This window comes from Panicum virgatum, chromosome 7N (assembly GCF_016808335.1).
Source record: "Panicum virgatum strain AP13 chromosome 7N, P.virgatum_v5, whole genome shotgun sequence".
In the NCBI taxonomy this organism is placed as follows: domain Eukaryota; kingdom Viridiplantae; phylum Streptophyta; class Magnoliopsida; order Poales; family Poaceae; genus Panicum; species Panicum virgatum.
In genome coordinates this window covers 49,948,322-50,071,064 of record NC_053151.1, presented here as the reverse complement: position 1 = coordinate 50,071,064, position 122,743 = coordinate 49,948,322, and the positions used below count along the sequence as shown (strand labels likewise).

At 49.6% G+C, this 122,743-nt stretch overlaps 7 protein-coding genes, 3 long non-coding RNA genes and 2 pseudogenes across 25 annotated transcripts; 6 read left to right on the top strand and 6 right to left on the bottom strand.

The window, feature by feature from the left end:
• Nucleotides 1–7,680: 7,680 nt before the first annotated feature.
• Nucleotides 7,681–11,513, bottom strand: LOC120683508 (annotated as a pseudogene).
• Nucleotides 11,514–11,779: 266 nt separating this feature from the next.
• On the bottom strand, nt 11,780–27,095 carry LOC120683506 (general transcription and DNA repair factor IIH subunit TFB2-like). Of its 4 annotated transcripts, none has more exons than XM_039965584.1 (17): nt 26,735–27,057; nt 26,208–26,336; nt 23,759–23,882; nt 23,515–23,682; nt 21,966–22,034; nt 21,424–21,517; nt 15,732–15,832; nt 15,176–15,221; nt 15,033–15,092; nt 14,870–14,938; nt 14,420–14,503; nt 14,272–14,355; nt 14,039–14,124; nt 13,220–13,310; nt 12,777–12,857; nt 12,610–12,684; nt 11,991–12,482 (listed from the first exon to the last, which is right to left on the bottom strand). In XM_039965584.1, exons 3-17 carry the CDS (start codon nt 23,869–23,871, stop codon nt 12,348–12,350), a joined length of 1,356 nt encoding a protein of 451 aa, XP_039821518.1. In that variant the 5' UTR covers nt 23,872–23,882; nt 26,208–26,336; nt 26,735–27,057; the 3' UTR covers nt 11,991–12,347. The 4 variants fall into 4 exon arrangements, with proteins under 4 accessions (XP_039821516.1, XP_039821518.1, XP_039821520.1 ...); XM_039965586.1 differs by having other exon boundaries at nt 26,208–26,327; XM_039965582.1 differs by lacking the exon at nt 26,208–26,336 and having other exon boundaries at nt 11,780–12,482; nt 26,735–27,095.
• LOC120683507 lies at nt 25,356–26,055 on the top strand (annotated as a pseudogene).
• A 12,944-nt stretch (nt 27,096–40,039) lies between the features above and the next one.
• On the top strand, nt 40,040–43,462 carry LOC120682158 (tetraspanin-19-like). 2 transcript variants are annotated; one of them, XM_039963926.1, is made up of 6 exons: nt 40,040–40,523; nt 41,483–41,591; nt 42,025–42,105; nt 42,192–42,296; nt 42,749–42,943; nt 43,027–43,462. In XM_039963926.1, the coding sequence occupies exons 1-6, from the start codon at nt 40,363–40,365 to the stop codon at nt 43,036–43,038; spliced, it is 663 nt and encodes a 220-aa protein (XP_039819860.1). In that variant the 5' UTR covers nt 40,040–40,362; the 3' UTR covers nt 43,039–43,462. The 2 variants fall into 2 exon arrangements, with proteins under 2 accessions (XP_039819860.1, XP_039819861.1); XM_039963927.1 differs by having other exon boundaries at nt 40,043–40,523; nt 41,492–41,591.
• A 372-nt stretch (nt 43,463–43,834) lies between these two features.
• LOC120682157 (E3 ubiquitin-protein ligase AIRP2-like) lies at nt 43,835–47,015 on the bottom strand. Of its 2 annotated transcripts, XM_039963925.1 has the most exons (6): nt 46,526–47,015; nt 46,042–46,192; nt 45,881–45,947; nt 45,560–45,800; nt 44,207–44,408; nt 43,835–44,123 (listed from the first exon to the last, which is right to left on the bottom strand). In XM_039963925.1, the coding sequence occupies exons 1-6, from the start codon at nt 46,999–47,001 to the stop codon at nt 44,094–44,096; spliced, it is 1,167 nt and encodes a 388-aa protein (XP_039819859.1). In that variant the 5' UTR covers nt 47,002–47,015; the 3' UTR covers nt 43,835–44,093. The 2 variants fall into 2 exon arrangements, 1 of the variants encoding a protein (XP_039819859.1); XR_005678248.1 differs by lacking the exon at nt 43,835–44,123 and having other exon boundaries at nt 44,270–44,408; nt 45,465–45,800.
• Nucleotides 47,016–51,062: 4,047 nt separating this feature from the next.
• LOC120683380 (CBS domain-containing protein CBSX5-like) lies at nt 51,063–52,544 on the top strand. The gene has a single exon (XM_039965458.1). The coding sequence runs from the start codon at nt 51,500–51,502 to the stop codon at nt 52,439–52,441; it is 942 nt and encodes a 313-aa protein (XP_039821392.1). The 5' UTR covers nt 51,063–51,499; the 3' UTR covers nt 52,442–52,544.
• A 4,318-nt stretch (nt 52,545–56,862) lies between these two features.
• LOC120682726 (stem-specific protein TSJT1-like) lies at nt 56,863–58,261 on the top strand. Its single transcript, XM_039964725.1, has 2 exons — nt 56,863–57,510; nt 57,594–58,261. Exons 1-2 carry the CDS (start codon nt 57,058–57,060, stop codon nt 57,909–57,911), a joined length of 771 nt encoding a protein of 256 aa, XP_039820659.1. The 5' UTR covers nt 56,863–57,057; the 3' UTR covers nt 57,912–58,261.
• A 6,626-nt stretch (nt 58,262–64,887) lies between these two features.
• LOC120682185 lies at nt 64,888–79,158 on the top strand. 10 transcript variants are annotated; one of them, XR_005678266.1, is made up of 6 exons: nt 64,888–65,133; nt 66,501–66,568; nt 67,361–68,134; nt 68,311–68,377; nt 78,003–78,105; nt 78,767–79,158. It is a non-coding gene; the product is annotated as an uncharacterized LOC120682185 (long non-coding RNA). The 10 variants fall into 10 exon arrangements; XR_005678263.1 differs by having other exon boundaries at nt 67,361–68,377; nt 78,819–79,158; XR_005678262.1 differs by having other exon boundaries at nt 67,361–68,377.
• Nucleotides 79,159–104,195: 25,037 nt separating this feature from the next.
• On the bottom strand, nt 104,196–107,136 carry LOC120682748. The gene is made up of 4 exons (XM_039964751.1): nt 106,315–107,136; nt 105,791–105,905; nt 105,470–105,698; nt 104,196–104,558 (listed from the first exon to the last, which is right to left on the bottom strand). Exons 1-4 carry the CDS (start codon nt 106,512–106,514, stop codon nt 104,380–104,382), a joined length of 723 nt encoding a protein of 240 aa, XP_039820685.1. The 5' UTR covers nt 106,515–107,136; the 3' UTR covers nt 104,196–104,379.
• A 424-nt stretch (nt 107,137–107,560) lies between these two features.
• LOC120681859 lies at nt 107,561–111,560 on the top strand. 2 transcript variants are annotated; one of them, XR_005678113.1, is made up of 4 exons: nt 107,561–107,824; nt 110,439–110,603; nt 110,733–110,774; nt 110,875–111,560. It is a non-coding gene; the product is annotated as an uncharacterized LOC120681859 (long non-coding RNA). The 2 variants fall into 2 exon arrangements; XR_005678112.1 differs by lacking the exon at nt 107,561–107,824 and having other exon boundaries at nt 109,845–110,603.
• LOC120681860 lies at nt 110,902–112,021 on the bottom strand. Its single transcript, XR_005678114.1, has 2 exons — nt 111,889–112,021; nt 110,902–111,810 (listed from the first exon to the last, which is right to left on the bottom strand). It is a non-coding gene; the product is annotated as an uncharacterized LOC120681860 (long non-coding RNA).
• Nucleotides 112,022–112,811: 790 nt separating this feature from the next.
• Nucleotides 112,812–114,252, bottom strand: LOC120681858 (protein FAR1-RELATED SEQUENCE 5-like). Its single transcript, XM_039963502.1, has 2 exons — nt 113,637–114,252; nt 112,812–113,516 (listed from the first exon to the last, which is right to left on the bottom strand). The coding sequence occupies exons 1-2, from the start codon at nt 113,993–113,995 to the stop codon at nt 113,498–113,500; spliced, it is 378 nt and encodes a 125-aa protein (XP_039819436.1). The 5' UTR covers nt 113,996–114,252; the 3' UTR covers nt 112,812–113,497.
• Nucleotides 114,253–122,743: the final 8,491 nt, after the last annotated feature.

Sequence of the window (122,743 nt, the reverse complement as noted above, 5' to 3'; positions counted from 1 at the left end):
TAGTTGGTAGTCTAGTCGTCCTGTCTAAAATGCCTACAGTAATACTTAAGGATCTATATGACGATTTCGAGCTAATCGAGTCGGTGGATATGATCGGTACCAGGGAAGCGATAAGGGTGATTAGTTGGACGATCTAATAACATTGGTGGTGGCACGGTATGTATTAGGCCCTCCGTGTGATGGGTTAGTTTGAAACGGATGCCTCCCTAGCTTTGACTTCTTTGGTTTCGAATCAACTTCACATTCACCATGCTGATGAACTGAAAATTGGAAGAGAGATAGCCGGCCCCTAAGTCAACTTAATTTGTATCGTCCATATTTAATTTTAATAGAATTGAAGCTGGCAATAATCTATCGAGAAATACTAGTGATAACATACTGTTTGCAGCGACATTTGTGTGAGTGTGTGTGTGGGCCCCACTCGGTCACCCTGCGGTACGGTGCTCGCCATCCTTAGTAAGGATGACCCGTCTTGTGCATCAGTGTGTGCCCTCACTCGTGCAAGCTAAGTGCAACTAATAAAATGTCGTCTATATATGCTGGGGTGATCACGTACATTATATTGTTGATCCTTCCTTCAATTTCCCCTGTGTTGAAATATGCAATGCATACTAGAAACATTCTAGAAGATTGTAAAAATCACAAGAAACTAACTTTGCAATGCATGAGGAAAAGACCATGCCAAAGTAAGAATGTTCTAGAAGAGTGGAGAGCAAGTATGAGTAATAATTATCATGCTTCATGGTGAAGTGTAGAATTCTCTAGAGGAAACTCTATGATAATTACCGAGAAAACGCACAAGGCAAGCAGACGAAGGAAGCACATACATCCACAGAGAAAAATGTACAACTGATCGATAGAATTCCACCACATAGCCACGAGCTAGGTCCGCCCGCACTGGCGGCTGAGGGTCCAGTGCTGGTCGGCGAGTACTAGGAGGCGGGGGTCCCAGCTCTCTTGCCCCGAGTAGCTACCTAACCAGCTACCATTTAGTTTCTACTTTCTATGAGATGTAGTGATGCGAGACTGTTGGATGCTTAATATTTGTGCTATGTGGTGATGCGAGACTTGGATATTTCGGTGCTCCTCTGTGCTTTTTCATGAAGGCTTTATTTTGTCTTCTTCAGTAACTTTTTCATGCATGTGTTTTGATTGTCATTGCGATTGCTGGTTTCTGATTATAGATATGGTTCGGTTTTGTTGTCACTGCCTCATTGCAGTTGCGTGCGTTGTAGCAAATGTCTCCTGTGTTCATTGTTCCAGTAGCAGGGATGAACCCTCTAACTTCTGCAATAGCATGTACCATTTCAAGGTTCCACAAAAGTTGGTTTGCTTTGTGCACAGCCTTACCAAGGATTAGCAGAAGCATGTCGCAGGGTACTGCTGAACATGACTTTGGCTCAAAGCTATAATGATGTAACAAGCACACTAACTTCCTTGAAGAATGCACGGGAAATTGCAAAGAAGACGATAGAAGGCTTCCTCATGTGAAGCAGTGGCCCGTTTGAGAATTTGAGTTATTCTTCCTAAATGTGAAGGGAACTGTCGGTACCCCAGGACTGGGGTACCCCCTCTTGCTGTGTCAAGGCAAGAGCCTCGTGGTTATCCTTAACTACGCCCTGACGGGCGAGCGGCCGGACCCCTGTGGTCCTGAGCCCTGCTCTCCCGGCCAACGGCCCCGGACCCGCACCCCGCTTGGGAAGGGTCCGGTGACGCCACGTATCCCGGAGGAGGTGGCTCTCAGCCAAAACAGCTAGGGCCCCCGGACCTCCCAGGGAGTCCCGGACCCCTGCCGGCTCCGGACCCCAGGTGCTACCCGGACCCCTCAGTAGGGAGGGAACAGACACCCCGCCTAGGGGGGTCCGGAGCCGCCACGTGTCCGCAGGCGCAGGTACGAGCGCGGCTACCAAGCTTCCCTTCGAAGACTTGCCCACTTACCACATTCAATACGGGAGACGTTAAGTGCGCTCTGTCGCAGCGGAGCCCGAGGAGACTTTTGCCAGGCTATACTGTTGGTTGCACGTTACCAAGGTGCATAGTACAGCCGCTGGCGCCATTTACGCCACGCGCGTCAGTCTACTATGCCAGTTAGATATGACAACTCGGTGACGGAGTATCATAACGGCTACGCGGTAGACCCAACAGACTACGCCGCAAGCTACACTACCTCAACGGGCGCCTCGCCGATGGGACAGGAGCAGACCCCCCTCGGTCAGAGAGTCTACAAGACGATGAGGAGTATCCGGCAAGAGAATCTCTGTCACTATACCACCATTAGTATCTATCTAGTATAATATACATCAGTGTTGGGCCCACCTGTCGGGGTCCAACACCTGTGTACGCGTCCTCCTTGCTCTATAAAAGGGAGACGCCCGCTAGAGAAGGACTCAAGCCCGGCTGAGCAGAGGATAGACTCATCCATAGACACAAGAGCAAGACAACTCTCAGTGGACGTAGGGTATTACGCTCCGGCGGCCCGAACCACTCTAAATCCTCATGTGTTCTTGTGTTCTTGCTTCATGAGTAGATCTGAGGAATAGCTTGCGCTTCCCCGGATAACCACCCTCTGGGGTTAGGCGGGTGCATTCCGCCACCCGGCTGTGGCCCTCCTTCCAGAGCCACGACATCTGGCGCCGTCCGTGGGGACGTGCAAGCGTCGGTCAGATCTCCGCTCACTTCCTCGCCTCTGAGGTTTAGCTCATCCTCTGCAACAACGACGAGAAGATGAAGAAGGGCACGGCGCCACCTGCGCCGCATGCCCCAGCACCGAAGCGGCAGTATCCTCGGTGCGGTGGTGCATGACAGCGGCGTCTGCTGTGCGTCGCCACTACGACACCTCGGAGCCGGCACAGTGGTGTGCAGGGGCGACGCCTGCTGCGCGTCGCCCTACGCCATTCCAGTGTCGGCTCAAGGTTTTCTCTCAAGCAACCACTCGGGGTCTCCTGCGGCGGCACAGCGTCGGCTCGAGGTTCCCTCTCAAGATGGAGCCTGGAGCCAGAAGGATGTCTGTCGCCTTCGACCTCGCCCGGCTCAAGCCATCCTTGGAGCTGCTGCAGACATGCGTCAGCCTCCATCGCCAGGCGCGGGGGCCTGTGCCAGCACCAAGGCGAAGCCGGCGAACGACCACCCTTCTCCACGCTCCGTGCTCGTCCAAATGAGCATCCGTCCTTCCGCTGCGCCAGGATGTCAAGCTGGTTTCAGCGCATCGAGGGCGGCCATCGGGCTGGCTTCCGGCGGTAGCTGGCAACGGCAGGGCCACTCCCATTCAAAGCCAAAGAAGTTGTTCTCATGCAAACTAAGCATGAAACGGTTCTTGAGCAAAGGAGGGTTCTGCAAGCTCCCGAGGTGATGCTGGATGATGCTGTATAAGCGCGTCCAGGGCGCCTCCGCCCCCAACAGCAGAGGAATCTCCAAGGTGGCAGTCCCACTCCGGCAGGGAAGTACACGCCTTACGAATGGCAGCTGTAGGTTACCACTAGATATGATTGTGTGTGATTTTCCTTTGTAATGATATGGTGCCTACGTGTGGTCCAGAGTGGTAAAGGTCCGCCATTGTAAACCCAACCTCTGGCTTCATCGCGCAAACAGGCGACACCAGCAAGTGGTCCAGAGCGGTAGAGGTCCGCCCTCGTAATCCCGACCTCTGATGTACACCACGAATCAAGCAATAAAGGAGATTTGCTTTCTCAGTCCTATCTTTACGTTAACTTAATGGCATATGCCTGTTCAGCTTGCATGTTTCTTTCTCCCGAACAGAGTTTCTCTTTTGATCCAAATCGAGTTGCTGGTTTGTGGCCAGGTGGGGGCACCCCTTCTAGCTGGAAAGCAGCTCGGACCCCTAGGGACCTGCTCAGGAGAAGTGATGCTTGTATCCTGGGGTAGAGAAGCTCCGCGTAGCTTAGCCTGGTAATGTACCCTAAGCTTACGTACTTCACTGCCCTGATACGAGTCCCCTAGTATCCGAGGCTGCTGTCCCTAGAGGTCCCGGGCTCCTTTTCTAGTATAAGGCCTGGCTTCCTACACCGGGCTGCAAGGTCCGGTGGCGTAATTCATGGGATCGTCAGCAACGACAAAGTCCTCTCCGGCGGAGACCGCTCGCCACGGTCGACTCAAGTCCACTCCGGTGGCCCGCTCCGGCGGAGACCGCTCGCCACGGTCGACTCAAGTCCACTCCGGTGGCCCGCTCCGGCGGAGACCGCTCGCCACGGTCGACTCAAGTCCACTCCTGTGGCCCGCTCCGGCGGAGACCGCTCGCCACGGTTGACTCAAGTCCACTCCGGTGGCCCGCTTCGGCAGAGACCGCTCGCCACGGTCGACTCAAGTCCACTCCGGTGGCCCGCTCCGGCGGAGACCGCTCGCCACGGTCGCCTAGAGCCAGGTTCGGGGAAGTAGTGCTTGCTCCCTGGGCAGTTCAAAGTCCGTGCAGCTCGGTTCCGTACCCTAAGCCTACACCTACGCTGTCCTACGGAAAGCGCACTCTAGTACCTGAACCTGACAACAAGCGCTACGGCCTTAAAGGGGTCCGGAGCACCCGCTCTCGACATGAGCATACCGACACAGCCAAGTTGCGTGGAAACACATCATGGTGGTGGCCCCACCCGCGGGTTCGTACCTCTCCCGAGGTGGGCCCGGGGGCCACTGTCGGTACCCCAGGACTGGGGTACCCCCTCTTGCTGTGTCAAGGCAAGAGCCTCGTGGTTATCCTTAACTACGCCCTGACGGACGAGCGGCCGGACCCCTGTGGTCCTGAGCCCTGCTCTCCCGGCCAACGGCCCCGGACCCGCACCCCGCTTGGGAAGGGTCCGGTGACGCCACGTATCCCGGAGGAGGTGGCCCTCAGCCAAAACAGCTAGGGCCCCCGGACCTCCCAGGGAGTCCCGGACCCCTGCCGGCTCCGGACCCCAGGTGCTACCCGGACCCCTCAGTAGGGAGGGAACAGACACCCCGCCTAGGGGGGTCACGTGTCCGCAGGCGCAGGTACGAGCGCGGCTGCCAAGCTTCCCCTCGAAGACTTGCCCACTTACCGCATTTAATACGGGAGACGTTAAGTGCGCTCTACCGCAGCAGAGCCCGAAGAGACTTTTGCCAGACTGTACTGTTGGTTGCACGTTACCAAGGTGCACAGTACAGCCGCTGGCGCCATTTACGCCACGCGCGTCAGTCTACTATGCCAGTTAGATATGACAACTCGGTGACGGAGTATCATAACGGCTACGCGGTAGACCCAACAGACTACGCCGCAAGCTACACTACCTCAACGGGCGCCTCGCCGATGGGACAGGAGCAGACCCCCCTCGGTCAGAGAGTCTACAAGACGATGAGGAGTATCCGGCAAGAGATTCTCTGTCACTATACCACCATTAGTATCTATCTAGTATAATATACATCAGTGTTGGGCCCACCTGTCGGGGTCCAACACCTGTGTACGCGTCCTCCTTGCTCTATAAAAGGGAGACGCCCGCTAGAGAAGGACTCAAGCCCGGCTGAGCAGAGGATAGACTCATCCATAGACACAAGAGCAAGACAACTCTCAGTGGACGTAGGGTATTACGCTCCGGCGGCCCGAACCACTCTAAATCCTCGTGTATTCTTGTGTTCTTGCTTCATGAGTATATCTGAGGAATAGCTTGCGCTTCCCTGGGTAACCACCCTCTGGGGTTAGGCGGGTGCATTCCGCCACCCGGCTGTGGCCCTCCTTCCAGAGCCACGACAGGAACTTATAAGGTAATTGTCTCCTCCACTCTGTTCACTTGGTTTAGATCTAGCTAGCACCCAGTATAGCTTATAGTTCCTAAACTTGCACTCTTGTGACACATAGCTCCCTTAAGTGACATTGTACTTTCCCGGCTTCATAAAACCTGCAACCTTCTCCATATTGCTGTTTAACTGAACTAGCCTACATCATGATTTATGGTTCCCACATTTTCTTCCCCTCTTTCTTTCCATTTCCACTTTATTTGTTGGCATGTGAGACGATTTGATGCCACCATGGTTTGACTGGTCTGCCCCCAACAAGTCCAGTATTTTACATGGAAAAAAGAGTAGTCGTGCAGAGTGCTGTAAGTTTATGGCCATATTGGAGGACATGACACAACTGAGCAATACAAATAGAATTCTGGATTTCTTTGCAGGGACATACTCTGCGGAGCAATATTACGTTGACAATTGTAGAATACAACACTTGATGTACATTTCACACAGAATTTTCTCTGGAGCTAACTATCTGAGGATGCAGGTAGCGTGTACCTTCCTACTTAGGATCCATAACGCCGAAGAAGCATTTTGCTGGAGTGGTTTTTGGAACTGCTGCTTTGTCAGGTTAACGTGCCAACCATTTTGGCCACGAGACTTAATGGCAGTGCTGGTGGCTTAGAGTCTTAGAGATGGTAGACGAAGAACTTCGAGTTTAAACCAGCCATAATACTTGTGATACTGTATGATACTGTGAGTATGTAACTGTATATTCTGACTGTATCTGGAACTCCTTTTGGTGATGTAAAGTGCAGAAAAGTAATGCATTTCTTTACCTGTCTTGTATAGTTGTATTCTCTACCCGTTTTGGTGGTTGATAGATTCGCTGCTACTATTCTGTACAATAATGCCCGGGAGGTTTTCTTATGTGGTCATGCTTTGAGCTAGCATCTCCAGAAATTTGAAACGGCAGGTGCTGGGCCGTTGGTCTGCAGGTGCTGTCCTAAGCCCAGCCCAGGCAGAATGGAAGGAGGAGAGGGGGAGGTCCGGAGGGGCATCGTGTGTCGTGTCGTATGCTCGTGTCTGGGTCTTGTCTGTTGTGGGAGCTAGGGACTGGACTTGTGTTGTAGCCTGGAGCGAGCTGTAGGAGGGGAGCGCCTCTAGGCCTCCGCTGCCTCCTCCTCGTCCTTCCCCTCGGCATCGTCGGTGGCGGTGAGATAGTAGTCGCCAGCTGGGTCGGCGTCGAGGTCGGTGGCGGCAGCTGAGTCGGTGTCGAGGTCAGCGGCAAAGGCGTGGAATGCCTGCCTAGCTTTTTTTTTTCTTTTTCTTTTTTTGAAACGAATGCCTACCTAGTTGGGGGCGTGAGGGGCAGCAATTTTTCCTCGATATGAAATGCCTTTGCCTGTCGGTTTTCCCTTCTAAACTCTCCCTTAACATCAGCCCGATCGTTTTTTCCTGGAAAAGAACTTTTCCTTCTAACTCTCCCTTAACATCAGCCCGATCTTTTTTTCCTGGAAAAGAGCTTTTTATTAGTTTATTGGCTGGCTCAATACAATTCTTAGGTGAAAGCATCTCTTCCGTATGACCTTAAAGTAAGTCTTGATAAAACGAAGGAAAGAGAGGGGAGAGATTATAGCTTAATGCAACACCACAAAAAACATGCTTACAAAACAACGATAAGGTTGTTAATGATGTATACACAGTAGCATTAATACTTTTATCTTGCATTGTTCCCATAATAATTGGTCGAGTATTCCCCTTGGTTTTTGCAATTCATATTTCAAGGAAATATCAAATATTCCCACAGTAGTGCGTGATTTTCCTCTCTGAATTAAACGCATTGCAAGGCGTTGCAAATTGTGAAATTCAGCTGGTCAAGGCAAATTCCAAATGCACTTTTGAGTTTAAACGATTCTCCTTATTCCACACATCAGCTGTAAACACGGTCGATAATTCCTGTATATTGTAGCATAAATATGTGCCGTCTCGTAGTCTTTGTAACTTTCAGCTTAATTTCATCCCATCGCATAGAATGAGCTACATGTGTGTTCCAGGTCGGCCCCACAACAACATATAGAGGTTCGGACATCTTACATGGCAAGTTCATTTCAAACATGTAAATATTCATTACAGCACTTCTCTATACAAAACGTTACTCAATAAAGTTGCGCAAAAATTGACAATGGGGAATGACACTCAGCGGTGAAGAAATATTCGAACAGACTAATCCTCCTCCATTGGCACTTGTGGTATGTCCCACTTGTCTTCCTCAATAGGTTTTGTGATGACGGAGATTGGCGAGGGTAAGAACAAAATGTTAAGGAAAATGATCAAGGACTAAACAGATATCAATAAAATACTAACCAGCATTTCGTTTAAAGAAAAAATAACTGAGCTGCAGAAATTTTCAATTCCACAAAATTCAAATAAGTTTCTTTTTTCTATTCAACTGACGAATATAGAATGCATGTAAAACAAGCCATGCACTGAAAAGGATATAAGTCTGCAGATTATTATCTTTTTCACCCCCCCTGTTGCAGCTGCCCCGAAGTTCCCTTCGAATTTCTGGAGTAACCTATTTCAGGGATCATCACATATCAGTTAACTCATAAAATTCTGTAAACAGTGCTTTGATGTCCATGCATATTTACAAATGATAGGGCCAAAGTAACTACCAAATAGTGCTTCTGGTGATCCAACAAACGTACAAGTTTCTCCTTATCCTTTTTCTCCAATTCATTCTTGTATCTGTCACAAAAATTTTAGTGTGAAGTATATGAGTAAACCAGGGAGCAAGGACACTTGGAAACCAACAATCAATTCACAGTCACATTCATCATTGGAACTCAAGAGGCTGGAGAAACATAAACCAAAGAACACATTCAGACTATGAAACCACACAGGCACACTTCCGAATTTTTTAAGCTGGAACCACATAAACAACCAAAAAGGCACAATTCCGAAAGAAAATTTTCTAGGTGTAACACTTTGTCCCAGGCTCCCAGCAAACAAAGACATGCATAAACTAATGGAACAGAGAACATAAAGGGAACTTCTCACATTTGAAGCATGAAAGTTATAGTGCTCCATACCATGAGGAAAAGGACGACCAGTTTCGGAATAGCAAAAACATGCTTTCAATTCTACAGATCCATCACTAACCTTTCCACAAAGGCAAGCAGTGATTGATGCCATATAACAGGCATGACTCTCTCATCATCAAGAAACCGCATGAAATGAGCAAGCTCTGCATCAAGCGCCCGATATGGCAATGCATATTTCTTGTCTAGAAATAGATTGATGAAATAACTGCAAGAGAGAGCTTAGATTACAACATCTTCAAGGTAATAAGAACTAAACAATAAGAGAAATGCGATACATTTAGTAAACATCATGCACCCTTTTGTCAAACAAGGCAGCAGCACATTATTCATGGAAACAACATCATTGCATTGCAAAAATATAGTACATATTATCTTATGTGATAGACAAATGGAGATCACACGCAGAATTGCCAGAAACTTCTAACTTTACACATAATAACTATATATAAAATGGGATTATGCTGGTAGACTGTTGGCCTGGGCAGAGTGATAGGAACCATTTAGCAAACTAAGGTTGAATAGAATGTAGAAGAAAGTACAGGCAAGAATGAGAAACAAAGGAAAGACTATGGCGAACTTCTGCATCATATACATTTAACAGCTTTAATAAAGATTGTAGATGTTATGTGGACATCATGAATAAATACACAAAAAAGTTCATTCAATAACAAATGGTTTCTGATGAAAAAAGATTGAGCATTTACCAAATTGACCTCTTCACAAAAGATGCAAAAAACACTAATATACCATGAAATAATACAAAAGAAGCTGATGTGACTCACGTACCTGGTGGTTCCACAGTACTCCCTCCAATCCAAATACCAGTTGAAAATGAGACACTAACTCAAATCATCTTGGGCATAAATGACATACACTATTCAGCTGACCTTGCATGAAGAAATGGAATGGAAACTTTCTGGATAATACTCCCAATAATCACTGCTTCACGGAGAGTGCAATTCCTTTCCTGCAGTTAGGAGAGCTTATGAAATGGACAAGGAAAGGGTGAAGCAATAACTCGTTTGTGCTGCTGGACTAAATTAAGAAAAATGGAGTAATCGACAAAAAAATATGCCTGATAGTAGACATAATAAGAGATGGAAGAAGAACCAGCTATCATTCGATTTCTCAAATTGTGTTATACAGTATAACTTCTTTCAATTACCAATCATCAGGAAATGTTGTTTACAAGAAATTTAATAATTTTGCATAACCAAATAAGAGATGCAATCATTCACCATCCAAATGAACAATTAGATATTAGTTCAGCAAGTTACTAGTTCTACTAAATGCTGATCTCTGAAGAGAACAATTACCCGACAGAGTGGCAGCAGAATTCCCTTGTTAAATGCTGCAGGCTTATAAAGGGACTTTTTGAGCGATTGGTAGAGCGCAAAATGCAGCCTCTTGTTCTGCCTTATGTCATTGCGAACGCGAGGGAGCAAAATGGCTTCATAGAACCGTTCAGCATTCTTTGTATTCATGTTCGAAGAGAAGAGACGTGTTGCTTGATATACTGCATTAGGGGGACCAATTCTCTGGCTCAGTTAGCTGCAGCACTTCTGCCCAGCACTCTAATGATGGTATGCGCTTGAATGCTTTTGGAATCTTCCCGCTTGTGTATCGGCTTAAGAACTTCCCAACCCTACACAAAAGTCAGCTCGGATCGAACGCGTGTAATATTTCTTTCACAGTAAACAAGAAGGCAGACACATACTCTTTATAAAGTTCAATGATGCTGTTGTCCAATTTTACACGAGGCCATCCTTCTGTGCTAAGAAATACAAACATGAACAATTTTATAATCAACAAAATACTGTTTGTTGGCATTTACGACACATTTAATTCTATTGATACAAAAAAAAATGCAGTTAAAGCTACATAAAAATATTTCAAAATTTGCTGAACGGGCTACAATTCCAAGTATGAGAGAAGTAACAAGTTCAAAAGGCATACGCACCCGCTGAGACCTCGGCATCCTTCTCTCTGATCTTCTGGAGAATGATATCACCAAGTGTGCGCTCGGCAGCTTTGTCCTTTGACATGAAGGCAGCAAGGGCCTTCTCATCCTCTTCGTTGATCTCCATCTGCCAGACTGCCAACACCACAAAGCCAGCAAATTCGCATCTCAGACACAAGCTCAGTCACTGTGCATACAGTTAGCTGCTCACTTTTACTCTCGCAAGCGACGCACCTCGCCGCCGTCGTACTCGCTCAGCGCGTCAAACCCGTCGAACTCGTCGACGTCGTCGTACTCGTCATCCGCAGTGGGGACCGGGAACGAGGACGACGTGGACGGCCCAGCGGCCGCCCCGGCGGCGGCGGCGGCTGGGGGGCTCTCGTCGCCAGAGTCGGCGAGCATCTCCTCCTGCTGCTGCTTGCGCGCCTCGCGGAGGATCTTGGCGCTGAGGGAGGACGGGATGGACGCCCGCCTGGTGCTGCTTGGTGGCGCCCGAGCGGCGGCGCTTAGAAGCGGCGGCGATCGCGTCGGCATCCGCGCCGAGCGGGAGGCGATGCTTCGGCTGCTTCTCAGAGCCGGACTTGCGCTTCCTCCCCGCCATGGCTTCGTGGACTCGGGGCTCTCGCTGGGGTTGGCGGCGGCGGCGGCGGCGCTGGTGGCGGGAGAGTTTTTTTTTTTTGAGTAGGTGGCGAGAGAGTTAAAACCCTAGCAGTGGAATCGGGCGTCGATTTCGTTCCTATGCTATGGCCTATGGGAGGGGACGGGAAAGGAAATGGCGGCTCGCTCCGCACGCCACACGCACACGGAATACGGACTACGGAGCTGCTCTGTTTTTCTTTTCTCAAAAAGGAAAAAACAATGGATTCCCACATGCGCTTTTAAGCATCAGCCATTCGGCAGTATTTTTCTCCTACGATAAATCAGCACCAACCACTAGTAATATTTTTTTCTCACAATAAATCAGCACCAACCACCAGCCACAAATAGCCAAACAGAGCAAATATCTTCTATAGAAATCACAACCTAAAAAAATGAATATTTTTCTTTCAGAGTCATTTAGGTTTTATAGCACCAGCCACCAGCTGAGGATACTCAAGACTCTGGATCATCAGTCTCAGAGATAAAAAAAAACCAACAGAGACCACTCCTGGGCGTCACCCACTCTCTGTGTCGCGTTAGACAAACAAACAAAGACCACTCCTGTCACCCGCTCAGGTCTAATTTGCAGGGGGAGCTAAACCCAGGAAAGAAAAATCTCCCATGGAGAACGAAATGTCTCATTTAAATGATACCTCCACGGCTTGTTCACTCTAGGAAAAGTCAGGGATCCCAAGAGGATTTGAGTTTCCAAACTAGCTCTCACAGTGTCGCGTTAATCATATCACTACAAATGGAACTTTCAGTAATCTAAACTAAGCTTAGATGCCTACAGTGTATGCAACCATCTGCAGACAAGAGCCATGCTGGCAGACTAGTATAAATGGAAGGCATTTGCGTCGAGGAGCTATATGCACACAAATTGCTTGTTCTATCCAAAATGGCCCTTTCCATCAATCATGAAGGAGCGAACCAGAACAAGCACATGGTCCCTTTCATCTTTGCCTGCGGAGGAACTCCCTCATTTCAGGGTGGAACTCCCCTCGTACAATCAGCCTCATCCTCCTTGAGTCCTCCCAGAGCAAGTATCCATGATCCCTTGCGTGATCACAGCATTGTTCAAACCATTCCTGCATAAGGGAGCAGAGTTAAGTAAACAGTCAGTTTACGAGAAAAATCACTGAGTACAGCAGGCAAGTAAATGTCTGACGATTACCCTCAGACAAAGATGCAGGGTACAGATAATACTGTGTTTACCTTGCTAGGAAAATCTTCATATAAATGTGATGGAATCATCTCGACCCTGTTACGATCAGTTTCCCACAGCCTAATCTGCATATATGAGTATTGAATTACTTTTACACTGTACTGTTTCTGCAGAGCAAGTGATGGCGGTCAAAAGAGTGGGAACTCTCGCTTCTTACCTGATCTGTGACATTCTCCGGGACAGCAGGTATCTTGTCCGCAACACGAGGGTGAGCATTTTGCTTGAGAAATGAAATTATCTGAAAAACAAGACAATCAGTCTTGAAACAAGATGCAAGCTAGATTTTGAATGTAGCTGCTTTTATACAAGACAAGAAATAGAATAGAAGCTAAGCTGGTGGAGAAAAAATGTTAACAAAATTTACACAGTGCCAAAAAAAACATAATTAATTTTGGGTCTGTTAGTGGGCACAAACTTCAAATGAAAATGTCCTAAAAAAAGGTCATGTGTATGGATGCAATGTATTTGTTGCAATGATACCTCCACTAAACACACCTGTGACCATTACATTTTTAGTTATATAAGAATATTCGACTGCATGCATTGAAGACTAAAAGTAAAACAGCATGGAAGTAGTACAATCTAGATTCTTGACATTACCTGTTCAGCAGTTATTCCATTCTCAAAAGCACCATAAATACTTTCTTTTGTAATAGCTCCTACGATGAGGTTTGGAAGTTGATACTCCACCCTGAATAGAAAAGCATGTGGTCAATAATTTCGTTCCAAAATGAGTGCACAAACAACTAACCATGCCATTATAATCAAGCCTTTGGAACAAGAGAACAAAACCTGCCAGCTTGACTCATTCGAAACAAATTTTCTGTTTCAGATCTTTGAACCTCAGATAAATCTGAGTAGGATGCTCAAAATAATTCCTCCTTGCCATCTATAGAGCAAGGCAATAGCGCAAGGCAGCAAAGCACCATATGGGCTAATGCACTACAGCCAACAGTGCAAAGAGGACAACAATTATTTTTAGATGCAGGTGGTTCAAACAGCTAGATCTACAAGCCGCCTATGGGCTACGACACCATAATTTTGAAGGGCTTAGCAGCTCCAAGAGATGTCTATAGCTGGCTTTATTAAGTTACATTTTTTTTACCAGAATAGCACTGGACTACACTAGAAGCTTAACTTATGCAGTCTAATTTGTTAAGGTCAACAGCACAAATAAACAAGCAGCTGCATAGCTTGACCAACCGAATTGGCCTATACTCAAGTGCATCAGGTAAATAAGCTTTAAGAAAGAGTACAGAGCCCATGCAGTTATGACAGATCAGTTGCTCTCTTTGCATGCAACATGACAAAAGCAAGTAATTCCCGAACAGGAGGTAGTGAACTACCATGTTGTATCTTTAATGAAAAAGTGGTAGATTGAGGAGCTAGATTACGTCACTCATATGTACCCTCATGTACCTTGAGAAAAGGCGCAGAATCTCACAGTGCAATTTGGAAGTAGAGTATGCATACATTCTAAAGTTTGTCTCCACAACCACAAAGCCCTGCAACAACATTACCAATATCAACTCTGAGATGAAATGTAATACATTCTTCATCCTGATCATCGATTAGGGGACAAGTAGGTGGAGGTTACAGAGAAGATTTGGAAAACATAAATAGTTGCAGTAGGGAAAGATATATTATGCAACCTCTTTGCTAGACGATGAATCTGACAAGCTTGCTGAGAGATTTGTAGCCAATTGGGTAGGAATGAACCAGCTATCCTTTCGACCCTGAAATTCAGTACTCGTCATTATCATCAAGATGATCAGGGGGGAACAAAAATAGAATTTCTACCTGCTGCAGCTTGACTAATCCCAACTCTGCAAGATCCCTGATGGCAATTCTTTGCACATCAGTCAGAGTGTTCAAACTATAAGCCTGAAACATGAACAAGGCAAACAGAAAGTATATCCATGAATTTTCAACCTCAGACAGCAGACTTTGAATAAGAAGCTGGTAGATTTTATTTTATTAGACTCAAAACTACAATGACTAATTTCTTTTCAAACATTCTTAAGCAAGCAAGTAAGCTAGATTTTCCTGCAATGTTAGATGAAGTGGAACAGTTACAACTTCTTCAAGATGCTCTTCTAGTATATTTCATTTATAAGCACTTCATTTTCCTATTCATGTAACATATCACCACAAGACAAGGTGCTCTGGACATAGAATTTTTCCGAGGACAAAATGTTGACTACTATCTACATGTGCCAACATGATCTTTAGGAAGAAAGATCACTTTACCGCTCCCAATTTATGAAAACTAAGTTCCAAGAGAAATGATATCAGCTCCGTAGGGTCCACTCCACGTTCCTATATTCAATAACATGAATAATCAACAACGAATTCAACATAAAAGTCATCAAGGCGAACTGAAAAAAATATAAAAAGAATGTGCCACCAATACCTCTGCAGAGGAAATGTATTCTCTCATTATGTACCAAAGTTGTGCATTTGTTTCCATCAGCTGGTTTAATAGAAAATAATAAGAACCAAATAGGGAAGATGTCAATTATCGGATTAGATGAGAGCTGAAAGCTGAGAACTCACAAGAAATTGGAAGCCATTCTCAGTCAACTTTGGAGCTTCACCATCCCTGCGAACATGCCAAATCAGGAAACCACGTTGTTGAAATTGTTTATATCAGTGAAGCAAACATATATAACAAAGCTGGACAACATGCAACAGCAGATGAAAATATGAGAATTAAATGATTCACATGACTAATGGACATTAAACATGACTAACAAATATCTTGACTATTTTAACCAAAATAAGACCAAGCTAATGAACCGAATCATCTGCTAGGATCATCAGTTAATCAAGTTTTATATTCAGGAAATAGAATAGTAAACCGACAGCAATTTGTTGTCAGACCACATCAACTCTAATTTACTAGTTACTATTGTCTGTTTAGTGTATTGCTGATTTGCTATATAAAATTGTAGAAAATGGTATTGGATATATTATTTGATTGTAGATTGTACTAGAAGAAATAAAGAGTTACAGCAATTTGCCAATCACTTATTGATAAAAAAACGCATTTGACAGCCGCTAGTTTAGAAGAAATTAACCTAACTGTCAAGACAAGGTGGCAAGATGGAACCTTGAACTCAGAAGGCCACGCTGAAATGTCTTCATCATGGAGGAGCTGAAGCTTGTCCCTTTTTCAACTTGAGATGAATTGATCAATTGCAACAAGAAGCACTATTATAAGAGAAAATAGATGTTAGAGAGACATGTATAGGCTGGCCCACGGGCCTCTAGCTTAGCCGGCCTGCTGGCCATTGGGGCTGGGTGCCACACCTGTGTCCAGGTGCGCCCCCCCAGGATATGTGTTGGTTAGGATAGGCAAGGATCCCTCTGATTGGGTTGTTACCATACGTGGCGGCATCCTTGCCTATATGTATCTGTACTGTGCTCTGCACCCTAATCAATCTAATCATCTTCCGGCCATACTCGCTTACATGGTATCAAGAGTCCGGGTTTCCCCCGTGATTCTCCTCCTTCCGCTGCCCTAGCCGCGCGCCACCTTGGCTGCGCCATGGCCGGCACCCTTCCCCCCACCGACGACGCTGAAGCCGCGGCCGCCGCCGAGCAGCAGCGTCTTGCGGCCGCCACCGAGCCGCAGCGTCTCACAGACGCGCGCACGGCGCGCCAGGCGAAGCGTGAGGCCGCCCTCGCGCTCGCCAAGACGGCCGCGGCCGCGGCCGCCGACCAGGAACGCGACGCCGATCGCCCTCCCGCCGACGACGTCCGCGCCGCCATGCTCCTTCATGAGGCTGCCGCTGTTCTGAACCTCCACGCCCAAGCTGCCGGCGTACAGAACATCCGCAGCCTCAAACCCGTCGTCCTCGACGCTTCCTCCGGCTCCTACACGCGGTGGCGCGAGCAGTTCCTGCTCGCCGTCGGCCGCTTTGCCCTCCAGGACCACATCGAGGAAGACGCTCCACCCCCCTCCTCTCCGGATTGGGAGCGGATGGACTGCGTCGTCCGCTCCTGGCTTCACGGCACCATCTCCGCCGAACTCGCCGAAGCCGTTATGGGGCGCGGCGGATCTGCACGGGCGGCCTGGCTCGCCATCGAGGCACAATTTCTCGGCAATCGCGAAACCCGTGCCCTGCATCTCGACGCCCGGTTCCGCCACTTCTTCCAAGGTGACTTGTCCATCACCAATTACTGTAGGAAGTTCAAGTCCATGGCCGACGATCTCGCCGACCTCGGTGAGCCTGTCACGGATCGCACCTTGGTGCTGAACGTGATTCGCAGCCTCAACAAGAACTTCAACGACATCGGCCGCCATCTTCGTCGCGGGCGCCCGTTCCCGACGTTTCTTGACGTCCGCAACGATCTCCTGCTTGAGGAGATCACCGCGGCTCAGCGGCACTCTGCTGCGCCGACCGCCCTTCTCGCCGCGGGCGCTGGCGGCGCCTCGTCCGGATCTCCTGCGCCACGCTCCTCCGCTCCACAGCAACCCCCTTCCAAGGCCGAGGGCGGCTCCGGCAGCGGCTTCGGGGGCGCCACTGGCGGTGGCCGGAACCGGCGGAGCAAGCGCGCGGGCCGTTCCGACTCCAAGCGCGGCACCTCAGGCGGCGGCGACTCCAGCGTCAGCTCCTCCGCTGGGCAGGCCGCGGGCGGCGCACCGGCGGCCGGGCAGTGGCCGTCGTTCTACAATCCCTGGACCGGGTCCATTCAGATGTGGCCCGGTCCAAGGCCTCCGCCCGGCCCGCTTCGCAGCACGCTCTACTGGCAAAACAGCAGGGGGCGCCCTCCCCTGCATCGGCCTCCTTCGTCGCCCCCGCGACGCCACCTGCGCCGTGGGCCGCCGCCGGCCCAGGAGCTTTCGGCCCGGCTCCTCAGTGGGGCGCGCCCAACCCGTGGGCTGGGCTCCTTGGCTTCTACAGCCCCGCCGGTCAGCCGTCTTGGGATCAACAGTCTCTTGCGTCCACCTTCAGCACCATGACGCTGAACCAACCGCAGCAGACCAAATGGTACTTCGATTCAGGTGCTACTTCCCACATGGCTTCTGATTCTCGCTCTCTTTCACATATTTTTCCCCAGCGGTACCCTTTTCCCTCAGCTATTGTTGTCGGTGATGGATCCTTACTCCCCGTCACTTCTACTGGCTCAGCACACCTGTCAGGACCCCTGCATCTTAATAATGTTCTTGTCTCTCCAAAACTTATTAAGAATCTTATATATGTGCGCCAGTTCACTTCTAATAACAACTGCTCAATGGAATTTGACCCCTCTGGTGGTTCTGTGAAGGATCTTGGGACTCAGAACGTGATCGTCAGGTGCAATAGCTCCGGACCGTTGTACCCACTTCACCTCCCTGCTGCTGCCACTGCCCTAGCTGCCGGCTCCACCTCCACTCTATGGCATCGTCGTCTGGGTCACCCTGGTCAGGAGTCCCTGGCCAAATTAGCTTCTATGCTTCTGTCATGTAATAAAGATGTTAGTTCATCCCCATGTCATGCGTGTCAACTCGGCCGCCACACCCGTCTTTCTTTTCGGGTGTCGTCGTCCCGAGCCATAAACAAGTTTGATCTTATTCATTGTGACTTGTGGACCTCTCCCATCGTTAGTGTCTCAGGTTATAAATATTATTTGGTCATTCTTGATGATTGTTCTCACTACTTGTGGACGTTTCCTCTGCGTCTCAAGTCCGACACGTATGACACCCTAACTAACTTCTTTTCTTATGTGACCACACAGTTCGGTGCCACCGTTAAAGCTGTCCAGTGCAACAACGGGCGCGAGTTTGATAACTCCAGCGCCCAAACCTTCTTCCTCACCCATGGCACACACCTGCGCATGTCATGCCCCTACACCTCGCCTCAGAACAGCCGCGTAGAGAGGATCATTCGTTCAGTCAACGACATCCTCCGCTCGCTCCTATTCCAGGCGAGTTTGCCACCTTCCTACTAGGTCGAGGCCTTGTCCACTGCCACTTACCTCCGGAACCTCCTCCCCACCAAGACGCTAGCCATGTCGACACCACACATGGCTCTGTATGGATCGCCACCATCCTACAGCCACCTCCGCGTCTTCGGTTGCCTGTGCTATCCCAACATGACCGCCACGGCAAGACATAAGCTAGCGCCCCGCTCTCTTCCGTGCGTCTTCCTTGGGTATTCCGCTCACCATAAAGGGTACCACTGCCTTGACACCTCGTCTAACCGTGTCATCATATCCCGACACGTCATGTTTGACGAGTCCACATTCCCCTTTTCTGAGCTTTCGCCACACCCCACGCCACAGGCATATGATTTTCTGGACGACTCTACTGACTTTGTGCCGGCTCCTATAGGACCGTCACAAACCCCTCTGTCTGCAGGTTCTCCCACGGCGCCTCCTGCAGGACCACCGCCCTCGGTGTCGGTGCCAGTGCCCACCTCGGCCACTGGTGCGCCCTCTCCCGCACTGCCATGTGCGGCCCCCGGTGCGACGTCCCCCGCGCTGCCACGCGCGGCCCTTGGAGCGTCGACCCCCGCGCTGCCACGCGCGGCCCCTGGAGCGTCGACCTCCGCGCTGCCACGTACGACCCCGACGGTCCCGCCAGGGTTCGCCCCGCGCAGTCCGGCCGCCTCGGCCGCCGCACCGGCAGGACCCGCCGACTCTTCTCCTCGACGGATGGTGCAGCCTCTCCCACCGGTGCAGCCCTTCGACCGTGTGTACACACGGCGCGGCGCACCTGCTCCACCACCGCCGCCCAGCACCAGTGCCCAGCCTCTGCCCAAGGGCGCTGTACCCGTGCCCCCCGTCGTCAACCAGCATCGCATGGTTACCCGTGTGAAGCTCGGCTTCCGGCAGCCTGCGCTCTTCACCGCGGTCCCTCTGTCTCCGGTTCCGAAGACCTTCCGTAGCGCCCTTGCCGATCCGAATTGGCGGGCGGCTATGGAGGAAGAACATGATGCTCTCCTGAAGAACCACACTTGGGATTTGGTCCCTCGACCGCCGCGCACCAATCTGGTCACCGGCAAATGGATCTTGAAGCACAAGCTCAAGGCTGATGGTTCTTTGGAGCGGTACAAGGCTCGCTGGGTTCTTCGCGGGTTCCCTCAAAGCCCAGGTGTGGACTTCGACGAGACATTCAGTCCTGTGGTCAAGCCAGCGACCGTCCGCACAGTTCTGTCCTTGGCGCTCTCTCGCCGGTGGCCCATTCACCAGCTGGACGTCAAGAACGCCTTCCTCCATGGCACACTCTCTGAGACAGTCTACTGTGCACAGCCCGCTGGTTTTGAGGACACTACTAATCCTAACTATGTCTGTCAGCTCAACAGATCTATGGATTGAAGCAGGCTCCTCGTGCTTGGTACAGATGCTTCGCAGCTTATCTGCTCAGCCTGGGATTTGTCGAGGCCAAGTCAGACACCTCTCTGTTTGTCTACTGCCGCGGCACTGACACTATATATCTGCTCCTCTACGTGGATGACATTGTCCTCACTGCCTCTTCATCAGCTCTTCTCCAGCAGACTATTCGGGCCTTACAGCAGGAGTTCAACATGAAGGATCTTGGTGAGCTGCACCACTTTCTGGGGATGCATGTCAGGTGCCATGGCACAGGCCTTCTCCTCTCTCAGCGACAGTACATGCTGGATATCTTGGAGCGCACTGGCATGACCGAGTGCAAGCCGCGCTCTACTCCCGTGGACACCAACCCCAAGTTGGCGGCTGATGGCCCACCGGTTCAGGACGCTTCTGAGTTCCGGAGTCTTGCAGGTGCCTTGCAGTACCTCACTTTCACCAGACCGGATATCGCTTACGCTGTTCAGCAGGTTTGCTTGCATATGCACGATTCGCGTGAGCCTCACCTTGCTGCATTGAAGCGTATCTTGCGCTACATCAGAGGCACACTTCACCTGGGGCTTCTCCTCCGACCGTCTTCACAGAGCGAGATAACTGTGTACTCCGATGCCGACTGGGCAGGCTGTCCGGATACTCGCAAATCCACATTGGGTTATGCAGTGTTTCTCGGGGACAACCTGGTCTCCTGGTCGTCGAAGCGGCAGAACACAGTGTCCAGATCCAGTGCTGAAGCTGAGTACCGCGCTGTGGCAAATGGTGTTGCCGAAGCCACATGGCTGCGCCAGCTTCTCCTTGAGCTCCATGCGCCTCCCCAGCGCGCTTCGTTAGTCTATTGTGACAACATCAGCGCGGTCTACATGTCCAGCAACCCCGTCCAGCATCAGCGCACCAAGCACATTGAGATTGATCTTCACTTCGTGCGGGAGCGTGTTGCTGTTGGTGATGTCCGCGTCATGCATGTTCCCACATCATCTCAGTACGCCGACATCTTCACCAAGGGACTTCCGTCTTCGGTGTTTACGGAGTTCAGGTCCAGTCTGAACGTCCGCGCTGCCGACGATCAGACTGCGGGGGCGTGTTAGAGAGACATGTATAGGCTGGCACACGGGCCTCTAGCTTAGCCGGCCTGCTGGCCATTGGGGCTGGGCGCCACACCTGTGTCCAGGTGCGCCCCCCCTAGGATATGTGTTGGTTAGGATAGGCAAGGATCCCTCTGATTGGGTTGTTACCATACGTGGCGGCATCCTTGCCTATATGTATCTGTACTGTGCTCCGCACCCTAATCAATCTAATCATCTTCCGGCCATACTCGCTTACAATAGAAAATATATATATATATAAGCCTTCACTAAGGAAAATAAACACTGGAAGCCTTCCGAGAGTTACTCTAAGAATCGGATTCAACACGGTAAGCGAAAATACGATATAAAGAAAAGTGGAAAGGAGGCGTGGTAAACACATTCTGAGTTAAGCTTTGTCATCCTAACCTCCCATTGATCAAGAGCATAGGCTTCCAGATCTGTTGATGCAGGCAATCTACCAGTAACACTTAATGGTATCGGTTCCCTTGGTAAACTTCCACTGCAATAAAAACTAAAAGAAGTAAGAGTGGTATGATAAATACTTAATATGGTCCACAAATATTAATCATAGAACAAAAGGCTTAAACATCACCAGTTCAAGGTATATCATTCTAGATTTTTTTTAAAAAAAAATGAACATGTACAGACCACTATACAACAATCTTCTTTCCATATAAACAGTGGTAGAGTGAATTACTTTCTTGCTCGCAAAACACCATGCGGAAAGAGTTCAATTTTTTTTCCATGTGGTAGTGATATTAGCGGGACACAGGGTAATTTCATAAGGCGGCATAATCACTACTAAGTCTTAACTTGGTGTGTGTATATACATTATGGAGAACACATGCAGCAAAGCTGTATTGCTGAGACCATCATAGCAGCTCTAAGTTTGAGAAAGGATCACCCATGTGATTTCAAACAAAGAAGAGTAGTTGAGAAAACCATACCCATCAACCAAATACTTCTGCATGTTACCCTGGAACTTTTGATTCATCTTGTAGCTAACCTCCTTTCGTCTATATACAGAGAAAAACCAGGAGATTTAGGAATGGCCTATTTTACCATGCACCAGCATGCTTTGCTGTGCTAAGCACAGCAATCAATGTAGCAGTAAATATTTAGTAATAAGTTAGCAGCATTCCAGAGAAGTCTACTAAAGAGCTAGTCACTATGATTAATCAAATCATTACAATCAATTTTCTCTAGCTCAAATAAAATAGTGTGAATGTCATCAGAAATAAGGAATCGTGCCAAGCCATCAATATACATAAGAATTCCGTACATATATTCAAGGAAAAAGTCTAAATTACTTCCCTCAACTATAGCCAAAGTCCGGATAACCCCCTAAATTATAACTTGGTCCAATTTACCCCCTAAACTATGTCATTTAGTTCATTTTACCCCATAATACAATTTGTTCTTTTTGTTTCTCCATACACAAGTTGAGTTTTAACCTCAAATTTTGTAGGGTGGTAGTGGACATCAGGATGCATATTTTAGAAAAAATTTATAATTTTTCAACTTTATTTTTTATATAATTTTGAACTCCAATATTTAATTTTTGTTAAATATTCTAACATATCACAATAATGATAAAAAAATTATGATATATTTTTCTAACATGTGTTATGATGCGTACTATCATCTTGTAAAATTTCAACTTAAAACTCCACCTATACATGGAGAAATGAAAAAAGATAAATTATGTAAGGGGGTAATTTGAACCAAAAAGCATAATTTGGGGGGTAAAATAAATCAAACGATAGTTTAGGGGGTTATTCAGACTTTGGCTATAGTTGAGGGTAGTAATTTAGACTTTTTCCTATATTCAAACAAAACATTCCCTCATCATGTCTGAAGCATATTTCATAAGATAACCTCTTTTCATTATAAATATATGATAATCTCTTAAGCCGAAGTGAAGAAACATGAGAATCTATAAGTGTCATTGCTCAACCAATCAGTAACCATGTGTAAATTTTTGCCTCTAAAGACATGGCCATCTCATGATGATAATTTAACAACATATCCACCACAAGCATGTAAATACTGATCATACTTCCTGCATTACTGATACTTCATCATGATTAAATGAAGGATGTATCACGACTTAATACATTGTTACAACAACACATGTTTCCATACATGAATATACTGCACAGAGAAAGCCACTTGGTTACGATAGGAAGAATGCAAATTTGTGGCTGAAGTGCAAAATATTGCTTGCTTTGAACAAAACATGTGTTATTGGTTGTCATGGGGCAAAACAGTTTTTGCGAAAATTTAGCAACTTGCTATCTGTGAAAAATCTAATATCCCATGAATGCAGAAAAAGGTAATAAATGAAATCAAAACACTAGAACAAAGGTGAGACACATATCAGCGTATCACCGTTTTTTAGTCCACTCATAACTGATCAAGTCCAGGTGAGTTATGGTCTGCTCATAGTTCAAGTCAAAAATGCCCAGTATCTCATGGAGATGGATGGTGTCTTACCTATCGCGCACTTCAACAAAGACCCTAAGTTGGAGCAGCTTATCAATGGCAACCCTATGCTTGGCAGCATATTCATTGAGCACCCACTCTTCCATAGCTGCAGCGGTCACCGGTGCCAACACGTACAGCATCTGCAGTGCATATTTCTTTGCCAGTGGTGGAAGTGACCTGCAAGCTTAACTGGATCAAGATCATGAAAGCACTGAGAATGAATAACGCAGTGCAGAATATGTGAATTTTGGACCTGAGTACAGCCTCACAGATGAAGGCCGAGTCATAGAGCATATCAAGCTTGGAGGCAGGCAGCGCAGCCACCATATCCATGAAGTTCCGCGCCACCACCAATACCTGCGGCATCTTTGATGCAACTATGGAGAACAGAGGGTGGGTTCTAAATCCTTCTTTGCTCCAAATTGGCTAGTTTGAAAATACAGTCATCTGATCAATCTCAGTTACAATATTAAATCCCCAATTCTTTAACACCTAGAGATACTTTTTTATCAGTTAACTTTCATTTGAAATTGTGGAGGACTGGGATCATTGCACACCAAGATTGGTGAATCCACACGACACCTAGGGCCAATATCTAAGACTGGCGGAGCCAGGATTTCAAAGTTGGGTATTCCCATTCCCAACCAAAAAAAAATTGTCCAGAGCAAAAGTACCACAAGAAACATTCACAATCACCGGTAACTAAATTTACAGGAACATAGCTACAAAGGTCCCATAATACGCTGAATTCAAGTATTCAACAATGTTTCCATTCTTCATAGCTAAACATCCGGATAACACACAGCAGCAATACAAATGTATGCACCAATTATTCAATGAATCACTCAATGTCTGAGTTCAGAAGTGAGATTGCGGTGCGAGAGAGAGAGAGAGAGAGAGAGAGAGAGAGAGAGAGAGAGAGAGAGAGAGGGAGGGCGGGAGGGAGGGCGGGAGAGCGGGCGGGGCGGGGGAGGGGGAGGGGGGGAGGGAGAGAGGGAGAGGGAGAGAGAGAGACCTGCAAGCTTAACTGGATCAAGATCATGAAAGCACTGAGAATGAATAACGCAGTGCAGAATATGTGAATTTTGGACCTGAGTACAGCCTCACAGATGAAGGCCGAGTCATAGAGCATATCAAGCTTGGAGGCAGGCAGCGCAGCCACCATGAGAGAGAGAGAGAGAGAGAGAGATAGGGAGGGAGCGAGGGAGAGGGAGGGAGGGAGAGGGAGAGGGAGAGGGAGAGGGAGAGAGAGAGAGGGAGGGGGAGGGGGAGGGAGAGGGAGAGGGAGAGGGAACGAGATCCTCTGCAGTCGATGGATGCTGACTTTCCTCTGCAGTCGCCGTGATCCACCGTCCAGCAGCAATCCAACGCCTCGCTCCCAGATGGCTCGCGCGCTGCTCCCTGCAAGAGGCTGGCTCGCGTTTTTCGACAGAGCTCGCTCGCGGCCCCTGGGTGACGACGGCTCGATTCCCCTTCCCCTGTCCTCTTCTCCTGCTTACCGCTCGCCGCGGTCGCGCTGGCGGAGGAGGCAGCGGCGGGCGCGCGGCGACGGGCGAGCAGGGCTCGGGCGGCAGCTGGAGCGAGGGAGGGCGGAGCAGTGCGCAGCCGGTCGAGGTTGAAGGAGAGGTCGGCAGCGGCTCCATCGGCGGCGGGCGAGCTCCCGCGGGTGAGCAAGGCGGCGGTCGAGCTCCCTCGGGAGGCTGAGCTAACACAAGAGCTGGGTCACTCGCTGCCGGCCGGTGTGCGCATTGCCAGCGAGCTACTGCGGAGTGGTGTGCGCATTGCCAGCGAGCTACCGCGGGGTTCTGCGGGCGGATCGTCCGGCGGCCGTGTACGCGTTGCGCGCGCGCATGGCGCAGCTGTCGCCCAGGATCCCGTCCGCGGTTCACCACTGGCCGGAGGGGGGCCACCACGAGGCCGCGGCGTGGGTGGACGACTTCGCCGAGTTCGCAGCGTCGCGGCGGGGCGTGCGCACCGCAGGTCGCTCAGCGACTCGGTGGCCTTCGTCGAGGTGGCGCCCGCGGACAGCGCGGCCGGCGAGTTCGAGCGCCTCGACGACGACCAGCTCAGGTCCATGTTCCCCGACAAGGCTGGCGGCGGGTCGTCGTCCGCGCTGGGGTCCGAGAATGGCGACAGCAGCGACGGCGGCGGCGACAAGCGCGGCGGCGATGCCCCCACAGGCGGCGCCACCAATGTCTGCGATGACGAGCGGAACGAGGCCGCGGATGCGGAAGCGCCAGCGACGGGGCAGGCTGCCGCCTCCACGGAGCTAATCCGGGACCCCAAGAGGGCGAAGAGGTAAGCCCGATCGAGCCCATGCCTGCAGACGCGTCTTGTGCAAGTGCAAGCAACCACAACTAGCTTGCTGTGTAGCCTGAAATGCTTGTCGAATCGGCAGTCCTTCGTCGTCGCTGCAGCGACGAGCAGTAAGCATGAGAAGAGGACAGGGGAAGAGGGAATCGAGCCGTCGTCAGCCGCGAGCGAGCTGAGCCAGACTCTTGCAGGGAGCAGCGCGCGAGCCATCTGGGAGCGAGGCGTTGGATTGCTGCTGGACGGTGGATCACGGCAACTGCAGAGAAAAGTCAGCATCCGCCGACTGCAGAGGATCTCGTTCCGAGGGAGAGAGGGAGAGAGAGGGGGAGGGAGGGGGAGGGAGGGAGGGGGGGGGAGGGGGAGAGAGAGGGGGGGAGAGAGAGAGAGACCAGTGAGGGGATTGCAATTGGGCAGTGGAGGTTGGAGAATTGGGGATGCTAGATGCCGGAACCCGGAATGGCTGCTGGCCTGCTGCAGCTAGCAGTGGCGAAGCTGGCGGAATCTCACGCCTAGGGCCACTAATCAAAGTGCTAAAAGCAGTCAAACTAGTGCACACACCGATAATAACAATAGCAATAGTCTAAAAGTGTTTGAATTGCATGATTTAGAGTATATCCTCAATTCCAAGTCTAATTGTACCACAAACACTAGCAAAAACATCTCGCTCAATATAGCATATCATCCGATGATTCAATCAATCATCCCTCATCTTATTTCTCAACTCTGTCTTGATGATTTTCATAGCTGAGAAGGTGTAGGAGCAAGAAAATGAAACAATTTCAAAATTTGAACCTCTTCATCGAGTAATTCAAATCTACAAAATGGGCATAAATAGTCCGATAACCTAATATGTTCAATTCGAGCAAAAAATGGGAGATCGTCTCGCCGGATTGGGAATCCAAACTGATTAACTGACCTTGTGCTTCTGCTCTTGTGCTTGCACGCAGTCCAGAACGAGCCTGCAGGAGCCTCCGCCTGACCGCACCGGCCTTGAGACGCAGATGTGCTGCCGCCTGCCCGTCCGGTCTAGAAGCCGAGAGACTGACAGTAGAGATAGCCACAGGCCGCCAACTGCCACCCTCAAAGCCGTCGATGGCACCGCGCGCGCCCGCCCCAGCTGCTAGCCCGCTAGCTACGGCCTAGGGTTCAGGCGCGCGCAGAGTCGAGGCTAGAGCCGAGAGGGGCGGCCGCGCGTCCGCTCGGGGCCTCGGGCAGAGGAGAGGCGAGCGCTCGGGCAGGCCGGCTGCCGGCAGACGCAAGCTGAGCCCGTGATGGAGTATGGGCCAGGAGTCCAGCTGACGACTCAGGGCGGCCCCTTCACAGGAATGATTGTTGGACCATATGCATTATGCATACAAGAAGGGAAAAAGTCCATTTTGCCTCTTCAACATTGGGCTGAATTTGTTTTTCGGTAATGCTACAGATCGGCCGTCCGATGCGTCGGACGCGCCTCACCCGCTCGCAAGCCTTCAAGTTAAACGATCTCATTCTCTCGGAGCCCTCCCATTAACGCTTCATCTTCCTGGAGACTACCACTAGTCAAGCGGTCTCTCCCTCCTGCTTCCACCACCATGCCGCGACGGCCAGTAGCAGCTAGGCAGCCATGGAGAGGCAGCAGCAGAGGAAGCCGCGGATGCTCGTCTCCATGCAGACGTTCTTCGACTCGACCGCCGCGTCGGCCGTCGCCGCTGCAGGAGCTGGTGCGCTAGCAGCAGCTCGCCTCCAGGCGGACGCTTCTCGACTCGCTCCAGGGGGAGCATCCGCAACGCCATGCAAGGCGGCCACCGGAGCTCCGAGGTGGCCGCGCACAAGGCCGCCGGCGAGGCCCGCGCTGGCGGTTGTGGGAGCTCCGGGGCGGCGGCCCACGAGGCCGCGTGAGCTCTCCCGGCGGCGTGACCTCCTCGTCGGCGAGCACCCCAGGGTCGCAGTCGCCATCGCCATCTTCCTCTGGTTTGTTGCATGTCGCAAGTGTTTGTTATGCTTTTTTCAAATGTTGCGGAATAATATTGTAAGTCTTTTATGTCGATGTTACGAAAATAGATCTGATGTTGTCATGTTGCTGACAACCGTACAATTTAATATTATTTTAAACGAACCGCCAGTCATTATCTTTCAGATGAGAGTTAACACGTACTTTCCAGAGAGCGTGCCACGTGTTACCCCACATCTAGAGACACGAATAACCGACACGTCATTCGCCTAAAATAATATTAAATCCGGTAGTCCCGGTATGTGCTCTAACATACTCCCAGAATCAGCATATACACATACCGTTTACAATCGAACACATAGCCAATGAACCACAAAGAGCAGTTTTACATTATCAGAGTTCAAAACTTAATTTTACAAATTCAACATAGGAATGTTCAAACTAATCTCCATCATAAGCTTTGGGCTCACGGAAGCCATATTATACAGAAACTTAAAGATTATTATATTTACATGTTCTCTCGGACACCATCACAGGCTCAACGACCTACTCCTCCCCCGCACCAGGATCGGCGGGGTAGAAGTGGCCGAACACCACTTCGGGTTCACCTGCAACTAAGTTTAGAAGCAACCTGAGTACAAAGGTACTCCGCAAGACTTACACGAATAAATAAATAAGGATCATGCAAAGGCTCAAGTAAAGGCTTTAGGGTTAAGTAATTATTGCATAAGCAGGAGCTGCCTAGACTATTACCTAGTAAATTTAATTAATCTTGCCCAACACCCAGAATATTTTAGTTGATTAAGAGAGTAACATAACAAACATAAGGTCATTACTATGACATGATCCCAAAGCCAACAACACCGAAACTCTCTATGAAGAATTCGACGAACCAAAAGTTTGCTCATATCCAAGAGCTAGATGCGCGTGGAGACTTAGTTCCACCGAGGACATCTCTAAATTTTCCTATACATAGTTCCACTCGGGGACCCGCTAAGCCTCCCTGCATAGCCCTTGGCTACGTATCTGGGACCGGGCCCCAATGATTAAGTCAAAGAAGATAATTGGCTCATCCGTACCATTATATTGGATATGTGGTAGCACGGAAAGGTGCTCAAGACCAATGGCATCCACTCGGTCCTTAATCAATCCAAGCGGACTATGCCCATGTGACTTCATTCTCTAGGCCCTACCATTCCGCTCGAATCTCGGTACTACCACTTCACTAACAACCAAACCAAACCAGTGCGATCAAGGGTAACCGGTAAATGTGATACTCCAGCTGTTCTTTCTAGTAAGCAAGATGAGTATTCTAAGCAGAGCTAAGCATCTAGTCAAGTTAAATAATTATCTGACTAACAAGTGACAAGTACATGGATAAACCAATCAAAAAAGGACAATGCATTAAAGTGGGTACAAGAATGTAATACGTACATAATTTATATACCCAACATTACCCGATGAGATAACTAAACTAATCAAATTAAATAGGTGCAAGGAATTATGCTTAGCTGCCTGCCTTGGTTAACTTCGGGTCCGACCACGAACTGGACTCCAGGTTCGGGCTCAACGGGCTCGGTGGGCTCCACGGTTTCGTTCTCCGACGATTCAGTCACTATGATGCACGAATGCAATGCAAGGATTAGCTCGATGCCAAGATTGTGCATTAACTAAAATGCATGAAATGATATGCATGAAATAGTACTTCTGAATGGATATTTTCAGCGGAATTGAACATCGGCAAAGTTGCACAAATGGGCTACACCAGTCAGACCGGTTAACTGGACCGGACAGACCGGTCTGCGCACGCTGACAGCCACCACCAGTCAGACCGGTTAACTGAACCGGGCAGACCAGTTACTGGCAGACTGTCCGCTCCAAAGAGCCGGACCGTCCGTGACTCGACTTCGACGCGGCGACCATGGCGCAGCGGCGGCAACCCACGCGAACGAGCGCGGAAACTCGATGAACGAGGAAGAACGAGGAGAGCACAAGCATCACTAGCTCACCTACAGCCGATTTGAGATGCTGGGCCGAGGAAACGGTGACCGGAAGAGGGAGTTCTACGGTGAGGTGAATCTAGGGCGGAACTGGAACTTGCGATTGGGGGATCCACGATTTCCGGCGAGATGATGGTCGGATCTCGAGTTTGAGGGGCCGTGGAGGGAGCGAGAAAGGTTGGGGAGCTTCAAGTGCGAGGGATTTGGGATCCATGGAGGGAGTTGGGCGGATTTTTGGATCGATGGATGGTGTTCTTGCGGTTGGAGGTGGAGCTGAGCGAGAGAGAACGAGAGACAGTGCAGCTCAAGGGATGGAGCCGTGGACAAATTGACGACGCAAGAGAGTTAAGCGGCGCGGCGTGGTGGTGCTTGGCTATTGGCTGCGGCTTCCCCCGGCACGCGCTTACCGAGGATGGCCGGCGCGCGTCGAAGGCCTCGCTCGACACGCAGCACGCCAAAACAGGGGAACTAGCGGACTGTCCGGGTGGGAAACCGGACTGTCCGGGCAGAGCTAGAATTTTTTGGGTCGTGACAACTCTCCCCCCCTTAGAAAAATCTCGTCCCGAGATTTGGATATGCAAGAGGGGAAGGATAAAACTCGGACTAGGTTGAGGCCATAATCACCTAGACAGAACAAACATCTAAGAGAAGATGTGCAAAGGCATAGGTGATGTGGTGTGATGAGATATTCCTAGAGTCTTCTTGATGGTGATTGTGTACACATATAACAATATCCAGAAAGATGAACTCCATTAAGAAAGTGGGGTGTGGTCAAGTGCGGAAGGAACGGTGGGTCAGGGGGGGGCTTGAGCCTCCCCTACCGCCACCGGAGCCATGAAGCCCCCCTAGAGCCCCTCCATGAATTTTTGAGGCTGGATGCAATGTGAAGGGGGGACTGGAGGTGGAAGACAAGCTGCAGTCGTGTTGCTCACGAATTAGACCGAGAAACACACTATGGCGGCCCACTAAAATGTCAAGCCCAACTGCCCAAGGCCCAGCGAGAGAGAGCAAAAAATCTAAACCACATCGTGCATCCCCACCAGGCAGCCGGCGGCTCATTGCTCGACAGGCAGAGCCGCAGAGGCGACGCAGATCCAGGCGGAGAGGCGGTCGGCGGATGGCGGGCAACTGGGCAGGGCGCCCGCGCTGTGCGGCAGTGGCCACAGGCCACAGCGGTGAGCGGCAGGCCACCCGGCGGCCAGTAGCCCAGTACCCAGTGCCCAGCGGCAGGGGGGCCACGGGCACGGCCGCACGGGGCCCGAGCCCGCGCGCGGCACGCGGCACCCGGCGCGGCACGCGGCGCTCCGTCAGCGGCAGGGGCGGCGCCAAAGCCCGCACGGCAAGTCTGCCTGCGCGCGGCTGCGCCGGGACCTGCGCCCAGGCGCCCAGCGGCAGGGGCGGCGCCACCGCGCCAGGTAATAGCAGGCACCTTCTATTCTCAATTTCTTTGATTCAGTAGATCTATGATTCAATTTTCATTTTCAATGATTCAAAATTTGATTGGTATAACAGATTTCAGAATGTCGAAAAGAACTATACAATCATATTTTTCAAGTTCAAGTGCTTCAACTCCACACACTAATGAGAGCACATCTGAACCAAAGAAATCTAGAGCAGAGTTTAGTCATTCAGATTTAATTGGGGATCCTGGAAAACGCAAACCTATTGATGATTATCAACCTGAAATTAGAGATCAAGTAAGGAGGGCATATGCTTTGAATGGTCCAACTCAACCTCGTGATCTTGTATTTCCTCGTAAATGGATGAGTGGTGAATTTAGATCTTTTCAGAAGACTTGGTTTGATGAATTTGATTGGCTAGAGTATAGTGAGTACAAAGGTGCAGCTTATTGCTTGTATTGCTATCTCTTCTTTAATTCGTCAAAGCCTGAAAAATTTGGTAGTTCGGTCTTTGCACATCAAGGTTATGTGAATTGGAAGAAAGCTAAGGATACTTTTAATAAGCACAATGTTTGCAAGACTCATGTAGAAGCTAGGCAAAAGTGTGAAGACTTTATGAACCAAAGGACAAATGTGGGTAGAAAATTAGTTCAAGTGGGTAAGGAGGAAGAAAAACGCTATGAGATTCGTTTGACAACTTCTTTAGATGTTGCAAGATTTCTCATAATGCAAGGGGATGCTTTCCATGGACATGATGAGTCTTCTACTTCGCTTAACAAGGGTACATTTAGAGAAATGGTTGATTGGTACAAAGATAAGGTTGAGATAGTGAAGGCGGCATATGAAAAAGGTTACAAAAATTGCCAAATGTTATCTCCTTATGTGCAGAAAGATCTTACAAAAGCTTGTGCAGAGGAAGTCATGAGTGTCATTATGGATGAGATTCGTGGTAGAAAATTCTCAGTGCTTATTGATGAGTCTCGAGATGTATCAATAAAGGAGCAAATGGCAGTAATTCTAAGGTTAGTAGTTGCATTTTCTTGCTTACGTTATTACCTCTATTTCTATAGTTTTACTAACACACGATGAAATATGGCATGCAGGTTTGTGAATGATGAAGGGAAAGTGATGGAGAGATTTCTTGGACTTCAGCATATTGAGAGTTGTACAGCTATTGCATTGAAAGAAGCTTTGGTCCGTATGTTGAAAGGATGTTTTGCTTGCAAAGCATCATGATGTGTTGCTAGAAAAGATTGAGAATGGTGAGATTATGACCGGAAGAGGTTTAAACCAGGAAAGTGGTCTAGCTAGACCTGGAGACACCAGATGGGGTTCACATCTTAAAACTTTGCTTCGCATTTTGGTGATGTGGGAGGCTATCATAGATGTCCTTGAGATAGTCAAGAAAGATTCTGTTAAACCAGCATGTACTGGAGGAGCTTTAGGTTTAATTGGAAAAATGGAGAGCTTTGATTTTGTGTTCATCATGCATTTGATGATAGAATTGTTGGGCATGACAGATATTTTTGTCACGTGCTTTGCAAAGGAAAGACCAGGACATAGTTGAAGCTATGCATTTGATAACGGATGTGAAAGATAGTTTGCAGGATTTAAGAGAAAATGGATGGGAGCCATTACTTAAAAAAGTGAAAACTTTCTGTGAGAAGAATGAGATTGAAGTGTCAGATATGGATGAGGAAATAAATATCAGAGGGACATCTAGACGTAGGAAGCAAAAGGTAACAAACATGCATTACTATCATGTTGAGATTTTTCTTGTCGCCATTGATGCCATCTTGACTGAGTTGAACCATCGATTTAGTGAAATCAGTTCAGAGTTATTAGTATGTATGGCTTGTTTTAACCCAAGGAACTCCTTCTCTAATTTCAATGTGGATAAACTTATGAGACTTGCTGAAATTTATGCTGAGGATTTTGATATTGGTGAGCTTACTCTTTTGCCAAATCAACTTAAATCCTTTGTCAACCGTGCTAGAAGAACTCAAGAGTTCCTTGGATGTTCTGAACTTGGAAAAGTTGCTGAAATTATGGTCAAGACTGTTCCCCATCTTCTTCATTATCGGATGAGCTTTCATGATGATCTTCTTCTTCATTGCTTGAGCTAGATTCTTGCTTGATCATCTTGAGCTTGCGGTGCTTGTTGGCCTTGGTTTTGAGAGCAATTGATTTGCTTGTTGTTGGCTCTTCGGTCATACCAAGGATACTCATTTCATGAGCGCGAATTTCGCCCACAAGCTCTCCCACTTCCATTGTATCAAGATTCTCCTTTTGAAGCATAGCATTGATAATGTTGTACTTGGGCTTCGGAAGGAGCATGAGAATCTTGCGGTTGATGGAGCCACTGTTAATTTTGGAAACTTCAAGAGCATTAATGTCCTTGACAATGACATTCAAGCGGGAATACATATCATTGCAATTTTCATGAGCAAGCATTTTAAAAGAATCATATTTTGCTTTAAACAAGTGATATTTTTGTTCACGGACTTTTGTGGAGCCTTCATGAATTTCAATTAGCTCTTTCCATATATCACTTGCTAAGTCCATGCCATTAACTCTAGCAAAGACTTCCTCACTAATGGCTTCGAAAATAGCATTTCTAGCCTTGGCATTCCATTTTAATTGTTCGGTGGTGGGAGTTCCGGTGAATCCGGTCTTAGTAGCCAACCACACTTCGGGGGCAATCGCATCAAGGTATGCGGCCATGCGAACTTTCCAATAAGCAAAGTTCTTGCCCTCGAAGTGAGGCGGCGAACCTCCCATCTTGGCCATAGCTCTAGGCGGTGAAGCCTAATGATCCAAATGAGCAACGTAGCTCTGATACCAATTGTAAGGATCGATGGACCAAGAGGGGGGTGAATTGGGCCTTTTTCAAATTTCTAAGAAAGATAAAACAAACTTAACCTATGCAATGCTAGTAAGGCTCAATTCACCAACCGGCTAAATAAAGCAAACTACACAAGCTAACAAAGATATGAAACTAAGCAAGGTAGAGCTAAGCTATGATCTCTAAGGTCAAGCACATGAAAGAATGCATGAAAGTAAGTGCTTGAAAGAAAGAGAGTGCAAGAGACAACCGGATTTTTCCCGTGGTGTCGATGTGTTGGCACACACCCCTAATCCACGTTGTGACACTCACTAAGAGTCTTGTCACCTCCCATGTCACCGAGACTTGGGTGCTCACTAAGAGTCTCCGTTCACCATCCCGGTGTGGTGGAGCTCAAGCCACGTACAATCTTCTTCTCCGGGCTCCCACAATCCTTGGCAAGCTCCGCGAGAAACACTTCGATCACCAAGATCGTCTAGGTGCTGCCAAACACCAAGAGTAACAAGTTCCTAAGCCTTCACTTGACCTACACTCAGTTGGCCCTAGCTCAAGCACACTTGCTACACTTGCAATGGATGAGTTCTTCAAGGTTGAAGCACAAACTAAGCACTAGATCTTCTCTCTTTTGCTCAAAGCTCTATCTCTTCTTCTCAAGGGTGGCCTCAGGTTTTCAAGGTGTCAAAGGCAACTGAAATGAACCAGGGGGTACCCTTATATAGAGTGGAGGAGGTCACATAGCCGTTGGAAGTTTTCTGTAGAAAAACCGTGACCACCGGAAGAACCGACGGTATAGAAAATATGGGCATCGGTTCAACCGGTCTCTCTGTGTCAAAGAAGTAGCCGTTGGAGTTCTGACACAGTATCCACGCTTGCGTCATTGCACCGGTGCATGCTCCGTAGGGGCATCGGTTCAACCGGTGCTGAAGAGGTTCGCTGATCAACTCAAACAAGCGTTCTGGAACAAAGTACATCCAATGCACCGGTGCTTTGTTTCTGAACCGTCGGTTCAACCGGTGCTGAAGAGAAGTTGGAGTCCATCAAACATGCTCTCTGGAACAAACGACTTTCATTGCACCGGTGCTTTGATTTCGGAGCGTCGGTTCAACCGGTGCTGAAGAGAGGTTGAAATCCATCAAAACATGCTCTCTGGAACAAAGGACTTTTATTGCACCGGTGCTTATCTTTTCAGCTATCGGTTCAACCGGTGCTTCACTTGATTTCTGCCTTCATCCAGAGAAGATAGACCGACAGGGTATCGGTCCTTCCGCCATGCATCGGATGCTCCGATGCTTGGGCACCGGTTCAACCGGTGCTGCTGATTTTCTTTGTTTGCAGCTGTTTTGACTTGGATTCGAATGTGACTTTGATTGTTGCTTCTTCCAAGAGTTGTGTTGACTTCTATTGACCATCTTTTGCTGTTTTTGAGTGAGTGTGCAAGATTTCTAAGGCCAACTCAAGTTTGATCAAGCTACTAACTCATGAACCCCTCTTAATAGTACGATCAAGAACTAGAAACTATAAAACCTAACTAAATCAAATGTCCTTCATCTCCTTATGACACTTGAGACTAGAAAGGTCCTTTATCTTTGAAATTGAGCCCTTGGTACGCATGATTGTTTCGAATGAGGGGTCTCCTTTCATATTTCATATGAGACTAATCCAGTTAATGAGCTTTCCTTTAAAACACACGTTAGTCACATACGGTTGTCATAAATCACCGAAACTTACCATTAGCATCTATCGGTCTAGATGCGCTACATAGTTCCACTCGGGGACCCGCTAAGCCTCCCTGCATAGCCCTTGGCCACGTATCTGGGACCGGGCCCCAATGGTTAAGTCAAAGAAGGTAATTGGCTCATCCGTACCATTATATTGGATATGTGGTAGCACGGAAAGGTGCTCAAGGCCGATGGCATCCACTCGGTCCTTAATCAATCCAAGCGGACTATGCCCATGTGACTTCATTCTCTAGGCCCTATCATTCCGCTCGAATCTCGGTACTACCACTTCACTAACAACCAAACCAAACCAGTGCGATCAAGGGTAACCGGTAAATGTGATACTCCAGCTGTTCTTTCTAGTAAGCAAGATGAGTATTCTAAGGAGAGCTAAGCATCTAGTCAAGTTAAATAATTATCTGACTAACAAGTGACAAGGACATAGATAAACCAATCAAGGAAGGACAATGCATTAAAGTGGGTACAAGAATGCAATACGTACATAATTTATATACCCAACATTACCCGATGAGATAACTAAACTAATCAAATTAAATAGGTGCAAGGAATTATGCTTAGCTGCTTGCCTTGGTTAACTTCGGGTCCGACCACGAACTGGACTCTGGGTTCGGGCTCAACGTGCTCGGTGGGCTCCACGGGTTCGTTCTCCGACGATTCAGTCACTATGATGCACGAATGCAATGCAAGGATTAGCTCGATGCCAAGATTGTGCATTAATTAAAATGCATGAAATGATATGCACGAGATAGTACGCCTGAATGGATATTTTCAGCGGAATTGAACATCGGCAAAGTTGCACAAATGGGCTACACCGGTCAGACCGGTTAACTGGACCGGTCAGACCGGTCTGCGCACGCTGACAGCCACCACCAGTCAGACCGGTTAACTGAACCGATCAGACCGGTCACTGGCGGACTGTCGTCTCCAAAGAGCCGGACCGTCCGCGACTCGACTTCAACGCGGTGACCATGGCGCAGCGGCGGCAACCCACGCGAACAAGCGCGAAAACTCTATGAACGAGGAAGAACGAGGAGAGCACAAGCATCACTAGCTCACCTACATCCGATTTGAGATGCTGGGCCAAGGAAACGGTGACCGGACGAGGGAGTTCCACGGTGAGGTGAATCTAGGGCGGAACTGGAACTAGCGATTGGGGGATCCGCGATTTCCGGCGAGATGATGGTCGGATCTCGAGTTTGAGGGGCCGTGGATGGAGCGAGAAAGGTTGGGGAGCTTCAAGTGCGAGGGATTTGGGATCCATGGAGGGAGTTGGGCAGATTTTTGGATCGATGGATGGTGTTCTTGCGGTTGGAGGTGGAGCTGAGCGAGAGAGAACGAGAGACAGCGCAGCTCAAGGGATGGAGCCGTGGACAAATTGACGACGCAAGAGAGTTAAGCGGCGCGGCGTGGTGGTGCTTGGCTATTGGCTGCGGCTTCCCCCGGCACGCGCTTACCGAGGATGGCCGGCGCGCGGCGAAGGCCTCGCTCGACACGCAGCGCGCCAAAATAGGGGAACTGGCGGACTGTCCGGGTGGGAAACCGGACTGTCCGGGCAGAGCTAGAATTTTTGGGGTCGTGACAATGTTGCACGAGTTTCACACGCATGTTATAAATGTTTTATCTGAATGTTGCATTTTATCGAGAGATTTAGAATGTTCAATGCAACGTAAAATGGATGTTGCGGTGGATTTTTTTTTCTCATCCCTCATGGATGATAATTAATTTTTTTGACTTACTTTGGATGTTGCAAACACTAATTTTTGATGTTACATATATTGATTTTCTATGTTCCAAAGGCTATTTTTGAATGTTGCATGGACCGTCCGACAGGAGATGTTCCCATCGGACGTCCGGGCGCTAGCAGCCCCCTTTGTTTTTCCTCCCTAGACAATAAAACTGTTCGTCCAGCCTCCTGAGACTCGTGAAACCATTCATGTAACCTCCTGAGCGGTTTGAGGCTGAGGTGGTAGCAGTTTTTCTCCTTTTCTTTTATTTTTATTTTGACTAGATCTTTTAAAACCTATAGTAAAAAAAATTATAAAATAGAAAATCCAATTTTGTTGAACTCCACATAAGTAGATCTACGCAGTGAATATATTATATGGTATACTTTAGTATAAATGTTTTGTTGTTATTTTAGATATATATTTTTCTGTAATTAATTTATAACTACAGTTTATATGATCCAATTATGGTGAAATTTTTATGGTGGACTAATCATTATGTGATTGAGCTGTAGTAAAAATTTTATAATTATTGGATCATATTTGACTGAGCTATAGATTTATTTATATAAACCTAAATAAATCTATTGATAATCTAGACGAATCTCTAGATAAATCAATAACTCAATCATACATGATCCAATAATAATAAAATTTTTCTTTCAATCGCTCCGTTCAACTGGTTTGTTAGCCGGCCAGTCAGCAATATATTTCTCTCACATCAAAACATCAGCCACTAGCTACCAGCCAGCCAGCAGTACTTGTTTTTACAACAAATCAGTACCAGCTACCAGCCACAGCCAGCCGAACAGAGCGAATAATTATGTAACATCAAAAAATAATTTTGTCACCTTTTCCCACAACCATTTTTTCTACCCTTCATGTAAGTGTCTTTCACTTTCAATAAATCATTCCATAGAGGGCATTAGAAGGCTTTTTGTGCAACATGGCGTCACAAGAATTATTCAGATATTTTTTCCAACATAATTTCTGCTAAAGTCCCTCCCCTTCGTCTAATCTCCACCACCATTTGCATAGCAGACTAATATTCATTTTCCTAAGGTCTTTAACACTGTGGCGAGTGTGGAGCCTTAGCATAGATGGCGAGCGCGGCTGTAAGGATGTTGTGTCATAAAGCGAGAGGATGAAGATGATTAGTCTGTTGGAAAGCGATTTCAACAATGTTTTCTTTTTTTACCGAACCTTTCTCTTTCGAAGAGTCTGTTAGAGTTGCTTTTACGTCACTGAACTATTCTTAGCTGCGTAAAAGAAATGAGATACAATGTCGTTTCAATACATAGCAACATCTAAAACAGATTAAGCTTGAGCCATCAATTAAGGCTTTGTTTAGATTTCAAAACGCAAAATGTAAAATTTTTATAAATCGCTTGCATGATGTACTAAATGTAGTAAAAAATAAATCGCATTACACAAATGAACTGTAAATCGTGAGACGAATCTAATGAGCCTAATTAGGACGTGATCAGACACTAAATTGCTACAGTAATGCTAAACAATCTCTAATGATGAATTAATTAGGCTCATTAAATTCGTCTCGTAGTTTACAGACGAGATTTATAATTAGTTTTGTGATTAGTCTACATTTAATACTTCAAATATTGAAAATTCTCTTCCAAAAACACAAAAACGCAAAATGCAAAGTAAACTAAACACACTATAAGCGAAAACAGCAGGGATGCACGGATTACAAGAGGCGCGCAGAGGAGCGGCAAAACAGCAGAGAGGAGAAACAAGAAAAACTGAGAGAGATTACATAGTATATTAGATAAAAGCTGTCTAAAACAAGTTTGCTCACCAGAGAGGCGACCCGGCCTTGTCTGATCAGGAACAAATTCTGAATGTTCCACGAAGAAGATAGCTATACACGCAAGCTGGAGTGAAAACGAGGACCTCGCATGCATGGCCGGTGCTAAACTCGATTACCTGGACCGACTCGTGTCAGTTGGTGCCATGATAGCACATCATTTGGCACGTTAATGTCGTGTGTACCACGAATCAAATTTCGCACCCACAAAATCTAGTAGACCAAGCTGGACGTGACGGCGAAGCCCCGTCCGTCTGCCGGCGACTACCCAAGTTGAAGTGTGCAAGCATTTGGAGCGTCTCTAGCAGTTTGCCAAATCGAGTTGCTATTTTTGATTTTTGCCAAAAACATTAAAAATACTCATCCAACAGTTTGGCAAAAGACTTGGCAATTTTTGGCAATTTGGGAAAAAACAGTCTTCAGCGCGTAAATATACGTGCGCGGCGCCCAGTTGACATCGTGGTTTCTAGTCAGGTGGAAGGGAGAAAAAAGAAATAAATAACAGAGAAGGGTTCTTGATTTAAGTTTTCAAGAGGTGGAAGGGCATAAATATAATTTTGTTTCTCTCTCACGGTTCTTAATGTAAGTTAGATCTGAATTTGTCAAGTGAATTATGTCAAACTATTGGAGATAAACTCTTTTTTTGCTTGGTATATTTTTTTAAAAGTTGACAAAAACACAAAATATATCAAATAAAATATGGCAACTGTTGAACATGCTCCTACACCCGTCCCCGTCGCCGTCCGGGCAGGCACACCACTCTTCCCCCGCGATCGCGGCCGCTTTCCTTTTCCTCCCCCGCGGCGCCGCCCGTCCACCGCTCTCCGTTTCGTTTCCCCAGGACCCCACGCCACGCCACCACGTCAAACCCCCGGCCGCTGAAGAAGCACGACCCACACACCCGCGGTCTCCGCTTTCGCCCGCACGAGTTGCTGCTGCCTGCGACCACCGCTTGCTTCGTCGCTCGACAGAAAGTAAAACCATACCCCAGGGAGGGAAGGACTAGGAGGAAGAAGAGCGGCCGGAGCTGGTCTTGGCTCTTGCCCGGGTTTGTCACGGCGGCGGCGGCGGCGGCGGCGGCATGGCGGGGCGGATGGTGCGGAGCTGCGTGCAGACGGCGCTCAAGGCGGCGAACTCCGTCGTGGGGCTCGCCGGCATGGCCGTCATCCTCTACGCGCTCTGGATGCTCCGCGCGTGGTACAGGGAGGTCGCCGACCTCGACCAACGCTTCCCCGTCCCCTGGTCAGCAACCGCTTCTCCCTCCCAATCCTCCTCATCCTGCTTCAGCAGATCTCGCTCTCCGTCCTTGCTACTGCTGCGCGCGCTAGGAGCTGAGTTCCTAGATTTGCAGCTGTTCTTGGTTTTTTCTCCCAATCCGCCCGTCGCTTGGAGAAATGCGTTTGGTTTCAAGCTAAATTCGCAACAAATTGTATTACTGTACTCGTACTGTTTTATTGGAGCATTTTCCCCCCATAGTCGTACCAACCAATTGAGGATGCCGTGCAGAAATAAGAGATCAGGGAATGGCGTACAAAACGAAACTACTCGGACACCACCGAAAGCGCTTTTTTTTTTCTTCTTCTTCTGTGGCAGTTAAAGGCTACTCTTTTTGGATGGGTGATGGGCAGGGCCTCAGCTCAGCATACCACTATCGCTGCAGATTTGGTTACAGTTAGTGACGCATAAGAAAAAGAAATAGTATCCGTCTAGTGGATGCTAGTGCTATTCGGTGGACAGGGTGATCTGCTTTCGTGTCGCTGTTTTGGACTTGTACTCTAGAGATTTAGGTGGCGGCTGCAATGTGGCGTCAGATTGGAACGCACGATGTGATGCAATGCAAGGGACGGCCTAACTCAAAAGGAGATCCACTGTTAGTTGATTGGTGGGGGTAAGAGCACTGATGAAGAATAATATGGAAAGAATGATGATGCTGATGTTAAACAACCAAATAGCGGCCACGATTTAATAATTGCTTTCGTCATCTTAACACTATATTATCAATCAGACAATCAAATGGGCCAAGCACCCATGCTTTTGCTGCTGTTACGAACGTACTATGATGTCAGGGCTGCGTGCACTTGATAATATAAGAATAAGTAGTTAGATGTACTTATTGAGCAATAGTTTGCCACCATGTCGAAAAACCGCGACTTGCATCTATATTCTTTGGTGGTTGATTTACTAAGAAATTTTTTTTACGGGTCATGCAGGTTCATCTACACATTTCTTGGCCTGGGGATCTTTATGTGCCTGCTGACTTGCTCTGGGCATATTGCTGCTGAAACTGCAAATGGTCACTGCCTCTCTTGTGTATCCTTTGAATTGCTCTACTCCTATACTACATGGAAACATATTGTTTGATATACCAGCTTCTGTTACTTATATTTTACGTGCTGGCTACCAATAGTGAATTGCTAGATAACTGTAATTACATGTTGTCTGATGTACCATCTTCCATCCCTTGCATTTTGCTTGCTTACAACCTATAGTGAATTAGTTTTTGCAGCTGCTGCTGATTTATCCAAGGTTTTCAGTTAGGTGCAAAAGCTATATTTTCTTCTGGATTATATAATCTTTACATATGAGATGGCACAAAGATATATGGTATAACTGAATTGAGAGTGTAGGCCACTAGTTCACAGAAGCCTCGAAATTGCAGTTATATTGTTTGAGTTCTGCAACGTTAATTGCAGTGTCACCTGACAATGATATTACGTCTCTTTTTCCTTAATGTTACATGTAGTACATGATCATTGTATTTGTGCTTATTATACTGGAAGGTGCAATTACCATGGATGTATTTCTGAATACCAACTGGGAAGAGGTAAAGAGCTCCTCATCTGTCGACTATGGATGATACTTTATGTTATTTTCCTTATATCTGTTGTTTGATAATTTTCAAACCTTCAGGATTTCCCCCCTGACCCATCAGGCAAGTTTGATGAATTCAAGGACTTTGTGAGATCAAATTTTGAGATATGCGAATGTGTAGGCCTCTCAGTGGTGGCTGCTCAGGTGAGGTTCTTCTGCACCCCGACTGCATAATAATGCAATCTTCATCATTGTGTAGTTCTACCTGGCATATGAGCAATACATGCTTTGTGAACAGAGATAGAAGACACTAGTATGCTTAGTTAAGTATGGTGGCACTGTGTAGTAGGTTTTAACAATCTGCCTTTGTAGAATACTTAAAAACAAATCTGATCTCGGGCACATGCTCTGTTACAAATGCTGGAGAAAGTAACCAAACGTGAATGGTACAATGATCTTACATTCATTTGTCTAACATTGTTAGTTATTGATTTTAAGCAACATTAGGGGCTGTCTTGTTTCTGGGGTAAGAAAACTTTGTTTGACCTCTGCCTCTTTTTTATTAGAGTAACTGTATCTGCAAGTGTACCTTCTAAAGAGAAACCAAGCTTTTGAGCATGAGTGATCCTCTTCTAACACATTCAGTTAACTTTCAGGTGTTATCAATCATTCTTGGGATGGTGCTCAGGACCCTTGGGCCTGACCGAGAGGCTGACTATGACAGCGATGATGACACCACCGTGCCTGCAAGGCTGCCTCTACTAAGAAACCAGTCCCAGCATGGTCCAGACTATGCTGAACCTAACACATCTCGTAGGAGTGATTCATGGAAACTGCGGATTTTAGATAAGGTGAGATGTTTCTAGACAAGTGCTTTCTTTTGCAACTTCAATGTTTTCACCATTAGTAAAGCCTTGCAACCTTTTCATTTCAGGTCAACAACTAAGATTTTACTGATCTCATATGACGAACCCTTAGGACAGAATTTTGATCCAAGGGTTTGGAAGGATGATAAGATTATACCTTTTTTTTTCTTCTGGAGAGATGATCCTCATGATGGAGTAGCAGCAGCAGCAGTGGTAGCATAGTTTTGAATGGCTGCTTTTGAATGCCTTTCAACATGCGCAGATATTTGAGTAGCATGTGACTGACCCATATAAACCCGGGGAAGACTGTTGCACTGAAATGTTTCAGAAAGAGATGAGGGCATGACTGGTGCCTTCACTGACCGAACACAGAAATATTTGATTTGTTTTTCATTTTCCATCAGCTGGTTCATCCACTTATGTCTATCTGATTGTCTGTTGTTGGTATTCCAGTTTGCACCTGTCGATGCCAAAAGATGAAATACAAGGTCTACCTATTTTGCACATAATACAGGCTGCATATACCAACATTTCTTAGGGGAAAAATGAAAGAGTTTTTTCCCTTGAAAAATCAAAATGCAAGAGAACCAGCATCCAGTTGTTTGGTTATGATTACTGGCATGTACGGTGCGCCTAATTTATAGCCACCGGTTGCTATCGCCTGCCGCGATGCTTGGTCCATAAATATTCCGGGAGCTCCACACGGTAGAGTGTGTTGGCCTCCATGCTATTTATTGACCTGTTCTCTAGTGTCGTGTACGGAGTATTCCTTCGTGGAGACGCTCCATGTAGCCAGCCTCGCTACGCTACATGATGTCTCAACCGACACCGTTGAGTCCTTGCTACAGCCTTTGCTGTGAATTTATTTCAGGATCATTCCAAGCAAAAGGGTTAAAACACAAATATATCCAGTTGAAACTACAGAGCATTTCAAGCTTAAAATCGAACCCAATACATGCACCAAATGTATATCATCTGGAGCTTCCATACTTTGGAACACAACGCTTTTTCCCTAAAGATTTTTCATTGACCATAAATATGTACAACACATTATATTTACAAAAACCTGAACAGACTCTACACCCAGTCAGAACTCTCAAAGGTCTCTTGTCAGAGCCCACAGGCTGCCCCAAGATTAGCCACATCCTAGGACGAGGAACATCCTCTGCATGAATCAATAAGCCATGCGTCATCACTCTCAGAAAACAATGGTGAGCAAGTCATCATGTGCAGCTCGAGCTATTTTACATGAGAATCGTAGGCGTAGAAGATGTTTTCCGGCGTGACCAGAGGCAGCTTTTCGATGTACATAAACAGGCGCCTGATGTTCTCTCTGGTCACCGTTGCCATGTCAACTACGTCTCGGCAGTCAGTGAACATCCACAGGTCACCGGAATTTACTCGCTTGAGGCTGTCCCGGCAGAAGGGGCAGGACTGTGATCTTGAGCGCCTGCAAACCAGGATTCAATCAATACAGCAACTATATCTTTGCAGCAGATAGTTCAGTGAATGCATCTATTCACACTTCATATCATACAGCAGTCAGCAGATAAAGGTTCTTGAAGCTCAAGCAATGAAGCTGCTCAATAATTGGGTGTTTAGGGCCTTACTGGGTCACTGGCTCTAAGAGTACAGTTACGAACATGAAATCGAAATGAGTGGACAGTAATTTGTTCCTTGTTAGTTTCATGCAAGGTACTTGGTCGTTTTTCCTCGAAACAAAGGCAGGAGTACTGCTGCTCGATTAAGGTGCTTATGCTTGACAGCAGAGCTTTTAGATGGCTACCATCTTTTTTTGTAGGGAATTAGATGGCTACCATTGAGATAATTAAATGCTACGCATCTCCTGCTTCCCTCATCAGGATTAGGGACCACTCTCCTATGTCATGCCAGATCTGGCAGAAACAAATGGATCGAATTAACAGCATAACATCACACACAGATAACTATATGAAAGCCTCGTTTAGATGCAACTATAAAAATTTGAAATAGAATCTTTGCACATTTGAAGTATTAAACATAGACTAACTATAAAACTAATTACAGAACTCGTCTGTAAACTACGATACGAATTTATTAAGACTAATTAACCATTCATTAGCACATGTGTACTGTAGCATTTACTGTAGCAATTTAGTGTCTAATCATAGCCTAATTAGGCTCATTAGATTCGTCTCTCAATTTACAATCAAACTATGCAATTCGTTTTTTATTTCATCTACATTTAATACTTCATGCATGTAAGATTCCCTTTCGATGTGATAGTTTTGGAATTTTGATTTTTGCAACTAAACAAGGGTCAAGTATCTGAATGATCAGGCCAAATGCAGGGTCTGTTACAAGTTAATGTGCACAGATGTAATAATCAGGTATCAAGTACAAGCAAGGTTGTGCTAGCTTTTTCTTTTTATAGGAAATCGACATTTGGAAATAAAGGTCCAACACTGACAGTTAAGAAAGCAAAAATGCAGCAATTTTGTCAACCGAACGTGTTAGCAATACATACGTCATCTTGATCGAATGCACAAGCCACCATCTTTCAACATGACAGCAAAAACGGATTGAATATGACGGTTCAGTACTTCAGTTCCCGGTTCTCACCATTGGCGGTAGCACTTGATGCACATAGCATGGCTGCAGGTGGGCAGCACCACCTTGGTGCTATTCGTCTCCATGCAAATGCCACATTCCTCCTCCCTCTCGACATCAATCTCAGAAACTGGCCTCTTGCTCTCATCCTCCTCTCTCCTCCTGTATCTCTCTGTGCATACCACCTTCTGCCTCCGGTCATCGAGGTCGCTGATCCCCTTGGGCAGTTGCATGAGGGATGGAAATATAACAGCTGCAAGCAACGCGGTGTCAATTAAGTAAAACAGATGCTTGAATCACCGATGGTCTTGTTAGTTGTAACAGAGCACTTGCCATAAAATTCTCTGATGCTTGCTTTCCTCTCATGTGTGGACATAGTGGTACTCCCATCCACATAAACCTGCACAGCACAGCCATAAAATGGAAGCACCATGTCATATTGTCATTCATGGCATCAAATCCTGACAGCACAGCACAGAATGACAGGAAGAAACCTTGTAGATTAGGATCCTGAGCAGGCCAAGCGCGCCGGCGAGGCTGCAATCGGTCCACTGCACGAGGAAGAGGAACAAGTGCGCGGCGGGGCTGTAGGACATCCGCATCTGGAGGCAGGCCCCATCGTAGCCCCTGGAGAAATCAGCTGCCCTGTCGAATTCAGGCAACGCGTCAGCAGCCGGTCAGTCCCATCACACACGGAGCGTCCGTCGGCAACCACCGGCATCAGTACCACTCACCACTTAGTCATGCGCGCAGCATGAGCTTGCTCCTTACCAAAAAAAAAAAAAAAAAAAAAAATCAACCGCCAGCCACTGTAGCATCCACCACCGAACAAACTTGTATTCACCCCAATTTCACCCAGAAATTTTGAAGCGCGGCGCGAGAGGAAAACGCAGCAACCGGAAGCGCGGAATCGGGCGGCCGTGACGGAAACAGCCCCGGGAAATCGAGATGCAGTGATGACATGTTGTTGGTACTCACAGCGTGTTGGCGTGCTGGATGTCGGCCTCGAGCACCTTGAGCGAGTCCTTGAACGACTTGCGCATGGAGCACACAACCATCTCCGCCTCGCCGTGGCCTGCTCTCGCTCCTCCAGTCCGGCCGCCGCTGTCAGGCTTCAACCGGCCCTGGCGGCCACCATGGAAGTAGTAGCGAGCGAGCAGGTGCGGGGCGGAGGAACCCCGACGAAACGAGAAAGGACCCCTAGCCGCCGGACCGCGACAAGGCTCCACCACCACCCCACACCGGAAGCGAAAAGCTTGGCTCCTCCTTCGGTGGTGCGGTGCCGCCCGCTTTTTGGCTCCACTCTCTCTAGCTGCTTTCCGCAATTCCGCTCTCTTGCTTCTGTTTCTATTCGTTGCGCGGAGGGAGGCGGGGGCGAAGCGACAGAGCCACGGGCGCTCCGGCTGACACGCGGGTCCACATGTAGGACAGGAGGACGTGTGGGACAGGACCATCGCGGGACCACCGGCCTGTGAGGAGTGGCTCGGATGCGGGGAGTCGATGAAGGTGGAGAAAGCCGAGGTGATATATGGGCCGCACGCCAGGAGATGGGCGCTCGGCTCGAGGCAGGCGGCGCTCACGTACTGTGGGCCAGGTCCATGCACCGACGACCTTCACGTTCTCGGCCAGGGTCCACTCGCCCAGGCAACGTCCAAGAGCCTCCCCGGGGCATAAATACTTTTCAAAATAAAGCCGGCGCGAGAAAAACCGGGGGCAGTGGCAATAGTTGGCATTAATAAATGCCAGTCCAATAACCTAATCCAGTGTCCAGTCAGTAGTGGGCTCCTGGCATCCTTCCTGGACCGGGCGCACCGGAATAGGGGCCGAATGGGTTTTGGGGATAGTCCGTTTAAATGGCCGTTTCATCTGAATAAATAGATAAACACTAGATGATCATTTAATCCGTTTAAACGTTTAGGGTAGCACTGCTAAAAGTTGAACCCAACCTTTCTTGTGAAAGTGCATCTTCCCGTTGCTCTAATCTTGGAGTGTGCACGGAGGCCAACTGGGCTCGACAAAAACAGTAATGGACACGGAACAGCCCCTGCCCAACTGTGCCCAAATTTTCCAATAGAGTATGTTTTTTTTGCTAGTTTCCAAGTTCGGTTTTGAGCAGTACACTACAAAAATAAGCTCAAAAGTCGATATCAATACGTACACTGTGACAAGACCGTACCTCTGCTTGCTTGCTTACATTTCTCTATCCTATTCCCTTGCTTAATTAGTGCCTCGCCACCGTGCACTATTAGTCAGCCATCAAAAGATACCTAGTGCGTGCTTGCAGTGCTCGTCTGGACATGGGCACAACTGGAACTGGGAGACTTTTACCAGACAGAGACATGGGGGGGAGTTTCAGTTTCGTGCCACCTGCAGGCACCTCGCTCCATTTCTTCAAAGCAGATTGGAGATGCACGAATCGGTATGCCATCATAACTAAAACAAGTGCATCTCTGAAGGATTACACGTACGTTTTCTGTTTCGTAGGCAAAAAGGACGAATGGTACTAGCCGCTGGCTCTCAATTGGTCGCCCCGGCCCGATTACCGCAACGGTCTTTCGGGCCTCGCTCATACCCAAGCAACATGAAGCAATTTCAGAATAGCGTCTAAATGAAGCCCTCCAAATGCTAAATGTGGCTGCCACTAGTTTTAGGGGCATTCAAATTTGCACCAAGTCCAATAATAACCCCCAATTTCTAACCTACAATGGAGGGCTCCCTATAGAGACCCTTAGGAATTGAGGGTAGAGGAGGGAATTCGAATGTCTCCCCAAAATAGAGAGTCTGGTAAAATGTCCGCTAGAGTGTATCGTTTTTTACTTAATCCTTTAAACTTGAGATTAGAGTTGTTTAGAGGATCCGTTGAAATTGCTCTTATAGTGGCACCTCTTTAAAGGTTTTGAGAGAACATCTAGAGGAACTTTTTTTTTATGAAGGGTTGTCTTGTGTTGCTGCCATCATCTAATAATACAAGAAACTTTGTTATCGAATACGCAAAAGATTTGCATATCTTCGTAATTAAGGTAGAAAAAAGTAACCATACAAACAACACGCTTATTGAAAGCGCCCTAAGAGGTCAACAAGAATAGTCGAAGCTGTTGGACCGTTCTAGCATACAACAGATTCAGGATTCGATATTCTTTGTTGTTCATGGAACCATCCAGGTGAGATCATCATCGTGTTTGATACATTAGATAATCTTTCGTTTTCTCCCCCCCCCCCCACCCAGAGAGAGAGAGAGAGACCCGAGCGAGGAATATTTAGGTAGTCCCATGTCCATGATCTGCCATCATCAAAGCTTGTAATAAAGTGCAACTGAATTAAGCATGGTGTTCCTCTTTCAGCAATTGCCACCTGCGCTTTTATTTTGACAATGAGAGGTATAGGATTGTTGGGTTTTGTACCTTTTAACAACTATGTAGCTAATTGTGTAGCAATTGTTGATGTGAAGTAGTACGTACGTGACATCCTGCTCGCTGCAGGGGATATGATGCTGTTTACTACTGCACGCACTTTGCATCATATGCTTGCCTGAAAGGCAGGGATCACGGCTGCTGACGTGGCCGCAGAGACCAGATGCCAACGCTACTGCTTAAGACAAGACGCCGATCCACGTACGCCACACGGTAAGATAGCAATGGAGAATGCATCTCCAGTTGTGAGTGAGAACTGAGAGGCGCGGGGCGGGGCGGATCGATGCACGTGCCCTGCGATGCACCACGGCCGGCATGCATGCGTTGGCACGCACCGTGCCCGTCGAAGAAGGCGAGAGGTAGCACCACCGTTCCCTCATCTCGCGCGTGGCGGCCTCCGCGCCCGCGCACTTGGGACTTGGCCCCCGCCCGCCCGCCCGCCCGCCCGCCCGCCGGCATGTCGCACACCTGCCGCTCCACCCCGGCCACGGCCACGCGCGCCGTCGTGTTCCTGCTTCCCCGTCCACTCCCACCACGGCATGGCCACCACACCCGCCTGCAAATAGGCACGCGCGAGCCTATATTCTATTGTGGGCCCCCTTCCCCTGCCACGTACGTTCCCCTGGGTACGTTCGTAGTGCACGGCAGCACAGAGGCGATGCATGCTCATTTAGTGATTTAGAACCTGCCGATTCAACACAACATGCATCAATATACTACTGTGACCTCACTTTCACTGAGCAACAAGTGGCACGCATAGTCAACGTAGCGCCACCCGTGAGGACATCGTAGCTATACCGTATGAATTGAATAGCCAAAGGTTAACGTTAGTTTGGCAGTGGCATCTCCTATAGTAAAAGGACCAGGCTAATATACGGCCGGCCGTAAGTTAAGCCTGTTGTACGGCCGCTCCTTTTAGAGAAAATCACTGATTACAATTTCCTATTTTTGCAATCTTTTCACTTCGAAAAAATATCGTAGTTTCAATACCGAGTGTCCAAATCAAAATCCGATTACACAGTTGCGCTCGTTTCGACAAGTGCTTCGAAACAAGATCCCACACCACTATGTTTCGAAAATATATTTTTCATCTGAGAAAATGCTTTTTAGTGTATTCTACTTTGCTTATGAATTTTGGAAAAATTGCCCATCGTTTTACAAAATATTGCTTGACTCGTCTCCATCTAGTTAAGTGGATATTGATGTTGATGTTTAGAAGATAATTGGATGGTGTGATTAGAGGATGATGGCAAACAATTGTGTTGGGTAGGTGGACGTGTTATTGCATGATTAGTGATAGGTAACTTTAGCAAGTCAATTGAGCAATTTTACTAATTTGTTTTGGTATTTTTCTAATCTATATAAGCAATTTATGTGTATTTAAAAAATATTGTTGAAATATATGCAAGTAACGTCTTGTTTTGAAGGTCTTTTTAAAGGAAATACAGCTGCGCAATTAAAATTTGAATTTGACGGATGTGTTGAAAACTACAGCTTTTTAAGAGAGAGCAATAGAAACAAAAATACTTCTCCGTGAACCGCTCCCTATAGATGCATATAGATGCATGCGGCCGTGCAATCAAGTTAAAATACGGCCGGCCGGTAAGAAGTCTTTACCTAGTATATTTCTACGTACGTACGTGTAGTATCTCGTACTTGCGAAAAAATACTTGCGCACCTGGCATCCTCAGGCCAATATGAAACTGCGCTGGAGCGTTTGACCTTTGTGATAGCTCAAAAGCTGTATGGGCTTCGCGTCCAACTGAATCTGCTCATCACCAGCGCACTGGGATCGGACGACCGAGCAGATCGTCACAGCATACCTGAACTCAACGGGCACAAGCCTTTTTTTTTTTTCAAACAGAGAGTAGCTGCAAACAAAACAACGGGCACAAGCCTTTTTTTTTTCATTATGCCGCCTCGCCACGTCTCCCTCCTTGATCGCTGTCGTCGCACAGGCCACTGTCACTCCCACTGCCACGGCGAGCACACACGCCAACGCCCTCCTCTATATTACAACAGCTGCACAGGTGACCAAACGCAAACTTTTTTCCTTTTCCGTCCATCCACCGCTTCTGGCTTACACACATCTCGCCGCCGCCCACCGGCCGCTTTGGTGTACCGTGCATGGCGGTGAGGCTGCTGCAGACGCACGACGTGTCGGACCTCTGCATTGGCAAGCCGCCGCTCCGGTGGCTGCCGCCGACCTCCACCGTTGCGGACGCCGCCGCCGAGCTCGAGGGCGCGGCCGCCGTCGCGGTCTGGGACGGCGACGAGGCGTCGGACGTGGCCGGCAGGGTGTGCATGGCCGACGTGCTGCCCTTCCTCTGCGCCGCCGCGAACCTGGCGTCCCCGGCCGCCGCGCTCCAGGCCTCGCTCTCCGACCTGCTCGCGGCCGCCGCGCCGCCGCCCGTCCGCCGCATCGAGCCCGACGCGAGGTTGCACGTGTACCTTTCCCTGCACCGCCACGTACGCCGCAACGCGTCCGGCTGAATATTCGTGCTCATCCGGTTCTTGAATCTTGATTCCATCGTTTTGGTCAATGTGTTGTGATCTGGGCCGCAGTGTGCTGGAGGCGGTGGACTCGTTCCTCGGCGGCGCGCACTGCCTCGTGGTGCCGCTCCGGGAGCGCTGGCGGCGCGCCGGAAGCGCCGAGCTGAGCCTGTGCTGGCTCACGGTGGAGGACGTGGCGCGCTTCTTCCTGAGCTCCATCGGGCTCTTCTCCCCGACCGCCTCCCGCTCCATCACCGAGCTCGGCGTCGTCCGCCCCGCCACCCTCGCCGTCGTCGCCGGGGACAGAGCGCTCTCCACCCTGCCGCTCCTTCGCGACGCGATGGCGTCGCACACCGCCGTTGCCGTGGTTCCTTCCTTGATCCCCCGCCGCCGCCTCGTCGGCGAGATCTCGCCGTCCGCTCTCTGCTCCTGCGGGGTGTCCGCGGCGGCCGCCATCGCGGCGCTCTCGGCCGGCGATCTCCTGGGCTTCATCGGCCGGGGCGGCGCCCCGCCCGAGGCCGCGCTCCACGCCGTCCGCTCCCGCCTCCGCCGGCGCAACCTCATCGGCATGCTCGACCTCCTCTACGGCGTCGACCCCTCGTCGTCATCTTCGTCCTCCGCCTCGTCCTCGTCGTCCTCTTCGTCCGACGATGACGACGACGATGAGAGGAGCTGCCTAGCGTCGCCGTGCTCGAGGGGAAGCGATCGCGGTTTGTTCTCTGGGGCGCGCGCCACTGGGAGGCGTGCGGCGGAGGAGGCGATCGTGTGCCGCAGGGGGAGCTCGCTGGTGGCGGTGATGGTGCAGGCGATGGCGCACCGCGCGACGCACGTGTGGGTGGTGGACGAACGGGAGGGGGAGGAGCGCGAGCTGGTGGGCGTCGTCGGCCTGCCGGACGTGCTGCGGGTGCTGAGGTACCACCTGCAGCAGCCTCTCCTTCCTCCCATTAGCGGCCAACCAGATGGGCACATGAATCAGGCAGGGGGTTTGTAGCAATTCTCAACTCGATCAGAGTGTGCGAGGATGGCAATTCGCTGCTGATCCGAGGGTGTAAATCAGCAAAATCAGAGAAAATTAATCATTTTGTTGACACTTGACAGTGATGGTCATGAACTAGCTAGCTAGCGCTGGGACAAATTCGTCTGCCACTTATTGCAGGTTTTGCACCGTTTGGCAGGGACCGCCTGGATTGAGCTAGGTTGGTGCCAAGCAACGAGGTAGCAGGTGTCCGAGACCGCAGACGAGCAGAGTTCCCCCAGTTCCAATGCTTCTTTGTTTTCCCCCAGTTCCAATGCTTCTTTGTTGCATTCATCTCGCGAGCCCTGAACCTGAACGTGTTCCGTTGGCCTCATGCAAATATGGCTCGTTCCAGTCATCGGCTTTGTTGCTTCTTCACATCGTAAGCACTATAATTTGTAGACCGCAAGAGAGGAGTCATTAGTAGTCGTGACTCCTCTCTTGTCCTTCCTCGAGTACGAAACATGCCTATTACTATGGGGGCGTCTATATGTCGCTTTTTGCGACTTCACGTGATCGTGTCGCAGAAGCCTGGGGGCGCGCCGCGCACGCGGAAGCGAAAGCTGGGGCCGGCCCATTAAGCAGTTATAACAAGTACACAGTTGATTGATCTTAATCACCAATCGGCAGATTGGGGGAAGATCAGGGAGGACCGAAGAAGCGAGGAAAAACAAACAAGGAGTTGTTTAGGACCGAAGGACCTAATCAAGAACTTTTCTAGTTAATTCGGAGACATTTCAGAGTGTTCCGAAAAATATTTGTGTACAAGAAAAGTTTGAAGTTAAATATTGTTAAAGAATTTGGAAAGGTTCTGAATGTTTGAATCTTTTCAGATTGTTTCGAAACATTTCAGATTTGTACTGGAAACATTAGAATATTTCGAAAAGTTCTGATTAAATGTTGTTAAACACTTTAAAATGTTTGGGAACATTCCAGATTGTTCCAAAACATTTCAGATATGTTTGAAAATATTTAAAAATTGCACCAGAACATTAGAACATTTTAAAAAATTCTAAATAAATGTTGAAATGATTAAAACAATTCAGGTTTGTTCCGAAATATTTTAGAGTGTTCCAAAACATTTAAATTAGTTTGGGAACCTCTCAGAGTGTGCTAGAAAAAATGTTTACATCAAAAGTTCCCAATAAAGGCTGTTAAACACTTCATAATGTTTTGAATGATTAAGTATTTTACGTTTTCTTGGAAACATTTCAGATATTTTTTGTAAAACATTTCATATATTATACTAGAACATTAGAAATTTTTGAAAGATTAAGAACACTTCATAATATTCTAAATGATAAAAAACAATCAAGGAATGTTCGGAACATTATAGAGTGTTTCGAAACATTTAAATTAGTTTGGGAACACCTCAGAGTGTTTGCATGAAAAAGTACCCAAATAAATAGTGTTAAACATTTTATAATGTTTTGGATGATTAAAAAATATTTCAGGTTTGTTTGGAAACATTTCATTTTGTTTCAAAAAATTTCAGATATGTCTGTAAAATATTTCAGATATGTTTGGAAAAACATTTCAGAATTGTCCTGGAACATTAGAACAATTGAAAAGTTCTGAAACATTCAGGACTTTGTTTTGGAACATTTCAGAGTGTTCCGGAACATTTTTTATTTGTTTGGGAACATCTCAGATTGTGCTTAAAATATTTCTGGACTTTGTTTGGGAACATTTTAGATTGTTCCGAAACATTTCATATATGTTTGTAAAACTTTTCAGAATTGTATCGGAATATTAGAACATTTGAAAAAGTTCTGAATAAATGTTGTTAAACACTTTGAAATGTTCCATAATTCTAAATGTTGTTAAACACTTCAAAATGCTAAACGGATTGTACAATAGAATCGGGGGAAGCCTTCTGCGATGTAACGGCGCGCAAAAAGCATGCGCAATGAATAAACGCCACGTACCTAATGCATGAAGGCAAAAGTTAAGACAAATTAAAGAAGTTAAATTAGGATTAGAAGAAAGAAACGAGAATCATACGTGTCATTGGTCCATCCTAATCAATTAACAAAATTAAAATGATGGTGAAATGAAAACTGCAAATTCCATATCATCCCCTAGGTAGAAAATCGAGAACTAAGGAGCTAGCGAATTGATACGAGAACATGTGTTTAATTAATACGGACCGATCTAATGGAAAGTGAAATAGTACTAGATGAGTCCGGATATAGAAAAAAAAAGATGAGGCCACCGTCCAGCATAGTACGGAACAGCCGAACACAACAGAACTTCCTCCTGCGCTTCTGGGCTTGTGCGACGTGATGGCTGGCAGCCACGCGCGCGATAAATAGAATTGCCGTATTACTATTACATGGTACTAGTATAGTACCCATATGTTGCTACGAAATTTGATTGTCTGCTTGAGGTATTGATTGTTCTGGTTCTGATTATGATTCAGATTGATTTAACTGAATTAAAATTAAGATTTCAAGGGACAAATTAGGATTCCTAGTGACAGACCGAGGAAGGGTCCACAAAACAAAATGCGGCCTAAATCCAAAACGGACAAACAATCCTTGCTTTAAAATTTGTAAAGATAAGATAAAGATTATCATACATTCCCGTCCACTGGGCCGACTCGCAGCATGCAGTTCATTTCACTGGACTGATTCCAGCAGCCCAATTGAAGTGCGTCGAAACTAGTGACCGTTTTCCTGTCTTCTTCTCGAACAAAAGAAAATCAATCGCGCTGCTAAAAAGAAGAAGAAATTCAATCGCGTGCTTATCTTATCTTATATCTAGAACAAAGATAAGATTACGGCGAAGAGACGTGTCGGAAGGCAGGTCGTTAGTCCCTACAGAAATCCTGACTTGACTTGTTCCACGGAATGCAGCACTGGCATCTCCCTGGTCCTTGATAAACGCGGGAAACAGTCAGGGTTACGTGCGCCAGCACGTTTAGAGGTCACGGCACCTAGATCTTCCCGGCTTAAACAAAAGCTTAGCAGCTCGGTTTATACGTGATCTGCTCACTATTCTTGTAAAAATTAGCGACGCCGACATGCTGAGTCACACGACCGCTGGCCCGACGACGTGGCACTAGTTCATTCCGGCTTAATTAGTCTACCTAACGCGTTTATATAATAATATCAGTTTAAGTGTATAGTTTTCATTGTAATATTTTTTATATCAGTTTTATTGTAATGTTACCAAGATCATAGCTTAGTAATCGAGCGAAATAAGTATCATAAGGATGAATCTTGTCTCATTTCTGTGGTAATGGATTCTGATTCTGATGCTCTCTTCACAATCTAATTTAGACTCGACGAGCAGTAAGTGCAAACACATGCCAGTACGGCACATGCTCGGTGGTTAACATTAAAGAAATGTATAAGTAGAGCCTGTCAGTACCGGTGGGTGGGGTTGGGAGTGACCGACACGAGGAAGGATGGATGATGGGTAACTGGATAAATAGAAAGGGGACACGAGGCCGAGGTGGACACGGTGGGTGAGGCCGTGCCGTGCCGGCGGCAGGTCCAGCCCAGTAAAACCGGTCCAGGACGCTGCCAATTAATTTTTCTTTTTAGGAAAAAAACGGACGGCCCTTATTGCCCCGGTCCGACGCGCGGGTGACGTGTGCCCCCGCGCCCCTGCCGTGCCGGCCTTATCCGTATCCGCCCCTACCGCGCAGAGGGGGAGGAGGTGGGTGGGCCACCCGTGCCGTGCGGTGCGGTGCGGTGCGGGACCGGGCCCGCACCCGCGCAGCGGATCCAACACGCGACGAGCCGGGAGCAGCCCGGGCCCGCCTGGTCAGTCTCAGCAGCAGGCCCGTGCCACGTGGTGCCATGACACGCGCCTGGCCGCGGGAGACGGCCGCGCGGCACGTCGTGCAGGTGCAGCGACATGATGGGAATCGGGGCCCCAACAAACTGACGGCGGCGGCTGCCCACAGGCACCGGTACCAGCAGCTGTTTTCTTTTCCCTGATTGCCTGTGGGTAATTGGCACGCACGATTCATCCACCATGCACTCATTTCCCCCACGAGGCAAGACGCTGGATTCGATGGATCGTGCAGTTTTTCTCGAGCCATGGGGGCAAATGTCCGTATTTTCATCGGAGGTTTGGTACAAAGAAGACGTAAACACAGACGAACTAGGGAACACGACCACACGGCCATCCAAAGGTAGCAAGCAAACCACGGTTACACGGCGCGTAGCTGGGCAGGGCAGGGCAGGGCAGGGCAGCCCACCGGATTGCCTTCCCAATTGGAAGCAGACGGGTAGTGCTGTTTGTGTGCTGTCACATCCCAATCCCATGAGGCGGATTACGTGATGATCGATCTTATCCTCTCGGGAGTCGGGACTGCCTGTTCCTCACTCTCATCCCATCCTCTCGGCTCTCAAGTCACTCCCAAGTCCCAAGTTAAACAAACCGTCACGCTTCGGATACTTTTCTACTCTGTCCACGCTATAAAAGGGCCCTGCAAATCTCTATCCAGAGCTCCATTCCATTCCAATTTCCCATTCAGATCCGCCGATTTCTTCTTCGGTTCTTCTCCTTCTTCCCACAGCGGCCGCCGCAGCAGCACAGGGTACTCGAGTGAGTGACCGCCCGACCGATTCACGAGGATGCTGGCCATCTTCCAGAAGCAGGTGGCGCACGCGCCGCAGGAGCTCAACAGCCCCCGGAGCGGCGGCGCCAAGCCCAGGAGCCCCGACGAGATCCTCCGGGACTTCCACGCCGCGCACCCCGCCGACGCCTTCTCCGCCTCCTTCGGGGGCGGCGCCGCGCTCGCCTGCGTCGCCGCGCGCGCCTGCCCGGCCGCTGGCCACCAGCGCATGTTCTGCGGCCTCGACGACATCTACTGCGTCTTCCTCGGCCGCCTCGACAACCTCAGCGCCCTCATCCGCCAGTACGGCCTCTGCAACAAGTCCACCAACGAGGCGCTGCTCGTCATCGAGGCCTACCGCACCCTGCGCGACCGCGGGCCCTACCCCGCCGACCAGGTCGTCAAGGACCTCGCCGGCTCATTCGCCTTCGTCGTCTTCGACAACAAGTCCGGCGCCGTATTCGCAGCCCTGGTACGTGCGTGGATGTTGCTCATGCTGCTCTTCGGACACGAATGATCCATGACCAAAATTGAAAAAAAAAAATGTTGATGCAGAGCGCCGACGGCGGCGTGCCTCTGTTCTGGGGCATCGCGGCGGACGGCTCCGTGGTCATCTGCGAGGACCGGGAGATCGTCAAGCGCGGGTGCGGCAAGTCGTACGCGCCCTTCCCCGTGGGGTGCATGTTCCACAGCGAGGGCAGGCTCAAGAGCTTCGAGCACCCCATGAACAGGCTCAAGGCGTTGCCCCGGGTGGACAGCGAGGGCGTCATGTGCGGGGCCACCTTCAAGGTCGACACCTTCACCAAGATCAACTCCATGCCACGTGTCGGCAGCGCCACCAACTGGGCCGCATGGGACGACCAAGCCATCTAGGAGTAGATCATATTTTCACCGTCTCTTTAATTAAGAGCGCCGCTGCTCACGCACGCACCAGATAGCCATATCCGCGCCCTTTCTTTCTCCCTTCTTCGTCGCTCGATGTTTCTTTCCTTTCCTTCCACTAATGTATCTGCTGGCTACCTGCTAGTGCTTCCATTGGAAGGCCATGGTCTCATCAAGACCACGTACGGAAGCATAACGCCTTTGTTTTACTGCATGCTTGTCGTCCTCTTCTTCCGGCTCCTTGTGCTGGCACATTGTACATTTCCCTGTGCTTGGGGCTTTTGGGCTTGGCTGTTGAACATTATCAATAAGAGTTTGCTTCAATCTTATTTACTAACTCATTACTGATGTTAATTTAGCTTCTGTATGTAATGTAAGCTTTACATTTTTATTTTGTTATTATGACTGAAAGGTCACAGCTTCGGCCACGGGTGGGCAGTGAGATTAGATTTGGGAATGAATACAATTGGGCCCACTAGCCCATTATCATCACGCGAAAGACAAACCAGGCGGTCAGGCGGCTGGTGACTTCTCTCTCTATCGTTCTCTCCTCCCGCTCGGCGCCATCTGTTTCTCGATCCCCATCTAAATATGGAAAACAAAACCCTAACCCTAGCCGATCATCGCCCGCCCGCCATCGGTATTTCACCACCGGCATCGTCTGGTGGATTGGAGGCGGCTTCAGGCTCAGGAGGTCCTTCGGGGGGCGGACCTTCCCTTAGCGCCTCCTCAATGACGGCGAGGCGGAGGACACCGGGGCGATGGAGGAGGATCGCACGTGTCGCGTATGCTTCTCAGCCCCCGTCGCAGCCGAGTCTGGTGGACTTGGTTAAGCCGGGTTTGGCAAGAGCGCAGGCGGAGGCGAGGGAGGTGATGGAGCAGACAGAGAGGGGTAAGCAGAGGATGCTCGAATTCGCCAAGGAGCTGGAGAATATGCCGGATGACGAGCCTTGTTTCTCCGAGGTGGATCGGGCGAGATGGCGCCCCTTCAAGAACAAGTTCTCGGGATACATCCGCTGGATCGCCGATGACAATGTCACCTAGCGATGACGTCCGCAGACGCCAATTTGGGGTGACAGTATTTCATGAACCACGAATAAATCCGCAAGCGCGCGGAATACCGCTGTAACATTTTATCCGGGAGTATACCGAGGTGCCATTTATATTTCCGCAGGGAAGACGATGAGTGAGAGAATATATAGATTAGTTGGTGAGCTCTATCTAGATTGGATGTTCTCATGCATAAACAGGGGTAAAATAATAACATGGTAGGAGGTAGTGTGACACACACACACAAACTACTCTCTTGGATAAATAAAAGATAAAAGAAAGATAAAAGATGGTTTAGGCCTGGAATAAGGTAAAAGTCAGAGCTCGAGTCAGCTGTGCTAGGCTAGCTATATATATACTTTCTCATTAGTTAGCTTGTCAGAGATTAAACTACACAACAGGGAGATCGCTATCGAAGTAACGGGAGGAGCTCGTATACCTCGGCGACTTTATGTACCTCCTACCCCCCATACCGAACGTGGAGGATTACTAAAAGGCCTGGACAGCCTTGTCACCACCTGCCGGCTATCTCTATAAACCGTGGGTATAGTTGACATACAGCAACTCTTAGCTACTCGTTCCAGTTTGGGATTCTGGGGCATCGTCATGAGTCGCAGGGTTGCTTCTGTCATTGCGGCAATTGGCGTTTTGAAGATAGGATCCGCAACATTGTTGAATTCGTTGTTGAGGTTGCGTGGCGGGAGAGCTTGAGCACGTTCGGCGTTGTCGGCTGAAATCTGGTCCAAGGTTTTGTTTGAATCATGATGGTTAGGAGCACCTCTGGGTTGGATGATTACCGGAACCAAGCGCTCGTGGGAAAAGCTTTCCAGGTCTGATTCGTAATCAGCTAGGACGGTTCCTCCAGAGCCAGTTTCCCTCTCAGTTTCGAGGGGGGTGCCGTGTTGAAACGGGAGATCGTCAATGCTGGTGACTTCTCGCAGGTTGTTGAGTAGTTCTGCGAGAGTATGGCCTTGGCAAGATTTGAGTTGCATCTTAGCCAGCGCATTGGTGATGAAATTTAGGCTGTCTTGAGGTGACTCGACTGGATCTGGGTAAACGACAAAAACGGGTGCCTCCCGGCTAGCGGTGGCTGATTGGTTTTCAACGTGAAGTAAGCGATCCAAGCTATTTTCATAGAAGGATCTAATCATCTGTTTGTAAGCAGACGATGAATTGCACAAACCGAAGATGGGTTGCGCAATAAGAGTCTCAATCCGAGTGGAATTCGGTCTGAGATCGATCTGAGACCGAGTAGAACCCGACTTGTCTTCGAGTTTTACCTCGATCTCCTTGGCAAGGTCGGGAAGCAACGTGACGCCACGATCGCAGGATCTGGCGAGCTTGTTGGAATCTTCCGACGTAGAAATCTTCGGTGTGGGAGAGTTGGTTAGGTGACTGTCGAAACCGCCCGAACCATTGGCGACGCAGACCCACGAGCTGAAGATGAAGGTGGCGCCTCGGAGAGGCGTCATGGTGCTGAAAGCGAAGGTGGCCATCGAACTCGCTGATGAACTCGCCGAGTCCCCCTACCTGGCGCGCCAGCTGTCGGTGTTTACCGCGAAGCCTGCTCAGGGATACCCTTAGCAGTAAGGTTTGTAGGTAGGGATCGACGGCTCTGGAACTCGATGTTGTAAGGAACACAAAGATTTAGACAGGTTCGGGCCGCGAGTTGCGTAATACTCTACGTCCTGTGTGGTGGTTTGTCTTGCCTTGGGTGTTGATGTATTTTGAGGGGGTCCCTGTCCGCCCTTATATATCCCGGGAGACAAGGTTACATAGAAAGTTCTTACCGAGTACAGTTGGAGTCCTACTACAGCACGATCGGGTAGTTTCCTTTGTACTGCAGCTAGTTTCTACGCCTATTCAGGTAGTTTACAAAAGAGGTAAGGTACATCCATAAGTTATCCCTCACTCCAGAACATTCTATGTCTTTAAGCAGTCCCGCTGCCCCGGGTCTGACAGTCGGTGAACTGTTTCACTTGGCGCCGACTACTCCATGAGGCTTCAGAGACTGTGGTCTTGACAACTCAGCCTCTCCGCCACCTTCACAGGCCATCAAGGCCGGCACAAAAACCCTAATTGCCTAAAACCCTGATTGCCTAGCGGACAATAGCAGGCGAGAGGCTTTAGCAGGGAGGAAGTGAGTCATCAGTTGGAGTGCAGAGGATCTTCTGATCAGGGACCAAGTGAGGACTGTGTGGCGCAGCTGCAGAGGATTTGCTGAGGAGGAGGCAAGCAGAAATGAAGTGAATTCAAAACAATATGGGTATTAAGTTAATCCCTTTCTTCAATTGCGTATTTCTACTCTTTTATGATGAATCTTGTCCTTTAAGTGCTAATATGGATTGTTCCCTACAGTCCTTTTGTGTAATTTGTGTTGTTTTAGACTAATTATGCTATTTATTTATGCAACTGTGTGTACAAGTAACAGTAGCGTTGGCCACAATTCGATTCCCATGTCTGCTGCTGCTATGCTTAGCACCAAGGCAAACTCTTAGATCGATTAGTCGATTCATTCCCCCATTTCTACCCAGTTACGGATTCAAACACCTACTGACCTCAGGAATTCAGGGCCTCACTGCACTTGGCTCTACCAAAAATTACCCTCCATTGCCTTTATGGAGTTCACTGCTTGTGGAGGTAACTGTATAGTGTATGCAGCATCCACAACTGGACAGCTTCAGATCAGGTGACGAAACACCATTACATGTCTTACACGGTAGTACCTAGCACCCGTATGTGGCTGCAACATACCACTCAAAGACGATGTATATGTGAATTGGGAAGTTTGGTGTGGAATTGAATGTGAGATTGGTGGGTATTAGAGTTTGCAGCTCGGTGGAACAGAGGGAACTGTTAGTAGACATTACTGCATGAGGAAAAACAGAAGTGGTGGCTAGTGCTTCTACTCCACTAGCGACCAATATCTTTATGCCGTCTCCTTTTTAATTCCACTATTACAATGCTTTGCAGCATATAATAGCTCACCCCCTATTCCTTTGATCCTTTCCTGGCACAGTGCTTTTGGTGTAGCACTGTCATTAATGCCTTCATAGTTTGCAGCATGTAATAGCTCAACCAGTATTGCTAGCTGTTGCACCCACCCTGGGAACCCTTCAGATAAAGAAAAATTGGTTGTCTAATTCGGTTGTCTCGTCTGTCTTTTAAGGTGCTGAAGTTGCAGAACATGATGGAATAACAATAGCTGAGAATTGTCAACATGAGTGTAGTTTACGGTGATCATTTTTTAAACAGATTTGCTCTTTATCAACCGGTTGAAATCTTGTTTATGGATCAATCGACGCTGTGGCTCGTTAGATTGACGATCAACGGACAAATGCGACTCACTTGTTAGACTGTCTCCAACAAAGTAGGCAAATGGTGACCCAAACCCATAAATACGTGATGCACAGTATTTTGGGTAGAAAAAACGTCCTCCAACAGAGTATGCAAACAGGTGACCTATTTTGCGTCGCACACCACTGAGAACCCAAATAAGCGTCCTCCAACCCGTCTCTCTCCTCGACAAAAATATCTGGCGCAGCCGTTTCGCGGGAAGGAAAGGTTCGGCACAGCTGTTTCGCGGGAAGGAAAGCTTCGCCGCCGGCGAGATTGCACGGAGCTCGGCTTCACAGGTATGGATCTCGCAGCCCCGCCCTCCTTCGTCCCTAGTTCCATCTCTCCTCTCTCCCCATGGATCTAGCACCGGCCGCTAGCACCCTTGGGATTTTTGGCAAGGCCGCATGGTGCCGCATGCTGCGCCTATATTTGGCCATGCTGCTCGCACGCCACCATGGCCGCATGGCGTTGCATGGTGCACCTTGCTCCGGATCTCCTCCCCTCCCCTCCCCCACTCCCATCTCCTGCCCTTTCCTTGCAGCCCTTGGCTCAGCCGCTGTACCCGGCATCTGCTTGCGGACAACTGCGTCGTGCGTGCAGAATGCAGTCACCCCTCATGGCCAGGCCTCCGTCTCAGCCCCTGTGAGGTGCCGGTGATTCCTTGTTGTGTTGATTATGGCTGTTGTGACTTTTGGTTATGGTTGGGGAGGACATGATTGGATTGCTGCAAGAGGATTGATCTGATTGCATATGGATTGGTTCTCTGACAGGAGTGCCGATTCAGAAAGGTTCAGTATATCGTTTCTTTTAATTGATGAGTAGGAACCATGAGTTCATGACTAGGATTGTGCCTTAATTCTTTGTTGTATAATCATGACTTTCATCTGATTTTTAGTATTACAAACCATGACATTTCAGTTTACATGTACATTTCCTTATTTGATCGAATGGTGTGCTTGCTGGTACTACATAGTGACTATTTACTTTGTGCTATGTTTAATTGAATCTCTATTGTGTTAGGACGATGGATAACATTTTTAGTGGCTCAAGTGGTCGCCCTGGCGAATCTGAAGAAATCTTTGGGACTGAGCAACAGTGGGCTTTTGGTTATTCTGCCGCTTTGCAATCTTTGGATGTTCCTCCAAACTCCCAGGTTTATTGCAGCCATGCATCTAATGGTTTTTCTATTTAGATATCAACTATATTGATGATTAACAGTTCTTTTCATCACTAGTTCAACATGCATAGCTCCTCCCAGATGCCCTGCCCACCTATGAATGGGCAATCAAATCAGGGGTTCTCCATTGACAACAAACGTGCCTCCCAGGACCCTTCATCATCGAAATCACAGAGGGCCGCAAAGAAGAAAAATGTGTCTAGGAGAGGATTGGCATTCACCAAAGAGGAGGACCTGGTGTTGTGTTCTGCATTTCTAAATGTTAGCAAAGACCCTATTACTGGTAATCATTTTGCAATGTCTTTGATGAAATATTTGACCCTTTGATGCCCAAATAACATGGTGGCATAACATGCAGGTGTAAATCAGACATCATGTGGTTATTACAAGAGGTTGCATGGTTATTTCAATGAGCATAAGCCTGAAGGCTCCAACCGCAGCCAGATTGCAGTTCAACATAGGTGGGCATTGATTCAGAAAGCGATGAGCAAGTTCTGTGCGCACAAAGCAGCTGTTGATAGGCTGAATGAGAGCGGAAAAAATGAGCAGGATCGGGTATACTTCCATTCATGTTGTCCTCCATCTCTCTAATTTCCATTTATTTATTTTGTAACCGATGTAATTTATATTCATATTCATATCTGCAGATAGATGATGTTGTACAGATGTAATTTATATTCATATTCAAAATCCCTCCCCAATACCCTTTCATCCTCTCCAATCCACTTGGATTGGGGTGAAATCCACAAGCCCTAGAGGTGGATGTGACAACGAACAAGCAGATTACCTGTGTTCTGGCTGACTCATGCGCCAACGGCCAGACTTGTGCCGCCGGTTGCTGGCGGCTACCTCGCTAGCAGCTCGACTCCCTTCTCACATGCAGCCGGGCGCGAGAATATAATCCCGCCATTTTGCCAAGCCTGCAATATGCACGAAACCTGCCCCTTCGTCTCCCGCGAAAATTTCATCGCCCGCCTGCGAAACAAACAGTCCGTGTGTTGGGCTTTCCTTTTGCGCTCTCTATTGGAGAAGTTCCCTTTTAGGTACGTGACCTATTTCTTTTATGGAGACGCATACTACAAATAGGTCTCCAAATTTGAGTCTTGCTGTTGGAGACAGTCTTAATCGATCAATTTGGGTCTGCACAAGAGCTATATATTTCCCCGTTGACTGCTATCGGGTTGCTGTTATGTTTGTTGCCTGTTCCCTTCCCCGTCCATCCCCCTTTCTCTTCTCTTCCATTTTCTAGTGAGCGAGGGTCCCCGGTGTTGTCCCAATGCACTATCCCGTGCAGTCACTGCACGTGCAGTGACTGCCGCTGACATGTGGGCCCATATGCCGTGGGGCCCACGTGTCAGTGGCAGTCACTGCACGTGCAGTGACTGCACGGGAACTTTGTCCTGTCCCAACGGTGTGTGGCTTCCTGCTTGGCGCGACGCGGGAGCATAGCTCGCCGCCGGTGAGCAGCCGCCTTGTGCAGCTCTCGTAGCATTCTGCTGCGGCCGCCCCTCCACCCAGATTCCTTTCCTCCAACCAATCTGTTCTGCCTCCATCCCCCATTTAGGTAGGCTCGTCAGTTAGTACTCTTGATTCGTCCTCCAATCCGCCTCATTGACGGCTATCATGGATCTATGGGATGGCTTGGAGGTAAGGGATATGTCTTCTAGGGTTAGGGTAGGTCCTAGATTTTCTAGATTAGGTGTCCATGATAGCGATGCCGAGGCGGGACTAGTGTTTGTGATTTACTGCGCCGATTTGCGGACCGTGGAATGAAAAAAATCCGTGAGTAAATCTCGTGTTTCAACTGGCGGAGTTCGTGTTCGAATGCCGAATCACTTTTTTCACACATTTTTTGTGTGTGATTTTTTACATCCTTTTACTGATGTGTTTTTGTAGTTTCTGTTGTGGATAGTGTTTCCTAGGTGCTGAGTTTGGTGCTGGGAGATGTTATTAGCATGCTGAATTCTTTGATATGACTGACTGTTGAGGAATACTATGGTTCGACTGTAGTAACATATGCCTTTTTTATAGTCTGTACTGTTCAAGGCCTGAAGCTATGCCCTTTTTAATAGTATTTTTTCTTTGAGATAAATTATTATGTTCATGCTTAAGCAATTAAGGGTACGAATGTGGCAATTGTCAACTAGGCAACTAGCGGCCTTACTTGATAAGTCAGTCTTGTACAGAAATGATTTCATCTTGGATTCCATGATTTTTAATATTGTTTGGTCCCTTTTGTTGACGTTTCAGAATGCATTGTGCGGATTTTAAAGACAAATTTTTATACGGTTCTTTCATTGTATTGGTTCTGCACTCAGGCTAGGAAAGTGATTTAGTTAGTTCGACTGTGTCCATCTATATGATGTACTCTTATAATACGTTGTAATGTTGGATTATGGGATGAACTGTGTATTTTACCATGAGTTTGTTGTGTTCATCAAGGTGAGCAGAACCTTGTATTAGAAAGAAACAACAGCAAAGCAGTTAAAATTGTAGGCACGTCAGAATTAGATAACATGTATTTTGGTTCCTTTTCTGTCATAAACTTGTCCTTTTGTTGATGTTTGTGTGACCAATGTGCTTTTCAAACAGGAACCTGAGTTTAATGTTCTGAAAGAAGATGAGTCACCCTACATTTACTGTCCAACCGTGAAATATCTGTTCCTATGCATGTGCAAAGCCACCTATTGAGATGCTTACTTTTGGTTACTAAATTTAGCATGGTTTGTGGGATTTTTTGTAGATGATTTTAATCCATGTAGCTAGTTGAGATATTGAAGCCTTGCTGTAGAACCCCATGTGGTGCCTAAATTTTATATATCCTGATTTGGTTGTCCCATGTTGCCAGGCTATGAATTATATCTAATTTATATATCTTTTATTTATTTTCCCTTTAGGATCTCTTGGCACTACTAAGCATCATGACATATTTTTGTGGGTTCACTGATGAAAACTAGAATTAATGCCTTTATTTAGTCATAGGATTTAATGTGCCCCCCTTTCCTGACTTGTAGGAACACAAGAAAGGACTTAGCTCCTAAAGACTGGAATTGAGAAGGATGGATACACCAACACCAGAAAGGTTTGTGTGCTTGAATTAATTTACCATTGTAGGATGCAAGGAAGACTGTCTGGCTGGCAAGCAAGGCATTGGAGGTCGTCGCCTTGGATATCTTTGCCAAGAATGGATAAAGAAGCAATAATAGACTTTGCTTTTAATTCATTTAAGTCGTTTGTGTACTCCTCTCTATTTCATCAGCTTGTTTGTTGAGAATTTTGTAAAAACTTGGCTGTGTGCGGCTGCAGAGGCCGGAGACGTATCCATTTTCTAAAAAAACCATTGTGTCTTCCAATGTGCACTATTGTGTTTGCTTAAAGCTTGTGGTTGTTTGGCCCTTTGTGGACGAGGTGAGGTTTTCGGTTTCAGACAAGGTAATGCGTGTGGGGGTAGGCTTCTTGTGCCCTAGGGGCCGGAGAGTAGCTGCTCCCTGCTCGAGAGGTGGCATGTGTGCCTACCTGCTTTTATGGTGCTCAGCTAGTATTCTTCCATCTTATTCTTATGTAAAATTGTTGCACGCTGGATTGGAGTTGTGACATTTTCTTTTCTTTTGTAAAAATCAATTTGTTACGGTGTAATTTTTCTGGTTTCAGCTATCTTAAGTTTTATTTTCTAGAACTCTATCATCAATCATTTCTGTATTACAATGTAAATTTTTTTGAAAAAACAATTTGTTACAGTGTAAATTTTATGGTTTCAGCTATCTTAAGCTTCGTTTTCGAGAAGTGTAGCATCTATCATTTCTCTATTACAGTATAAATTTGTTAGAATCAACCGTAATATATTTTTCTTGTGATGATCTCATTTCTGTTACAGCACTGCCGGTGAGGAGACCATAGTGGAGAGTACAGAAGAAGCTATGATTGGAACGGAGAGTGTATTGTGATGGAGAGTACAAATGAACTTTTATATATATCTAGTAATTGTAGTGTACGAAAACCATCAGAATTGGATTTCTGTTCTGCTAGCCTTTATATCTTGCAGTTTAGTTTACTTATATTTATGAAAACCATTTAGTAAAATTCTTCATATGAATATGTCAATATATCATTCATTCCAATTGTTCTTGGGTAGCTGGATAGTCACATACACACTATGTGAACAATAGTTCTAAATAATCAGTCTTCTGTTAAGTGTGTTTGCATGAAATCTGTGACTACTTAAGCAATCGTATTAAGTTACAAGCTTAATTACTTCAAAAACAACCAATTTACTATGTTAGAAGTTGTATAATTTTGAAATAAGACTAGTGTAATTTTTATTCTATTAAACATTCTTGCACCATCTTTTTTGTTAGTTTGGTACATTTTTTTTGGTTAAAAGTTTTATACAGTTTTGGGTTTTGGTGTGACCGTGTGTCTGATAGTAGGCTGCAGTCTTTTGATATATGTAGAATAACCAAATGTGTCTAGTCTGTACTCTGTAGACTTATGATGTACTGCATGGTTTGAAAATGACGAATTACTTAATTGTTTGATTTTTGTATGTTAAACAATTTACTAACACTTTTTTTCAGTTCCAGTTTGCAAGATCATTTCCAATTCAGGGAGTCAGTTTATTTAGAGTGCAGATTGCATATACTTGAAAAATGTATTTTATTTCCATGCCCCAGCTGCTTTTCTTCCTTAAGTTTATATACCCATTTCTCAGCTAATTTAAAAATCTGGCATTGTTGTTTTGGTTTCACAACCTGAGTAGCACATAAGGTGAATTCTTCTATTTTTGGAACGAGGGATCTCATGCTAATGGCATTTTGGTTACAACAGGGATGATGTGGGATTTGTTTTCTCATTTACGTGGCTCAGGATAATCCTCCAACATGATTTCTTCGAGGTAAATTTTTCACATAGTTCTCTCAGTCTCTTAACATTTTATTCTACAAGTGAAGTTGTTATACATATTTTTCATCATTTACAAATGTGATTGTCTCATATCCTGTTGATATTTTTGCATGCCCTCCTGAATTTTAATGCACTTTTATGCTCTGCCCAACTTCCATGTTATAAGTCACATTTTGAATTTTGATAAACTTATAGTGCTTGACCAGAGAGCAGTGAGTGCGCTCGTTAAGTTTGCTACGGAAAGATGGCAAAATTAGACCTAACTTGAAATTTAGTTTTAGGATTGTGGACATTGTCTAGTTTCCTTAGAAATCATGATTTGATTGTTTGGTACTGTCTCATATACCGGCCAGGATTTGCAGAGAAAATTGCGCAAAGTCTTTGTCAATCTTCGCAAAGACTGGGCTTGGTTATTATATTTCTTGCTCCCTTTTAAATTTGGTCAAATTATAAACTCATGATCCAACTCCAAGAATAATTCTCTTTACATTTTGTCATTGAGTTTTTGAGGGTGCTCCGAGGAGAGAGTAAGATTCTCAGAGTGCTCCACGCTGGAGACAAGGGTGCTACGAAGCAGCCCCCCCCCCCCCCCCCCCTAGCAGTGGTGCTAGATTTTGCACCTGGTGCTACAAGTAGAGTAAACAAGTTACTTGTACTTGGCCAGCTGGGATTGGTGGGAGAGTGGAGAGAGAAGTTAGATGATGATTTTTTTTATTTGACAGGGCACCAGGCTAAGAGAGGCTTCACGCTGGAGCAAAACAACTTAAACTTTACCTTCGTGACGTGTCCTTGGTGCTACTTAGCCAAACGGATATACGCTGCTGCTGCTGCTCTTATGAAGCGGCTCGGGAAATAGAAATGACATGGCAGCGTGTGTGTGGAGGGGGGGGGGGGGGGGTGAGGCGTGGGATGCTAAATCAATGGCAGCAACCGGTGATTGACAAATAAACAATCTCTCAATCGATTGACGAGGAGACACACCCTTTTTTAAATGAAAAGTTGTGAAAATGCCTGAAACATTTAATGTCTGTACATGATTTCCAGTCACCTTAAGAAACATGCAAAAGTATATAATAATCAAACCTGCAAGAGTGCATAATAATCACTGTTAGCAAGGGATATTGTACTCATGGGCTCTACGCCTGGCTGCATGGCCCTGTACACCATTCGTCGGCCCTGATAGGATTAGGATAGGTGTGCATCTGATTAGGCAAGGATCTCCTGCTATGGGGTGTTTCTATAAACCCTAGGCCATCCTTACTTATATATGTAACCCATGCCTCACACCTTAATCAATCAATCTTTCCGAGCCATACTACTTTCATGGTATCACGAGTTCGGGTCCTTGCCCCGATTCCTTTTCCGCTGCCCTAGCGCGCCCTTCCTTGGTTGCGCACCGCACCAGCTTCCCACCGTTGCTGCGTCCATCCTAGATGACCGGAACTATCCCACCCAACGAGGCCGCCGATGGCACCCTCGACGCTGATTGCCTCGTTGCTGAGGAGCAGCAACGTGCTGATCGCGCCAAGGCTCGAGCAGCTGCTCGTGCCGCCGCTGTGGAACTTGCCTAGGCTACTGAGCTTGAGGCCGCTACCGCCTCCATGGAACGTGATGACGCCCTCAAGTGTGCGGCCGACGCGCGCACCACCGCCGACGCCCCCACCTCCGATGATGAAGCTGAGGACGACGCAGACGCCAAGGACGCTAAGGACACCCACGACTCTGACCTTCACCGGGCCATGCTGATGCACAAGGCCGCCACCATCTTGAACCTCGATGCTCAGGCGGTGGCTGTCCAAAACATCCACAGCCTCATCCCCATCCTCCTCGATCTCAGTGCCAGAAACTATGCACGGTGGCGCGATTAGTTCCTGCTCACAATCGGCAAGTTCTTCTTTGTCACACCCGGTTTAAGAAAGAAACCAAATGCATTCTCATATGTGCGGCAGGATCAGTTTACACACATACGATAGACAATAAAGCGAATATCATAACAATGTCATAACGAAAGAGAGTACTAAAGACTTTATTACATAACCGAATATCTTAGTCTTTAGCGAATAAATAGCGTCTCAGAGTAAGTTTTATTTAGCAAGCATTAACTACATGTAAGTTCATACCATTAACCCAAGTAAGAGTAAAGTAACAATAGTATCATCACAAGCAACCATCATCAGCAACATAAATAAAGCATCAATTTAGATCATCTTCAAGTTCAATTATCATGTGAGGGTCCAAGCCGCTCTTGACCGTGAGCACGGCTAACCGGTTAGTTTTAACTTTGAAGAGGTTGTACACTTTCCCCACAATTCGTGTTCCTCTGTGTTGCCCGGGTTTGCAAGGCCCTTAAACACTTCCTTTGGTGAGTGGCGAGAGGTTCACTACGAGGCCTTTACAAAGATTCCCTAACTCATGACAATCCGCTAAGATTTCAAGCCAAAGCGGCCATAACCCTCCCTAATGGTCAGCTCCTTAGCAAAGGCCGCTACCCCAAGAGGACCGAGCTATACCCCATCGATGCATCCCCTCTTGCCCTTTCGGTAAGACTGTCACAAGCTAGAGTCTCTAATTAATTAGCCAAGACCAGAGCCATCTAGTATTGTGGTTGTACTGTTTTCCTGAGTGGTTCTCCATGTTCCAATTTAAACATATGATCTTGCTTAATAACATTAACCATAGAACATGAAGTAACGTAGGTGGTATTTGTATCAAGTATCTCTAACCATGATCCAAGTATAAGCAACTAGCATAGCTACCCAACATAAATAAAGTACCTAGGTTTTGGTCAAGGCATGGATAAACAATCTAGGCATATCCTTAATTGGGTTTCCATCATATTATAGACACATGCATGCAATAAAATAAAATATGAATAAATTGTGAATTATTTGGGACAAAATATGATCAAGGGGCCACTTGCCTTCCTCAAAAGGCTGCTGCTGATCAGTGTCTTCAAAATCTTGCTCTTGTTGACCCTCGAACTGCGCGTCGTCTATGCATCACACGAGCACATACAAGCAAACAAATGCAACAAATAAGAAACAGTACATCAAACAATATAAACAGTACAAAACGAGGGCATAAAACTATTCTACACGTTGCAAGGATCGCGTGAGCGCAAGATTCGTCGAAAATGGAATTAAAACGGTGAAGTTATGGCTAAAACAAGATTCAGGGGCTTATTTGTAAAGGTTTTGAAATAACAGGGGCTAAAACATAAAGAAAAAAAAGACTATTTGGAAACTATTCTCCAACTAGCCTAGACTGTAGGTTAATTTTAGAAAACCAAGGGGTTCTTTTGCAAAATTGCCAGGGGTTGACCGGTAACTTGAGGTTTGACTCGGGGTTGGGTTAGATCTGAGCCGTCAGATCTAGATCTAGCGGCTGGGATTGAAAGGGGCTATGGGGCGGCGGCGGCGAGATCGCGCGGTGGCGGGCTCGCCGGCGTTGGCCAAAAACGGCCGTCCGAGCGTGGTTTGCTGCGCAGCTAGCACGGGGAGGGAGCTCGCGAGTTCTCGAACTCAATTAGGGGCTCGGACGGGGCGCAGAGGCGGTGAAGACCTAGCACGGCGGCGAGAGGCGGCGAGAGCCATTGGAGTCAACTCTGACGAGCTATCCCGAGCGGAGAATGCCGAGAGAGCGAGAGAGAAAAGGTCGGGGAGATGCGTCACCTTCAGGTGAAGCTCTTGAGCGGCTCGAACTCGTCAAGGAAAGGGTGGAACGGCGGCGCGACGGTGGAGCTCGAGCTCCGAGAGATGGCGGCGCGAGCTAGGGTTTAGAGGCAAAGGCGGCTGCGGCTTCGATGGGAGACAAGGACGTGGGGCGGCACTTTTATAGGGGCGACCTAGCGCCTGGGCGTGCGGGCCCAAGGAAGCGGCGCGGGGCGAGGCCGAGTCGGACTCCACCGCGAGTCCGGCTCGGACCCTAGGTAGGGGACGCCCCTGACGGGCGGACCCCACGGGTCAAAGAGAGAGGGGGGCACAGAGAGACAGGTTGGGTCGGGGAAAGAAGAAAGGAACGGGCCGGCGGGGCGGTTTTGGGCCGCGGAAAGAAGGAAGGGAGGAAACGGGCCGGCTGCGGAAAAAAGAAAAAAAGAAAAGAGAGATGTGGGCTGGATGGGTTGAAAGAGAGGGGGGGGGGGGGGGGGGGGAGAAAGAGTTTTCCATTTTTGAAATAGATCCAAACACATTCAATTTAAATTTGAATTTGAAAATTCAAATTTGAACTGAACAACAAACAATAAAAAGATGCAAGCGGCATGAATGCTCACAACCTATTTTCCTTAGATTTATTTTAAGGCTAAAAAAATTATTTAATTCCCGATAAATGCTCTAAAATGCAAGACAAAATAAATAAAACCTTATCGGCCCATAACAAAAACCAATTAAATTTATTTGGGTTCCTAACTTGACATTTAGGGTGTTACATTCTTGGAGGACCACTTCCTCCGCGACACCCCGGCGTCGTCTTCCCGGATTGGACGCGCATGGATTGCGTTCTCAAGTCCTGGATCTACGGCACCATCTCCAACGACCTCGCCGAGACCGCCATGGAGCGCGACACCACCACCCGTGTCGCCTGGCTTGCTCTTAAGACCCAATTTCTCAGCAACCGAGAGACACGGGTCCTGTACCTCGACGCCCAGTTCCGGCAATTCGTGCAAGGTGATCTTTCCATCAGCGATTACTGCAGGTCGTTCAAGCAGATGGTGGCCAAGCTGCGGGACCTGGGCGAAGACGTCACTGACAGGATTCTCGTCCTAAATGTGATACGTGGCCTCAATGACCGCTACACCGCCCTCGGTCTACATCTCTGCCACGCCCGGCCCTTCCCACCTTCGATGACGTGTGCGCGGACTTGCTCATGGAGGAGCTCAACATGACGAATCGCTCCTCCACCCCGTCCACCGGCGGCCAGCACACGGGCAGCTCCGCCCCCTCCTCCGGCGGACCACCGCGGACCCCCTCCGATGGGGGTTCGAGCTCCGGGGGCGCGGGCTCCGGCAAAACCCCCAAGGAGAAGAAGGGCGGCCGCGGCAGGCGTGGTGGCCACGCCCCGGAGAAGGCCACCCCTCCCGCCAGCAGCAGCACCTGCCTCCTTCTTAGTAATTAAAAAATTGTAAATTGAATTAAGGAAACTAACTTGCTAGTGTGATTGATTTGGAGTTACTTGATTTTATTCGCATCGCCTTGTTTATTCGATCCGAGTTGGATTTATTTTCCTGTGTGAAAAATTTGCGTGGAATTTAAATTGAGGTGTGCCCCTCAATTTAAATTCAAATGCTAACGCCTGACCCGGCTCTAACTCTAACCCGCGAGTTGTCCACGACCAGACCCATTATCCTAGCCCAACCCGCCTTAACCCACGCGAAGCCTAAAACCAGTCCCACGCAGAAGGCCCAGGTGCTAATTAATCACCTAGCAGCCAGACTAAACCACCTTGCATGCTACTGTTCACGTGAAGAAGGAGTGAGGCTAACCACGTGAAGGAGTGGGGCTAACCAGCCCGCTAATCTTTACCCACGTAGCACACCAGCCCAAACGAGCACACTAGACCCTAGCCTTCTCCTTCACTCTAATTCCTTTTCCTTCTGTGAAGCACCAGTGCTGAACGACGGACAAGCAAACAGGCCGGCCTCTTCCTTGCCTCTGCATGCAAACCCCAATTCTACCTTCACGTGCACGTGAAGCCTAGCCCAACTATCTCGGACCAGATAGCTGCCTGGCCTGCCACCGCTCTTGCATGGCCAAGTTAATGCGGTCCATGCATGCTAGTAGGACCGTAGCGCCGCAGTCACCCGGCGAAGCTTCCGCGAAGCCGCGCTTCCCTCACCGCCTGGTCTCTCTCTCTCGACGCTAGCTGCCAAAAGGCCGCAACGGCCTCAGCACCTGCACCTGCGCCAGCGCTCGCCGCACGCCGAGCCCCGGCTCCGCTGCTCAGCCACTCTCTGCCTTGCTGGCCGCCATGTTCTTCTTCTCGCCCAAGCCAATGGTTCCACGCCCGGGCCCTCACTCTGCTCCCCACCACCTGAAGCCTGACCCAAAAAGCAAGACCACAACCGTTTGCGGCCGCACAGCTTATCTTGCCTGTCAGTGGCGAAGCCAGCCTAGAAAATAACCTAGGGCGGAGTTCTACAATAAATTTTTTGCACGACTGGAGCGAGGCACCGAGGCAGCATGCCTGGCTGTAGGCGCCCACGGCGGCGGTGCACGGATCCGTCGGCGCGGTTGGCGGATGCCGAGGCAGGGCTGCAGGATGTGTAAGAGGTGATGGGAGAGCCGAGGTGACCAAGCCGATCGGCCATTGCCTTCATGCGAGTGCAGTAGGCAAGGACGGACAGATCGCCCTGGAAGAAGGTTCTGAACTCAGCGTTGAGGTAGACAGCCCGAGCCGATCTGTTGTCGCGGAAGATCTCGTGGATGCCGCGCCAGAGAGAGTAGGCCGTGTCGTCGTCGGTGGAGACGGCGGTGAGGAGGTCGGGGGCGAGCCGATTGTAGATCCACGACATGATGGCGCAGTCGTTTTGGACCCAGTCGGAGTCGCCTTGCGGCGGGGCGGTGCCGTCGATGTGGTCGCCGAGGCCATACTGGCCGAAGACGGCATCAAACGCGCGCACCCAGGCGGTGTAGTTGGCCTCGTTGAGATCCAGCACGATGGGGACGCGCGACTGAATGTTGATCCCATGGACGACGACAGGAGCAGCGGGGGCAGTGGCAACACGCAGCGTGTTGGGGACGGTGGAGCCGGCGTCGTAGGAGTCCGAGGAGGAGGAAGAGGAGGACATGGCAACGGCGGCAGCGGCGAGTTAAAGGAGCAGCAGCGGAAGATTAGGATCGTAGATCGCCTGATACCATGTAAGAGGTGAGAGAACAGAATGGATCGTAACAACCTCGCTGTATTGATCAATGGGTTAGTGTGTATATATACACGTACAAAGCTGAACTAGTCAGCAACTGACCACGACTCTATCTATTCTAGCTACAAACAAGGAGAGCTGGTGGACGTGATATCTAGAGGCAACACAACGCTAACAGGATGGATGTGCGTGGGGCGCCGTCGCGGCTGCTCTTCGCGCAACGGCAGTGACGTACCGGCGTGAGCGCCTGAGCGGGACTGCAGGCGGGGTGGATGGTAAACTGGCGACGGCACCAGTGTCTGGTGGCAAGAAGACGCAGCGCTGGATTGGGGCACTAGGCTGAATTGCTTAAGAGGCCACAACCCATTCGCCCGGGCAGTCCACGAGGCCACGAAGTCCTCTCACCCAATGGCCAAATGCGAGTCTCACGACTCTCGATCGGCAGCAAAGGACTGTCGTCCTCGCATTTGGAGGGCGCCGCCGTGCCGTCATGAACCCCTGCCGGAGTTGAGAACGAGGGATATTCTCAGTAACCAAGAACCGGGGAAGCATCTACTAATATGAGCCGCCGCACCAGGAAGGCTACTGTCCGTTTTAGCTGTAGCGAATGGGTTCGCTAGATGTGCCTACGCGCACATATCGGACCCAGCCCATGTAAACATATGAGAGTCGCTGATTAAATACGGAGCGCGTGCGTGGAGGTGGAGAAATGGTATCAAATAACTTGTATGAACTCTTACTTTTTTTTTCAATTAACCTGTTCTTCGAAAGCTAATTCTCTATTCTTCTCTATTCTCAGATGTCAGATCCATCCTTTTTCTTCTTTTCTGCTACCTTCGATGTTAACAGATATGCTCTGGAGCTCATCTAGATGGAGCTAGGGCGGCCGCCCTAGTGGTGGCTCCGCTCCTGTTGCCCGTCCATCACCGCTTTATTCCCGCAACCCCCACTCCATTCCCTTCTCTTACCTTTGTACTATCTCTTACCTTCCTCTCCATTCCCATCCATTTGCTCTCGCCCTTTCTGCACTTCTCTCTCCTCGATTCTCTCTTTCCCTTCATTCTTTCCTCTCTTAGAGTCGCCGCCGGCACCATTCTTCGCTCCTTGCCGCCACCGCCACCACCACCAACTTTGGTGTACCTGCGCCGTCCTTCTCCCCTCCTCCACTTCTGTCTCCTCTCCACCATTATGACCAAGCTCATAGAGTACAAGGACCCATGGTACCCCCTGGGTTGCCCGGGCTGCCACTGGATGACGTGTTATCTGAAGTCGTCGTTGTATGTTAACCATCTCGAGTGCCGGCGACTTCCCTAGCTTAGCGCCTCTCTGGTCTTACTTTTGCAACTCCGGTGAGTTTCCCCTCCTCGTACTCACCTCTCTTCATCCTTCTTCCCTGCCTCTGGTAGCTCACTGTTGCTGGATCTGACTGCTACTTTTTCCAGATCTTTTTGCACCGAGCTCACTACCCACATAATCCAATCCCCACATTCTTCCTCAACTTCTTCCAGCAGGAGAGAAATTCCACTCGAATATCTATTTTTACAACTGCAAATCTGTTTTCTTTCATTAGATGTGAAATTATACACTTAGGTTTTGATTAGGTTTTTTGTCATTGTTTGTTGACCTGTGGTTGTTTCTAGATTGACAGTACGGTGTGAAGTATGAAATTGTACAATCTGCTGTCAAATTTGTTGACCTTTTTGAAACCTTGTTTAGGTTTGGTACAGTTAGGTTTGAACCATGAAAGTTATCATTTTTTTGTGCAAATCACCTGGCAGAATGCTATTGAGGTCTGAACCATCAAGTTCTTTTTGTGCAAATCACCTGCCAAATGGCATTCAGTTCCAGGGGCGGATCTAGGAAAAAAGGATAGGGGGGGGGGGGCTGAACATTCCAACAAAAATTCATTATGTCTAAGGTGTATTACTGTCACTTCGAAGTTCATGGCGAGGGCACTGGCCGCACAAACTCACAAATCTCCGCGACATGCAAGAATGCGATGCGGGCCTACGCCGGCGCCGGCTGCCGCTCCGGTCGGCATGTGACTCGCCGCTCTACCCTTGTTGGCTACGCCACCGCCCACCACCTTGACCTTGGCGTCGCTGGGTCGCTGCTCTATGGCACGTTGGTGCAGCCGACAGCTTGTTGTTTGCCCTCGCAGCTCGACGCACGCCACAGCTCGCCGGTAGCCGCACAGGCACGCACGATTGGGGGGATGGCTGTCGGATTGGGGAGAGTTTCAGACTGGGGATTTTGCTCAACGAGTGATGGGCTATTGAGCTTCGTTGGTTTTGGGCTGAAATTGGATGGCCATAGGCCACGGCCCAACTAATTGCCTAGTTCTTTTACTCGGCCTTTTTAAACTGACTTGGCCCAATAATGCACATGTCGTCTTCTACCTCTGTCTGACCTCTGAAAATCTGCAGCTCCTCATCCATGGTGCCTAAAATTTGTAGGAGGGGATGAGGGGGGCTCCATGGTCTCACGGACAGTAGGGAGGGCTCGAGCCCCTCTTGCCCCCCCCCCCCCCCCCCCCCCCTTAAGATCCACCACTGTTCAGTTCTGAACCATCATATAGTTCCTTTTCCAAATTAGCTGCCCAAAGCCCTTGAGTTCTGAACCTCTGCAAATCCAGTATGAAGTCTATATTTCAATAATATTCAATAACCATGTTATCCCTCGGGTTGTTTTGTTCACCTGACATTACTACTGTGAAATATCTCTATTAAAGGCCTGAAATACTTAAACAAGTCATGTGCAGCCAACCCATGGACAAATCCACCTCATCAGTCCTGCTACATTCAAGCAATCGTTTAATTACTGGGCACCACTCTTCTGATTCAGTTAGGACGCCTCAATGAAAGGTATTTGCTCTGTGGCATTTTCCTATCGTGTACATTTTGGGGCTGCCAACTTAGTCTTGAACTATCATGATAGTTTGACAGTTTGTTTGCCTACTAACTTAAAATTTACAACTTTGCATACCTATGAACCAAACATTTTAGCAATTATATGTATCCAAACAGTTATGCAAAAATGTTTGGCAGTTCTGACTGCATACTAAATGTATCACCCAATTCACTGAAATGTATAATCCGAAATGTTGATTCTTGTTTTATTCTATTTCACTACCATTGACTATGATGCTCACTGCTGGTTGATTCCAAACAGTTTATACATCCTAAATAGTGATTCTTTTTTATTCTATTTCACTACCATTGACTATGATGCTCACTGCTAGTTGATTCCAAATAGTTCAAGTATTAATAAGTTTATTTGCTTACTGCTGGTTGACATGATGATTATTGACATGCTTTTAGATTAGAATTTTATTCAATTTGCATGACTGTTGTGTGAACTAGTATTTTCTGGACACTATTTTTGCCTGCGAACTTACTGTATACTAGCATAACAGTTCTCTACTTACTGCTGTTATCTATGATGTTCAATCACTTGTTTCTCGATGATGATTTAGTGATTTTTCCCCTGGAATATTGATGTATAGTCTTTAATATTTTTGCACAGCTTCTGCTGTTATGTCACACAGCATGCATGTATTGGAATTTCCCAATGTCAGGTCAAGATGGACAACAAGTGTGCAGCCACCTGATTGCAAGCAACCTAGAGACACGGTATTTATTGAGAAGTCTATGAACAGAACCACGACACATATTTGAACCAGTCTAGCAATTTTACTTTATTCGTCTGAAGTTGGATTTGATATATTTTTTGTTTCAAGCCCAAGAACATTTTCAGTTTAGTGTCTGACTTTACTAGGCCTTGTACATGTATGAGTATATGTGGACTAATACATGAGAACTTTGTACTGGTGTGCATCTGTAACTTGGTATGTCCGACGGATTGTAAGCCTGTGGATTCTAAAGATTGCATTCCAAGACTGCTAAAACACTTGGATATCCTAGGTCTAAATTTTTTTGGAAATTAGTGTGCTTGGATTACTTCATAAATTCGATATTGCATTTTTCTACTAATCTTGGATAACTGCAGGATGAGCAAAGAAATTTGTTATAGGCAACTTAAGAAAACAAAAGACAGATACTGCGTTTCTCACTACTTTTGTGTTATATCTTCTATACTAAACGATGAAATCAATGGTCAAATTTCAAGTTCCAAACTGACATAAAGCTTGAAGGCAGATCTATATTTTTTGCCACGTCAGTTTTAAATGTATATTTTTTCAAGACCCGGAATAAAAAATAAAACACCAATATGTACCTTCAGATACGCATAGGACAGAGGAGCTGGCAGATGAAAGCGCCGTCCGCCTCCTGCAGCTCTATTGCTCTTCCCGCCGGCGGTGGGGAGCTTGGCTCTATCTGGCTCCTCCATTGCGCACAAGCCGGGAGCACAGATCTTGCGTCTCTCCTAATCTCCTTCCAAACCTTGCATCGCTCGTCAATGGAGAGTGAAGCAGGTGCGGGGCGGACCGGAGTCAGGGGCGAACAGTAGAAGGGGAAAAGCGAAAGGGATTTGGAATGCCGCCGACTGAATACTGCATTCCAGTGTCCGGTTGATTCCCACTGCTACGTTTCCAGACGGAGCTTGGACAAGCAGCGCGCGGGGTGGAGTTGACCCGCACGAATCTTGAGACGTCTACAACCGAACGATTAGGTTGGCGGCCGCAAATGGTTGGTTTTTAACATAAGATCTAATTTCAAAAAATTGGAGTGGCATGAATCTAACTGACCCTTTGAAAAAACTGGGTTGGACCAGCACTGATGGCTGGACCCGCAACGGCCGCAGCCGCACCTGACCCCACGGCCGCTCCTCCTTGCTGCCACTGAGCGCCCGGACCCATGGACCCACCTGTAAGCTTTTTCTTCTACCTCACCCACTCCTCCTCGCCTCTGTCCTGGACGCCGCCGCTTGCTCTCCCTCCATGCACGCCTCGCTGCCCCTGCGTCGCGACAAGAGGAGGAAAACGGCCTCGCCCGCGGCCCTGCTCGCGTCAGCACGTACTCGCGCCGTGCTTTCCGCCGGTGCCTGCAGCCTCCCGCGCCTCGCGCGATGTTCTCCGCTGGCGCCTGAGACCACCATCCGCGGCCGCCGTTCCGCGGAAGCGCCACGCTTCCGACCCCGATGCCGAGGGCCCCGTCCGCCAGCGCCAAACCCTAGCTTTGGCGCCGCTATAAAGCTCCCTGTGGCCAGCCGCCTCCCTTGCTCCCCGTGGCCGCCGCCGCTTCTCCCTGGCCCTTTCCTCTAGCGCCGCCCGTTCCCTGGCCGCCTCCCTGCCTTGTTTCCACCCTGCGCGCGCCGCCCTCCACCTTGCGCGCGCAGCATTGCGCACTGCTGCGCGCCGCTCTCGCCGCGCGGCCACCACCCGCGAGCGGCCGCCGCCTCGCGCGCGCGCGTGCCCTCGCGCACTGCCGCCGCCGGCGGCCTGAGCTCGCGCGGCCGCTACTGCGCCGAGTCCCCGCGCCGCTCGTGCCGAAGCCCACCGCGCCAAGGAGAAGAGGAACGCGCAGAAGAAGAAGAGGAGTGCACCGCCGCCGAGCACGAGGACCAAGGAGGAGGAGGACCAGTGCCGTCGCTGCCGTCGAAGCCAGCGCCCCGTTCGACTCCATCAACGTCGCAGTTCTGCCTGCACGGCTTCGACCCGTCACGGCCGCGCCTCTCCGCAGCTCCGCCCCCTTTCTCCTTCGAGCCGTCCGGTAGGCCGCCAACACTGCTCCGTCCTTCCTCCCTCTGCTGCCAGTGTGCCATGGCTCGCCGCCGCACGAGCACGAGCCAAAGGTCGTGCCTTTTGGCACTGCCGCGCCCACCGAGTCGCCTAGCCTTGCCACACTCCACCTTCGTCTCGCCGGCGACGCGCACGCGTCGTGCCCAGGCCTATGGGGCCTTTCCTCGAGCGCTCTGAGGGCACTTCGCACGCACGTGCACGTGCACCGCCCCGGATCGCGCCACCACAGCCCGGCCGAAAGGCCAGACCTTCACCACTGACGCATCTCTGTTCCGCTTCGCCGGCCCTTGTCGCAGCCACGCCGTCGTTCAGGCCGGCCGCAAGGCCAAAGCTTTGGCCTTGCCTGCGCCATACTCTGGTTGCCGACGCCTCGCAGTCGCCTTGCTCCACCCCGAGGTGATCCCACACAAACACGACTCCTCTCAATCCCCTTATCCAATCCCCAAGCCGAGCTGAGAGCAGGTGCTTGTACGTGGTGAAAACCTACACCTTTGCCTTGCTTCATGTATCTACAGCGCCATGCAAGCCTCAAACTTGCAGCTTGAGCACACTGGTGGGTCTGATTCCTTGCCACGAACGTGTTCCGCCCCTGCCTTGCTGTGCCATGCACGGTCGTCGCCCTTGCCTCGTTGCCGGTCGCGTGGCCGAGGCTGTTGGCCGCTGGCCGCCGCGGCCGCGCGCCGTCGCCTCACCTCGCCGCCGGGAAGGAATCAACCGCCGCCGCCATGAGTGCAACGCCCGCGCGCGACGCACACGCACGCACACCGCCCGCTCCACCTTGCTCTGCCATGACGCGGTCGCCGCGCTCGCCGCTGCCGCAACGTCGTGGTGTGACACCGCGGGTGCCACTCCGGCTTTATGCCGAGCACCTCGCTGGTACCTGGGTAGCACACGCACAAGCACGCCGCCGCGCCTTTAGCCCCCGCCATGCTGTCTCCGTCGACCTGCCGTGCTCGGACCATGCCCGCGACGCCGCCGCACGTGGTGACCGCGCCCTGCACGCGCGACGTCGCGGCGCGGCACCTGGGGAGAAGACCCGCCGTGACCAGCCAGACCCCAACGTCGCGAGCCGTGCCCCGTCCTCGCTGACCCGCCGTCGTCACCACCAAGGAGGAGGAGCCGAGGAGCGCCAAGGAGGAGAGGCTGGAGCCACTGGGAGCCGCCGTCGCCGCCGGGAAGGGACCAACCGCCACCATCGACGCCGTCGCCGCCGTTCCGCCTTATGCATGTGCATCCCCAAGCCGTCGCTACGACTCAAACCCGCCAGCTTCTTGCCCTAGCCTCGCCGAACGTCGTCAAGGCCGAAAGGCCGGGCCTTCTTGCCGGAAGTCGCCGTCGCCGCCGGGCCTCGCCGCTGACGAGCAGAGAAGAAGAGGGGGCCTCGCCAAGACCGACCCCGAAGAAGCGTGGCCGGGTTGAGCCGAGCCCAATTTGGGTCGTAGCCCAATTCTTCTTTGAGCCCACGGAGCCGAAGCCTTTCTCCTTCCATTCCGTTAACCAAAGCCGATCCAAGCCGGCCTTCTTCCTTTTTAGCCCGCCAAGCCGAGCCGCGCTTTTGGGCCAAGCTGAACCGGTCTGCTAAGCGGAGCCGACGTCTTGGGCCGCGCCGAGCCGGCCTATTTACTTTCGGCCCAAGACACAGCAGTCCTTTTTCCTTTCCTTTTAAACCTGGCTGACACGTGGGTCCCACGTGTGAGCCTGACAGGTGGGGCCACTGACCGTGGACCCCGTTGACTGTTGACTTGGTCAACGTTGACCAGTCAACGCTGACATCAGCATTGACCATGACGTTAGTACTGACCGACCCTGTCAGCAGGACACGTGGCGCACCCAGAGGCCGCCACGTGTCGGCCTATGTTATTTTTTTTACTGAAATTCATTTAATATTTTTAGAAATAGATTTAAATTTCAAAAAATCATAATACACCAACCGGACCTCCGAAAAATATGAAACCCGTTTTATAATTTTTCTAAAATCATGATCTACGCGTTACAATAGGTCTTGATGTGATTTGAGTCTAATTTGAACATTTTTCTGCATATTTGCACTTTAGCTCCTTCATTTACGCGTAATTGCGATTAGGACCTTGTTGCTAAGAAGTCTAGCGACGTCCCGGACGACTAGAAGACCTCGGAGGCCAAGGAGGACTACGAAGACACGCCAAGTTCACGCCCATCTCTGCTCTTATCACCGATAGACATCGCATGCTAGATCTATTATCGCTTTTACATACTGTTGAATGAACCTGCATGACCCGTTTTATACCCCTATTCCTTGACCACCTACTCCACCATTATATGGTTAGGAGAATACGAGTGTGATATGGGATACTGGGTTTCTGTGATGATAGTCTTGGCGTGAGTGGAGTTCCACATATGAGGAGCTGGTGGATAGGAATATACCGCGGGAGCGAGCAAATTAACTCGATCGGTTGATCGAGGACTGGGGGCGTTTGTTGGGCACTACCTGCGAGTACCTGTGGGGGGTATCAGTGTTCCCGGTAGGGAACCTATCCTTCAGGATTCGGGGTAGTATAGGGGAGGCATTAAGGGGCGATACCTATAATGGGTGCCATTCGCGGACTGCTGCGGTGGAAATGCATTAGTGACGAAGAGGCTCGCTTCGGCAAGTAAGGACCGAGTTAGCTGGACCTGGTGACGGAACTATGATAAACGTGCACGCCACTTGTCCCTGTATGGGCGGGGGTTCTAGCCATTCCTAGCGGTACGGTACCAGGAGTGTAGGAGTAGAGTAGTGTGTTTAGAAGAGGGTAGACCGCCGCACGCCCATGAGGTATTCGGGGTGCGTCGGGCCCGGTCGTATTGCAAGACCCTAGTCTTCGAGACTCTCGAAGCCAATTGGCCAGGTTAGAGATTCACAGTCCCGGGTCATTCGTTGCACCGAATGTCCCTATCCCCGGGAAAGCAGGATGGTACCGTATCGGCTAGAGAGTCGTGGTTGTAGGTTGTGTCCTAAGACGGCGGCCGCCGTCTTAGCAGCCTGAATGGGTTCAAGTGTACAAGCTTTGCAGAGTTAAAACTATACGTATAGCCGCGTACTCAGACATGTACGACTCTTGATCTGGCTTCACTAACTAGAGTAGTGTTACTGGATATTTCTACCTCCCTCTAATCTTTTTACCTGCTTGGATAGCAGTTGAGGTACGAGGAGAGAGAGTTCTCGTACTGACTCGGGTAGTTACTGGAGAGTTATACTTAGTATGGAGATGAGAGTTGACCGGGTGTCCGGGATGCCGGAATGGTTCGCGTCAGGAGAATTGGCGGATGCTGTGAGCTTGTTGTTACTGCTGCTGCTTAGGAAAACCCTAGCCTTATCCTTGACTACTCTTTTTTATACCCGTGCATTCCACTTAAAGCTGCATTCGGATGGTGACGTGAGCCTATCCCATCCTTGGGGATAGTTTGTTAGATACAGGATCCGAATTCGTCTCGACGATCAAGATGGACGACAATGAAGAACGCTAAGGACGGGTCGAGTTACGCTCAAGTTGCCTGTGGAGGAGTAAAAGTCAGAAGATGAAGGATGCCTAGAGGAATAGTTTCCGCTTCCGAGTTCTGCTTGTAAATCTTTTAGCCCGAGGGGCTTGTACTCTGATTTCCGTATCGCAAATCCTCCGGATTGTGTGTAATTAAACCCATGTAATGAATTCTATCGAGCAGTATGACTATGATATATAATTGAAATGAGTTCTGTATGTGATAGCTACTGATCCAGGGACTATCACAACGATACAGAGAGTCGGGTTCTCCTTTCAGAAACCTAGTTCGTTTCAATCAATAATCACTCGCCTCCACATTCAGCACTATGACGCTGAATCAGTCGTAAAACAATGTGTGGTTTTTCGACACAAGTGCCTCCTCCCACATGACTCCCGATCCTCGCACTCTTTCAAATTCCAGCTATTCCAAGTCGTCTCTTCCTGCTTCAATTATTGTCAGTGAAGGTTCTCTTACTCCTGTCACTTCTTCTGGCGACGCCCGCTTTCCCGGCCCTCTACAACTTAATAATGTTCTTGTTTCACCAAAACTCATAAGGAATCTTATTTCTGTTTGCCAGTTTACCATTGACAATAATTGTTCAGTTGAATTTGACCCCTCTGGCTCCTCTATGAAGGATCTCAAGTCCAAGAACGTGATCATCAGGTGCAATAGCTCCGGGCCGTTGTATCCTCTCCAGCTTCCTGCAGCTTACTCCCTTGTCGCCATCTCCACCCCGACCCTTTGGCATCGATGCCTCGTTCATCCCGGTCACGAGGCCCTCTCCAAGCTAGCGCTTCCTGGGTGCAATAAAGATGCTAGCTCCTCGCTGTGTCACGCATGTCAATTAGGCCGGCATGTTCGTCTTCCATTTCGTGTGTCTTCGTCTCGTGCTTTGCATAAGTTCGACCTTATATACTGTGACACCGGGACATCTCTCGTTGTTAGTGTCTCTGGTTTTAAATATTATTTGGTCGTTCTTGATGATTACTCACACAATCTTTGGACATTTCCCCTGCGGCTTAAATCTAACACGTTTTCCACGCTGTCTCACTTTTTCGCTTATGTGAAGACACAGTTCGGCGACACCATCAAGGTAGTTCAGTGCGACAACGGCCGCGAATTCAACAATTCCAGCGCCTGCACGTTCTTCCTCACCCACGGCATCCACCTTCAGATGTCCTGTCCTTACACGTCCCCGCAGAACAGTAAGGCTGAGCGCACCATTCGTCCTATTAACAATGTCATCCGCTCCATATTAATTCAGGCCTCGCTCAAACCGTTCTATTGGGCCGAAGTGCTCCATCCGGCAACCCTCCTGTTCAACATCCTCCCTACCAAGACGCTGCACTTCGGCACACCTCACCGTGCCCTCTTCGGCACCGAGCCATCATATGCCCATTTGCGCGTCTTCGGTTGTCTTTGCTACCCTAACTTGTCCGCCACAGCTCCCCCACAAACTTGCACCTCGTTCACCCCGTTGTGTTTTTCTGGGGTTTTCTGCTCACCACAAGGGATACCGTTGCTTTGATCTTCAGTCCAACTGGATATTGATCTCGCGTCACGTCGACACACGGCGAGTTCACCTTTCCCTTTGCCGAGCAAACTCCCCAACAATCTGCAGCAGACTAGGATTTTTTTTGGAGGATTTTCACTCGGTGCCCAGCCCCATTGGATCGTCAGCTCTGTTTCTTGCAGGATCTCCCATCGTCCCTCGTGCGCTGGCCCCTGGGGTTCCCGCGCCTAGCACCATCTCTGTTGGCGCCGGTCCTCCACTCTAGCTACAGTCCAGGGCGCACGCGGCCCCGGGATCGTCTGCGCCCGCCGCTCCGGCCGCTGCGACGACCTCTCCCGCTGCGCCACGCGCGGCCCCGGCTTCGCCTCTCGCATTTACTTCATAGTTAATCAGTGCAATGTCGTTTCTTGTAGTCTGTATTGATGAAAGACAAACCAAACATTATTTTTTTCTCACTGTAACAGTGAAGGACTTTTCAGGAACTTGGAATGGTTTGTCCAGATATGCTCACAACAATAAATTTAGTGAACTTGGACTAGGTTTTCTACAGATACCTTTGACATTGAATAGTGAATCTGTTTTTCAAATATTGGTTCAGATTTAGTGACGTGTGCCTACATATAGTATGACTTAACTTCCTGCCTGTTGTGGTTTTAGTTTTTTTTGGCACGCTTCTGTTGCAATTCTTTCACAAGCTGGTCACTACGTTTTCCAACATGCTGCCCCTAAATTATTATGTTTCCCTTAGTCTCCCTGATCATCTCTGTCGGTACCCTGCAACAGGGATACCCACTCTTACTGCAGCAAGGCAGGACCCGCGTAGTTATCCGTAGCTGCGCGGGAAAGACGGAGTAACCAGGCCCCACAGGCCAGGCTTTTCCCTCACCAGGCCAACGGCCCCGGACCGTTCCCCGCCTGAGGATGGGTCCGGTGGCGCCACGTGTCTCCATGGAAGGGAAGCTCCGAGCTGACCGCCGAGGCCTCGGACCCCCAGAGGGGTCCGGGACCTCCTGCGCCCGTCCGGACTCCCCTCACCGTGTAGGGGTCCGGAGCCGCCACGTGTCCCGGAGACGTGGGATCGTGCGCGAGCCTTCCGCAGGAAGACTCGCCCACCTACCGCATTTAATGCGATGGACAAGGCGTGCTCTGCCGCCGCGGTACACAAGACAGCCTTTTGTCAGGCCCCGCTGGCGCACCGCGTATTACCAAGGAGCACAGTGCAGCCGCCTGAGCCGCGCCCGCGCAGAGCCCGTCTGCCGCATTAAATGGATACGACGGCACGACACTTTTCCATCATGCCACCTACGCCGCTCCCTACACAGCCGTTCAGCTACGTGGCAGGCGATGCTACTAGCTACGTCAGGCTCCGTCTCGACAAGACAGCGCCAAGACATGATGGACGAAGGGCTCCGGGAGCAGGCAAGGGAATCCAAGAGAGAGATCTCCTTTGCCTGCAACGCCATAATGTATGAACAATCTGTTATTTTATATTGCATCGTTGGACCCACCTGTCGGGGATCCAACAGCCGTGTATGCACCCCCTTGAGATATAAAAGGGAGGTGCCCGCTGTGCACAGGACCATCTCCACAATCCAGACTCAAGCTCTCGCAAACTTCTCACTCTCGTGGGAAGGCAATACAACACACAGTGGATGTAGGGTATTACGCTCCGGCGGCCCGAACCACTCTAAATCCTGCTGTGTTCATCGTGTTCTTGAGTGAGATCGATCTAAGACTAGCTAACCCCCGAGTACACACCCTCTGGGCTAGGGCGGGTGCCTTCCGCCACCCGGCTGTGGTTTGCAGCACCACGACATTTGGCGCGCCAGGTAGGGGGCGCTAGCTGGTCGCATTTCATCATCTTCTTCGTCCCCATGGTTCGCGTGGACGACGTGGAGATGACGGAGGGGGTGGCGTCCTCCACGCCACATGCCTCTCGCGTTCCTGCTCCAGGGGCAACTGTGCCTGTGGAGCAGCCACCGTTGGCGGCGGCGCGCGCCGCCCGCCGGCAAGAGTCAGGGCGCCCATCAAGGGCCCCCTCACAGGCTGCGAGCGGCGGAGCGCTGGCAGCGGCTAGGGAGTTGCTTCGCAACCCCCCGGCTGAGGCAGCCTCGCCAGACGCCCTGAGGCAGTGGCGGGACGACGTCGATCGTCTCCTCCATCTGGCTCAGGCCTCCCCCAGTTCTGCAAAGACTGGGCAACGACCTCCGCCTGGCAACGCGGTGGTACCTTACCACCAGCGTCAGGGCGGTGCGTCGGCATCTGTGCGCTCCCCTACCGTGAGGGGTGCACGAACAGAAGACTTGCGGGCGGAGCTCAACCGCCGGCGCGCGGGGGAGGATGCCCGCATCGCTGTCGAGAGGGCGCGAGAGCGCCGTCTCAACATTGAGGGACGCAACCTCAATGTCGATCTGGACGCGGCGGCACCCAGGCCTCCGGTGAACGCCCGGATTCAGTCAGGTGCACCGGTGGCCGGGGTGGGCTGTGCTGCGCTTGCGGAGCACCTCCGCGCCGTGGCGTGGCCACCCAAGTTCCGCCCCCACCTGCCGGAAAAGTACGACGGTACTACTAACCCGTCGGAATTCCTGCAGGTGTACGTTACCGCCATCACAGCGGCTGGCGGCAACGGCGCCGTCATGGCAAGCTACTTTCATGTAGCCTTGTCTGGGCCAGCCCGGACCTGGCTCATGACCCTCACACCTGGGACAATCCAGTCCTGGGAAGAGCTCTATGCGAGGTTCACAGCGAACTTCGCCAGCGCCTACCAGCAGCATGGTGTGGAGGCACACCTTCACGCCGTAAGGCAAAAACCCGGGGAAACGCTTCGGGCTTTCATCTCGCGCTTCACCAAGGTACGGGGTACCATTCCTCGTATCTCAGATGCATCTATTATTACTGCTTTCCGCCAGGGGGTGCGTGATGAGAAGATGCTCGAGAAGCTGCCGACGCACGAGGTGGAAAGCGTCACTACGCTTTTCTCCCTGGCAGACAAGTGTGCCAGGGCCGCTGAGGGCCGTGCATGGCACTCAGCCCCCCAAGATGGAGACACCAAAGCTGGTGGCTCCAGTGCTACTGCTCAGGGCGGTGGCAAGAAGAAGAAGAAGAACCGGGGTCGCGGCGAGCCGCAATCTGGCGGACCAGTCGTTGCAGCAGCAGCGCCAGCAGCGGCGCCGGCTGCGGCGGCAGCGGCTGGGGGGCAGAATACACATGGCAAACGCCCTCGCCCACAAGGTGGAAGCAGAGGTTCATGCCCAGTGCATCCCACCGCTCGCCACAGCGCCGCTGACTGCCGCGAGATCCAAAAGCTCGCGAAACGGGTCAGTGGGCGGCGTGAGCAGTCCTCTAAGGATGGCTCATCCCCTCCTCGCCAGCGCGCCGGCAAGGAGAAGGCCTCTGACAGCGGGGCCGCAGCCGGGGAGAAGGAGCTGGGGTACCAATCCCCCGCCCGAGAGCTGAAGGGCGTCTATCACAACGACGACTCCGATTCCGACAACGGCGACCGCCGCAAGAAGCTGTACGTAATGTATGGCGGGAGCTGGGAGCTTGTCTCCCGACGGGACGTGAAGACCCTTCGCCGGGAGGTCCTTTCGGTGAAGCCGGGGGTCCCGAGGGCGGCGCCGCACCAGAGGTGGATGAACACCACCATCTCTTTCAGGCCATCCGACTGCCCGGAGAATATGGCCGGAGCTGGTGTGCTACCTTTAGTCACCGCTCCTGTCATATCCAACGTGAGGCTCTACCACATGCTGATTGACGGTGGGGCTGGCCTCAACGTCATCAGTTATGCAGCATTTAAGCAGCTGCAGATCCCAGAGTCCAAGCTGACTCCCTCTCGCCCATTCTCCGGAGTGGGCCCACACCCGGTGTTCCCCCTGGGGAGCATCACATTGCCGGTCACGTTCGGGACCGAGGAGAACTTCCGCACAGAGAGCGTCATGTTCGATGTTGCGGAGGTGAACCTCCCGTTCAACGCCATCATTGGCCGACCGGCACTCTACCGCTTCATGGCCATTGCCCACTATGGGTATTTGGTCCTGAAGATGCCTTCCCCTGCCGGAGTCCTCACCGTGCAGGGCGACCGCACCGCTGCCGTCGCTGCAGTTGAGAGACTGCATACTCTGGCGGCAGAGGCTGCACGCTCCGAGGAGGATCCGTCCACCTCGCAACCCAGGGCGCCTGCAAAGGCTCCCAAGGTCCAACCATCTGACCCGGACCAAGTTCCCGTGAAGTCGGTACAGATTGGAACAGACTCCACCAGGACCACCCGCATCGCGGGGAACCTGGAGGAGAAATAGGAAGACGCGCTCATCGCTTTCCTCCGGGCAAATGTCGACGTGTTCGCCTGGGAACCGTCACAGATGCCCGGGATCCCCAGGGAAGTGATCGAGCACAATCTGAGGATCTACCCCGACGCCACGCCGGTGCGCCAGAAGCCTCGGAAGCAGTCCGTGGAGCGGCAGAACTTCATCCGCGAGGAAGTCCACAAGCTCCTACACGCTGGCTTCATCGAGGAGGTCCACCATCCCGAGTGGTTGGCCAATCCGGTTGTCGTCCCAAAGGCCAACGGGAAGCTCCGGATGTGCATCGACTACACCAGCCTCAACAAGGCATGTCAACGGGATCAAGCTGGCACCTCGAAGCTAGCGGTCCCGGCAGCATTCCACCTATGGCGCCCAACTGGGGCTGTGTGTTCTGTTGAGGAGCCTGGTGTCCTCACAGAGCCACCCCTACCTGCTTTGGGAGCTCCCGATGCATGGATCTCCGAGATCCGGGACTACCTGAAGGATAACATCCTCCCTGATGACGATGTGTCCGCTGAGCGCATAGTCCGATTGGCTAAACGCTACGCGGTGGTAGAAGGGGATCTCTACCGCCGTGGCGCCAACGGAATCCTCATGCGATGCATTTCCCAGGGAGAGGGCCGCGAACTGCTCGCGGAGATCCATGAAGGCGAGTGCGGAAGTCATTCCTCCTCTCGCACGCTTGTTGGCAAGGCTTTTCGGCATGGCTTCTACTGGCCAACAGCACTCCAGGATGCGGCTAAGCTGGTAAGGTCCTGCAAAGCATGCCAGTTCCATGCAAAGCAAATACACACCCCAGCTCAAGCTCTGCAGATGATTCCACCCTCATGGCCATTCGCTGTGTGGGGTGTGGATATCCTGGGGCCTTTCCCCCGGGCTGTCGGCGGATACCGGTTCCTCTATGTCGCCATCGACAAGTTCACCAAGTGGCCGGAGGTTACTCCTGTGGTGAATATTACTAAGAAATCAGCAGTCGCATTCCTCAGGTCCATTGTGTGCAGATTTGGCGTCCCAAACCGCATCATCGCGGACAACGGGACCCAATTCAAAAGCAGACTCTTCCAAGAGTACTGTGAGGACATTGGCATCCAGCTATGCTTTGCGTCCGTGGCACATCCTCGCAGCAATGGACAGGTTGAGAGAGCGAATGCAGAGATCCTCAGGGGACTCAAGACCCGCACCTACAACTGCTTGAAAAAGCATGGTGCCAAATGGGTTGACGAGCTTCCGTGTGTACTATGGGGCAACCGGACCACCCCCAACCGAGCTACCGGGGAGACTCCGTTCTTCCTGGTCTACGGGGCTGAAGCATGCCTTCCCCCAGAAATTCACCTGGGCTCACCACGGGTCCAGGCCTTTGACGAATCCATGCAGGAGCAGCTGCGGTGCGACGACGTGGACTTCGTTGACGAGCGAAGGTGGCGAGCAGCAATCCGAAATGCACGCTACAACCAGGCGCTCCGGCGCTATCATCAACGGTTCGTGCACAGTAGGGAGCTCCAGGCTGGCGACCTCGTCCTCAGACGGATCCTGAACCGAGCGGGGCTCCACAAACTCTCCCCCAGCTGGGAGGGGCCTTTCAAGGTTACAGAGGTATGCCGGCCCGGATGCGTTCGCCTCGCCACAGAAGACGGAGTGCCGCTGCCCAACCCGTGGAACATAGAGCATCTGCGTAAGTTTTACACCTAGGCAGAACAGGGAAATAACTTTTCCTTTGTAATAAGATAGAGTTAGCATGCGGCCCGGAGCGGTTGAGGGCCACCCTCGTAAACCCGACCTCTGGCATCAATCGCACTAACGGCTAACGTGCGGCTCAGAGCGGTAGAGGTCCGACCTCATAAACCCGACCTCTGGCATCCATCGCGCAAGTCATGTACATCGAGATTGCAAAGGAAAGATTTTCTCCTAGTTCTGTCTTTGTGTCAAAGTTAAATTACGCACTTCGATTCTCAGAATTTTCGCTTTTTTCTAACCCCCGCGGGACCTCTACTCTTGTTGCTGCAACTAAGATCTGCGTTGAGCTGCTGGACTACCATACAGGTCCGGACCCTCTTGCTGCTGGAGAGGGGTCCAGACCCCTAGAGACCTACTCTGGGGAGCGGGTACTTGTTTCCTGGGGTGGTTCGGAGCCCAGTGTAGCCGCTTAGCTGGTTCCGTACCCAAAAGCCTGCACTCTCCACCACCCTGTAACGAGTGCTCTAGTACCTGGAGCCGGGTAATTGGGGGCCCGGACCTCGTCCCAGCTCAAGAGCTGGCTTCCTAAGTCCAACACGGCATGTCCAGCACTATATCTCAAAGGATCGAGCACAGCAAAGTGACCTCACCCGCTGCTGCGAAGGGTCTGGGACGGTGAAGCCAGGTCCGGAAAGATCGTGCTGTTTCCTGGAATGGTCCGGAGCCCTGCGTAGCGCCTTAGCCTGGTTCCGACCCTAAGCCTACGCACTCTACCACTCCGTAACAAGCACTGACCAACCTGGACCTGCGCATCTTGAGCCCCGGACCCTGTACCAGCCTGGCACTGGTCAGGGGTGAGTCCCGCGGGCCTGCTACTAAGCTGTGAATTTGAAGTGGTATACAGGTTAAGCCTCCTCTAGGGTGGTAGCCAGCCTCAAACCATTGAGCCTACCTACCAGGGGGTCCTAGCATCCGCTTCAAAGCCTTCATGCAGACCAAGGTCCAGTTTCAATGGTAGACAGACTCAAAACAACTGAGTCTCTCTCCCAGGGGGCCCGAGCATCCACTTTGTCCCAGACACCGTGAATGGGTTCTGCATGCGCCAAACAGCTAAGTTGCAGTATCATATAAGCAAATTTGATTCTTCTCTCTGTAGTTCTGTATGCTACGCAGGGAACAAGACGCTTGCTCGTCTTACAAACTATGTGACACCTATGCCCAAGGAGGTCCGGAGTATCTTCTACGGCTCACGTGGCAGACAGGTCCAAACAACTGAACCTATCCGCCAGGGGGCCAGGGCGCCGGGGTGCCGCATACCGCAAATCAACAACCGACAAACAGCTAAGTTGAAGTTTCTTCTATTTCAAAAACTTTCAACTAATACAATGTTTGTTACATAATGCAAAAGGAAAAAAGATACAATCCCCAGCCTAAGGGTCCGCAGGCTCTCGCTTGAAGTAGGCGGCGACGAAGTCAACGACCTCCCGCACGCTGTCCCGAGCGGCGGCCTCCGTCTCTGCTACAGGGCCATCGACCACGGGCGCCAGCGAGATGGCCGGGTCGTGGCTCCGGAGGCAGGTCAGGATGTGCTCCGCCACCATCCGGATCAGCTCGCGGCCCTTGGTTTCGAGCTGTCCAGTAAGGACCGGCCCCAGGCGCTGGAGCCTATCCGAAACAGAGCTCAACACTGGGAGGGCGTCAGCTATCGAAGCTGGCGGCTCCGCCACCTGGATTGGGCTCATTCCAAATGGCACCAGTGCGAGGCTCGCTTCGGCCGCCCAGTCAGCGATCCGCTGGGCTCCAGCGCGCTGGTCTTCCTGGTGCTTCTGGACCGCCTCCTGGACCGCCTCTTGCACCCGGGTGTCCAGGGCCGCCTTGGCCACCTCCACCTCGCGGGACCTCTCCTCGAGCTCACGGGACCTCTCCTCGAGTTCGCGGGACCTCTCCTCCAGCTTGGTCTCCCTCTGCTCAGCCCATGCCTTCAGCTTCTTGAGCGACTCTCGCTGGCGCCCGAGCTCCTTCTCTATGCCGGTGGCGTGGGCCTCCCGCTTGGCGAGGGACTTCCGGCCCTCCTCCAGATCCGCCTCGTCGGCAGCCAGCTGGCTGGCTCTCTCCTGCAGTTGCTCGCGCCATCCCTGCAGAGTCGCAGAGAAGACGTCGAGCTCCTGCCTCCGAAACTCGAGGTCCTCGCTGCGAGTCTCCAGCTCGGACTGTTGAACTGCGAGGTGAGCCTCGAGGTCGGACCGCTGAGCAGCGAAGCCAACAACCTCCAGGGTGAAGTCCTGCTCCCGCTGCGCCAAGGATTTCTCTCGGTTTGACACCGCGAGCTCTCGGTCAAACACCTTCTTAAGGTTGACTCGGTAGGCCTCTTGGTCCGCCTTGAGCTTTGACCGAGTTTCCGCGGCGTGGGAGGCTTCAGCCTTCGTGAGCGCCTCCAGGCGGGTGTGCCAGTCGGAGAGGCGCTGACGCTCGCTCTCCAGCGCAGACCACTCCCGCCGGAAGGCCACCTCGGCGGAGGAGGTTGCCTCCTCGATCGAACGCCGAACTCGCAACAGCACCTGAGGAAGCGGAGTCGCATCCTCCTCCGGGGATTGGAGCTGTAGGAGCCGCCTGCCAAACACCACCTCCAACTCTTCCTCCGCAACAGGACCGGAGCTGGAGGTAGGGGCTTCCGCTGCAGCACTTGTCTCCGGCGCCTCCGCCGCCGCCGAGTCGGGAGTGGCCGAGCCCAGCTCCGGCGCACCCGCTGCTGCCGAGTCGGGCGCGGCCGGACCCAGCTCCGGCGCCTCCGCCGCCGCCGAGTCGGGAGCGGCCGAGCCCAGCTCCGGCGCCCCCGCTGCTGCCGAGTCGGGCGCGGCCGGACCCAGCTCCGGCGCCCCCGCTGCTGCCGAGTCGGGCGCGGCCGGACCCAGCTCCGGCGCCCCCGCTGCCGCCGAGTCGGGAGCGGCCGAGCCCAGCTCGGGCGCCCCCGCTGCTGCCGAGTCGGGCGCGGCCGGACCCAGCTCCGGCGCCCCCGCTGCCGTCGAGTCGGGCGCGGCCGGACCCAGCTCCGGCGCCCCCGCTGCCGCCGAGTCGGGAGCGGCCGAGCCCAGCTCGGGCGCCCCCGCTGCTGCCGAGTCGGGCGCGGCCGGACCCAGCTCCGGCGCCCCCGCTGCCGTCGAGTCGGGCGCGGCCGGACCCAGCTCCGGCGCCCACGCTACTGCCGAGTCGGGCGCGGCCGGGCTCAGCTCCGGCGCCCCCGCTGCCGCCGAGTCGGGCGCGGCCGGACCCAGCTCCGGCGCCCCCGCTGCTGCCGAGTCGGGCGCGGCCGGGCTCAGCTCCGGCGCCCCCGCTGCCGCCGAGTCGGGAGCGGCCGAGCCCAGCTCTGGCGCCCCCGCTGCTGCCGAGTCGGGCGCAGCCGGACCCAGCTCTGGCGCCCCCACTGCCGCCGAGTCGGGCACGGCTGGGCCCAGCTCCGGCGTCCCCGCTGCCGCCGAGTCGGGCGCGGCCGAGCCCTGCACTGGCACCTCCACCACCGTGTCGGGTGCGGCTGCACCCAGCACCGGCGCCACCGCCGCCGCCGCTGCTGCACTGAGCACTGCAGAGTCTGGAAATGGCATGACAGTCAGCATCGCATCATGTGCCACGGAGTAAGCAGCAGGACGCCGTACCTGAGGGTCCCGCACCTGCTGCCACCGTCGCTGTCGATGCCGAGGTCGCCGCCGCCCGAGCACCTGCTGATGTGCCAACGGTGGTAGAAGAACCGCTGGGGCGGGAAGCCCTGGTAGCAAAGCAGAAAAGCCATCAGCAAAAACAAACAAACAGAACACCGGCGCAAGAGAGGAGAGCAGGATGACACTAACCCAGCAGTACCGGGCACCCAGCGTCCCCGGAGCCCGGGCCTCTTCTCTTGTGGCTGCTGCTGTTGCTGTTGCTGTTGTTGCCCCTGCAGCTGCAATGCAGGCGCAACCTGGGGTTGCTCTTGCTGCTGCTGTCCCCGTGGCTGCGGCACGGGCGCAACCCGGGGTCGCACCTGTTGCTGCTGCTGCCGCCCTCGCGTCTGCTGCCGCTGCCCTTGCGGCTGCAGCAGCAGCTGCTGCTGCTGTTGCTGCCGGCGGGAGGAATTCCGCGGCGGCGATGGTGGTGGTGCAGTCGCCCCAGAGGATGCATGGGGGCCGGCGGCCCGGGAGCTACCCTGGCCCGCGCCCTCAGAAGACCTCTGGCGCTTCGCGGCGGGCTCCGAGACCAGGGTCCCGTCGCCCCGGAGTAGCCTGCGCCGGCCTCCGTCGCCCGACGATGCACCGGAGCTGCCTTGTGCCCGGCTGGAGCCGGCTGTGGCCGCGCTGCTAGCCGCGGCCTGCTTCCCCTTCGTGGTGGCGCCGGATCCCGCAGCGCTCAGCGTGGCCTGATCCCCGGATGCACCCGGGATCCGGAGCCCGCGGTTCGCGTCGCCTCCGGTCTGGCGTGGGGCCAGTCCCCCGTCGTCCAGAGTCGGCAGGGTTGCCAGCACCGCCACCCTCGCGGAGTCCTCGCAGAGGGGGACTATGCCCTGCGGGAGGATCAGGTTCTCCGGGATGAAGGCGTCCCCCGTCACGTTCCGCACCAGAACCTCCAAGGCCTCCTGTGTCAGGTCGCTCCCCTCTCCGCGTTGGGTCCTGCAGCAGTCGTTGAGACCGGTGAAGTTCCACGCTGCACGTGGCCGCTGCTTCAGGGGAGCGATCCGACGCTTCACGAAGTCTCCGAGCACATGCCATGAGGTGAGGCCGCTCTCTGCCAGCGACCTGATCTTGTCCAGCACGGAGTCGAACTCCGGCTGCAGCGACGGCTTGGCCCTCCAGGATGCCTTGTCGGAGGCGGGCCCCTCGGTCGGCAGGGTGAGGCGCTCGTTGGCTTCGGTGGTGGCGATCACCCAATCCCTGCGCCACTCCTCCCACTTCCCGCCAGCCAGGCCGGGAATGTAAGGAGTCACCAGGTCACTCCTCACTTGGAAGTAGTACCCTCCCACCTCGTCCTTGCTCCTTCCGGATCTCACCAGAATGAAGAAGTAGCGGAAGAGGATGACGCAGGGCCGAACTCCCACGAACATCTCGCATAGGTGCACGAAGATGGACGTCAGGAGGAGGGAGTGCGGCGTCAAATGCTGAAGTTGGAGGCCGAAGTCTTCCAGCAGCAGCAGCAGGAACGAAGAAATCGGCAGTCCCACGCCAGTGGAGATGTGCGAGATGAATAGCACAAACTCCCCGGCGCGGAGGTTGCCAAGGGGAACCGAGCCTGCTCGCACCCCCCAGCCGGTCTCCTGAGCACTCCATCCCAGCAGACGGCGCACTGTGTTCAACTCTCCCTCGGTCTGGTATCGGCGGGGGTGAACAAGGGATGCCATTGCTCAGTGGAGATGAGAGGCGGCCGGCGCGAGGGAACAAAGGGCAAAGGAGGCTCGAAGGCAAAGGGGCGCAAAGGTTGGAAGGGAGAAGACGAATGCGGGAAAGTAACCGCGGAATGCGGTACACCCCATTATAAAGCCTGACTCAACCGGCGCGCCCCGGAACCGTCGCTGGAACCCAAGCGACGTCCGCACCTAGTGTTAGCCGCCCATTCCATGGCAAGGGGGCCCAGGCCCACCTGTCAGGGAGAGCGGGTAACCAACAGAGGTGAGAAAAGGCGGAAGCTGAGCTGACGTGCGCACATTAATCGCAGGCGTGGCCGAGCTTTTCGGGAACTGCGCCGGTGGTAAATATTTCGTTTACTCCGGCCGCAACAATGCCGAGCGTCGCGCGCATGACTAGGTGAACCACTATTATGCGTGGGGATCGTGAGTCAGTAAGCCGTTGCGATGTGATGAGGCAGCAACCAGCCCAATGGGTGGTCAAAGCCGGTCAAGACCCCTGCGGAAAGGAGCTTCAAGCTATATAGAGCCAAATCGCAGAAGTGGCCCCACCTGTGGGTTCGTACCTCCCCCAAGGTGGGCCCGGGGGCCACTGTCGGTACCCTGCAACAGGGATACCCACTCTTACTGCAGCAAGACAGGACCCACGTAGTTATCCGTAGCTGCGCGGGAAAGACGGAGTAACCAGGCCCCACAGGCCAGGCTTTTCCCTCACCAGGCCAACGGCCCCGGACCGTTCCCCGCCTGAGGATGGGTCCGGTGGCGCCACGTGTCTCCATGGAAGGGAAGCTCCGAGCTGACCGCCGAGGCCTCGGACCCCCAGAGGGGTCCGGGACCTCCTGCGCCCGTCCGGACTCCCCTCACCGTGTAGGGGTCCGGAGCCGCCACGTGTCCCGGAGACGTGGGATCGTGCGCGAGCCTTCCGCAGGAAGACTCGCCCACCTACCGCATTTAATGCGATGGACAAGGCGTGCTCTGCCGCCGCGGTACACAAGACAGCCTTTTGTCAGGCCCCGCTGGCGCACCGCGTATTACCAAGGAGCACAGTGCAGCCGCCTGAGCCGCGCCCGCGCAGAGCCCGTCTGCCGCATTAAATGGATACGACGGCACGGCACTTTTCCATCATGCCACCTACGCCGCTCCCTACACAGCCGTTCAGCTACGTGGCAGGCGATGCTACTAGCTACGTCAGGCTCCGTCTCGACAAGACAGCGCCAAGACATGATGGACGAAGGGCTCCGGGAGCAGGCAAGGGAATCCAAGAGAGAGATCTCCTTTGCCTGCAACGCCATAATGTATGAACAATCTGTTATTTTATATTGCATCGTTGGACCCACCTGTCGGGGATCCAACAGCCGTGTATGCACCCCCTTGAGATATAAAAGGGAGGTGCCCGCTGTGCACAGGACCATCTCCACAATCCAGACTCAAGCTCTCGCAAACTTCTCACTCTCGTGGGAAGGCAATACAACACACAGTGGATGTAGGGTATTACGCTCCGGCGGCCCGAACCACTCTAAATCCTGCTGTGTTCATCGTGTTCTTGAGTGAGATCGATCTAAGACTAGCTAACCCCCGAGTACACACCCTCTGGACTAGGGCGGGTGCCTTCCGCCACCCGGCTGTGGTTTGCAGCACCACGACAATCTCTTTTGAGTTCATTGCATTTGTCAGCCAATGTCACATTAGCTTAAAATGCGAATTAAACGTCTTTTTCATTCTTGGATTTTTATTTTATTTTATGGTATACACAGTTCAGTAGTGACTCTATATTTTCTTTTAGAAATGTGTGTGGGACCGTCTTATTGAAGGTAGGACTGGCTTAGGCTGGGCAAGCTGCCTATAATGACCTGCACAATGGTTTCGTGGACCAATCTGAGAAGTCCAACTTTTTGACTTTTTGCATGTGCAATGCCATTTCGTACCATATTTTTATTATGCTTACACAATGTTAAATAATTCGTGTACATATACTTCCCATGAATACCTGCGTATTAAATTATTGTTATACATAGCTTTACAACAACAAAAATACTTTGGAATTCCTGTAATGATGCCCGCAGCAACGGCGGGGTTGAGTAGTTCTAGTACGTCTGATTCACACAGTTATTCTCTTTTGCAGATAGTTGATTGTATAAGATACTCAGTAGAGGATGTGTACCCCTTCTTTGCCATACATCCTAGTTCCTGTAAGGCGGCACTGCAAAGTATCACAACTTGCCCTCTTCTGTTGGTTTTCCATGTCACCAGCAACTACAATGCATATGTTCAGAAATTTGGCCAGTTGCCTATTCTGAGCTATGAGAAGTTTGAAGAGGGGAGAATGGAAGGCCATGCAGCGTGTGGCACAGGGTATGGAGTCGAAGAAATAGTACCTTTCTGGGAATTTATGAACTCAGCTGGCAAAAATTTCCCAACAGGAGGGTTTGGCCGAATTTTACCACACGATGTGTACCACGTGTATGAACACAAGGGTATTAAAGTAAGACGACCAGCCCGCCCAAATAAAAGATCTAGAGAACGCTTTGAAGATGGTGATGATTCTGATGGTGACCTTCCTCCTAGGAAGAAGCAAAAGAAACATGAAGTTTACTTGATGCACCAAGATTATGTTATGCCCCCACATATGCCATAGGTTTTCTATCCTGCTGACTAAACTCTGATATGATGCACTTGGGTTTGTATGAGTTTTGAGAACCAGGTTTAGCACTACATGTGCATTGCACCGTCTTTTCTTTGATGTCAGATCATTTTTGTATCGCGTGCAAGCTACAAATGTATTTCATCTGTGGTGTTGAGAAATACACAATATATAAGCAAAATTCTGTATTGGAACAAACTTTGATGGGGACAAAACAATATTATTATTCCCCAGTCTTCGCCTTTTTGGCATTGCTACTCTGCCTGCAATTTATTAATCGCTTTTAAAAGCGTGATCTTTCTGTCTCAGTTACACCTAATGTGGAGTTTGGGGATGGTATGTTAACTTAAACATGATGGCATCCCCAATCTGAGAACCTGCAACTTTACCAAAATAGCCTGGATAGCTTTAATTGGATATTTTATCTCATACGTTCATTTCATATTGGAAGCTGTGTATTCGTTTGGATCACTTTTAGACTGGCCTCACACTTCAAGAAACAAATCTAAACTGCCTCTATGCCTAATCATTAATCCTGCCACAGTGCCTCGTGAACTTGTTCTCTCTCAAGGTCAGCAGTTTGGAGGTACCAACCGATCTTTTTACTTCTGAAGTCGAAATGCTGCTAGGTGAGTCACCTGACCTGTTGCCGGTTAATGAAATATTGATGCCTCCCCAACGGCCCAACCACATGAGCAATGGCAGAAAGATGGCCACCCTCAATGTAAGAGAATAGAATTGGTATAATGGATTGATTGTATTAGCTTGAGGCCTCGGCCGATATATATAAAAGTAAAGACTTGGGGTGCAAGGCAACCCCACCGGATATGTATGGCAGTCCGGATACAATATCTAAACTACCAAATATACTCTAACATCCCTCCGCAGTCAGAGCGGGAGCACTGCAGACGGTGAGACTGGAGGAGAAGCCGAAGGTAGGAACCGACGGACTGACATCCCCCCGCAGTTGTAGCGTCGGCGCAATGCGGATGCTGCGACTGGAGAGAACCGACGAGAAACTCATGCGGATGGTAGCCCTTTGTGCCGATGTCGAAGAAGCCGAACTGGAGCAAGTAGCGTGGTCGAGGAAGTCGTGCGTAGGGTAGCCGTGGTCGATGGTGAGCTGTCGAGGTCGCCGATGGTAAGGAGCCGCACAGGAAGCCGCGGGCGCACTAGGAAGCGCCATGGTGGAGGCGTAACGGAGACGACGCTGGAGACGAAGATGGCGACGCGTCGAGGCAGTCGAAGAGAGAGTCGATCCCGCAGTCGACGCAGACACGCCATCGAGCGACACATCCCCGGGTTTGCCAGACCCGTGAATGCATCGAGGACGATGGCACGCACCGGTATTGCCAAGACCGGACGTGCGAGGGAGAGTGCACCACCAAGACGCCGTTGTCTGAGGGACCAGCAGAGAAGGCCTCCACGACGGGCGCAGGCGCAGAAGAACTGCGAGGAAGAAGATGCCGATGCAGCCCGCAGTTGCTGGAGTAGACGAAGGGGTAGAAGTGGACGGCGACGAGGTGGTGCTGGACGAAGCGACGAGGTAACCCCGGACGATCTGGCGCAAGGCCTGATGATCCGGAGGATGCGGCGGCGGAGCTCGAAGAAGGCGACGAAGAACTCGAACAGCTCGGTGAAGACCATGTGCGCGCAAGGTGTGCACTGACGTAGTCGTAGACGATGTCGAAGATGCGGTCGAAGTGGCCGGCGTGGACGAAGTCGAGGACGTAGTCGGCGGTGGTGAAGATGCAATGACGAGGAACACCACAGACTGTACTGCTGCTGCCCGAAGAGGCGAAGCAGCGACCACCCTCCATACTCGGGGAAGAGGCGCGCAATACGATGACAGGCGTCACGGGAGCCAGTGGATCGCGCATGTCGGCTGATCAAACCGAGTATGCGCGAGGCGAGACGACGATGGGCGAAGTTGGTGGAGGCGTCCCGATCGGTGGAGGCGACGACGAGCCGGCGAAGATCGACGTGCGGACGAGGCGACGAGGTGGGCGGCACAGATGGGCGTCCCCTAGGGCACCGTCCATGTCGCTATGCCGCACAGTCGAAGACGAAGAAGAGGCCGGTGAAGTCGATGCTGATGTAGAAGTAGAGGCGTGCGGTCGACGGGCGGTGGGCGACTCAATCTCGAGCAGTGCTCCAGTAAAAAACAGAGGAATTACCAAAAAAACAAATCAGCAGCAGCTCGTGTAGCACCTCTGGGTGCGCGTAGCGCAATCCTCTCAATCTCCTCTTTTTCCTTCTCTCCCGCCACGGTCAACGACCGCATCTGAAGCGGAAGAAACAGAGTGAGAGAGAGGGACGGCGGACGGCGATGAGGGAGGCGGGCGGCCGGCTCCCTGCGGCGGCGCTGGAGGTCCTGCGCCGGGCGGCTCCCCGGCGGGAGGGGCCGCAGAGGGGCGGTTGAAGCCAGGCGGCTCCCTCCCTTGCAGCGGCTGGAGCCCGTGCGGGGAGAGGCGGCTGGAGCCCACGCGGTGAAGGGGCGGCGCCGTCATGCATGCCGCCGGCGACGAGGTCGACGCGCTGTGTCGGGGCCCCTGCTGCCACCACGGTAGCACGGGGTAGGGCACAGACGCCGGAGGAGACTGCGGCTGCCACCACGACAGCGCAGGTCGGTGTCGTCGACGACAGCTTTCATGGCGGCGGTGGCGAGGTACGTCACGATCTGCTGCTGCTAGACGGGAGGACGGCAGCGGATTAACTCGATCCGCCGCGATGGAGGGCGCTGCCCCCGGCGGAGGTCATGGGGGACCTCCCCGGGGGTGCGCTAGGAAGCCGTCGAGGGGGCGCCCTGGATGGGAGCCGTGGGGACAGCTGGCGTCGCGCAGGAGGCAGGAGGGGCGCCGGTCGCTAGGGTTAGGGCAGCAGAAGATAGTCTAAAATCTCAAACCCTAATCTCGTGATACCATGTAGGAGAATAGAATTGGTATAATGGATTGATTGTATTAGCTTGAGGCCTCGGCCGGTATATATAAGAGTACAAGACTTGGGGTGCAAGGCAACCCCACCGGATATGTATGGCAGTCCGGATACAATATATAAACTACCAAATATACTCTAACACTCAACCTGTTTGAGGACACTGAAATTGATGTAAGGTAGGATGGTGATTTGGACCATTGGGCGCTTGCCGCTTGAGCAAGAGCAACCAGATGGCACCCAGGCCACCAAATCTCTCAATGATTCAGGATCTCTTCTTTCCTTATTAATTATTAGAAGCATAGGAAAGTTGCGTTTCATTTCATTAAAAAGGAAAAAATTTACAAATAAAAGGTCACAAGGCCCCCCGCCCCCCCCCCCCCCCCCCCCCCAAAAAAAAACAGAATCACAACCGTATAAAAGCAGTTACATGGCACCCACAAAATTTAACGACCGGAGCACCCATGACCTAGGGAGTCCAGGTTAAGCGACATTGATAGAAGCTCATGGAGCGAATGGGCTCCAGCTGATCACCATAGGATACTCACATTTGCTACTTATTGTAGGACCATAATTACACTAGGATGGGCACAATCGTATCCCTTGTGCAAAATTTTTTTTTGAACCATTCCTTGTGCAATTGCTCCCAGGCAATTGAATCCCTTGCACAATTCGCTAGGGATGTTTCTGAGAGCCAAACACAGCCAGCTTGAATGCTATGTATACTCCCTGATTATAGCTTGCCATGTATACTCCATTGTATCCTTGTATACTCCATGTATACTCCCTGATTATACATGTCACCCCCTCACTAGGGTGTGGAGTGTTCCCATAAGGCCTCGTTACGAGACATGATTTGTTTATTTGCAAATGGCATGAAGCAAAAGGTACACAGTAAGCAATCAGAGCGAGCTTCATCATCGCAACCCAAGTATCACACAACCGCGTCCGCCAACACTCAACTCCGTAGTTCCAAAATCTCTCCCCCCTTACGGGTTCCCAATGATATCACTCTGTTCACTCTCAAATTTAAGCACACAAAATAAGTTTTCTTCACTTCTTCAGACCGTAGTATTGATTTTTCTTAAGATCTTAGCAGTTCTTGCATAAGTTGCCAGCATTTGGTACAAGATGCATTTGCATGTTTAATTCGCATATCCTTTTTTGGCAGCATGGAACTTCTATCAGCAGTTTTTTAGCAGCAACAAGCATAGCAAATGTCTAGGAATTTTTGCCTAGAACAACGCAGACAAGGCTTGAAAGTATTCGTTCGCCGTTAGTCTCTTCATTTTGACCAGAAGTTGGTGGCAGGACTAAATAACATCAGTTGGCTAGCATGTTGTTCCGCTTTTCTCCATGGCAATGATCCAAACACAATTATTTGGTCAATGGGCCGTGATATTTAAATACATAAGGGGACTGCATTCAAACAATTCCATAACATAGACCAAATTTTAGTAAAGTACAAGCCAACAAGAAAAATATAAGTAAAAAACTATGGGATAGGGCATCTACTTTTTGTTGACACACGGGAATGCGCTGTAGTATGGCATTCTAGTAGAGTTATGTCCACCAATGAACTGATCACCTTTTGGGTGTTTAATGCGATCACTGCAGGCATGACAACGGTCGTAGTCCATCTTATTCCTTATTGATTTCTTAATATCCCGTTTTATCAGGTGGCACCCACCTACAAAACACCACATTTTCCGAATATTAGCCAAAATAACAATCGACACAGAGAAAGCCAAGGCCCTACAACCATACATTGAAACCAGTGAAACATAGCTCGTCTCTATTTGAGATGTGGCATAATGTTTTTAACTATAACTAGATGAAACAAGAATCTTGATGGACAACAAATTGAATATTTACAGGAAGAAAAGAGTACATAGGGTTTATTTCATTACTGTAATTTAGAAAAAGAATGAAGGAACTCAGCTCGATTGACATTAGAAAATACATCAATGTGAAGATCACAATTGATTGAAAGACATATAGACAACTCATCAGCCTTTCAAAAAGAAAAGGTGCAAGAGATTCTATGTACACATCAAACAATATTCCCTAATTGCATAGCAATTTTAGTTCATATTTGTGCACATACTTACATTAAGTTTATAATTTAACAGGGTACATTAAGTAGTCAACCACCCGGGCCTACTGGCCAAACAAAATATCTTAGCTGCTTAAATATTAGATCAATTGCGCTTTAGTTGTCCTAAAGCACCTCCAGCAGCAACACAGCCACACTATCACCGGACAGTTCAGGATATAGAGAAAGGATTAAACATCTATAAATAAAAAAATCTATAAATATGATCAAAGTATATACAATATGCATATCCATCAAAGCCAACATTACAAATCCAATGAATCATACGTAATGCAGGGATGTCATATGAAACCAGCAGTATAAATCTAATGGATCATATGGAATGCAGCCATGCAGGAACCTCCATATATGAAAAAAATGAAGGACATTTCCAACAAACTGAAACTGGCATTTAAATCAAGGCCACTAAGCAAAAAAAAATAATAGCCATCCATAATGCAATTGCCAATTTAAACAAAGTATAAAGGTGTTAAGCAACTACATACCATAACAAGAACCATCTATGGTGCACACATTGACAACCCGCATAGGCTCAGCAGTCTCATCCATCTGCAGTTCTGGAACCAGCATGAGCTCAGCGAAAAACAACCTCTTGGTTGCAAGTGACGTCACCTGACCCTGTGGAGCTGCTGTGAAGTTGACATGGCCATACGTCACACCATCATGCTCAGTGAAACACTTGGATAGAAGAACAGTTGCCATCACAAACTTATGCTGCAATATTTAAGGAATATTTAGTGAGTGAAACATGTAACATGGCACAATGGGAAATGGCAAGACGTCAAGAAAGCTTTGCAAAAATGTACCACTCTCTTGGAGTTGTAGTGCTTGAGGGCAAGGGCGGCAAAGTGGCGTGCCTGAGGGCAAATCTCATGGCCAGTAAGGCATTCTTCCATCTGCTCAGCGGTCAAGTCTTCTTCACTGCAAGTGAAAGGAGTATGATCAGTTAGTTTGATTGGTACCACACGGCCAAACAGTAACAACAAAGCCCAGTTCACGAGATGGAGGCAACTGAATAGATGAATCATCACAAGCAAAATGGATTTGAATTATAGTTCACCTTCACAGAGAGATTTTAGTTTTTTAAACCTAATTAGTGACTCTCCATCTTTGATCCTACTTCATGCACCTTTTATATTTTGACGCCATGAACACCATTTTTCTAGAATGTGACGCTGGACTAAATTATTCTCTACTACTTTCCCTTGCATCCTTCCTCTCCTTATTATATTTTGGCGCTACCTCTCTTTCCAGCAAACCAGCGCGACACTGAGGCAACTAATTTAGCAAATGGAACTGAAAGGAACTGATATGAATCAACAGCACTTACTGCGTATCACTTGGTGGCGGTGTGGGGCGGAAGATCACATTGCCATCGGCGATCCAGCGAATGTATCCCGGGAACTTGTTCTTGAAGTGGCGCCATCCGGCCCGATCCTCCTCGGAGAAACAAGGCTCGTCATCCGGCATATTCTCCAGCTCCTTGGCGAATTCGAGCATCCGCTGCTTCCCCCTCTCTGTCTGCTCCATCACCTCCCTCGCCTCCGCCTGTGTTCTTGCCAAACCCGGCTTAACCAAGTCCACCAGACTCGGCTGCGACGGGGGCTGAGAAGCAGACGCGACGCGTGGGATCCTCCTCCATCGCCCCGGTGTCCTCCGCCTCGCCGTCGTCGAGGAGGCGCCAAGCGAAGGTCCGCCCCCCCGAGGGACCTCCTGAGCCTGGAGGAGCCTCCAATCCACTTGACGATGCCGATTCCGATACCGGCGCCGATACCGGTGGTGTGGGTGGGCGACGACCGGTGGTTAGGGTTTCGTTTTCCATGTTTAGTTGGTGACGGAGGTGGAGGAGGAGGCGGCCGGAGCGGAGGCGGAGGCGCAGACGGAGGCGGTCGGAGCGGAGGCGGAGGCGGAGGGAGGCGCACGGCCGCACGGGGGCACTGGCTTCTGCGGCGGCTTGGGTTGGCGAGGGCGACGGGCGAATGGATGCGGGTCAATCGGAGGATCTGCGCGGTGGGGGTGAATCGGAGGACGAGCGCCGGCTGACGGAGCGAGGGCAAGCGGCGGCGCAAGCGGGTATGGGAGCGGCGCTCCTGCGAGCCTGGGAAGGGGATCGAGGGGCGGCGGTGTAGGGTCGGTGTCACGGGGGTGGATGGGGATATGGGTTTTGCGGTGGTGGGCCGGCTACGGTGAACATTTAGGTGAACAGTACGGAGTCGGAAAATTTTGTTTGCCAAAACCCTTACGTCCAAATTTTTTGGCCCACCCGAATTTGTTCGGGAACTAAACGCGGCCTAAAGTGATAAATAGACCCGTCCTTGTTTGTGGTACATCTATATTTAGAGGATTCATGATAATTAAAACATTCTTCACCAAATTTAACTCTCATATCCACCTCACAAACTCTATTTTTGGGAAGCACCCAATCTTTGACAGGGATGGCAGGCCGAAAACGCCGCAAAGTGCCGTTCATTCGCGAGGACGCGCTCCACTCTATCATTTTTTTTTTCACCGACGACGCCGCTTACCCGCCCACGCACCTGCCCGCGTCAATCACGCCGCCCTGCCCCCCTTCTCCTTCCCCGACGCCCCCTCCCCCACGCCCGGCGCTGGTCTCACCCATGCCGTTTTTTTTCCTCCCCTCACTTCCCTTTCTCTGCGCTGGTGGATCTCCCCCATGTGCGGCCTCCTCCAGCGCCGTCGCCGGGATCTGCCGTGCCGCTCTCGCGCGCGACGCCTCCGGGGCAGCCTCGCCATGCCGTGCCCGGCACACCGTTGGGGTCCTGCCTCGCGTGCTTGCCGATGCGGAACTTGCTCCACTGCTGGCTATCCTCGCTGCTCAGGTCAGCCATGCCTGTCTCCCTACCTCTCTCTGATCGTGATTAATTATGAAATTTAACTCAGGTAAATCTTCATCTATACACTGCAATTATATTAACAAGTCAATCATTTGGAAACCCTGTGTTTATGAATTATTAAGTATATATGGTTTAGTTGTCTTTGCTGCCTTTGTGATGAGTAAACTGTAGTGCCCAAACAGTATCTGTGTCAAGTAGAACTTGGCATTTCCCCTGTGTTGAGATATGTAACTTTTAGCATGTGAAGCCCAAGATTTAGATGGACTGCAATTTAGATGCCTTTGATTCTAATGTCCCCGTCTTGCAACATTTTTTTGTTTGACTTGATTTAATGCTCAATTGACCACTATGTCTTTTCTAAATATTATTTATTATTTCACATGTTGTACCTTTTCAGGAGCATTATGCTTTCTGTGAGGTGAATTTCCTCACTATACATTAGCTTAGAGGATGAAATATCATTTGATTGGTCTACATGTGTCGGCAATGTATTTATTTCTCCCTTTATTTCTCCCTGTCAGCATTGCATTGCAAGGAAGTGTCGGGACATCATGAAAAGCGTAGAGGGGTGGTATTCTACTTGCAATAATGTTTTTTTCTACAGATTTTTTGTTTCTATGCATTGAAATCGTTTCTTTTCCTATTGAATGGGTGGGCTAAAAAGAGTGTTTGGCACTCTACATTGAGATATACCGTGGAAAGATGACTTAATGTGCAAAATTCACTTGAGTTGACTTAATGTGCACTTTTAAAGTCATGTTTATTTCTAAATGTTTGTTTTTAGATTTTTTTCCCATATGTTAGTTTTTGTATAGGTTTAATTATACTTTTTCAGATCTTGGGAACATATGGCACTGATAATTCAATCTTATGAAGTTCTTTTTTACCTCTTCATTTATATGCTACCCAAACTTGGCTCCCAAGACTTAACTGCGTGTAGGTATATGCATTGCAACAATCATAGACAAATTATTGAAATACTTATGATTGTAAGTAGGTGCAGATATTTGATTAATCAATTCTATAAAAAGCAACACATGATCCGAGAAATTAACCAGCGTATTTCATGTTTTAACCATGCTAAATTTATTTATGATAGTTTTCAGTAGTTATTTGATGTCATCCAAACTATTTTTAAATAATTTAACTTTAAATATGTGCCACCATTTCCATCCCTTCGTCCCAAAAAACATGCAATCATGGTGTATAAATTTTGTCCCAAAACTAATGCTCACTTTGACCAAAGCTGTTAGCTCGTACTGGTAATCTGAACATAGGGTAAGTTCCTGTAGAAAAAGAAACAGCAATAGGGCTGCATGCAGGGACGTGGAGCAATTCCGTCCACTCATTCCAATCTTCCAGAAGAGTCTCGCACTATTGCACAGGCATGAAAGGCAGCCATTGCTGTGCCGAGTACTACTATACTCATTTTTTCCATGTCTGATGACGTTTGTTCTGCAAACCAGATAGTTTGAACATAACTGTACATAGGGGCATTTAGGTAATTTCACTACCAGCATTGGTACAGTTAATAGAACGCAATGCATTATTAGAAAAGCAGTTGTGTTCGTAGCGGTATCATGTTTCGAACATATTTTTATAATTATATACTTATACATTCCATTATACACTTTCTTATACATGCCATTTACCTATTTTTATAATTATATTTTTTTTTCATGTTTCGAATATTTTTATCTATTTTCACCATAATTGAGATCTCGTTGCTTGTTTTCACCATATATAGTTTCTTCAAAATGTTTGTTGCAACTAAAATTTAGTGTAGTTATTTTTTTCGTAACATTATTCTTTAAACACGTGCGATGTCGCACGTGCACCCTACTATTTGTGAAAAAACTCTTAAATTACTCCATCTTGTCATTCTAAGTTCAAAGGCAAGTCTGGACCTTTCTCTGCTTCTCGCTGCTAGCCGTCGGCGATTTTCGGCCGCCGTCTTCAAGCTCCGTGAGCATAGCAAATGGGAGATGACGCCATACAGTTGTTACCTTCCCTGCTTGGTTCCCTCTATCCCTCCCTCCCTCTCCCAGGGGTAGGGTTTCATTTAGTTCAAATGCCATCCATGGTGCTCTGTCCGTCACTCCGTCCAAGTCCCAAATGCCATCCTATCACCGTGATTTAGTTTAAATTATTCTGAAATGCTTCAATTCAGTTCACAAGCTTTTCATTTATTCTGAATATGTTCGACTTGCTACAGATAACAAGTAAGAACATTCAACATTGAGTATAGAATTCTGGAAAAAAAGTTTACATATTAGCTGACGCATGCAATCACTTGGCTACCACATGTTAATAATTTTGCTTTCCTTTTTATACTTGTAAGATAAACTGAACAAAGCACTCTAATAATTGCAAAAGAAATTGATGCAACTGTTGACGCAATTTATAGCACTGATCTGTGACTGAGTCACATGTCTTCTGAGATAAATGTCCATATACTAGTTACTCAGTAAAACTGTGGTTTTGTGCACTGCATTCATTTAATTTCTTCCTTAACTATTGTATTGGGTGGAATGTAATTGAGTGACTGAAAGTAAGCACTGCCTGTATATATTTTGATTGTTTTGTCTCCCATGTGAAGGCACTTGTTTGGTGATTCGGTGGAAAACTTGTCACTTAAAGAGTTGAAGCAGCTTGAGAGCAGCCTGGAGAATGGCATTTCAAAGATCAGGGCAAGGAAGATAAGAATGTATTAAGTTATCCAATCCAACCATGCATCTTCACACAAACTAATCATAAACAAAGGGTACGGTGTTCAATTCTTCAGATAGTACTTGTTTTTTTCTAGATGGTTTTGTTTAAATAATTCTTTAAAATATTATGTAACTGTGACCGCTATGTTATCGTCGATTCTGATCGCAAAATTCTGTTTCAGAGTGAGCTGCTGTCTGCAGAGGTCAATTACATGGTCAAAAGGGTAATACATACATGTCAGCTATATACCCTTGTCACTTCATTCATTTTGGCTAATCCTGTTTGGATTCATTCCTTTGCATCAAATATTGCTGAAACTGCAGGAGACTGAGCTCCAGAATGACCACATGAACCTCAAGACTAAGGTATGCTTAACTGTCAGAATTCAGAAACAAACTTTTGTTGCATATATAATATAGCTACCTAGCCTTAAAAAGTAAATAAAAAATCTTTATACAGTATTAATCCTGAAATCATGCTTTTCATTTGTGCCGATCACTCTGTCCATCATCTATGTCTGATCTGATTGAGGAGGGAGAGCAGCAGCTGCAGCAGGTGACCGTGGCGCGGTCTGCCGCCATGGCAGCGCAAGTGCGGAGCTGAACCCATTCTTGGAGATGGACACCAAGTGCTTCTTCCCCGCCGGCCATTTCGTGGGGCTGGACATGAGGTGCTTCTTTCCAGGAGGCTTGCAGATGCTGGAGGCACACCGCCAGATACTCACCACCGAGGTCAACCTCGGCTACCAGCTGGCGCCACCGAGCAGCGACGGCATCAATAATCCTCATCAGTTCTAAGCTGCATGAGGAGAGCTATTCAGGCGAACTGTCACCGATAATGGAAGCTGGCAGTTTGTATTGTAGTGTTAAACAATTCAACCAGATCAGTATTGTAGTATATTTTGTAAATATCTCTGTACATGCCACATGTTAGTCTTACCATATCAGACTGAATAAGGCTAACGACAAAAATAAAATGTGTTGAGCTCGCCAAAGTCCAGGTTGGTGCATTTGTTCTTGTAGTTTGCTTATGACCTCATCCTGCAAACACTGAACCATGTTTGCTATATTGGAAATTATATAAAATGATTAACACTCCTGAATATGTATGAGAGACAAAGATATATTGGACCATGTTTCAGCAGCCTAGGAAGTCTAGTGCCGAAAGGAACCAAGAATGGTTCAAGGACATCATGAAAAATCAACTTGTATACATTCCATAGTTCCATGTATTTAATTATAAAAAGTCCACACGAGCAGCTGCATGCATATTAATTACATTCAGTAAGACAATAATAATGCAGTAAGCTAAAGTGTTATCTATATCAAGTTACATACCCATCTGTTTGCTTAGGTAGATTTTGTTTCTGTACGACTTCCCAAGAGCCAATATTTTGTGGTGCGGTGGGGACGGTGTTTGCTATAGAAGCGATCCCATTTATCTAAAAGAACAGTACTCATAAGTTGTATACAACAACAACATAGGCTTTTTTTCCCAAGCAAGTTGGGGTAGGCTAGAGATGAAACCCGAAAGAAATAAGTTCAAAGTTCAGACACATTGATAGCTAGTCTCTAAGCGCTCCTATCCAAAGCTATCTCTTTAGAGATATTCCAATCCTTAATGTCTCTCTTAAACGACTCATCCCACGTCAGTTTAGGTCTACATCTACCCCTCTTTACATTATCGACCCGCTCAAGAACCCCATTACGCACCGGCGCCTCAGGAGGCCTTCGTTGGACATGTCCAAACCATCTCAGCCGATGCTGGATAAGTTTCTCCTCAATTGGTGCCACCCCGACCCTATCCCGAATAACTTCATTCCGGACTCTATCCCTCCTTGTGTGCCCGCAAAACCACCGCAACATCCGCATCTCTGCTACACTCAATTGCTGGACATGTCGCCTTTTTGTAGGCCAACATTTAGCACCATATAACATCGCCGGACGAATTGCTGTCCTATAGAATTTGCCTTTTAGCTTTTGTGGCACCCTCTTGTCACAAAGGATGCCAGAAGCTTGCCGCCATTTCAACCAGCCAGCTGAAATTCTATGCCTAACATCTTCATCAATATCGCCATCCTTTTGTAGCACCGATCCTAAATACCGAAAAGTATCCTTCTGGACCACCACTTGCCCATCTAGACTAACGTCTCCCCCCTCATGCCTAGTCGCGCTGAAATCGCACATCATGTACAATACTCATAAGTTGTATATTTCAAAAAAAAATACCCATGCAATATATAAAAGTTTGCAGCTGTGAAAACTTTTGAACAAGCCTCTTCAATCTCCTTGTGACATGTTAACAGAACAGGCACTGACTGTGAAGCTCCACAATCTAACCCAGCCTCGGTTTCTCTAAGACGGGAAACACAATTTTCATAAGTGCTCAACCAAGTCAAGAAGTGACATCTGTCTGTCTAGGTGCCTGTGAAGACTAGAATTGAGACTTTCACTTCTCTGGTTCGTTTTCATACCAAGGAAAAGCTTCTCAAACTGAAATGATGCAGACCATAATTTCTTATTGTTGTGCATCATTCTTAACCAATGGCTATTCTTAGCACTTTGGTGCTCTGCAAGGAAGGCATTCCACCTTTGCTCAAAGGTGGCAGGTGAACTACCATAATATATAAGTGGTCTGAAGGCTTCCACGGCTTTTTTGCTAAGATGCTTCGGCAGATTTTCCTCCACATGCCATGAACAAATGCGATGATTGACACCTGATAGCACATGCCGGATAGCTTTCAACATGGAGTAGTCACCATCAGTGATTATGGATTGTGGCTTCTGCTGACACATTGCTTTCATAAACGCACCAAGCATCCATACGTAGGAATCAAGATTTTAGCCAGATGGTGATTGGGGACGTTTATTGAAGAAGCTATAGAGTCGATTACAAAAAGTACTAGTTTGAAAGGCTTGTTGGAATTGATCCGCTACGAGATTGACATTATACGCTAGAGAAGCACCTGAAGTACTAAACAGAATAGGTATTAGTTTTGTGCTCATCTGAGACGATCCCACAACCAAATACAGTTGTGCTTCTATGGTGGTTCATCCCAACAAAGGGAACAAAGGGCATCTTATACCTGTTCATCCGGTAAGTACTATCAAAGATGACGACATCACCAAATGATTGATAGTCCATACGAGATTGGCTATCACACCAAAACATGGTCTTCAGGTGTCCATCACTATCCATTTGGTAACCATAATAAAAATCAGGATCATCCTTCTGCCTACTCTGCATCAGACCTAACACTGCCATTGCATCACCATCAGCTATCCTTGATCTCTTGTACCTAGAAGAGAAGTTGTATGCATCCTTCCTAATGATGCCGACTTTACCATATCCACCATATCTGCATTGAAGAACATCCATGATGACATGCTTACGGATTCCAACTCCTTCCATTGCCATGATCTCTGTTTTCTGGAAATCCTTCATTTTCCGGTGAAACCACGGGAAGGGAACTTCATCTTGCGTAGCTAAGCGATGGTTGTGCTCGTCTACAAAATTTTGCACATACCAGACTCCCCGGGATCGATCCAGTTTAATCTCCAGTTTCGCCTGACAATCACACCGAGTTAGTGCTCTGGGTCTACGACTGCAAACCTCCTTATCAAGCCATTTGGCATCTCGCTGTCCTTCTCTAGAACACAAGAAACGCCTAAACAATAGTGCTCCTGACCGCTGCGCACGCCTCACCTAAAAAGAAAGCCTTATCCCTTATCCCTTGCATACTTATTATAGAAAAAGAAAGCCTCCGCCTCAGATGAAAAGGTCTTTTTTACTATATCCCAATACTCGTCCGATGTAGTGTGCCGATCTGCAGCATGTGACATTGTCCTAAACATTTCCTCGTCATAACCACCATTTTCATCTTCCTATATACACACAAAGATGGAGTATGATCAGAATGGATATATGAAATTTTAGTTAATGTATGAACAGCAAACACTAAAAGGGAAAAACACAATTCGATAATTGATTCTGTCATTTTTTTTACCTCCAATGATGATGGATATCGAGCGGGCAATATGTTATCATCATCCCAACTGATATCATCTGTGGCCTCAAGATGAAAGTCCAATTCCTCCTCATGTCCAACTTCACTCCTGTATAATAGCAGAAATCAGATCATATTACACTTGTAAAGCATTTATCATTAAGAAAAAAACATTTTCCCATGTAGCAGGAATTAAACCTAAAGTCTGTACAGCAAGGACATGGTTCTCAATACAAGAGAAATAGAAAGAGGGAGAGCTATGCAAAAATGAAACAGGGCCACTTCAAATTAGACTAAGAAATACTGCAACACCCAATAACTAAACTAACAGGTGTTATTCAGTGCTGAGCCAGACTGCATTCTTTTTAAATGACAATTGAAACGAGCAACAAGCATATTTTGAAGAAACTGGGCACGCCAGATTATTTGCCCAGTTCCACTTTTCAGGAGCCTTTATTCCTACTTCATCAGCCAAACTTTGCCCAGAATTATTCAAACTTTGAAAGACAACTGTGCTCGTGCAAGCCAAATTTGCCAAGATTAAGGCCTACATGCCACATCGTTCAACAGGACCCGTTGGAAAGAAATACTAATCATCCATTCATTCAGAATGAAAAGACACGAATTATACATTACAGGATAAAATCCTAACACAACCAAATGAAATAAAACTGCCGCAAAGCTATTAAATCACCTATGGTAACCTTACTAGCTTCCAGCCAGGGATGTAAACTGCCCTTAGCAGTCTATTATTAAGCATAAAACTTGACATGGCAAATGCAGCAGCCAAGTCAAATTGCAGACTACAACAAAGATTAACAGAGGAATGAGGATGAGCGATCATGGTAGGGGATACGAACCCAGATTGCACCACAGACATGGAACAGCGTCGCCTGGAAGTGAAGCAGCCTTGAACGAAAATGGAACGGGGATGAGGCGTGTGCTACTGTAGAGTTCGCGGTCAGGGGTGCTTGGGAACCGGCGGACAGCGTGTCTGTCACAGCCCTGAAAAAAAAAATCCCCGCCGGGCCCACTCGTCAGCTGCCTCCTCTCTCCCTCTCTCTATTTCCCTCGCCCGCGCCGCACGCGTCGCCGCCGGCCATCCTAGGGACACGTGCCGGCCATCCTTGTGTTCCGTGCCACACGCCAGCCATCCCCGGCTTCCGTGCCGCCCCTTCACTCTTCCCTCGCTCCCTCTCCTTATCCGCGTCGAGGCCGACCCCCGTTCTCCGGCAAACCCTAGCTCCCGTTCCCCATCCCCATTGCCGCCGCCGCCCCCGAGCTTCGTCGCCGCCGCGATTCGCCGCCGCCAGTGAGGTGCTCCCCAATCCAGTGCACGCACCACCTAGCCCACCCCCTCGACCGGTTTGGGTCCTCACCCGGCCTCATCCCCCTCCCTGCTGGGCTCTCAGCGGAGCTCGCCGTCCGCCGCCGCCTAGCGCCGTCGTGCCGCCTCCTCGTCACCCCTCCTCGGCTGCGCCGCCGCTGGTGAGCCTCGCCGCCGTCACCTCCATCCCGTGCATGCTCCCTTTGCCCCGCTCCGGCCCCGCCTCTCCGCGCCGCATCACGCCGCCGTCTGCCGGCGCCGCCGCGCACGCGGTGTCCGCGCGCACCGCGCGGCGCGCGCGCCGTGGCCGCGCCCCGCCGCAGGTCAATGCCCTTGGTTGGCCTTGACTCGGGCCGGTGGGCTGCTGGCTAGCGGGCCCCACCCGTCAGTGCCTGCGGGTGTGGGAATTCGGGTGCACCTAGCGATTTCGGTTAGGGTTTCTTTAAGTTTATTTGAGCAGCAATCTTACAAAATCCATAGAAATTCATGTATAGCTCCAAAAATTATGAAACTTGTTTTGTTGGATTCCTCTAGCTGAGATATACTTAGGAAAAATATTGTTTTGCATGTTACTTTGTTGTAGATTTATCTCTAGTTTTATCTTGCAAAAGTGAGTTTATTGCTTAGTTATTTGTATACTGCTTGAAAAATATCAAACCAAATTTTGTTAGACTCCTTGTGAGGTGTAGTTTTCAGTGGTGCAACTTGTTCACTTGTTTCCTTGTTTCCTTGCTGTTCGTTAGGGTTTCATTTCGATTTCGTGCTTGCTGTCCAAAATGTGGTTTAATATAGAACTTTGTGCAGGAAAGTGATAAAATGGCAAAACCAGTTTTGTTAGCTTTGTTTTCATGCCTTGTAGCTAAGATAATTTTCTTGGATTTGTTTAGTTTAGTTTGCATTCCTTTTCTGATTTATCTTTCTTAGAGTAGCTGAAAATTGATCTATTTATGGTTATTTATAGGAAAAATTTTTTGCTGCAAAACCAGTTTTCTTGAGTTCTTTGCATTGTCACCTGCATGCTCAAATTGTTTTTTGATTTATGCTTGTTGTTTAGTTCGTTTCTTAATTCTTGCATCGCATTCATGCATTTTAGTGACCGAGCCGTCGGAGAACGAACCCGTGGATGCCGCCGAGTCCGTTGAGCCCGAGCCTAGAGTCCTGTTCGTGGTCGAATCTGAAGTTAACCCAGGCAAGCAGCTAAGCATTTTCCTTGCACCTATTTAATCTGATTTAGTTAGCTATCTCACCGGGTACTGTTGGGTTATATATTATGTATGTATTGCATGCTTGTACCTACTTTGATACATTCTCCTTCCTTGATTCATTTATTCATATCCTTGGCACTAGTTAGACAGTTAATAACTTAATCTGACTAGATGCTTAACCCTGCTTAGAATACTCATTTTGCTTGCTAGAAAGGATTGGTTTGGAGTATCACACTTACCCGTTTATCCTTGATCGCACTTGAGCATCTGGGGCAAGTGGAGTGCAGTATCGAGATTCGAGCGGAATGTTAGGGCCTAGAAAATGAAGTCACATGGGCATAGTCCGCTTGGATTGATTAAGGACCGAGTGGACGACGTCGGTTTTGAGCATCTTTCCGTGCTACCACATATCCAATATAATGGAACGGATAAGCCAATTACCTTCCTTGACTTGATCATTGATGTGCAGTCCTAGATACGTGGCTACGGGCTATGCAGAGAGGCTTAGTGTGTCCCCAGGTGGACCTATGTGTAGAAAAGTTTAGAGATGTCTCTGGTGGAACTAAGTCTCTACTCGTAATCTAGGTGTGAGGTTCAATGATCGAGCCATGTTGGAAACGGTTGTCGCGAGTGCCCCCTTATCCAACTTTGGCCGGTTGGGTGAGTTGCATGGTCCTTGCGTCGTGTGGGTAAAGTAGTACACCCTTGCAAGGTTATAACCAATTCGAATTGTCGCGCTCTCGGTTATGAGCACGCTCTTTAACCCATGAACTCCTCATAGATTATCGTTTATGATGAGAATGGTTCATGTTACAGCTATGAACAGTTATAGTTTATATTACTCTCTTAATCAACTAAAATTGTTTGGGGTTGGGCAAGATTAATTAATTCTGCTAGGTGATAGTGTAGAGAGCTAATGCTTGTGCAATAATTACTTAACCTTAAAGTTTTTACTAGAGTCATTGCATGATCATTGTATATGTAATCGTGTAAGTCTTGTGAGTACCTTTTGTACTCAGGTTGCTTTCTAAACCTAGTTGCAGGTGAGCCCGAAGTGGTGTTTGGCCACTTCTACTCCGCTGATCCAAACGCGGGGGAGGAGTAGGTCGTGGTGGCTGTAGTGATGTCCTTGAGCAAAACATCATTACTTTAGTAAGTGCTTATCGTATCTGAGCTTCGTGAGAGTATGTAAATGCAATAAACTTTATGTTTCTGTTTAATATGACTTTCGTGAGTCCAAGGCTTGTAGTGGAACTTATTTGAACCCTCCTATACTGAATTTGTAATGTTAAGCTATGAACTCTGGTAATATAAAATTGCTCTTTGTGGAATAATGGCAATGTATTCGATTGTAAACGGTATGTGCATATGCTGATCTTGAGTGTATGTTGGAGCAAATACCGGGACTACCGGATTTGATATTATTTTAGATGAATGACGTGTCGGTGGACGGTTCTCACAGTGTGGAACCCGTCCTCCTTGCCGTCGAGGCCGCAATGGAGGGAGGAAGCCGCAGGCGTCAGCGCACCTGACGGAGGGAGGGAGGAAGTCGCAGCTGCCGGCCCACCTGACGAGACTGGATCAGGCCAAAAAACCGCGATGGAGACAGGGAGACGCCGCCGCCGCCGCCGCCGCCATACCCCGATGAAAACGGATCGACGCGCGAGGTTGCCGCCGCCGCAGCCGATGAATCGGATCGAAACAAGGTTGCTGCCGCCGGCCGTCCGACCTTACTCGGCGCAAGGAAAACGCAGCGGACTGCGTGGGGTGGGGGCGGGGGTTAGTGTGCCACGGCTCGATGGAGAGAGGACGTCGCCGCCGCCGCCGCCGGCCGTCCGACCTCCCCTACGCAAGAAAAATGGATCAGCGGAAAGAGTGAGGTCAAGAAAAATGGATCAGCGGACAGAGTGAGGTCGGGGAGGGATGGGGGGCCAGGGTTTAAAAAACCGGTGGTACTGTTCAAAACCGGAACAGTAACACAAAAAAATTACTTTTGTATTTTTAGATTTAGAAGCCTAAAATATAAAAAACCGGATCCGGTTTTTCATCTCGGACCGGACCGGAAACGGGAAAAAATCCCGAAAACCGGCGGTTACCGGACGGGAAGTGAAACCCTGTGGGGGGCACGGTGACTTGAGTTTTTGGGCTTGGATTTGGACTTGGCCGGGCTTCACACGGGTAGGGCCGGGCCCAAACAAAATCCAATTGAAAAATAATTAAATTAAATTCCAAGTGCTTTAAAATTCGTGCAAATTTCATGAAAGAGACCACCAGAACAAAACTCAATAGTTGAACGCATTTTCTCAGAGGAGCACCCAGGCCCAGGGAGATCACAGAGCCACAAAGACTCCACCTATAAAAAAAAAGAAGAGAAGGAAATACCAAAGCAGCTCCAGAAACTTTGGGCTCGTTGGCAGCCAAGGAAGAGGTGCTGGACATCCTCGACCTGGCCACAAAATGGGCAAATTCCATCATTGTCCGCGCCACGGGAGTTGAGTCGGGTATTAGTGTTAAGCTTGCTGTGGTGGAGCAGCCAGAGAAAAGATTTGCATCAGGGGGAGCAGCATTGTGCCAAATGCGAGCTGAGAACACACATCGTCAGGGAGGTGGGAGAAGAAAAGCGAAGTGGTAGATCCTCGAGCAGAGCGTCGATCAGGAACCGAAGGGTGAAGAGCAACAGCGTGGAGCTACTCACGGAGAGCAAGGAGCTCCGACGTCGCCGAAGAAGTTAGGCGGGGACGAAGAGAAAGGGACAGCGAGTCAGAGCTGGCGGTAAGAACCATAGCGACTGAGGAATTTGGGCGAAAATAGTGCGAGAAAAGTGCAGGGAAGGTGGTGGCCAAAGGGCTCTCGCCAAGCCAGTGATCAAGCCAGAAAAAGGTTGCGTCACCAGAACAACAGTAACAACGATATCTAAGCGAAAGGGCGGCAACCCATCCAGTATTCCGCGTCAGACCGCAGTATTCCAGCTGTACTAAGAGGTGAACCAAGAATGCCACGGCGCCGAAGAGGGAGCGAGGAGCTTGGAGAGGAATTTCTGCAGAATACATTTGTTATGCATGTGCTGGTCAGTAATTCCAAGCCCACCCTTGGGTTTTGGGAGGCAAAAAAGTTCCCAGGGGGCCTTGCAATCTGCTCCAGAGCAAGTAGTTTTCCCGGTCCAAAGGAAGGCGCGGCGCTTGGCATCAAGGGTCTCGATTACCCCTTTAGGCAAAAAGGATAGAGCATATAGCATAGATAGGAAAACTGGATAGGACAGAGCAAACTAGCACTTCTCGTCCACTTTGGTTGAGAAGGTTACCACGCCATCCTGCGAAGTATTTGTCAAATCTGGTGATCAAAGGCTGAAGGTCACATTGATGAATTTTGGTGGCAGTTAAAGGAAGGCCAAGGTAAGGTTGGGGAAACGTAGAAATAGGACATCCAAGAGTAGAGGACATCTGAGCGGCCACATCCAGGGGAACATTCATAGGGATAAATGTGCTTTTCTCAAAATTAATGTGTAAGCCCAAGAAAGCGGAGAAGGAGGAGAGGATTTCCTTGAGACAGACAAGTTGACACAGATCCCCCTGCAGGATGATCAAAGTGTCATCCGCGTATTGGAGAGTGGGGCAAGGCAGGTCGGGGGAAAGGGGGTGGCACAACTAGCTGCGTAAGGAAGCCTGACGAATAAGTTGCTGCAAGGTATCAACAATAAGGATGAAGAGGTAAGGAGAAAGAGGATACCCCTGGCGCAACCCATGTCGGCATTGAATCCAACGACCGGGTTTGCCATTGAGCAGGACGGGAGATTGGCTGGAAGCCACAAGGTCAAGGATCCACTGACGCCAAAGGAGAGGAAAGCCTTTCGCAGCCAGAACAAAATCAAGGGCATTCCAATTGAAGGTATCAAAGGCTTTGCGGAAATCAAGCTTCAGGACAACCGCCGGGGCTTTCCTTTTATGGCAGGATTGGCTAATGTCAGCAGCATAGACAAAGTTCTCGGAAATACTTCACCCTTTGATAAAGCCAGTCTGATCAGCATGAATGAGAAAAGGAATGAGGGGTTGAAGGCGTGAGGTGAGAGTCTTGGAAGAAAGGTTGGTGGAGGTATTTTGCAACGAGATGGGGCGGAAGTCATTTGGGGAGCAGGCGCCAGGCTTTTTTGGAATAAGAATGAGGTAGGACTTGTTAACACCTTTGAGATCAGCATGGCGGGCAAAGAAATCAGACATGAAAGGCATAATGTTTGGCATAGAGAGATCCCAAAAGGATTTGTAGAACGCAGGCCCAAAAACCGTCCGGTCCTGGACTGGCGTTGTTGTTCATACCAAGCACCACAAGCTTAAGTTCAGAGGATTCAAAAGGGAGAATTAGAGCTTCGGCTTGAAAGAAATCAAGGGAGGAATCCGCAAAGAGTCCGCCCATGTCAAACGACACGGTGGAATGCCCTGAGCTACCAAGAAGATCTTTGAAAAAATTAAAGAGAATACTTTCCTTGCCTGAGTGGCTGAAAACAGGCGTGTCATCGACCCGCAGGAGCTTTATGTTGTTACGCTGGAGCCGAATGGTAGCACACTGGTGATGGTAGGCCGTATTTTCATCACCAGAGATGCAATGCCGTACTTTGCCCCTTTGGCGCCAATAGGTAGCGCGATTTGCAATGAGCCGGGAAAGGGAGGAACGAACAAGGCGACGACCGACGAAGAATAAGCTCAGAGAAGAAAAGAGGGTGTCGTTCCTCAATAAGATTGAGGAAGGAAATCACAAGCTCACAGCTTGCGATAGAGACACCCATGGGACGAGAACGCTTAGCCCATTCTTTAGCCGCCACGTGAACACGTTTGAGACAAAGGGACAAACATTTTGCACTAGAGGGGCTCTGATGGGGACCCACACTAGTCCAGTTGGACATCACCAGAGTGCGGAAAAAAGAGTCGGAGAGCCAGTGGTTGTTGAGACGAAACACAGTCGGCCGAGTAGTAGAAGAGGCTGAGAGGAGGATGGGTACATGGTCAGAGGTAGCGCAGTCCTATGAGCGCAGGTCAGAGTCAGGAAGGACGAAATTCCACTGGGTATTGACTAGCGCTCGATCAATTTTAGCGAGGATCGGGACAGGTTGGTTGTTAGTTCAAGTGAAGCGGCGATCGAGAAGCGGGATTTCGACAAGGCCAACATCTTCGATCCAAGAGTTGAACATATTCGCTTCCCTCGCATCAAGATTTCCGTTCGATTGCTCAGAGGAAGAACGAAGCAGGTTGAAGTCCCCGACAACTACCCAAGGGCCAGAGATACTGGCGGCCACGGAGGTAAGCTCAGCGAGAAAAAAACAGGTTTGTCGAGGCTCTCACAGGGGCCGTAATCATTAGTAACATGAAAGAGAGGTCAGATGTAGTAGAGGAGAAGATAGTAGTCAGGAGGAAAATGAGAGAGAGAGAGAGAAATTGGCTGCAGACCAAGCGGTAATGATCCCGCCCGAAGCACCAACAAAGAGGAGAAAGAGGAACGATTGTAGGTGAGTAGGGAGGAAAGACAACCCCTTGAAGTAAGAATGTAAGATACAAGCTCAAGTTTGGATTCCTGCAAGCACACAATTCCAGGATTGATAGCAGTGTGGGCACACTTAACTTTAGAACATTTTTCATCTTGGCCGAGACCCCTAACATTCCAGAATA

Coding starts and splice junctions, on each gene's coding strand:
- LOC120683506 (XM_039965582.1), bottom strand. CDS start 23,871: ATGCCGCAGGTATTGGTGGTGGCGCGGAACTTCATGGATATGGTGGCT. Junction 15,833..21,423: donor ATGCTCTTGATCAATGGGAG/GTTAGGATGACA, acceptor CTCTTATAATAG/TGCTTCTTGTTGCAATTGAT. Junction 14,939..15,032: donor AATACATTTCCTCTGCAGAG/GTATTGGTGGCA, acceptor TATTGAATATAG/GAACGTGGAGTGGACCCTAC.
- LOC120682158 (XM_039963926.1), top strand. CDS start 40,363: ATGGCGGGGCGGATGGTGCGGAGCTGCGTGCAGACGGCGCTCAAGGCG. Junction 40,524..41,482: donor CAACGCTTCCCCGTCCCCTG/GTCAGCAACCGC, acceptor TTTTTTTTACGG/GTCATGCAGGTTCATCTACA. Junction 42,106..42,191: donor TGAATACCAACTGGGAAGAG/GTAAAGAGCTCC, acceptor TCAAACCTTCAG/GATTTCCCCCCTGACCCATC.
- LOC120682157 (XM_039963925.1), bottom strand. CDS start 47,001: ATGGTCCTGTCCCACACGTCCTCCTGTCCTACATGTGGACCCGCGTGT. Junction 46,193..46,525: donor ATCCAGCACGCCAACACGCT/GTGAGTACCAAC, acceptor TGAATTCGACAG/GGCAGCTGATTTCTCCAGGG. Junction 45,948..46,041: donor TCAGGATCCTAATCTACAAG/GTTTCTTCCTGT, acceptor TGTGCTGTGCAG/GTTTATGTGGATGGGAGTAC.
- LOC120683380 (XM_039965458.1), top strand. CDS start 51,500: ATGTGTTGTGATCTGGGCCGCAGTGTGCTGGAGGCGGTGGACTCGTTC.
- LOC120682726 (XM_039964725.1), top strand. CDS start 57,058: ATGCTGGCCATCTTCCAGAAGCAGGTGGCGCACGCGCCGCAGGAGCTC. Junction 57,511..57,593: donor GCGCCGTATTCGCAGCCCTG/GTACGTGCGTGG, acceptor ATGTTGATGCAG/AGCGCCGACGGCGGCGTGCC.
- LOC120682748 (XM_039964751.1), bottom strand. CDS start 106,514: ATGGAGCAGACAGAGAGGGGGAAGCAGCGGATGCTCGAATTCGCCAAG. Junction 105,906..106,314: donor CCGCCACCAAGTGATACGCA/GTAAGTGCTGTT, acceptor TTTCACTTGCAG/TGAAGAAGACTTGACCGCTG. Junction 105,699..105,790: donor ACTACAACTCCAAGAGAGTG/GTACATTTTTGC, acceptor TAAATATTGCAG/CATAAGTTTGTGATGGCAAC.
- LOC120681858 (XM_039963502.1), bottom strand. CDS start 113,995: ATGAAGGATTTCCAGAAAACAGAGATCATGGCAATGGAAGGAGTTGGA.